Genomic DNA, 122,333 nt, shown 5'->3' with positions numbered 1-122,333 from the left:
TTCCACTCTGTACTATCAGAAAAAATTCTTGAACTATAGTCAGCTTGTAAATTTTCAATGCAGGCAAATGAAAAGCTGTTATAAAATATCCCTTTTTATGCACCATTCCCATATTTGAGTTGCCAGTATGTCTATATTTTCTGACTGCATACCACCCATATTATTTATGTATGAAATTGCTGTAGTATTATCGCTTTGAATAGCAACATGCACATCTCTATAATTACTAAGCCATGTCTTCAAGGCAAAGAAAATAGCCAAAAGTTCAAGGTGATTGATATGAAACAAAGATTCATTACTAGACCAACGGCCACCAGCAGACAGATTTTTATTTAAGAAAAAAGATCCATAGCCATGTCTCGACGCATCTGTCTGTATTGTTAAGGAATGCGATCTTCCCTTATTTTTCTTGCCATTTTTAACAATAATATTTTTCATTCCACCACATAAGTTGTTTCCGTGCATCATTATTAATCACCATAACTGAGTCAAAACTTTGATGATAAAGATTTCAAAGCTTGAACCTTACATCGTTCTAGTGTTCTATAGTGAAGAGGTCCTTCAAAAAATTGCAAAAAATGTGCTAATAAATAGACCAATAAAAGATGCTAATTCTCTTACTTTAATTTGTTTTTTAGATAAAAGTTGTTGAGCAAAAAATTTCACTTTATCTATTTTACTCTTGGGCAGAAAAACCTTGAAAAGCACAGAATCAATTATATATCCAAAATAAGTTATTCTTTGTGTTGGAATTTTAACTGACTTTTCTTCATTTATAAGAAAACCAAGACATTCTAACTTCTTATTCATTAACTTCATATTTTGTAAACAAGAATCTCTATTTTCATGCATGTTTATGTTATCATCAATATAAGAAGAGCATCTTATGCCCATCTTGCGAAAAAATGCATATACTGGTTTAAGAACTTTAGTGAAACAATAAGGTGCTGAGCTTAGTCCAAAACACAGACATACAAAAGCAAACAGTTGATCTCTCCACTCAAATTTGAGGTATTTATAATCACTTTCAGCAATAGGAATAGACCAATACGCTTTCTTTAAGTCAAGACTAGTGAAAAAGTCATTCGGTTGTACTAATTCTAAAACAAAGGGAAAAGTTTCTTGTTTAAATTTCTCATAATGTATAAATTCATTTAGTTTCCGTAAATTTATTATTGGTCTATAATCACCATTGGGTTTTGACACAAGAAAAATATTTGAAATGAATTCATTAGATTCGTGATTAGAAGTTATTATTACACCTTCTTTTAACATGTTTCTCACTTCTTTATCAATCAACAACTTTTCAGACTCTGAAAAACTTATTTTATTTGGAAATTTCTTTTGACAAGGAGATTCAACAAATTTAATTTTGTATCCCTGAACTGTTTCTAGCACCCATTTATCGGATGTTAATTTTGACCATTCATCATAACAAGACCGCAATCTTTCAGAATTACTTTGTCTTACCTTTGCCTTGAAGACATCACCGTGTCAGTTAGTAGTCTGATTTACTGTTGAACTTGTTGTGGGTACATTCTTCCTAGTTTTAGGTGGAAAATCATGCTTGTAACCAAACTGGTATGTTGACTGCTTGTTTGTACTGAAACCACGGCCATATGGTGTACCACGACCTCGCCATCTTCCACGTTTGCCCCTCATAGGACCCAGAGAAGTGGATTTTTGCGAGAATTTACCAACTCTGATGCTGGTTTCACATTTTTTCAACTCTTTACTGATATCATCACCAAAGAGATATGTTGTTACGGGCGTATTAATACTGTATTCCTAGAAATGTTCGCGGATACAATATTTCGCGTTTTTCACAACGTCGCCATTTCCGCGGAGACAAACTTTCGCGGATATGTAGTAACCGCGAATTCCGCGAATGTTAAGTCGCTAAGGCCTAAATAACAGTTTTTGGAGCTACGTTTTTTATGATTGACCTTTCCTGTTGGGTGCTTTTAATTATTTTATTTTTTTTGACAAGTCGCGGCTTAAGCGCAATGTTACTCGATACATTTTCATCTATTGACTATTCGAACAAGGACGGTTGTTCCGTGAACACATTCATATTTCCTTACCTTTTTCATTATGTTATTAAGTAAGATTTAGTCAGACCCGTTAGCTTTTATTGGCGTCCGCGCCGAAGCGCGGCGCTCTTATGGAATGAGATCAGATTTTGTGAAAGGGCGACAGCAACTTCTCGAGCCTTTTAGTCGGTCATAATAAAAGCCGAAAATTCCGATCGGTATGAGGGTGCTTGATTATTAAATAAGAATGAAATGTCGCGATATGTTACAATGAATTTTCGCAATGCAAACATTTACAAATGAAATAACCTTTTCCGTCAATAAATCGCGCTCTTCGGGGTTTTTTATTTATCATTTTGTAGTACACAGTCGGTTATCATGTCATGGTATGTTATTGTTGTACATGTATCTTAGAATGATCAGTTGATGACCTAAATATTCCAAAAACATATTTATAGATATATCTTTTATCACTCCTATCGGTAAATGCCGGTCTCTCCCGGTCTATTTTGACCAGGATTTACTAGTGACCGGCGAATAGTACCACACGTTTATTGTCCGGTCTCTCCCGATTTTGGAGAAGATGTTTGATATCGTTACAATTGGAAAAAAACAAAATAGCATGTTTCATTTTATCTATATGAGATAAAAACAATAAATATGTACACGGATTTATATGTAATATAAATCCGTGATATGTACAATAATTGAGAAAAGGTACATTTTTTATGGTATTAAAATGACATTATCAACTTTGAAACATTTTATTTAATTATTCAATTTGTTATCCGTGTTTAGTAAAGATGCCGAGGAATTATTCAAAGTTACAAATTAGATTTTATGAATTATTCAATTGATCGATAATTTAAAAAAATGATAAAGAAAAATACAATGTACATGTACATGGTTTAAGAATAAACAATATTATATATTGAAAGATAAACCATAATTTACTGACTTTTTCCAGTTAAGCTTTTACTTATAATCGTCGGTCAATATGACAATTGAATTCTTAAAATTTCTTTTACAATTTAATAAAAAAGAGTAGTAAAAACTCAGTATTAAAATAGCACATAAAACACAAAAAAGAATAAAAAAAACAATATTCATAAAATTTGTATTTTTTTTTAAATTAAAATTAATAGATATTACAATTATTGTATAATAAACAATTATGCTCAACATGATCAACATGGTTAATATAACCAGTGTCATATTTTTACTAACTTAAAGTGTGAACAGATACCTTAAGGGGTCTTCGCTAATAGCGATAACATGTACATAATAAGGGACAAAATGTGTGGTACGGGTTGATCATGCGTTACACATATGGATTATAAATGATTGCATACATGTATATCCGTTGCTATTAATAACCACGATCATAAAGAAATAACAAGTAATATTCTAATCTCTAGCATGCCAATCAAAGTTCATAATGAACAATGTCTTTCGTCCGCTCATTCATAAGTGGTATACATTTCTGGTAGTTTATAAGAATATCTTGTCATCATATGTGTACTAGTTCATCTTCACTTGCTGCATTTCTTGCTTGGACGCCCTTTGATGCTTTGCATCAATGCTTTTCTTGTTCTAATTTGAATCAAAACTGACTTGATCTTCAAAAATTTTTTCTTTTTCAGCGTGCAAACTAGTATCAATAACATACATAAATAATTCTTTACACATTTCTATAACACCTATTTTTATTATGTTGTTTTGTGTAAGTAGATTATAATAAATATTCTGCACTTTTTATGTTATATTTGGTTGAAGCTAGAAATGTTCGCGGATTTGTTATAAGTGACATATTCGCGGCTATAAAGATTCGCGGAATCATGCCTACCGCAAAAACCGCTAACTTAATATGCGCGAAATCTTTTCTAGGAATACAGTATTACAAATACCCGAATACTTTTGTTTAATAAAAGGTCTTAATAAGTATCTTCTGCGGACACTCATATTAAACTGGACCTGACCCAACATGGTCAATGAGTCAGCAATCAAAGTTTTGATTTCAGGAATTTTACCTATATGAGGTTTCAGTAATTTTGCCATTGACAAAATGGGGATCATACCTGCCGTTACCAGATTTTGAGTGTCCCTTAACAACTTGTCTGTAGTTTGAACCCTTCGGTTAGTTGCTAATTCACCCCAAATTTCTTTGTTCACTTTTGGGGGAGTCATGAAAGTACAATTTGATGGTACTTTGTATTTTGATACCAAATCATTTATGGAACACATCTGAGTGCACGAGTCATTAATCAGTTTAGCCAGTGATTCTGAAATTGGATCACCTCTATCAGGGGCTTTAATCTTGGCCTGCGGCCAGATATCATCATCTAACTCGTTCTCAGTATTATCATCTTCAAACAGAGAATTTGCAAAATTATTGGATAAAGAATTTGCTTCGGAAGTAACTTCCCTAGCATTGCAAAAAGTAGATCTACTTTCAGTTTCATTATCGCAAAATTCATGATTTTGAATGGATTCAGATTCATAATTATCCGACCTACCTTCTGTATTAGAAGTTTTCAGCCCTAAAACAGATCTCAACTGATTAACGTTTTCGGCACTTAAGTTATTTAAGTCAATAACATTTACCTGCCGGTTATTACCGCTTGACTCAGAAGGCTGCAAAATGACAACATCGTCGCCATTGTTATTTTTCTCCGGGACTGTCAACACGTGGTTGATCATGTGACTTATCATAACGCTTCGATCTACTCGGGACTTTACCGTCTTTTGCTACTTTTGTCACAATAGACCTAACTCTATTTGATTTTGGAGAATTGTTAGGGGAAAAACCCGAAAAACTCTCTTCGGAGGAAGAACTTCCAAAAAGTGACAAGACATCGTCTTGCCTACCACTTCTCTTGCGCGTTGACATCGTCAAACGCTAAGTCAAAAAATAAGTGGGCGTGGAAAAGAAAGCTCGAGACAAACAACTCGTAGCTAAAACAAAAAACAAATAGTGTAAAAAACACAAAACAAGAACAAATCAAAATTCAAACATTCCAGCCCGAATAAACGAAACAAAAAAGCCTTCACAAGGCCACGTGGTCACTTACCCAAAAACTTCTCTAAACACTCACGCGACAGGGTCGCTAAAATGACTATGAATTGCACGTGGAATTGTCCGAATTTATATACTATGTGGTCACGTGATATCAGGTCATTTTTGTTGACCTGTAAAAAGCGATGGTTCTCTATGGGTCACTTAAGTGATATGCTTGTATATGAGAGCTGAAGGCCATTGAAAATAATGTGTTTTTCGGCTTTTCTAAGTTTTTGATGCTAGGTTAGTAACATAGCCGAAAAACACTTTCATACAATGTTTATTAAAAAAATATTACTGATGTATTACATTGCTAACAAATATAATGTTATATTTATTACATGCTTTTCGGTGGTTTATAGAAATATATCAGTGAAATAAAAACTGATAATTCACTGTTTTAAACAGTGAAATTATCAATTTGATAATTTCACTGTTTTGAATATTTGAGCCCGGTACGTTGTTTCAGTGAAATACAAGCGTTCACAATCATGGAAACCAACTTAATGACGTGACGTGGAAAATGACGTCACGTTGTATTATTATTTGGCGCCCTTTTCATTTAGTAAGTATGCTTAAATGTCTTTTTAAACGTTTCTTTGCATATAATAAAAAGAAAATTTGTTTAGTTTAGTGTAAGATCAAAATATATTTCACCTCGTGAACACCAAAAGTTCATATATCTTTTGGTGCTCACTCGGTGAAATATATTTCGATCTTACACTGAACTAAACAAATATCCTCTATTTATTCATTTAGACGGTTGAAAAAATTTATTTAATAGCTCTTATTTTAAATATGTCTATTTCATCACCCATTAAATGTGTTTTTTGGCTTTTCCCATTGTTTTTGACGCTAGACCGTAATGTAGCCGAAAAACACTTTCATACTATATTTATAAAAATAATATCACTGACATTTTCCATTGGTAACAAAAAAAATGTAATAGTTATTCATTTAAAAGGTTGAAAAAATATTTAATAGCGGCTCTTGTTTTCACTACGACTATTTTATCGCCCGTAAAAATGTGTTTTTAGTCTTTTCCTTGTTTTTGACGCTAGACTGTTACGTTGCCGAAAAACACTTTCATATCGCATTAAATACAGAATAGAATCATTCTCTAATTTACACTGGTTGCAAAAAGAAAGTAAATTTATATCATTTAAAGGATAGAAAAAAGTAGATAAAACTAATTTTGTTCGAATTATACGAATTGTATAGCCCATAAAAAGTGTTTTTCGACTTTTCCATGTTATTTTTAGCTTACCTTTTGAGTTTCCAAAAACATTTTTATAGTGCGTTCTTTTCGATTGATAAGTTAATTGATCGGAAGTGTGAAAAACAATTACTCTAGTGACTAAAATGGGAATGAACATTTTGTATTGCTTGTGGCATGTGTTTTTCGACTTTTCTATGTGTGACGCAGACTTAGTGAACACTTTCATCAGCGTATTGTATGATATATTATCGATTTAAAACTGATATTTTTGAACCCATTTCATCAAATAACCAAAAATTGTTTATATTGCTGAATTAAATCACTTTGTATTTTAAGTGTTTTTCGGTATTTTGGTGTTTTTCGGTGTTTTTTAGCAATTCCAAGCACCGGCATTACAATAATTCCTATTTTCTGAACATAAATTTAATGTATTTATTTCTTAAAACTTACACTGATTTACAGTTAGTTTCAAATGATTATTTATTATCGTCGCCTCTGGCCACAGATGCCTATATTTAGCTCCATGCTCTGGCTTAATCGTCAACATTCCAAATTGTTATGGGTTGAATGGTCGAGTGGCTGAATCTTTATTTTTACCCGTACTGAATACAAACGCTGAATTTCGAAACATATTTCTTTTCAAAAATCTAAGGCATATAAAAGTGAAAGGAAAATCATGTGTAAAAAAGGCATTCAAAAGAATAGCTTACAAAATTTCTATTTTTCGAAGCCACGATTATTGCCAGGTTAACTAGAAATGTGTCATCATGCCACGGATGCCCCCGCATGCAGCCAAAATTTCAGATGTTATAATATTTAGTTCCAAATTTGTTTGCACAAAAATATTGTTTTCATTTTAAGTTCAAAGCCCTTTAAACTTTTCAGTGTTAACACAAACCATTTTCATACAATATTCAAGGCACTGAAATTATTCAGTCTTAACCTTTTGAAAATAGCATATTTCATATTTGTAGCCAAAATAATGGCTATACATACATTTCCACAAAAGTATGAGTGCTGAAACAAAAAGTTCAAAAAATTTCCAATATTCAAGAAAGATAAGGTTGTCCAAAATCATTAAACCATGACCAAATTCAAACTTAAACTGCTTATTCCTAAGACGTATCTATATTATTTTCAAAGTGAAAGGGACATAACTCTGCCAAAAAATCATCGAACCATGACCAAATTCCAACTTGACCTGCCCATTCCTTTGACATATCCATATGTCAAATTTGAGTTGAATATGTAACACTGTTGGGTAGATAATAAACAGAAACTGTAAATTTCATATTATTTTCAAAGTGAAAGGGGCATTACTCTGCCAAAAATCATTGAACCATGACCAAATTCAAAATTGGCCTGGGCATTCCAGAAACATATCCATATGTCAAATTTGAGTTGAATGTGTTGTACTGTTGGGGAGATAATGAACGGAAACTGAAAATTTCATATTATTTACAAAGAAAAGGGGGCATAACTCTGCCAAAAATCATCGAACCATGACCAAATTCGAACTTTACCTGTATTTTCTCATGACATATCCATATGTCAAATTTGAGTTGAATGTGTTGTACCGTTTGGGAGATAATGAACGTAAACTGAAAATTTCACATTATTTTCAAAGTAAAAGGGGCATAACTCTGCCAAAAATCATCGAACCATGACCAAATTCGAACTTGACCTGTATTTTCTCATGACATATCCATATGTCAAATTTGAGTTGAATGTGTTGTACCGTTGGGGAGATAATGACAGAAACTGAAAATTTCATATTATTTTCAAAGTAAAAGGGGCATAACTCTGCCAAAAATCATCGAACCATGACCAAATTCGAACTTGACCTGTATTTTCTCATGACATATCCATATGTCAAATTTGAGTTGAATGTGTTGTACCGTTTGGGAGATAATGAACGGAAACTGAAAATTTCATATTATTTTCAAAGTAAAAGGGGCATAACTCTGCCAAAAATCATCGAACCATGACCAAATTCGAACTTGACCTGTATTTTCTCATGACATATCCATATGTCAAATTTGAGTTGAATGTGTTGTACCGTTGGGGAGATAATGAACGGAAACTGAAAATTTCATATTATTTTCAAAGTAAAAGGGGCATAACTCTGCCAAAAATCATCGAACCATGACCAAATTCGAACTTGACCTGTATTTTCTCATGACATATCCATATGTCAAATTTAAGTCGAATGTGTTGTACCGTTGGGGAGATAATGAACGGAAACTGATGATGACGGAATGACGGAAGGACGGAAGGACGTAACAGGGTAACACTATATGCCCCGGCCATTACATGGCGGGGGCATAAAAAAACATTTTCTGGTATATGCAGGTAAATTTTGTTATGGAGCTCAATACTCATTTTGTAAAACATTTAAGAACAATTTTATTGCATAAATGTAAATCAGGAATTTTATTTGATTAAATATCTATCTTAGATGTTTCGTCCCATTTATATAATTCTGACGACTTTACTATATTTACGATGTATTTATTCATGCTAGCAAGTTTATGCGTTTATGCTAAGTTTAATGCGTAGGTATATACTACAATTTTATCAATGAACTGTTATTTTTCCTTTCTTTTAATCTATTATTTCATGAAAATGAACGATTTGAAATTTTCAAAGCATTAAAACATTTTTGCAAGCAATATTTTAATGATGTGTAGTCGGATGTAACAATAGCACAGAATGAAGAACTAGTCTCTATAGTGGATATTATCCGGAAGTGAATGTTGTTCGGTAAAGGCTTAACTCCTGCGGAGATATAGCTTATAACTCTGTATACATTGCAAGCAATGTATACTAAAATGCAATCAACACACATGGATTAGTATTAAATATTAATAACATTCATATATAAACATGTCATCAAGATATTTATACTTTTGTCAGATATTCCCCTCCATAAAACCATGCATTATAATGCAAGAAAAATTACTATCTGTGTCTATTCTAACATGCTCATAAAAAAGGGATTGATAGAAATATGTCAAACTACATTGAGCGTAGAAGTAATTTTCCTAAAATCAATTGGTTTAATGATGTCATATCTGAAAATATGTGGAGAATAGTGTGAAGTGACTGTTATAATGTTTAATTAAATTGTTTTATTTTCCTGCTCTTGTAGGAATAGAAAGATCACAAACACCGGAAAGTTTCAAGACAACCCTTAAATGGTAATTAATTTGAATAATTGTTCACTGGCATAAATCGGTTTCCATATTGTCTGTTCAAAATATCAGATGGAAGTTTTTATTAAATTTAAAAATGGATGAAAAACTTTCATAAAGTGCTGCAAGTACATACAGTAACATTATAAAGCTCTAATGATTAGATTAAATATTTTGTGTAGCTGAGAAAATGTTTAAAAAAACAAACAGGTTATTTGATATTTTATAGGAATTTGATGTTGCAGTTTTGACTAAATTACATTAATATTATTGTCTAGATTCTGTATGTAAAGCTCAAAGTTCAAATCAAAATGTCAATTGGAATTGATGTCTGAAAAACTACTGTTTCAAAAGCTACAGATTTCTTCTCACTTTCTTCATTAATTTTGAAATCTGATACCATTCTGCTTTAATGAAGGATGGAGGAAAGAAACAAGAACTTTTACAAAGCCTGGCAATCTGATCAGAAAACATGGTGTAGAAAGGTGGTTAGAGAACTCTCTGATGTTATAAGATGCACAAGGTATATGGCAGTATCACTGATACTACAGTAGATCTTCAGTAAGCTAAAGGTGTAGGGATTTGTGTAAAAACATATTAAGATCCATTTCAATTTAATGACAACATTTTGAGCCATCGCTGTTTACTAGTGAGTTACAAAAAGCATAATAAAACGAAAGGGTGATAACTAAACTAGCTTATAGTGACTTATCACACAACACCAGGTCTCAGAAAGTCTCACACAAAGCTTATTTGTACTGTTTATTTTTTAACTCGACATTTTTATGAAAAAAACAACAACAACAAAACAGGTATTGTTATTGTCATGTTGGCATTCCAATTGCCGTTGCTGCCTGAAAACTTTAACCTTGATATCATAACTTTTTAAGTTCTTGGCGTATTGTTTTCATACTTGACCAGGTTATAAACCTTCAAGTAGATAACCTTGACCTTCATTCATAAATGACCTTGACCTTCAAGGTCACATGTCTAAATATTGCTTGGTTTTTATTATGCCCCCGGGCATATAGTGATTGAACCGTCCATCCGTCTGACCGTACGAGATTAACCTAGAACGGCAAATTGGATATTTCTTAAGTTCTACCTGTACCAATGGCTTCTAAGTTTACACACTTACTAATCAATACAAAGTACAGGATCTGGGCAAGTTACATAACTCTGGCTTTCATATTTACCAAGTTATTGCCCTTTTCAGCACTTAGAAAATGAATAATGGTTAACCTAAAACGGCAAGTTGGAAATATCTTAAGTTCTATCTATACTAATGGCTTTATAATTTCCACACTTACTTATCAATACAAAGTACATGATATTGCCAAGTTATATAACTGTGTCATCCATATTTCCCAGTTATTTCCCTTTTTTCACAAAATAGGGCCTTGTCTGGTTAACCTATTTCGGCAAGTTGGATTTATCTTAAATTTCTCCTAATTGCTTAATTTCTTTAATGATATCTTTCATATTTAGTAGGTGGATATCTTTGATGGTCCTCTAATTTTTTGTGGAGTAAGCCGTCTCTAGGGTCAAGGTCAAGGTCACTGGTTTAAAAAATAAATATAAACATTTTTGCTCATACAACCTTTATATTTTAGTTGATGTTTTAGTTTAATACAAACATACCAAGGGAGGTCCTCCTTCTTTGGGTGTAGTAAGGGGTCATTTGGGTCAAGGTCAATGTTACCAATGTCAAGGTCACCAATGTTAAAAATAGATTTTTACATTTTTACAGGTGTATTGACCTTATTCTATAGACAGATGTTATTTATAATTGATAGAAACATAAACTTTGATGGAGTTAGTGGTCAGTTGGGTCAAGGTCACCAGTGCTAAAAATAGATTTTTACACATTTGCTCATACAGCCTTTATTAAGTGACAGATATATTTTATATTTGGTAGGAAGATAACTTGCATGGTCATCATTTTGATTGGGGTAGGGATCAGTGGGTCAAGGTCACTTGTGCTAAAAATAGATTTTTACACTTTTGCCCATACAGCTTTTATTTATTGACAGATGTATTTCATATTTGGTAGGAAGATAACTTGCATGGTATTCTTCCTTTGGATGGAGTAAGGGGTCAGTTGGGTCAAGGTCACCAGTGCTAAAAATAGATTTTTACACTTTTGCCCATACAGCCTTTATTTATTGACAGATGTATTTCATATTTGGTAGGAAGATAACTTGCATGGTATTCTTCTTTTGGATAGAGTTATGGGTCAGTTTCGTTAAGGTCACCAGTGCTAAAAATAGATTTTTACACTTTTGCCCATACAGCCTTTATTTATTGACAGATGTATTTCATATTTGGTAGGAAGATAACTTGCATGAAGTTGAATTTTTTTCATCTTCACAAGTCAGAGCAATGACTTGGCAACTTATATTTTTCACAATAACAAAATGCTATGACTTTGTCAAGCTATATGACTTGTGTTTACAATTTTTTGGCAATTTTTCTGACCATAACTGAGTGAATGGGTAAACATTTTTTGAAAAATTGCTACTGACAAGAATCTGAGCCGGGGGCATTTGTGTTTAACAAACACGTTCTTGTTTTAGCTGATTTTGCTGTTAGTGACTCTAACTTTGTTATTTTTGAATGCGTTGTCTTCAAACTTGAACATTATAATCTTTTAAGATAGACCTTTAAGTTAATCAGACAGACCTTGACCCTCAGTCATAAATGACTTGACCTTGAATCTCAAATACAGAAATTTTCATGTTTGTTTGTGTAACTGGCTATAACTTTGTTATTAATGAATGGATTGTCTTCATATTATAACATAACATTTTTTTAGGATAAGACCGTCCTGCATTTTAAACTCAAATTGACCTTGGCTCATTTATGACCTAAATTGTTGAATTTTCACTGATCTTTGCTATAATTGACTGTAACTTGGTAATTAAATCAAAGGGCTGCAAGCTCTGTGGTATTTTCTGATCTTTGCAATCTAAATCGTACTGTATATCTGTATGTGTTTTCCTGTATAAGTTTATTTTTGGCATCCGCGCCGAAGCGCGGCGCCTCTTATGGAATGAAATCAGATTTTGTGAAAGGGCGACAGCAACTTCTCGAGCCTTTTAGTCGGACATAATAAAAGCCGATCATTCCGATCAGTATGAGGGTGCTTGATTGTTAATTAAAAATTAAATGTCGCGATATATACATGTACAATGAATAGCGAACTGGAGAATTTCGCAATGCAAACATTTTCAAATGAAACGACCTTTTCCGTCAATAAATCGCTCTCTTCGGGGTATTTTTATTTATCATTTTGTAGTACACAGTAGGTTATTATGGTACATGTATCCGAAAGCTGAATAGAATGATGAGTTGATGACCTAAATATTCTGAAAATCTATTTAAAGAGGGATGTACTCCTATCGGTAATTCCCGGTCTCTCCTGGTCTATTTTGACCGGAATTTACTAGTGACCACACGTTTATTGTCCGGTTTCTCCCGGTTTTGGAGTAGATGTTTGATATCGTTACAGAACAGAACAAATATTTTACAGTTATATAGGTTTTTTTCAAAATGAATGTTTGTCACTTAGTTTGGTTACAATAATTAATAAACACATATCAACTCTCAAATTTATTGATTATTACTATACATAAACATACAATTCGAAAAAAACAAAACAACAACAACAATAGCATGTTTTATTTTATCTATATGAGATAAAAACAATAAATATGTACAATAATTGAGAAAAAAGGTACATTTTTTATGGTATTAATATGACACTATCAACTTTGAAACATTTCATATTATTTGTTATTCGTGTTTAGTAAAGATGCCGAGGAATTATTCAAAGTTACAAATTAGATTTTATGAATTATTCAATTGATTGATAATTTAAAAAATGATAAAGAAAAATACAAATGTACATGTATATGGTTTAAGAATAAACAATATTATATATTGAAAGATTAACCAGAATTTACTGACTTTTTCCAGTTAAGTTTTTACTTATAATCGTCGGTCAATATGACAATTGAATTCTTAAAACAGTAGTAAACGTAAAAACTCAGTATTAAAATAGCACATAAAACACAAAAAAGAAAAGAAAACAATATTCATAAAATCTGTTTTTTTAGCTCACCTGAGCACGAAGTGCTCAAGGGTGAGCTTTTGTCATCACTCTGCGTCCGTTGTGCGTCCTTCAAAAAATGGCGTCAAACTTTTCAAACAACATCTCCTCCTAAACCACATGGCCAATTGCAACCAAACTTTACAGAAATGATCCTTAGGTGGACCCCTTTCAAAGTTGTTCAAAAATTTAAATTCCATTAAAAAAATTTGGTTGCCATGGCAACCAATAAGAAAAACTTAAAAAAATCTTCTTCTAAAAAACCCTAAGAGCTAGAGCTTAGATATTTGGCATGAAACATCTTCTAATGAGTGCCTACCAAGTTTGTTCAAATCAAAGCCCTGGGGTCAAAATTGGCCCCGCCCCAGGGGGTCATTGATTTTCCCTATATGCATATGATATAGTAAAAACTTAAAAAATCTTCTTTTAAAGAACTCAAAGAGCTAGAGCTAAGATATTTAGCATGAAACATGTTCTAATGGGTGTCTACAAAGTTTGTTCAAATAAAAGCCCTGGGGTCAAAATTGGCCCCGCCCCAGGGGTCATTGATTTTCCTTATATGTGTATAGCAAAAACTTAAAAAATCTTCTTTGAAAAAACCCAAATAGCTGGAGTTTAGATATTAAGCATGAAACATCTTCTAGTGAGTGTCTACAAAGTTTGTTCAAATAAAAGCCCTGGGGTCAAAATTGGCCCCGCCCCGGGGGTCATTGATTTTCCTTATATGTGTATAGCAAAAACTTAAAAATCTTCTTTGAAAAAACCCAAATAGCTAGAGTTTAGATATTAAGCATGAAACATCTTCTAGTGAGTGTCTACCAAGTTTGTTCAAATAAAAGACCTGGGGTCAAAATTGGCCCCGCCCCAAGGGGGTCTTTGATTTTCCCTATATGCATACAGTAAAAACTTAAAAATCTTCTTTTTAAGAACCCAAAGAGCTAGAGCTAAGATATTTAGCATGAAACATCTTCTAATGAGTGTCTACCAAGTTTGTTCAAATAAAAACCCTAGGGTCAAAATTGGCCCCGCCCCAGGGGGTCATTGATTTTCCCTATATGCATATAGTAAAAACTTAAAAAATCTTCTTTTAAATAACCCAATGAGCTAGAGCTTAGATGTTTAGCATGAAACATCTTCTTATTGGTGTCTACCAAGTTTGTTCAAATAAAAGCCCCTGGATTAAAATTGGCCCTGACGGGGGGGGGGGAGAGTAGATCATTGTTTTTCATTATATGTGTGTAGTAAAAACTTAACATTGTGAAACATCTTCTAATGGGTGTCTTCCAAGTTTGTTCAAATAAAAGCCCTGGGGTTTAAACTGGCCCAGCTCCGGGTGCCTTTATACAGGTGAGCGACCTCAGGGCCATCATGGCCCTCTTGTTTTTATTAAAATAGATATTACAATTATTGTATAAGAAACAATTATGATCAACATGGTAATGTAACCAGTGTCATATTGTTAGTAAGTGTGAACAGATACCTTCAGAGGGGGTCTTCGCTAATAGCGATAACATAATAAGGGACAATTACACAAGTGTGGTGTTGATCATGCATTACACATATGGATTATAAATGATTGTATACATGTATATCCGTTGCTATTAATAACCACAATCATAAAGAAATAACAAGTAATATTCTAATCTCTAGCATGCCAATCAAAGTTAATAATGAACAATGTCTTTCGTCCGTTCATTCATAAGTGATATACAATTCTGGTAAAAACCAATTAACCATTGAAAAGTTTATAATCATATATCTACTAGTTCATTTTCACCTGCTGCATTTCTTGCTTGGACGCCCTTTGATGCTTTGCATCAATGCTTTTCTTGTTATGTACTATAATTCATCTTGCAGGGCACCAGAGTTCGATACTTACGGAATTTTGCATAACTACATTTGCATCAAAAATCATTTATGTTCAATTTTTATGATAGCCACACTTTATCCTTGCATATCGTGGCTATTTCCTTAACAAAGACACTAAAAAAAGAATTAAAAAAATGTTGACTCAACTGGGATTTGAACTCCAGACCTCTCACACACTAAACGAGCGTTACCCCTGCACCGCGGAGAAGTTATAAAAACAGAGGCTGAATAAAATCAAGTAATTCTAAATTTAGAATTTCCATTGCATTTCGGGTATTTAAAGCAGCACAGGCTGAATAAAATCAAGTCATTCTAAATTTAGAATTTCCATTGCATTTCGGGTTAGGGTAATTTCGAGGTATTTTGTTCAGGGTAAACCTGTTGTTTAAAATTGAAGTAAATAATTTAGCAAAAATGTACTCGCCAAAACAGTCTAACATGTAGAAACTATATATTTAACTACTCGGCAGTCAGATTTATTTGTGTAGTATTCGGTAATCGACATCGCTAAAAATAGCATTTTCATTGATTAAAATCATATTCATCCGCGTAATTTGTGAGTGTGCATTTATTGACAATTCTATAAGCCAACACTACTTTTAAAGTTTGAATGTGTAGTAATTTGTTGGACACTTGTAACAAAAATTGTTCTTTCTTTTAAATTGCTGGTTTTTAAGCAGTTTTGAGTGAGAACTACTTTGCGTTGTTAGGTCTGTTAGGAAATTTTGTGTTAGACCGTGGATGTTAGCTATGTATTTACTGATCTGCGATCAGAAAATACAAAAATGAATTATCCTCATACTTTGACAAAACATCATTTTGAACAAGACTGTCTAGAAGGTTGAACTGACCTTAACCTTTAAATGACCTTGACCGTCAAGGCCAAATTATTGAATATTGGTTAAATTGACATAATTTTGTTATTTAAGTATGGATTTTATTTATACTTGGACAAAACAAGAGTTGCTAGCAAACAAACATAGTGAATTATCGAGATGTGACATTAACCTTAAATTGACCATGACTGTCAAGGTCAAATTAATGAAATTCTCATGTTTTTTCTGTAACTGGCCCTAAATTAGTTATAATTTATAAATGGATAAACTTCATATTATGACACAACATCTTTTAGGTTAGGACCTTCATGTATGGTATATCAAACTCAAATTTTTGATACGACTTTACCACCACTGACTTGTGTTCAGGTGCGTTGTCATGCAGGAGTTTGATTCCGCGTACGCAGGTACAGGGACAGGCTGTAGTATAGTGACTAACAACAGCAGAAAGAACTGAATCTCGATAAAGGATTCCAGTAACACTCCTGCCTTCTGGTATAGGAATTCGAGCCACCATTCCCTGGCAATCAAAAAATAATGCATACATAATGCATTTTGAGGTGCGAGCTCTACGGGCAATTTGGGGCCGTCATTTTCACCGACCCACACCTTATTTTTTTCTTTACCATCAGGCTCATAAAAATAGACCCATGTTTCATCACCAGTCACAATTTCATTCATACGGTTTTGGTCAGCAATTTTGTACCTATCGAGCAGCTGTGACGCAATTCACACGTGCTCCTGTTTTTGGTCCTCAATAAGACAGTGGGGTATCCACCGGGCGCAAACCTTGGTTAACTTTATCACGCGAGTCAATATTTGAAAAACCCATGACGAATTAATGCCACATAAATCACCTATCTCCTCCACTGTCTTTAACAACATTTTTAACAGCAGCAATATTTTCGTCAGTCATTGTTGTGACTGGACGACCAGGACGGGCCGCATCTTTTGTAGTCTCTCTACCGGAGGTAAAAAGTCAAACCCATCTTCTAACTGTGGAATACGATAGGGCACTATTCCCCTAAACCTTGTCAAAGTCTGATTTAATATCAGGTACAGCAACACCAAGCAATGCGCGAATTTTACAATACACTCTTTGCTTGTCTTGAAAATTGTTCTCTTTTTCTGCCATTTTCAACTGCAGTGTACCTGACCATAGTCGATTCAACTGAACATTTCGCTCACTGCGTAGGTATTTCACGGTTTCCTCATGCATATAATTGTAGAGGACAGTCTTACCTTTCCATACATGTATAATATGTACCAATTACACTCAAATTAACGTTAAAAATTCACACTGATTAATACTTTATAAATGCCCCTCGTATATATAAAAAAAAATTTTATATTTTTTCCTCTTCCATTATATAATATGCATATGTTTATAAAAATTAAAAAAAAGTAAACTTAACTTTTAATCTTTACGATTTGTTTTAATCCTTTATCTGTTTGCTTTTAGAAAAAGTAAATAAAGTCGAGCATTGCCCCAGCCCGGCAGGGGCTCTTGTTTGCCGAGTTATGGCTATTTTTAGCCAACACATGTCATCATTGATGGCCCTTATGTTTCTCCATAAGTTGCCTTGCATATGCAAATGTCGTATCAACACACTCATTTAACAAATAGCCAACCACCTGTGAACAATTGAACAATTTACCGTAAGGTTCAGGTTGTTCTAACTTTTTTAGATTATCATCTTGTTAATTACCTTTGGGAAAGAAAAAAATGGGTTATGACTGTAACGTTCTGAATTGACTGTTGTTTAGTAATCAATAGAAGGATATCACTCATATAGGTTTTGTCTATAACTTTCAGAGAGATGTTGCTAAAAGATCAAATCAACTTTAATTTATTAAAGGACAAGTTGCAACACAGCTGCAATACTGTTGTACAACTGTTTGTGGTAGCATGTTCACTATACTGCACAGCTGATCAATACAGTAAGTTATCATTTCTTAAGCTATTCTCATACATGTGAACTTTTTTATATGATCAAGTGGGAGATTTTTCTTCAAAAAGAGGGAGATTTTAGAATTTGCAATAAACAAAGAAAGAGAAGTTCTGACATCAAAAATAGGGAGATTTCATTAATTTGTGAAAATACCCCTTATTTTAAGAAAAAATATTTGAAAATATGCCTGCAGAAAGTAGGAGTCTTCCCACTTACTTCAGTAAGAACACACTTTTAAATAACTGTTACTTTCCTTATGGGTTAAATACAGTTGAAATGTATGGTATGGTGTCCTGTTTGGGCCAGTTAAAGGACTCTTCTTGGTATGTTATATTTCTTGCCTATAGTCTTGCCCCACCTTTCTGTACTTTTATAGATAAAGTAGCAAGATTTTACATTCTCGCAAGAAACTTTTCGCGCCATTCAACATTGAATTTGTCTCATGCTTATACTTTCTCATACTTTAATCCTCGTGCCAATCAAAATGTAAAAATCTTGGCGATGATTAACCTTAATTTTTGCATGTTTTTTGCCTGAACTATAACCTATTTACAGTACCAGTGTCTATAGTGAGAGTTCTTCGAAAGAGAATGTTAAATTTTGGGGAAAACCCAATTCAAATAAAAAGGGGGCCGTTCCCTTTTTCCCCCAAAATTTTGTTTTTTCCAAGTGACTTTGGTTTAGTTAAAAACCCAAAGAGATTGAAAAATTTTTTGAATAAAATTTAAAAAGGGGGCCCTTGTTCCCTTGTAAAGGAAATCTTAAATTTTTTCCCCAAAGTCTTCTAATTTCTTAAAAGGCACGTAAAAAAGAATTTTCCCCCCCTTTTCTTTAAATCGTTAACAAGGGGGTTTTAAAAATTTGCCCCCAAAAAGGCCCCCCAAGTTTTTTTTTGGATGGGGGTTTAGAAATGAATAAATCCCAATTTGGGTTTTTGACCACCAAAAGGAAAAAAGGGGTTTCGGTTTTTTAGGGGGGGGCCCAAAATTTAAAAAACTTTTTGAAAAATTGATTTTAAATTTTCTTTTTAAATTTTTTGGGTAATTATATTTTTCGGTCCCCAATTTAAAAAAACAAAACTTTTTTTAAAAATTTTGTCCCCCAAAACTTTAAAAAAAAATTCCCTTTACCCACCCTTTTTCATATTTTGGCTAATTTGAAAATTTTAAGGAAACCCTTTTTTTTTGGGGCCCAAACCGGAAAAATAAATTTCTTTGGGAATTTTGCCCAAAAAAACCCCCCATTTTAAAAGAACAGTTTTCAATTTTGGAGGGAATTTTTCAATCCCTTCCCCCCTTTTGAAAGGAAAGGGCAAAGGGCCAATTTTTTAAAATTAAAAAAAAAAGTTTTTTTCCCCAAATTGAAAAATTTTGCCGAAAATTTTTTGCCTTTTTAAAATTTTTAACCCTTAAAACCTTTCACGGGCCCTAAGTTTAAAGCCTTTGGCCAAATTTTTTTTCTAAGGGTTTTTATTTTCCAATGGGGCATTCTTTATTTAAAAGTTAAATTTATTTAAAATTTAAAATTTGTTTTTTTAAATTTTATTGTTCTTTTCCCTTTTAAAAACGTGGGTATAAATTTCCGGATAAGTTACTCGAAATTTTTTTTTGAAAGTGTCTTCTAAAACCCGTAAAAAGACAGTTTGCTGGGAAACAAAACAATTTATCCTTTTGCCTAAAGACAATTTGTTTTTTATCCTAGCAAACTGTTTCTTATGTCTGAAAAGACATTTTTGGAAAAAAAAAACTCGTTTTTTTGTTCCAAAATTTTAAAAATTTTTGCCCAAAAAAACTTTAGGGGAGGCATTTAGTTTTCCCTTTTTTGCCCGGTTTTTTTTTTTCCGTTTTCCGCCTTCCGTCCGTAAAAATTTCCAATTTTCAACTTTGTGTCGCACGTACTCAAAAAGTATTTTGACCTAGACTCATGAAACTTTACAGGAATGTTGATCAGCATGTGTAGTTGTGGCACCTGGGGTATTTTTCGGGTCTGGATATTTTTTTAGTAAATTTTTCAAGAGTTATAGCCCTTGACTTAGTAAAATTTTTGCAATTTTCAACTTGTGTCGCATGTAACTCAAAAAGTATTTGACCTAGAGTCATGAAACTTTACAGGGAGATGTTGATCAGCATGTGGTAGTTGTGAGCACTGGGTATTTTCGTCTGGATATTTATAGTATTTTCAAGAGTTATTGGCCCTTGACTTAGTAAAATTTTGCAATTTTCAACTTGTGTCGCATTGTAAACTCAAAAAGTATTTGACCTAGAGTCATGAAACTTCACAGGAATGTTGATCAGGCATGTGAAGTTTGTGCACCTGGGGATTTTTCATCTGGATTTATTTAGTATTTTTAGAGTTATTGCCCTTGACTTAGTAAATTTTGCATTTTCATTGGTGTTGGCATGTAACTCAAAAAAAGTATATTTGAACAGAGTCATAAAACTTTACAGGAATATTGATCCGCAGCATGTGAAGTTGTGACCGGGTGTATTTTTTTCGCGTTGCTGAATTTATTTTAGTATTTTTAGAGTTATTGCCCTTGAACTTATAAAATTTTTTGCAACAATTTTCAACTTGTGTCGCATGTTATTTCAAAAGGATTTGACCTAGAGTCATTAAACCTTACAGGAAGGTCGTCGCATCAGCATATTTAGTTTTTCACCTGGGGTTTCGCTTGTGGATTTATCCAGTATTTTGTAGAGCTATTTCCCTTGACCTAGTAAAAACCGTTTCATTATGTTGTTATTTGTTCCTGAGTGCTTGAGTCAGAATCAACGAACTTTACAAGAATAATGATCAACATCACTTAGGTACAGGAATAATGATTCACATCACTGTGGAGCTATGCACCTGGGACTTTGCATGTGGATTTTTTTCAGTTTTGTTAAGAGTTATTGCCCTTGACTTACAGAAGTATAATTTTGCAATTTTCAACTTGTTCATGCATAGCTCAAAAAGTATTTCACTCGTAGGCTTGAAAGTTTACAAGAATGTTGGTCAGCATGTGTACTTATGCACCTTGTGGATTTATTCAATATTTGTAACGTTCTTGCCCAATACTTAGTAAAAGATTTTTAGTTTTCAAAAAATATTTGACCTAGAGTCATAAGATTGACAGAACAGTGGCGCGGTGGGGGTACCCGTGTCCTATAGACACATTTCTAGTTATTAGTATTAAAACATGATTATCTCTATTGATGTCTTAAACATTATAGAAAGAAAAGTTATAATAGAGGCTAACAAGAGCTGTCACAGGCGACAGCCAAGCTCGACTAATAAAATACTGGACGCAGTAAGGAGGACAAAACTATGAAAGAAAAATCAATTATGTATAATTATGTACAGTGAAAGTTGAGAAAACCGGACGGCTTTCGGACTTAGGGTTTTGTCCGGTTTTCTCAGCGGTTCGGTTTTCTCAAGGGTTCCCCTTTCCCAGCTGTTCGGGGATTTTATATTAAAACCCGGGAAAAAATGATTTTAAAAAGGAAAGCTGTATTTTTTGAAATTTTCCCAAGATTATTTTTAGGTATTTTTGGTTTAAAAATTAAGAAATGATAAAAAAAACAAGAAAAATTTTTTTTTAATTGTTTTTTGTCCCATTATTGCAATAAAAAAAAAATAAAAGAAATGGATTTAAAATAAACAGCATTTTCCCATAAATAAAATCAAGTCCGGGGTAAATCCGAAATATGTTTATTTTTTGGGTAATAGAAAATGTTTTAAAACCAACATATTTTAAATTTGTTTGTTTAAAAATAATAACATTTTTGATCAGTTTTTTTATGAAAGGTCTAGGCAAAGTTTCAATGTTTTTAATTAATTTTAACTTTGTCACTTGTAGACAGCTCTCGTCGAATTCTTTTCAGCCATGGAATAGAACTTAGCGCCGATAAATGTCGTTTCCGTTGCGTTGTCATTTTAGGAAATGAATATACAAAAAGCAAACACAGTAGAAAAATACTCTATTTTTATTCATTCTGATTTTAACTGATCAATTCCTTGTGCATTTTGGCATTTATATAAAACGATAACATCTATACATTTCAATAAATTAACCTTTGAAAAGAGACATTATAAATATCAGACAATCATTGTTCCGTCGTATTAGACACAACCAATTGATAAGTACACAAGGTTATTCACACATTCGGCGTCCGTATTGTCAGGGTAATTGTCTATATAATTAACTTTGTAGTTTCCCAATCAACCGTCCGATATTCGGTTTTTACAGATTCCGGTATTGCCAATGTTTAATACAATAGTTTGAAAAAGGGAAAATTTGGGACTGAATTATTCGTCCGGTATTTAGAGAGTTCCGATTTTCTCAGCGTCCGGTTTTCTCAAATTTCACTGTATTAAGTTATAGTAAAAAAATAACATTTGTTAACATAAATTCCAAGATCAAGGGAAATAATTCTAGAAATAGTCACGATAGAGTTATGAACCTTGTCACACAACATGTGTGTAATGATAAGAAATATATATTTGAAGTTTGAAGTCGATACCTTAAAAAGTAAAGAAGTTATATATTTCTTAAAGAAAATCCTAAGTTCAAAGAGAGATAAATCTGTAAAAATTGCTTCAAGAGTTATGAACATTGTCACATAAAATGTAATTGATGATAAGGAAAAAGTATTTGAAGTTTGAGGTAGATACCTTTAAAACTAAAAGTTATAGTAAAAAATAACATTTTTCTAGTAAAAAAATCTAAGTTTTATGGGAGATAATTTCTTGCAATATTGGTGCTAGAGTTATGAACCTTATCACATAAGATGTGGATGTTGATAAGGTACATATATTTGAAGTATGAAGTTGATCCTTTAGAAATAAATAAGTTACAGTAAAAAATAATATTTTTTAAGGAAAATTCTAAGTTCAAGGGGAGATAAATCTGAAAATATTGGTGCTAAAGTTATGAGCCTTGTCACATAAGATGGGGTTGATGATAAGGTACATATATTTGAAGTATGAGGTTGATCCCTTAAGAAATAAAGAAAGAACAGTAAAAAAATAGTATTTTTTAAGGAAAATTCTAAGTTCAAGGGGAGATAAATCTGAAAATATTGGTGCTAGAGTTATGAACCTTGTCACATAAGATGCGGATGATTATAAGGTATATATATTTGAAGTATGAGGTTGATTCCTTAAGAAATAAAGAAGTAACAGTAAAAAATAGTATTTTTTAAGGAAAATTCTAAGTTCAAGGGGAGATAAATCTGAAAATATTGGTGCTAGAGTTATGAACCTTATCACATAAGATGTGGTTGATGATAAGGAACATATATTTGAAGTTTGAAGTTGATACCTTAAGAAATGACAAAGTTATAGTGAAAAATATTTTACTGCACCAAAACTTTAATCTGAAATCTGGACGCCGACGCCGGGGCGAGTAGGATAGCTCTCCATATACTTCGTATAGTCGAGCTAAAAATCAAAGATTTGTTCAAGCATAACATCTAAAAAAACTTTTGACAAAAGTATTTTTAAGATGAAAATGCACAACAGAAAGGATCTTCACTTCTAACATTTTTAGAGTCAGGGACAAGGAATAGCATTGAAGGAGCTGAAAATTTTTGAAAAATGTCAAATGTGTACATTATGGATCAAAACTGTTTTGTCAATAAATATCAGGCAGTCCTTTTTTAGTCCCCTACCGGTTTAACCAGAGGGGACTTTAAGTTTACACACCATCCATCCCTCTTTCTGGCTGTCTGTCCGTACGAACCCAGAGGTACTTGTGTGACTTGGAGAACAATGGGTAACAGTAAATTCTCTTTGATCCTATTCAGTGTGTCTTTTTTTAAGCCTTGTGTGACAAAAAATGGCCAAAAAGATCAAAGGAAAAGTCACATAAGTACCATTTTGTGAGTACGTCCGTCTGTCAGTCCGTCCACAAAATTGGATCCCGCGATAACGCAAAAATTACTGAAAATATTTATATGAAACTTGAAATATGGGTAGATGGCAGTCTGGAGATTATGCACATCTTTTTCTTTTCTTCCTTTATTGAAACATTTGGTTGTTATGGTAACAAATAGGCTTTAAATATGGCAAATATAACTAGAACTATCGCTGAATGCGATTCATACCCCCACAAATGTCCTTGACAGAAGACCACTTGGAAAGGTGGTTAAGGGAATAACTTATGTGGCACAAATACATAAAAAGAAATTATCTCTGGTGAAAAAAAGACTAATAGTACAGGTAATAGTATAAATTTATTATCAAATTATGTTCGAAACAGTTACAAAAAACCTTTCATTTTCCCTATGTACTAAACATTTTATTTTCAAGTCAATTTTGACCTTCAAGTGTGGTCTTGACCTTAATCTGGCACAAGGGTAAGATGGGTTTTGCACATCACCCAGTTTGGTTGAACATTTGAGTAAAGTTTGAAGAAAATCCTTCCAATAGTATAGAATTTATAGAGTAGACACAATATATTGTCTAGTATTGGTTGTATGTAAATTTGAAGACTTAAAAAGGGGCATAACTTTGTCAAAATGCAATACAGAGTTATGAAACTTGAACGAACAGCATATCAGAATTGTGACCCTTCAAAAAAATATTTTAAGTTTCAAGCAAATACCTTTTCTAGATTTAGAAATATTCAAATAAACGTAAAATTTAAGAATATTTTGTAAGTCAATTTTTGACCTTAAAGTGTGACCTTGACCTTAAGCAAGCAAAAGAGTGACATAAGTTCTGCACATCCCCTGGTTGAGATGAACATTTGAGCCAAGATTGAAGAAAATCTTTCAATTAGTGTAGGACTTACAGAGCGGACATGACATACTGTGTAATATTAGATTGTTTGATATTTGACCTTCAATTGTGACCTTTACTTTGAGCTGACACATGGGCAACATGGATTCTGCACATCCCCTTGTTGAGGTGAATATTTGAGCCAAATTTGAAGAAAATCTTTCAATTAGTGTAGGACTTACAGAGCACAACATACTGTATAATATTTGATTGTTTGATATTTGACCTTCAATTGTGACCTTGACCTTGAGCTGGCACATGGGCAACATGGGTTATGCACATCCTCTTGTTAAGGTGAACATTTGAGCCAAGTTTGAAGTAAATCTTTCAAGTAGTGTAGGACTTACAGAGCGGACATGACATACTGTGTAAAATTTAATTGTTTGATATTTGACCTTCAATTGTGACCTTGACCTTGAGCTGACACATGGGCGACATGGGTTCTGCACATCCCCTGGTTGAGGTGAACATTTGAGCCAAGTTTGAAGAAAATCTTTCAAGTAGTGTAGGACTTACAGAGCGGACATGACATACTGTGTAATATTAGATTGTTTGATATTTGACCTTCAATTGTGACCATGACCTTGAACTGACACATGGGCAACATGGATTCTGCACATCCCCTTGTTGAAGTGAACATTTGAGCCAAATTTGAAGAAAATCTTTCAATCAGTGTAGGACTTACAGAGCGGACACAACATACTGTGTAATATTTGATTGTTTGATATTTGACCTTCAATTGTGACCTTGACCTTGAGCTGGCACATGGGCCACATGGGTTCTGCACATCCTCTTGTTGAGGTGAACATTTGAGCCAAGTTTGAAGAAAATCTTTCAAGTAGTGTAGGACTTACAGAGCGGACACGACATACTGTGTAATATTTGATTGTTTGATATTTGACCTTCAATTGTGACCTTGACCTTGAGCTGACACATGGGCGACATGGGTTCTGCACATCCCCTGGTTGAGGTGAACAGTTGAGCCAAGTTTGAAGAAAATCTTTCAACTAGTGTAAGACTTACAGAGCGGACACGACATACTGTGTAATATTTGATAGTGTTTTGATATTTGACCTTCAATTGTGACCTTGACCTTGAACTGACACATGGGCAATATGGGTTCTGCACATCCCCTTGTTGAGATGAACATTTGAGCCAAGTTTGAAGAAAATCCTTCAATTGGTATAGGAGTTATAGAGCGGACACGAAAATGGAGACGGACCGACCGACGGACGGACCGACCGACCGACGCGACAAAGCGAATCCATTAAAGCCCCCCCCTACATTTTGTGGTGGGGGTATAACAATATTTGTCAGAAAACATTTTCATGAAACTTAAAGGGAAAGACAAGGTTAGAATAGAAACTTGATTTCAGAAAAAGAATACTATAAATAATAAATCTGCAAATTTTCTGCCGCCAAATAATAATATTAAACGAATGATATCAAAATTTAAATCGCTTAATCACCGATTTCTACAAATCAGTAAGCGCGGCCATGTTTGTGTATTGGCCGTATAAAAACAGGTGCGCGTGATGTCATTTCCCCACATCTTTAGATTCATGATAAATCTAGTTGAATCGTAGGGAAATATTAATATAATAAAGTATTGACCAGACAATTTAATTTTCACAGGAGGTATAGAGGAGATTTTTTTATGGTTCAAAATACGCAACAATATCAAAAACAAAAAAAATAAAGAAAGTAACATACGGCTAGCCAAAAGTTCTAGCCGTACGTGAGTCACGAACGACTAGCCAGGACGCACTGTATTGTCTAGCCCATCTAGTCTAGCCGTACGGCACTTTTCAAAATTATATGGAAGTCGAACGTTATAAAATTCTTGATTTTTATACTTATCATTTGTTGTTTTATTTGTATGAATTATTTAATCATTTTTGTTAATTTCAAGCACATGGATCGAATAAGAAATGATCGGAGTGGAATAAATAAATAAAAAGAACATTGAATGAAAAAAAAAAATGAAAAAAACGGGCCCGTACGCTAGCCAAATCCATTATAAACCCTACTAAAACGTGTTCTTAATAGTACATATAATTAAATTTTTGCAGTTTGATTCTGGCTTTCAAATTTAAAGGTATGAACATATGTTATAATTGATGTACGCATTTCAAAAATATAAGCAACTCTTTAGAAAAGTAAATTGTTAACATGTCTGTCAACGTATGATGCTGGGCTTCGTTATCGTAGCCTAATATTAACTGCATGCAAATCATTTTTATTGGCTGCTCAAAAATCTAATTTGCATAATTTATTCACACAATTGCTGGTTCTTACTACTTATGTCTAATACTGCGCATTGTCCATTTTAATTGTTCCTAATTTGCACCAAATATTCCTGTCACACTGTGTACTGACGATTTTTATTGCTTCTTTGTATGCCTCTGTGCCGACAGACCTTTTGATCATGCACAATGTTGCCCTGATTGGTTAATCACCCTTGTCATTATATTCTAATGAACGAAATAGACATCTATTTTTTTACGCTTCATCAGTGAACTGAATGACCTTAGGGGGAATTAGGTTCCACACCTGTCAGTAAATTACAGCACGTCATAGCAACACATTTTTTTTCAGTTACCGATAATCATTTTAAATATTAAGTAAATTTATGTTTTTGTTTTATTGGATTAAATTTACGGTAGTAGAAATGCGTATCTGTCGGGGAAAGGAATTTGGTAAGTAGATAACGTGGAAAAAAGCTTTAGGGAACTGGATAAACCCGAAAATATGCGTAATTATAGGGGAATGGGCAACCTGTTGCTGTTGGTACCAGTTTTGACTGGGTGCCTAAATAACCGAACGGACAGTTTTGTTTTCATACGATATTAGTCTGGCTGCCGCTTTTCCTGCGCCATTCTCTTTTTTAGCGTCAATGGCGGAAAATAGCGTCCTCAGCATATTGGATTTAATGAGTTGATATTTGACCTGAAAAAAAGATACATGACCGGCGATGTACCCTATTTGGACAGCTTGTCTAGCGAAAATTAAGTACAAAATAAAAGGATATATCGTCAATTTGAAGAAGTTTTTCATAGTACCCAAATTAAATTTATTGTATATCTTTGAAAATTAAGCAGTCATTGCTTAAATCATGTGGTGGGATCATCAGCAAGCTTGAATATCGGACAAATGATAATTAATGTCGCGGCGTCTTCAATTAATTAATTAAAGCAATTCAGTTCCATATGATGTTTTCATAAATGATATATAATGTACGCAATAAATTTAATAAGTTCTTCATCAAGATATATTTCAGTTGTACCAGCGTGTACACCTATACCGGAAGTGGGTATAACACGTCACAATCTCGGTCTCGTCTGTCTCGCGAGAATGACAGAACACCAAAATGGCGACGCCCATGAACTTATTTCTCAAGTTAAAAATAGTGTCTTAAAACACGAATTTCTCTCTTATAGGGTTGATGTCAATAGGAAAACTGTCATGGTTCCTCTTTTTAAATGATGAATATTTATATTAGACAGACATCAATCCATCCATTCCTATTCCTTTAAAATATATGTTTCTGATCATCAACCTCATCATATGTGACAAGGTTTACAACTCTAGCACAAAAAGGCTAGGTTCAGCAGGAGTGAAAAATTGCCCTGTGTCAGAAATTCATTAAAAATTTCAATAAAAGTTCATATTTTTGTGCTTTATCAGAAACAAGAACACATTTGGTGATTATTTTATTTATTTGGTTACCATAGCAACCAAGCTAAATTCAGCATTTATTGCCGTTTTGAACATGTTTCGCTCTCATAATACTGTTTTTCTTATTCTAAAATACGCCAACTTATTTTCCTTCCAGCTTCTGTAAGGTTGGTGTTGATATTTAAACACTAAATGAATTCATAAACAAAAAATTCCATGGTAATATAAACAATTTTTGGCCGGGTTGCACTGGTGCAAATCCGGGTTATAGTATGGTGAATTGGGGCGGCGGGTGGGCAGGCGGGCGGGCGGGAAAAATATTTTCGTAACAGTTTTCTCAGCAACTACTTATCACAGCCTCTTGATATTTGGCATACAGCATTGACACATGGTCCCATACCGTGGGGATTCGATTTCAGGTCTGTCGCTCATCCACTTCCTGTTTATCCACTTAGTTACATTAGTTAGATTTTTTTGACATTAATGGTCAATGGTAGGAAATTTTCGTAACAGTTTTTCTCAGCAACTACTTATCACAGCCTCTTGATATTTGGCATACAGCATTGACACATGGTCCCATACTGTGGGATTTGATTTTAAGGTCTGTCGCTCATCCACTTCCTGTTTATCCACTTATTTAAATTAGTTAGATTTTTCGACATTAATGGTCAATGGTAGGAAATTTTCGTAAAAGTTTTCTCAGCAACTACTTATCACAGCCTCTTGATATTTGGCATACAGCATTGACACATTGTCCCATACTGTGGAATTCGATTTCTAGTCTGCAGCTCATCCACTTCCTGTTCACATTAATGGTCAATGGTAGGAAATTTTCGTAACATTTTTCTCAGAAACTACTAATCACAGCCTCTTGATATTTGGCATACAGCATTGACACATGGTCCCATACTGTGGGATTCGATTTTAGGTGTGTAGCTAATCCACTTCCTGTTTACCTACTGAATTAAATTTTCGACATTAATGGGTCAATGGAAATTTTTTTTCGTAACATCACAGCCTCATGATATTTGGTGTACAAATGCAACCCGGCCTTTTCTGTCTTTGACCCATTTTCATATCTTTTGACACTGCAAAATAGCGAGATTTACCGAATTGCTTACATTATTGCAATCTGGACTATTGTTAATTTTATCAAATGAATTAACTGTAAGCTCTTAGTACAATGGTAGATTTTACATATTTTTTTGCACAAAAAGGAATGTGAATGTTTTGGTGGTCACAATGTTGCTATGAAAACATGAACCAGTTTTATAAGCTTGACATATTTTCGAAGAAAAATAGAGGTTCATGTATTATAACAGTCATGGCAGCATTTAACCTTGATCATAACTTTTTAAAATTTCAGTTTATTGTCTTTATACTTAGCGACAACAATCTTTGAGACAATACCTTTTAGAAGACTAGACTTAACTTGACCTTCAGTTATAAATGATCTTGACCTTCAAGGTCAAATGTCTAAATTTTGCTTACTTTTTGCTGATTTTTGCTATAAGTGGCTATTCCTTTGTTAATTTTGAATGAATTGTCTTCTAGCTTGAACAAAACAGTCTTTTGAGGATAGAATTGCAATCTAACTTTACAAGACAAGACCTTGACCTTCAATCATAAATAACCTTGATCTTGAAGGTCAAATCATTTAAAATTTCTTTTTTTTCTGTATCTGGCTATAACTTTGTTATTTATAAATGCATTAACTTCATATTTAGACATAACATATTTTGGTCAGGACCTTAATTCATGGATATCAAACTAAAATTGACCTTGACTTATTTATGACCTTGACCCTGAAGGTCAAATTATAGAATTTTCACTACTTAAATATATATTGTTATAATTGCCTATGACTTGGTTATTAATCAAAATAGATTATCTTCATACTTGGACAAGTTCTTCTCAATGGCTGAACTGCCTTGACCTTGAGTTTTCAATGACCTTGACCGTGAAGGTCATACAATTGAACTTGGTTAAGTTGTCATAATTTTGTTATTTATCTACGGATTTGTAACATAAGTGGACTAGACAACCCTTGTGACCAAACGGACATGTTGAATAAATCATATATGACCGTCACCGTCATATGATTGAATTTTTCTTATATTTTCTTAACTTTATCATTTTATTTATGGAAATCATTCATACTTGAACAAAACAACAAGTATTACTAGACAGATCTATCAAACTTTGAAAAAAAGAAACAACATTTTTTTTAAAGATTTGTTTAACCCATTTGTTTGTCTGCTTTTAGAAAAAGTATAGAAGTCAAGCGTTGTTCCCGCTAGCTCTTGTTTCATAGAATACAAGTTTAATGTAAGTACTTAATAATTCACATGGTCACCATGTTTAATGTATTGAACCTTTACATGAATTTGATTCTCAGAAGCTTTCCCTCTTGGTTAAGTACACATAAATTCAGTTCTATAATTTGAGAAAAAGTGACAAAAACATGTTGGAAAAAGTCAAAAGAAAGAAGTAACACAATTTTTGAGAGTAGACAATTAAAGTATCCCAGATACTATGTTAACAAGAAACAGAATATTCCATTAAATATAAGATACATGTAGATAAATAAACAATTTTTATGTCAACTCCAACAAGAATATCGAACAACACATATACCCCCCTTTTTAGCCCTTGACTTACATAATTGGTAATTTTGTTACAGAAACTTGTCAAAAATGGGTACATGGAAGTGTTTAATTATGGAAAAAAGAAAAATAATGAAGACTTTGTGATGAATAGTTTTCAAGATAATGAGGTATTTAAGGCCCCTGTGACCTGGAACTTTGAACTAGTGACCCAAAATCAATAGGGGTCATCTAATAGGTATTACTAATCAATACTACAAATATGAAGACTTTGTGATAAATAGTTTTCAAGATAACAAGAGCCATGTCAACATTGCCATCCCCCGCTGAATGTGTTTGCTCATTGGAAGAATGTATATGTAGTAGAGCAGAATAATTCCATTTTAAGAGGTCTTTTGGTAATGAAAACTGATGGCTATAGTGATTACAGATTTGAAACCTATGTGAATACTGATGGCTGAAAATAACAAAGGGCAATAACTGAAAAATAATGCAGGGTAGGTTATCATTCTTGTGTGCTCGACCCTCCTCAGTAAAATCTATCCACCTATGAAGTTTCAAGTTGATACCTCAAATACTTTTTGAGAAAAAAATTGAATTGAAAAATTAAGTATGAAAAATAACAAAGGGCAATAACTAAAAAATTATAAAAGGTAGAGTTATCATTCTTGTGCACTGCACACCTCCTGAGTGAGATCTATGCACCTATGAAGTTTCATAATGATATCTCAAAGGCCTTTTGAGTTATGCTCTGGACAAAATTAATTTTGAAAAATAAAAAAAGGGCAATAACTAAACAATTATGCAGGGTAGAGTTATCGTTCTTGTGCACTGCACTCTTCCTCAATGAGATTCATCCACCTATGAAGTTTCAAGTTGATACCTCAAATACTTTTTGAGATATGCTCCGGACAAAATAGTATGAAAAAGAACAAAGGGCAATAACTCAAAAATTGTACAGGGAAGAGTTATCATTCTTAAGCACAGCATTCCTCCTCAATAAAATCTATCCACCTATGACATTTCATGTTGACATCTCAAACACTTTTGAGTTATGTTCCACTCGGGTGAAAAATTAGGTATGAAAAAAAACAAAGGGCAATAACTCAAAAATTATGAAAGGTAGAGTTATCATTCTTGTGCACTGCACACCTCCTGAGTGAGATCTATGCACCTATGAAGTTTCATTTTGATATCTCAAAGGCTTTTTGAGTTATGCTCTGGACAAAAATTAATTTTGAAAAATAACAAAGGGCAATAACTCAAAAATAATGCAGGGTAGAGTTATCATTCTTGTGGAATGCACTCCTCCTCAATGAGATCCATCCACCTATGAAGTTTCAAGTTGATACCTCAAATACTTTTTGAGATAAGCTCTGGACAAAATAGCATGAAAAAGAACAAAGGGCAATAACTCAAAAATTGTATAGGGAAGAGTTATCATTCTTGCGCACAACATTCCTCCTCAATAAGATCTATCCAACTATGACATTTCATGTTGATATCTCAAAAACTTTTTGAGTTTTTCTCCACTCAGGTGAAAAATTAAGTATGAAAAATAACAAAGGGCAATAACTCAAAAATTATGAAAGGTAGAGTTATCATTCTTGTGCACTGCACACCTCTTGAGTGAGATATATGCACCTATGAAGTTTCATGTTGATATCTCATAGGCTTTTGGAGTTATGCTCTGGACAAAAATCAATTTTGAAAAATAACAAAGGGCAATAACTCAAAAATTATGCAGGGTAGAGTTATCATTCTTGTGCACTGCACTCCTCCTCAATGAGGTCTATCCACCTATGAAGTTTCAAGTTGATAACTCAAATACTTTTAGAGATATGCTCCGGACAAAGATGTCGGACGGAAGGTCGGACGGACGGACGGAGACTATTTCTATATCCCCCGGCGGGGGATAATAAGCCGAAACCAAACTGACATTCAAGAACCCTGTGAACTTTACCTTTGACTTACTCAACCCAAAATCAATAGGTTCACTTACTTGTGATAACAAATCTTCAAGATAATATGCGGAAACCATTCTGACACTTAAGGCCCCTGTGACCTTGACCTTTGATCTAGTGACCCCAAAAGCAATACGGATCATCTGTTGGTTATGACCAATCACTTTGTGAAATATGAAGACTTTGTGATTATTATCAAGATAATGAGCTGAAACCATTTTACCATTCAAAGACCCTGTGACCTTGACCAATCACTATGTGAAATATGAATACTTTGTAATGAATACTTTTCAAGATAATCAGCAGAAACCATTTTCACATTTAAGGCCCCTGTGACCTTGACCTTTGACCTATTGACCCCAAAATCAAACTGGGTTACCTACTAGTTATGACCAATCAATATGTGAAATATGACTTCTTTGTGATAAATACTTTTCAAGATAATCAGCAGAAACCATTTTGACATTTAAAGCCCCTGTGACCTTGACCTTTGACCTAGTGACCCCAAAGTCAATAGGGGTCATCTATTAGTTATGACCAACCACTAGGTGAAATATGAAGACTTTGTGATGAATATTTTTCAAGATAATCAGCGGAAACCATTTTGACATTTAAGGCCCCTGTGACCTTGACCTTTGACTTAGTGACCAAAAAATCAATAGGGATCATCTACTAGTTATGACCAATCACTATGTGAAATATGAAGACTTTGTGATGAAAACTTTTCAAGATAATCAGCGGAAACCATTTTGACATTTAAGGCCCCTGTGACCTTGACCTTTGACCTAGTGACCCCAAAATCAATAGGGGTCATCTACTAGTTATGACCAATCACTATGTGAAATATGAAGACTTTGTGATAAATTCTTTCACGATAATCAGCGGAAACCATTTTGACATTTAAGGCCCATGTGACTTTGACCTTATGACCCCTAAATCAATAGGGGTCATCTACTAGTTATGACCAATCACTATGTGAAATATGAAGACGTTGTGATAAATACTTTTCAAGATAATCAGCGGAAACCATGTGGTCTACCGACGGACAGACCGACAGACAGACAGACCGACATTAGCAAAACAATATACCCCCTCTTCTTCGAAGGGGGGCATAATAAATTATCCAGTAAAATGATATTCATAATACTGCACTTTTTTACGGTTTTACAATATAAAATAAATATCATCAGAACAATATATAACATAATTATGAATGTATATCAAACCTCATAATTAGAAGTTTTCATACATGTTTTAGTTCTGAAAGACAAACAATTTTATATCACTGTTTAGTCTTAAATCTCCCACTTTCTTCGTATGAGGAGGCCTTTATATAAAAATTTCTGACAGTCTATATATTAGACATGACTAGTTTGTCTGCACTGTAAATCTGTCTGAAATAGCACGATACCCTATATAATTTATTCACAAATCTTCTGACTGACTCGTAACAAGGCTATATATAAATGTAAACAATAAATTACATTTGTTATAATACCCGTTACCAAATATACTAGTTCCCTATAAGTTAAGATTACTACATGGTTAAAAATTATGACAGAAAGTCAAAAGAAATAACTCTTCTCGCAAGATGCTATGTCCTTGTTCATGTTAGAAACATTGGATTAAGCATACAGTCATGGTCCCGAGCAGCTAGCTTTAAGCACTTTGTAATGTTAATTAATCTGTATCACTGCGCATGACCATTGTAGGTGCTGACACACTGGTGAAACATGGTGGCACAATAGTACAGTTGCCATGGTATGATCATGTTATCGTTTTTTCATCATCGTAATATGGCATTTTCACCTGCGTGTTATCGTACCATCTCATTTTGAAAGTCGTAGCCTCTGTATTGCAAGTTAAGATAAAGTAAAAAAAGTCATGATTTTCCAAACAGAACAAGTACAGGACTAGTAATAAATAGCAGTTATTTTAAACCATCTAAACACTGGGTGAGTAGGGTCTACGAACGACTAGGTTGGTTAGACAGTAATAAGAATAAGTATTATTTTAAATAGCTACTATTGGTCACACTACTTTTTTCAAATTTACATTTAAAATTCTTATTTGCCCTTTATAGCATTTACTTTTTCCTATTAGTCTATAGCTATAACAAAAATAATTACCCTTTACTATTAAGTATTAGAATAAATTAACTTACATATCAAATAGAAATAAAGAAAACAACATACATTTAAAGCCGCTTTATTAGCTTTTTGATAGACTTAAAATTGCTTGCGTAAAATATTGTCAGTTAACAAATCATAATTTGAAGCACAGCTTAAATTGAAACTAAAGCCCTGATCATGCCTATTAATTAACTGTACAATAACTTAGCTTTCTACAGAATTCTTTTTAACAGATAAAGGTATGTTCCTGACTTATAAGTAGTGAGTTTTTCCTTGAACAAGTGGTAATGTTCTTGTTTACTGATCTTCCCTTTGTTGGTGCAGTTAAAAGTTTTTTTTTCCCCGCAAAATTTGAAAGCACACATCTTTCCATGAAATGTGATGTTATATCAAGCAGTTATTGTAGCTTAAAATTCACTGTACACAGACACAGTATATCTACATTTCTTTTTGTTGAATACATCCAAATTAAAAATATGTTGATCTAAACATTTTATTTTTTTCAGTTTGTTTTGGTTTTGATATTTATTACTAGTACATTATGTATGATAACTAAAGAAAGAAAAAAAATAATAACTGTCACCCGCTGGTTTTGTACTCTGATTTCTTGGGTGACAGTCATCAACAACATCCACTAGGCCAGAGGGTGTATTACTACATGAGCTTTAAAAATAAATTCTAATTCCGTTAAAACTACTATCTGCCGTTATTCCCTCATTCTGAATAAAAAATTTCCAACTTCCTTTGTCTAAAACTAAAGATATTATAATATACAAAAGATATAGAATACAAACATTTTTCTATTTTCACACATCATTTGTGAAAAGGACTAAGTGTCGCATGTGGCTCTTCATATCTTATTTTAAGCAGGTGCAGCAGCAAAAATGACCGATAATTTGCTATTTTGGCAAATATGCATTGTAAATGACATGTACTTTTTAGATATGAAAAATACCTTTTACTGTAATATTTTGCCATGTTTTAGATAGATAATAAGTCCATTTTTTGAGAAACTTGTATAATTTTATTTTTTTTTATTGGTTTTTGAATTCATAAATTACAGGGCTAAAATGCTCCGTTAGTGAACCTTGTCCTTTTCAGATGATTTTTTTTTATAACTTCTTTATTTCATAATGTATCTACTATAAACTTCATTGATACATGTGTCTTATTATTACTCAAGTCACTATTTAGATTATCAAAGTGTTATAATTATAAAACATTTATATTAAAATTAACTGAAGTTGAAAAAATTACCCGGCACAAAAGAAAGATATCACTTGACTTTTCTCATCCTTTGTCTTATGCAACCATATTTTGAGTTTCCCTTGCCGCAGTTGCTTAATACACGTTTGACTGTACACATACATGTGACAAATGAAATGGGGCCAAATCTGAAATTTTACAGCTGGACTTTGAGGCTCAAAAAAACTGGATTATTGTGTCCCCACTATAGGGAGGGGGGGGCATTTAGATTTACCCTTGTCCGTGTGTCCTTCAGTCCGTCCATTCTTTTTGTGTTCGCACGTGGCTCAAAAAGTAATTGACCTAGAGTCATTGAAACATTACAGGAATGTTGATCAGCATGTATTAGTTGTTGCAGCTGGGTATTTTCGTGTGGTGGAGATATATTTAGTATTTTTAGAGTTATTGCCCTTTGAATTTAGTAAAAATTTCCAATTTTCAAACTTGTGTCGGCCACGTAACTAAAAAAAGTATTTGACCTAGAGTCATGAAACATTTACAGGAAATGTTGATCAGCATGTGTAGTTGTGCACCATGGTATTTTCGTTGTGGAGATATATTTAGTTATTTTTAGACTTATTGCCCTTGAATTAGTTTAAAAATTTCCAATTTTCAACTTGTGTCGCATGTAACTAAAAAAGGATTTGACCTAGAGTTTTGAAATCTTATAGGAATGTTGCTCAGCATGTAAAGTTGTGCACCTGGGTATTTTTTTGTGTGGATTATTTAGTATTTTTAGAGTTATTGCCCTTGACTTAGTTAAAACTGTTTTCATTATCTTTGAGTGCTTGAGTAAAAATCAACCAACTTTACAGCGAAAAATGATCAAACATCACTGTGAAGCTATGCCCACCTGGGATTTTTGCATGTGCATTTTTTTTCAGTTTTGTTAGAGTTATTGCTCTTGAATATGCAATTTTCAACTTGTTCATGCATAGCTCAAAAAGTATTTGACCTGTGGGCCTGAAATTTTCAAGAATGTTGGTCAGGCATGTGAATACTATGCACCTTGGGGTTGCTTGAGGATTTATTCAGTATTTGCAAAGTTTTCTTGCCCTTTACTAGTATAAAAGATTATAAACTTGTGTATATGTAAACCCAAAAAATATTTGACCTGGAGTTCATTAAGAATGACCAAAAACAGTGGAGTGGTGGGGGCAACCCGTGTCCTATTGGGACAACATTTCTAATTCTATTTTAAGTGCCCCAGTGATCTATGATTTTTTAAAGTTTTATGTTTTTAGGCTTTAGAACCTTCTGGATTAAACTTCTCTTAAGAAATGAAAGTTTGATTCTTTGTTTAATTGATCGCCTCCCCGCCGCTAATCGGCCTTATGCCTGTATGTTGAATCCTAATCCAATATCAGTGAAGAGATTTGAAATAAATTCTTCTGAATCTTTCCAGAGCAACTGAACACACCAGAGATGGTAACATTGTCATGGCATATGGCTGTGGAAGTACTGGTATATGTATTGCAGGAGTTTTACAAAGTTGTTGTTAAAAGAGAGACAATTGCTGTGCTAGCTGATCTAGTTTCTACAGTCTCACTGTTTAATGAAGGTCATAAAACTTTGCCAGTAATCCAATTATCTACATTTGGTGAAGTATGGAGCAGATACAGCCTACCTGATGAGGTAAACACTGGCCTGAAGTAGTGCCATTTCAGGTTGTATTAAATGTTTCACAGATAACAAATCCACTGTAGGAAATTGTATCTACATTGTTAATTTGTATTAATTTAAATATTGGCATATTATTGCATGTTATGACAAAGAATGCATATGAGAGCCAGAGTCAAAATGTATTTGCAGTATAATGTTTATTTTCTAATTTAGGTAATTGTGTTTGTGTAAGCTATGCTTCAAAGCATCTGCTTTCAAATGATACCAAAATCAATTAAAAATTTTATTCATGTTTAAAAAATATCTTACATGAGTAACTTTTGTTTAATATGGCTGCTCGAACAAAATACAGATACCCCATTTGCTAACGTTCTGACCAGAAGAAGGAGCTATTTAAGTATGTGTGCTTAAAAAGTAATGAAAATGTTTCCTAAATATGACAGTCAATGTATTTCTTATATTGTGATTGGAAATGAAAAAATTGGTTTCACTATTTAACCCCAGTTGGCAAGTGTGACAATAATATTTGGCCATTAAAAAATATGCCCCCATCCAAGCCCTTTGGTGATGGAGGGGGGCTATTATTGGAGTAAAAGCCGGCAGGCCAAGCATGAATACGTTTCATTGATGAATGCTATCTTTTGCAAGTCGCATTTTTAAAGAAAAACTAAAGTTAAAGTACAATTGGAAAGTACCTGTCATGTTACCAATACCCATAACTGGAAACTGGTGAACCAATAAACATCATATTTTAAAGATAACTTGTTGACAAAAAATTCATAACAAGGGCTAAGTGCTGTAAAAAACCCAGAATCCAAAGAGAGGGTGTATACATGCTCCGCCTCTGGCTTTTACTCCAATAATGGCCCCCATCCATCACCAGGCCCTGTGTTCACAAAGATTTAAGGATCAGGATCAAGATCAGGATCAAATTTAAAAACTAGAATATTCTCCATTATTTATTCTCTTAGATTGAATTTTCAGTATTAACTTGATAAAACTGGACTTGAAATAGCACGTTTATGAAATTTTAGAATTAATTTATTGTTATTTTTACAAGAAATAGGTATTTTACAGTTGATCCAAATTTTGATCTTGATCCTTAAATTGATCCTCATTTTGATCCGTTTATTTTTGCATTTGTTCTCTTATTTGTTGATTTTATCCCATAATTGGATGGTTTCTTTTCAAATAAGCAATTATATATATTTTGAATATGTTCCATTTTGATTCTAGCATAATACGGTCAGTTTTAGTTTTTAAACAATGAAAATAAAATCGGGATCAACTGATCCTGATCCTGATATTTTTTTTTGTGAACACGGGGCCAACTTCCTTGTTACGTTAACATAATATAGTAAAGTATGAAAAACCCAAAAGTGGTTCCTCCTCAAAATGTTCCCAATTTTACACAAAAAGAATTAGATCTACTAGTTTTTTTAATAATCTCTGAAAAATAAAATGTCACATGATCAATAGCACAGTTCATGAAATCCAAGTTCATAGAGACTAAAGTTCTAAGCCCTAGGAGCACAACTGAGGGCTTATCAAAGCCACTAATTTTAATGTTAACATCTTTAAGGATAATGCGCTCTTAAAGGATATAATGTTCTGAGAAATTTAAGCACTACAGTCACATCCCAGGAAAAAATTCATAACGCAACTTAGAGGGATTTGAATGAAAAATCCTTTCATAAATTTAGGAATAAGCACAGTATTACCACACTAAACATTTCCAAAAAAATATGTTTGCCATCACATAGCTTTATTGGTATTCAATAATGAATAAGACTTTTTCTGCAAATGTAAATGATACAGAAAATTGACCACTATCTCTTCAGTGGTACAAAAGGGATCTTTCACAAGATCAAATATACCTGTTTTTTTACCATGCCAAATTGTATTGTTTGTGTGTTCCTGGTCTCCAGGCTGAGGTAATGTTATTAGCAGCTCCTGATGAAATGCCTTTATAATTGAGTGCCTTCCTGATAACACTACAGCAATTAGGTTCAAAGATTTGCTGAGCGGATGTACTCTTCCATTGTATGGGAGAACCAACAGGTCTTTCTCTCGGCAGCATGACGGGGAGAAAAATATGGTAACATTAATGGAAACCAAGGTTGTGATTTCCAATATGGTAAAACTACCAGAGCTCTCTCTACTTTATCTCCAAAAAATTTATTTACCATCTTACTTATTAAAGCAAAAGGTGAAAAAAAAAATATGGTTTGTAAGAATGCCAAGAGACAGAAAAAACATCACTAAAAATAGCTCCTGGTTCAGGGTACCAAGAAACAAAACAATCTTACTGTTTATTTATCCTGGATGCAAATAATCTATATCTGGTACAATTAAAGAAATGTCTACATAATCTTTTGAAAATCCATTCAGTGGAGTCTGAAAACTGTCTAGGATAAAAATCAGCAATAGTATTATCTATCCCTGCAACATGTCCTGCTGAAATGAAAATGTTCTTCGACAAACACCAGTGCCAACTATCTGATGCCAATGTATCTAAGTCCAAAGAGGCCATCCCTCCCATGTCTAGAATATATGTTACAGCAGTAACAGAATCACCCTGAAATTGTATATGTATGTTTGTGCACTTTGAATACAAAGTTTGTAGAGAAAAGAAAATTGTTAGTTATTCTAAATAATTAATATGATATTGCAATTCTAATGATGACCATCTACCCTGAGTAACCTTTCCAGACATTAAGAGGTCAACACAGCCAAAACCTGTAAGCAAAGTATCTGTCCTAAAATAAAAACCAACCTTATTCAGTCTTATTTGCTTACCATTTTTAGCTTTTAAATTGTTCAACCACCAGTTTAAGTCATCTTTACTTTTTTCAGACAATTTAATCTAAACTTTGATCTAAACCTATAATTTTATCCCTTTTATAAGTTACGATTCTAAAACGGCATAAAAAGCATTAATTATGGATTCAATAAAAGTTACGAGATCTTTTATCACTACATATATATGATTGTTGTAATAAAGCTCTGGCTTTTGACAAAATTTTCTCAATTTTTTCTTCAGTTAATAAAACCATAAATAAGACTGAATCAACAATGAATCTAAAAAAGACAATTCTTTTACATGGAATGCATACATACTTTTCTTATTAACTGAAAAACCAACTGATTCTAAAGTATTTCAAATTAATTGTGTATTCTGTGCGCAAACATCTTTTACCTGATTCATGATTAAAGAATCATCTATATAATATGCGTAGCGTACTCCATGGAATCTAAGCCATGCATAAATAGGCTTTAGAATTTTTGTGAAAACTCTTGGAGCTGAACTTAAACCAAATGGTAACACCTGATATTGCCAAAGTGTATTATTCCATATAAACTTTAAATATTTTTGATAATCAGAATGAATTGGAACTGAAAAAAAATATGCATCAGATAATCAACCGAATTAAAATCATCTCTGAATAAGGTCCAAAACTATCTTTAGATGTTCTTGCTTGAAATGTTCATACAATACAAAGACATTTAATTAATTTCCTTAGATTAATTATTGGTCTTAACTTTCCATAAGCTTTGGAACTATAAAAATATTCTAAATAAATTCACCTTTTTATACACCTGAAAAAATTTCAGCGTATATTGTTATGCACCCGATTGTCGGAAGGATGAGCATAATTACTCGCCGCTTTGTCCGTACACCCAGTTGTCGGTAAGGGCAATTTAAGAGAAGTAGGGGGCCATGTAACTGTAAACAGAACAAAAGAGAAAAATAAAGTTCATTCCATAACAATAGAATAAGGGGCCATGGCCCTCTATTAAACAAAAGAAAATAAAGAAATGGCCCCTTAGTCAATTTAAATGCCCTGTCCGTCCTCTTTTCTTGTCCGGGACATAACAAGAGGTATCAACATGAAACTTTGTAGGTAAATAGATCTCATTGGGTAGATGTGCAGTGCATAAGAACCATAACTCTGCCTTGCCTTATTTTAGAGTTATTGCCCTTTGTTCATTTTTGTGTCGCCTCTACCTCAGTTTCCGTTCATTATTTTAGTAACGGTTACACACATTTAACTCAAATTTGACATATGGATATATCATGAGAAAATACCGGTCAAGTTTAAATTTTGTCATGGTCCAATGATTTTTGACAGAGTTATGCCCCTTGATTCAATTTTCAGTTTCCTTCATTATCTCCCCCCAAATGGTATTACACATTCAAGTCAAATTTGACATATGAATACGTCAAAGAAATGCGCAGGTCAGAATTGAATTTGGTCGTGGTTCGATTATTTTTGGCAGAGCTATGTCCCTTTCACTTTGAAAATAATATCAAATTTTCAGTTTCTGTTCATTATTTCCCCAACTGTATTACACATTCAACTCAAATTTGACATGGAAATGGGAAAGGAATGTGCAGGTCAAGTTCGCATTTGGTTATGGTTTGATGATTTTTGGCAGGGTTATGCCCCTTTCACTTTGAAAATAATATTAAATTTTCAGTTTCCGTTCATTATCTCCCCAACGGTATTTTACACATTCAACTCAAATTTGACCTTAAGATACATCTTAGGAATAAGCACTTCAAGTTTGGATATGGTCATGGTTTGATGATTTTTTGGCAGAGTTATAACTTTAACTTTGAAAAAAAAATGGAAATTTTCAGTTTCCGTTCATTATCTCCGCAACAGTTGTACATATTCAACTCAAATTTAACATGTTTATATGTCATAAAAAACAAAGCTGGTCAAGTTCGAATTTGGTCATGATTTGATGATAGCTGACAGAGTTATCTCTCTTAAACTTTGAAAAAAAAAACAGAAATTTTTAGTTTCCATTCATTTATGATCTCCCCAATGGTTGTACACTATCAACTCAAATTTGACATAGATACATCTTCAGAATAAGCAGTTCAAGTTTGAATTTGGTCATGGTTCAATGATTTTGGACAAAGTTATCTCTCTTGAATGTTGGAAAACTTTTGAATTTTCACTTTCAGCACTCATACTTTTGTGGAAATGTATGTAGTCATTATTTTGGCTACAAATATGCACTATGCATTATTTACAAAAGGTTAACACTGAATATTTTCAGTGCCTTGAACTTTGTATAAAAATGGTTTGTGTTTACATTGAATAGTTTTAAGGGCTTTGAACTTAAAATGAAAAAAATAGTTTGTGCAAAAAATTTGGAACTAAATATTATAACATCTGAAATTTTGGCTGCATGTAGGGGCGATCGTGGCGTGACGACACATTTCTAGTTTCTTCCTATGTTTAAAAATTTGGTTGCTATGGCAACAAATAGTTTTTAAATATGTCAAATATAACAATATTTGTGATCCTCAAAAAGAAGTGAAAACATTTTCATGAACCTTAAAATATGGATAGATTGCAGTATGGAGATTAATTTATAGACATCATTTTAATCTTTACCATAGGGAGTATATTGAGAGATATCCTACTCTCCAAGTGTCGACAACCTCGTCAAGATTTCTGATTCAAGTTTTTACGCTTTTTCACTATAAGTTATTTATTTTGCCCCCCTTCGAAGAAGACGGGGTATATTGTTTTGCTTATGTCGATCTGTCTGTCCGTCTGTAGACCGTATGGTTTCTGCTGATTATCTTGAAAACTATATATCACAGTCTTCAAATTTAATATATACTGAATTGTAATAACAAGTAAATGACCCCTATTTATTTTTAGGTCAAAGGTCAAGGTCACAGCAGCCTTAACTGTCAGAATGGTTTCTGAAGCTATTTATCACAATGTCTGTGTATATTTCACATACTGATTGGTCATAACTAGTAGATGACCCCTAGTGTTTTTGGGGTCACAATGTCAAAGGTCAAGGTCAAAGTGCCTTAAATGCAAGAAAGGTTTCTGCATATTATCTTGAAAACTTATCATCTAAAATAGTAGATGACCCCTATAGATTTTGGGGTCACTAGGTCAAAGGTCAAGGTCACAGTGCCTTAAATGCAAGAATAGTTTCTGCATATTATCTTGAAAACTTATCATCACAAATAGTAGATGACCCCTATTGATTTTCAGGTCACTAGGTCAAAGGTCAAGTCACAGGCACCTTAAATGTCAGAATGGTTCTGCTGATTATCTTGAATACTATTTATTTTGAAGTCTTCATATTTTACATATTGGTTTGTCATAACTGGCAGATGACCCCTCTTGATTTTTGGGTCACTAGGTTAAGGGTCAAAGTCACAGGGGCCTTAAATGTCAGAATGGTTTCTGCTGATCATCTTGAAAACAATTCATCACAAAGTCTTCATATTTCACATACTTATTGGTCATAACTAGTAGATGACCCTTATTGATTTTGGGGTCACTAGGTCAAAGGTTAAAGGTGCAACATTCGCGGCCTTGAGTATTTGTGGGTGTGACTAATCAGTGATGTAAAACTGCCTGTTATAAACCCTGAGCTAAAAATAGCATGCAGTGTTAACCTGCAGAGAGAATGTAAACAAAAACAGCTGATTTTACACGGCTCACAGATTAATTAAAGACATTATGTTCTTGACAGGAATTTAAAATATTTTTAAACTGTTAATGTATAAAACTTTTTATACATATGCAACATTTAGTTCAATGATTAACATTTTTGAAATGTAATTTTTGCCTACAACAAAATATAGTACCTGGAAGTTACTTTTACTGTTTTCATGAAGTTTAAACCATTCAAATACAAGTTAAATCAGTACTTTAAAATTTAAAATAAACCTCATAGATTAATGGATTATTGTAAATTTGTTGGATATAAAAACTTTTTGATAAAGTAAGGTCAGTAAAAGTTATTGTTTTTTTCTTATCATGTATTCAGCAATTCAATGTGTCGTCTGCTGAAAATCTCCCTCCCTGAAATATATATGGTCTGCTGAAAATCTCCCTCCCTGATATATACATGGTCTGCTACAAATCTCTCTCCCTGAAATAAACACTGCCACGTGCTTCTGTTTACTACTGAAGGTTCATGACCTGTAATGATCACATGGCTCCTCCCAGGGAATTTCAAATTTGACAGCCAGTATTTTTTTCCAGAAATACACTTAACAAAGTTATATTTTGAAAAATTTTGGTCAATCTTTATCAAAAATATCTATGCCTACATACATGCCAAGTGTTGTTTTAATGCATTTGGTAATTAATCTTAAATCTTTGAAAAAGGGTCCCTTAAGTGAAGCATGCATAAAATTAATAAGAACCTGCCCTAGCGCCATCTGCTGGCTTTTATAGTCCAGTTGGGCCTTTAAGTTCATAGTTGCCTTGAATATCAGAATGGTTTCTGCTGGTTATCTTGAAAACTATTTATCACAAAGTCTTCTTATTTCACATACTATTTGGTCATAAGTAGTAGATCACCCCCTGTTGTTTTTAGGGTCACTACGTCAAAGGTCAAGGTCACAGGGGTCTTAGGGTAAATCCGGGTAAATACGGGACAGATTTTGAATGACATTCTGTAGAAGCTTTCTGATAGGCAATTTAGTTACGTTATCTGTTATTCGTTGATGTTACTATTTGTAAAAACATATTCCTTGGACCAAAACGTTGTGGTACTACTATTTCTTATGCTCCATGTAGAAACTGGAAAATACGGACAAAGTACTGAAAATGCGGATAAGTGGTACGTAAAATACGGACATTATTACTTAGCGGTAGGGAAAATACTGACACATTGGTAGTTTAAAAAAAAAAAGTAAAACAGAAAAAAAGATCACATATGCATATATTCAAAATACAATAGTTTGGTTTTACAATAATATTATAACCTTTTGGAAGTTTATTTCTTTAGATTTATCCGTTCATAATTCAATCAGAATTAATCTGTATGCAAAAGTCAGTTAATTTTCAGTTTTTATATTTCTTTCAGAGCACCGCCCCTTATTTTTTTTGCCTTTTTTTTAATTTTTTTTGACATTTCTCTTACAATGCCCGTTTTGTTCCGACATCCTGGATTCAACAGCTCTAACGGCGTTTTCTAGTGACGTTTGATCATATCTTATAGTTTTATCTTTATAAGTATACTTTTTAGGCATCCTGAAAAGGAAGGAATGATTTGGATAATGAAATAATATGATAATTGTCAAAGAGGGAAGAGGAAAGGGAAATTATTATGTACTTTTGACAGACTCAGATATAAGAGGTTTGATAAAGATATGTTTGAATAATAGGTTAATTACACATTAAAAAGAAACAGATTAAAATGGTATACATTTAACATGATGAAGTGGCCTTGTAATTATGGCCCATATTTAGGATCAGGTTTGAAATTCAGCGCTTGTGCAATGATTTTAAAATAGATTACACTTATTTTTAAAGAGTAGTTGTTTATTGTTATTAAACATTGTCAGTTTTGTGCATTAGAATAATGAATCTGGAGAAAATGTCTTTATTTTTTTTAATTGAATCTCGTAATTGCTCTTTGTTCAGGTTGTCCATATATTCAGTACTGAGGAAAAAGTCATAAGAAAAATACAGACGATTTATTTTTTGCAAATATTTATTTAGTTAATCTTAAAATGTCTTGTGCAAGTTCATTTTTCAAAAAATAAATGTAATTTAAGAAAAATCTATTAAATTTAAAGGGAAGGCTATACAATAAATTAAAAACTAATACCTCAAAACCAAGGAGACTGGAATACCTTTGATAAAAATGTTGAAAAAAATAGCCTGGAAGCAAGGATGATTGGTTTAAAGAAAGGATATGACGTCATACATACCTTATGACATTATCACTGTTAGATATATTCGAACACGAATATTAAAAGAAGCGATATAGGCATCAATAGACAAGACAGTTTGTCAAGCGCTGATGCAATCTCCTATGCAGTGATCTACCCTTACAGGATTAGATCTCTGCCATCACAGCATTTTCGTCAAGATTTTTGATGATATGAATTTTTTCAATTTTTATATTTATCTTAAAAAGTAAACACGGTTTTGCTAATGTTTCAAGACCGTTAGGTGTTAGATGTGAAAAATAAAAAATAATTTTGGAAAAATTAAATTTTATGAAAATAATTTTTAAAAATTTTAATACCGCACCGTTTATTTCCAAAACAATGGCCGCTCTCGAAAGAGAAATCATTCAAGTAATTATTAAATTCGACTTTAAGCTTGACAAAAATGATTTTTTTTTCAATCATATCGACATATTTGAGACCAGAGTTCAAGTTTTAATGTCGCTGTTTATTACAGATAAAACATTTTTTCAACGATTGCATTTACTTTAGGCCATTTTTACACGATCATGTGATAAGACTATCATCACGTGATTTGTGTGAAGGCAGTGGTTACTGGCCGTAGCATAACAGGTGCGCGGAGTTTGGCGCTGATGATGATGATATGTATGTTACTTGCGTCCGTATTGTCCGTATTTACCAGGATTTACCCTAAATGTCAGAATGGTTACATTTATATGATAATCCCCCAAATAAACTAGACTTACCTTGAGTCGACGTTTGGTTGGGATTCTATGTAGTCATACAGCAACTGGAGGGATCAAATGAGGTGTGCGCATACCGTGACCGAGAACATTCAGTATTTAAAGCATTAAGCAAAATAATTTTTGCTTCAATAAAATAAAATAGTAAATGCAAAATGCATTAAAGAATGTGTCACACACATTCAGGGAGGGATGGGCGGGCATTTTATCCCTCCAGTTGCTGTATGACTACATAGAATCCCAACCAAACGTCGACTCAAGGTAAGTCTAGTTTATTTGGGGGATTCTATTACGTCATACCAACTGTCCGTCTCAAATGAGACTTTAAAGCAAATGGCAAAAAAATTTTGCACAATGAACAAAAAAAAATAAACATTCACATACCAACACGATTCATTCCGTCAGTCCTGTGAACACTGCAGTTTCGTAATGACTATCTTTAATAGGTTTATCGTAGTATTTTGCAAAAGTTGCTTCATTTGACCTACCTGCTACTTTCATGATTTCTTTAATTGGAATTCCAAAACATTTAGCTCTTGATACAGATGCTCCTCTTATACTATGAGATTGAAATCTTTTAATGTCAATGCCTGATAAAAACATAACTGATTTTAGCCATCTACTTATAGTGGTAGAAGTAACAGCTTTATGTGGTTTCATATAACTAACAAAAAGACTGTTTTAATAACCCGCAATATTGTACAGTAGTTGAATCCTGATCTTGCCTTAAACCATCAATTGTTATTAAACTTAATGAATGAGACCGACTTGCTTGAGTCAGAGCTATTAACATAGCTAACTTCCAAGTTAGCTGTTTCAAAGACAACCTATCTACTGGTGACAATGTCTTTAAATAACACAGTACCTTTGAAACATCCCAAGTTTCATTATATTTACTTTTTGGTGGACATAAATTAAACACACCCATCATAAATTTCACCACTAAAGGATGAGCACCTGCTGTAAAACCATCTTCAGTAATACATAATGAAGATAATGCACTTCTACCTGTATTTAGACTATCATACTTGTAACCCGAATGGAATAAATCTGTCAAAAAACTTATAATATTGTCTACAGTAACTTGAAATTTATCAATTTTCCTTTAACTACAGAATTCCACCCATTTGTGAATATACGATGAATATTGTTTTTTGGTGGAATGTCTCCACGATGCCATGCTGATGTCGGTAGACTCTGATGAAATCTGTCTACTTTGGAACAATTCCCTGACAAACGACATACCATTAAGTGTAGATGACCTACTAGTGGATGAACTTTCTTTGTATTTGGCAGAATAAGTGTGTCTGTAGTTACTTTCAAAACATAAGGCACTTCTATTAACAACTGCATTACTGCTGGATACCAATACTGTGTTATCCAAAGAGGTGCCACCAGTATCATTTCCCCTTTGTCTTCTCTCAGTTTCTGTACTGTTCGACCAACTAAACTGAAAGGAGGAAATGCATAAATTAATACATCTGACCAACACAAAGAAAAAGCATTAATTGCCTCCGCTTCTGGATCAGGTTTCCAGGAAACAAACCGATCAACTTGTTTATTCAATCTAGAGGCAAACATATCAATTATTGGCACTTCAAATAATTTTACAATTTGTTTAAAAATATTTCTGTTAAGTTGCCATACAACATTTTCATTGAAATTTCTACTTTGAAAATCTGCCTCATTGCTAATACCTGGAATGTGTGTAGCAGAAAGCCATATGTTTTTCTTTAAACACCAAAGCCATATTTCTTTGGCATATTTATTACAAAGTTCAGATTTTATACCACCTTTATTCATGATATAAGAAACAACATAAGTATTATCTGTATAAATTTTTACATGAATGTCTTTTTTGTGCAAGCAAAAAGATTTGACAGCATGGCAAACTGCTAACAATTCGAGAACATAAATATGAAAAACAGATTCTAGAGAGGTCCATCTACCTCCTATTGTTGTTATCCCCCGCCGAAAGGCGTCCATCCGTCCGTCCGACATTTTTGTCTGGAGCATATCTCAAAAAGTATTTGAGGTATCAACTTGAAACTTCATAGGTGGATAGACCTCATTGAGGAGGAGTGCAGTGCACAAGAATGATAACTCTACCCTGCATAATTTTTGAGTTATTGCCCTTTGTTATTTTTCAAAATTAATTTTTGTCCAGAGCATTACTCAAAAAGCCTTTGAGATATCAACATGAAACTTCATAGGTGCATAGATCTCACTCAGGAGGTGTGCAGTGCACAAAAATGATAACTCTACCTTTCATAATTTTTGAGTTATTGCCGTTTGTTATTTTTCATACTTAATTTTTGTGTCGCCTTGCCTTCAAAAGGTGACATATAGGAAATACTTTTGTCGTCGGCGGCGTTGTCGGCGTCGGCGTCCCCTAAAGCTTGTCCAGAGCATAACTCAGACACTTTAAGTTGGATTGACTTCAAACTTGGTATGCATGCTTCTTTCAATAACACGAAGTGCAGTGCACAAGGACCGGTACTCTGCACTTTTTAATTTTTGAGTTATTGCCCTTTGTAAATTTTTCATACTTTAATTTTGTCCGGACCATTTCTCTTCAACTATAAAAGCTATGGACATGAAACTTCATATGATGATAGATCTCATTAAGAAGAAGTGCAGTGCACAAGGACCGGTACTCTGCATTTCCTAATTTTTGAGTCATTTCCCTTTGTTAGTTTTCTTATTTCATTTTTGTCCTGGCCATTTCTCCTAAACTATATTGTTCACAAGGTGACACATCCGACTCGCGGAGTTCTAGTTCACCTGAGTGGAGGATAACTCAAAAAGTGTTTGAGATGTCAACATGAAATGTCATTAGGTGGATAGATCTTATTGAGGAGGAATGCTGTGTGCAAGAATGGTAACTCTTCGCTATATAATTTTTGAGTTATTTCCCTTTGTTCTTTTTCATATTATTTTGTCCGGAGCTTATCTCAAAAAGTATTTGAGGTATCATCTTGAAACTTCATAGGTGGATGGATCTCATTGACGAGGAGTGCAGTGCATAAGAATAATAACTCAACCCTGCATAATTTTTGAGTTATTGCCCTTTGTTATTTTTCAAAATTAATTTTTGTCCAGAGCATAACTCAAAAAGCCTTTGAGATATTAACATGAAATTTCATAGGTGCATAGATCTCACTCAGGAGATGTGCAGTGCACAAGAATGATAACTCTACCTTTCATAATTTTTGAGTTATTGCCCTTTGTTATTTTTCATACTTAATTTTTCACCTAAGTGGAGGATAACTCAAAAAGTGTTTGAGATGTCAACATGAAATGTCATAGGTGGATAGATCTTATTTAGGACGAATGCTGTGCACAAGAATGATAACTCTTCCCTATAAAATATTTGAGTAATTGCCCTTTGTTCTTTTTCATACTATATTGTCCAGAGCTTATCTCAAAAAGTATTTGAGGTATCAACTTGAAACTTCATAGGTGGATAGATTTTACTAAGGAGGGATGCAGCACACAAGAATGATAACCTACCCTGCATTATTTTTTCAGTTATTGCCCATTATTATTTTCAGCCATCAGTATTCATATAGGTCTCAAATCTGTAATCATTTCAGCCATCAGTTTTCATTACCAAAAGACCTCTTAAAATTGAATTATCTGCTCAACTACATATACATTCTTCCAATGAGCAAACACATTTGGCGGGGGATGGCCATGTTGACATGGCTCTTGTTCCATTACAAATACTTGCCCAGCCAACTTAACTTGCATCCGTTGTAATAGTCAAATCTGGATTGCCGTGACTAATATGTCTTTTTTTGGTGGCTAGATTGTCAATCCACCACTTAAGTTCTCCCTTCATTTCATCTGATATAATCATATATGCATTGTAATTCCCTCTATTTTGCTTTAAATTATTATTATTATTAATAAAACTAATGCCAAAATTTTTTCATTCTCAATTTGTCTATAAAACAAAGGACCATTTTCTACAGCTGAAAAGGTAGAAATCATAAGGCCTATAACCCTCGCAACTTGCTGAATTTTTTCCTTTTTCTGTCTATACAACATTTTGCATTCTTGGACAACTGTTTGAACTTTATCTAACGGTAAAGTAACAATCATATTGATGGAATCAATATCATTTCCCAAAAATGTAATTTTATTAGTTGGGATAAGAATAGATTTCTGGGGATGAACAATAAATCCTAATTTCCCCATCAAATTAACTGTATCTGTAATATTCAGATGACATTCATCGTATGTATCTCCAAGAAGCAGAGAATCATCAATAAACCCTGAATTAACATGTCCCAGCATGCCAAGTGATGCATAAACTGGCTTCATCAACTTTGTAAAAATTCTTGGGGCACAAGAAATACCATTAGGCAGGCATACATATTGAAAAAATTTCCCATCTTTTTGAAATCTTAACTTAACTTGTTGTTCCGTAGCTATGGGAACTGAATTATATGCATGTCTTAAGTCTACACTTGCAAAGAAACAATTAGGTTTTACTAGTTTAAGGGCAGACTCAAATGTCTCCATTTTAAAATGTCATGATAAACAATACTCTCATTTAATAATTTAAGATTTAATATCATTCTAAACTCGTCATTCTTCTTTTTGACTAAGAAAATTGGAGAAATAAATTCATTTTCATGATGATCAACTTCAATCAAAACTTTCATATCAATCATTTTATTTATTTCTTGATCAATAATTTTACTTTCATTTTCACTGAAATTATTCCTTGTACATACATAATTGACAGGATCATGCCCTTCTAAAAATTCAATATAACAATGCTTAACTATGTCTAATATATTTTCATCACTTGTCAATTTTCTCCAATTTTCTTCAAATAATTTCAATCTACCTGCCTGAAAAATATTACTAACCTGATTTACTTGTTCATGTACCCCACACGGGAGTTTTTTGGTGGTGAAACGACTGAAGAACCATGACCTGGCCTAAAATAACCTCTGCCAGTACCACGAGAAAACATGCCCGGCCGACCACTACGTCTTCTACCAAACGGCCTAAATGAAGGATTTCTTCCAACATCTCTACCAATTTTACTAATGTCCTGGATATCCTTCACACTTTTGTTAATATCATCACCAAACAGGTTTTCTGTAAACGGTAGACTTGCAGAAGTCAAAGGGTAATATCGTGGATCTAAATCCGAACGATGGCATTCCTTTCTGTTGTTGTTAATGAGTTTGTTTGACTGCCCCAACAAAGCAAGGGCATTTGTGCCCCATTCAATTGACTGGGTATCTAATTTTTCCCCTTCTTTATCCAACAATTTGGAAATGTTTATAGCAGCTTTCACTACAACATTTTTTATGGCTTGAAATTTCACATCGTCAGACTGTGATTGGGGTTTCAACAAACGCCATATGCAACCATTCACCTTAGTTTTCACCAATGACTGTGAATTTCTTTTACAATGTTGGACAAAGAATCCTCAGCAATGCCATTGCGGAAGGAATTGTTTACAAAAGTAGCAAGATCATCATTAATTTCAGTGTCACATTTTTCCACACTCTGTAATTTGTCATACAAATTCCTAAATATGTCACTCTCATTACATGCCCTCTTCCGTGGTGGCTGGGAATCTTCACAAGACTCGCTGACATTGGACAAAACGCTGTGACTGTCAGAAAACCCATCATTACAACTGTCGTCAGGATAACAATATTCATCATATACAACATATAAATTGTCTACCCTTTTTGATAAATTTTCAAGTTTAGAACCTTGTTTTGTTACGTTAGTGTTTAGTTCTTGCAAAATTTTAATGACTTCGTCATTTATTTTCTCAGGTGTTTGACTTTTCTTAGTGGACACTTTACCACGAGACTCATTTTTACGACCCTCGGACGCAACAGATTTACTAGACGACAACAATTTTTCAGTTTGTTTATCGACATCTTTTCTTTAGTCATGTTAGAACCAGATGTTCCTTGACTGATTACTTTCCTTCCCGATGTAGAGGCATCCGCCATCTGGAAAAGCACATGGAATGAAAATCTCAAAGCCGAAAGAAAAAAATGAAGTTTATGCGTCGCATAAACAAAATATATCAAGAAAAGAAATTAAATTGATACTGTAAAAATACAATATCTAATTTATCAAAAAATATGAAATAAAATAGATTAACCGCGTTAATCTAGGAATAGAGATTATAACTCTCGGTCTAATAAACGAACCACGTCCGTTCTGTACGGTATCAAAATGCGTACTGAATGTTCTCGGTCACGGTATGCGCACATCTCATTTGAGACGGACAGTTGGTATGACGTAATAGAATATGTATTTTATTCCAGCTACCCTCCAACTTGTATAACTTATCAATGATAGCTTTCATTTAGTTTCAGGTCATATATTTAAAATGTTTAAAATGTTTCTGTTATCATATTCTAACAACATGCCAAGTTTAAAGAAATTCTATTGAACAGTTTTAATTTTGCCTATATGTCTATATGAAAACTCCCGAAAATGTCCTTAACCCTTTCCCCCATGAGCATATTGTGAAAAATGGCCATTTTCACTGAAAAGCCTCCTCTTACAAGTTCAAACTGCTATGAAACTATGAAAAATGCTTCAATACTAATCAAACTTGGCACAAATTTTGACTGGACCATCGCCTTTGTAACGACATGCTCAGTCTTAAATTTCCTGTTACCATGGCAACGAGGGGACATTTCAAAATTGCCAAAAATCACTATTTTGCCTCGATTTTTTCCATCAAAATTTATTTCAAAGTGCTGCAACTTCTCAAGGGATTGAGATAGAGTCAAAGGCTTTTCAGCGTTGGTTACACGTTACCTTATCATAGATCTGGGGTCATTTTAAGCCTCTCACAAGTCCAAAATTTTCTTGGCTATGAGGGGGGGACTCCGCCCCCCTTCAAACCCCCCAAACAGAAGGGGGCACATCCCCCTTCTGGATGTGCCCCCTGATGTATCTTTTGGATGGGGGGCGGCGCCGAAAAAGTGCTCACTTTTTTTAGCAACATTTCTAAAACGAAAACATGTGTTTGGGGCCCAAATAGGACATTTTTTCACTATTTCAGGCCTAAAAAGGGGGGGGTCAAAAGTGCGTTTTTTCGCGTATATATGAGGTAAAGGGTTAATTGAAAAACAATAACTGTAACTGACATATTTCAAAGTTTAATAAAGCTATGAAAGACAGTAAATACCTAAATTTTCATCAAGTACAAATACTTTTATTATGAATAAATTAATAAACTATGGCCTTTGTATCAGAACATTTAACACATCTGCACCTTGTCTTTCATTTGACAGGCTGAAATATGACCTTGACCACCAAATTCATTAGACTCTAACTTCATTATGGCAAAGTTCATTTGTATAGAAAAAAAAATCTTCTTTGCCTACACTACTTTTTAGTGTTGTATTTAACAGAGGCGTAGCATTTTTCACAAAAATTAATGCAATCATAGTTAGATACATTTATATTTTTCACAACTGAAATCCTGTTTAGATACATATATGGTACAATTTGTGTCCAGTTTCACATGCTGAAATATTGAGTTTTATTTGACATTGATCATTTCAGAGGTCTAAATAGCTTATGTTCACCATAAAATGCACATAGAAAATATTAAAACCACATCAGTTTCAGAATTACTATAACTATTTCATTCAAGAAACAATGATTATAAAGTCACCTACGATTTAATAGATGTTGTATTTTTTCAGTTATATTCCCATAGACAGAGACCTGGATTGTATGATTGTAGAACTTCTGAAATGTTGCTTTCAACTTGTTGTCAAATACAATCGTGTTTTATGGCAGAAACTGCAGGTAAACATTTTTGTAACTTGTATAGTAATGTATGAAAATGTCCCCTCATCCAAGCTTTAGTGATTTATGAGCGTCATTATTGAAGTAAGGCCAAAGGCCTAAACATGTATACATCAGCATGCCAATTGAGGTTTCGCAAGTTTAAAGCCAAAAAACAATAATAAACTACCCCTATTACATCATCCATGCCATGATCACCGAAGCGCTACAATCTCATAATTTAAAGCAGTTTTGTTTCTGCATAAAACTCATGACATTAAACTCAAGTGGTGGGACAAAAGAAGACAGTGAGGCGGGTTACAAATGCATACATGTTTAGGCCTATGGTCATACTTGAATAATGACCCTCATCCATCACTTAAGCTTGGATGAGGGGACATTTTCATACAGCCTTGCAAAAGTATACAATCAGCATCTTTAAAGGCGTGAAACAAAACAAAACACACTGCAAGAAACAATCTGATATCTAATTCACCCAAATATCACATGTAAAACAGATATCAAACAAACCTTAATTCAAAATTAATTAAAAATCAATACTTACTTAGCATAGCTTTAGAAAAACCTACATTAACATTACTAGTAATGTTAATGTAATGCAGTAGGAAAACTCTGTCCATTTTAAGTTGTAATGCGGAAGGAAAGCTGGCCGTTTGTTGTTGTATTGCGGCCGAGAAAGCTCTGTGGCCTTCTGGTTTTATATTATCTGGACAAGGAGGAATCGCATGAGTGAGCTTGAGTCAGTAGTTTTGCTGTAAATAGCTGGTTTTATTTCTGGAATTATCCAATAAACACTATTTTACAGTTTGAACATAAGTTTATTGAAATTAGAAGTCATCTGAACCTAAAAAGTGTGTCCTTGGCTCTTATTAGCCACAGACTTCTAAGGTGACAGATTTCATTTAAAAAGAGAACCTACTCTAGGAAATTACTTAATCATTTTTCTGTATGGACCTTTGAAAAATTAATTGAAAAAATTTGTTTAACCCAACAGCTAAGATGGTTTTAGTAACAGCTGATTAGTAAACAATGAAAAATAGTGTTCCAGGATATGTAGGTGTAAGTAAGTAGGTTTTGACATCTAGAGTATTTTGAAGCTTTATTTCAATGGCAATCTGTTATAACACCAATATTTTAATCCCAAGTATGTGTTTCTAAAATGAAAAGTTTGGAAGAAAAAAAAGAAATTATGTAAAAATATAATACTTTAAAAGAATATTTCTAATGGGTTATTTGTAAATACAAATACTTGAAAATTCCCTGAAAAGAATTTGCATACAAATATGGGACATAACAACTTCCCCTGCTTTGATTACTTTGGTCCCCAAAGTTTGGAAGAAAACAAAATACACATAAATGATTTGACATACATGTATATATAGGGTATGAACAAACAAAGCTGTCAAATGAACATTTAACAAATTCATTTGTAGTGAAAGGGTGTCATACATTGGATAGAAGTGCAGTGCAAAAGAACCATAACTCTATTAAGCCCTATTTTTGAATTATCTACCCTTTTAGAGAAATCTTGTCTGGGACATAACTATAAAACTATAAGAGATATCACAGGTAGATAGATCTTAATGGGTAGATGTGCAATGCACAAGAAACATAACTCTGCCTTGGCTTATTTTGGAGTTATTGCCCTTTGTTCATTTTTTACAATTTAAACTTTGTCCTGGACATAACTCGGAAACGAGAAGAGGTATCAACAAGAATCTTTTTAGGTAAATAGATCTTATTTATTAGAAGACCAGTGCAAAGAACTGTAACTTTGCCTTGCCTAATTCTGGAACTTTCACACTTTGAACTTTGTCTAGGGACATAACTCTGAAACTACAAGAGGTGTACTTTCCTTTGTCAACAACCTTTTTGGGGAGCATCGCTCAGTGCAAACCGGGCTCTTTTTCACCCCCACCCCCCCCTATTTGTTGTCTATATATAGTAAAAACTAAAAAAAAATCTTTGTTCAAATAAAAGCCCTAGGGTCAAAATTGACCCTGCCCTAGGGATCATTGATTTTACTTAAATATACATGTATATAGTAAAAACTTTAAAAATCTTCTTGTGAAAATCCTAAAGACCTAAAGCTTAGATATTTGGCATGAAACATCTTCTAGTGTATGTCTACCATGTTTGTTGAAATAAAACCCAAAGTGTCAAAATTGGCACCGCCCCAGGGGATCGAAGTAGACAGTTCAATCCCCATCAAGGTCAAATGTTTGTTTTCCCTCTCTTTTTCTATCATCTTTTTATAAGCTCACCTCTCACTTAGTGACAGGCTAAAATGTTTAATGAAATGGCTGCCAGAGTTAAGATTAGAAACAACAACATCTAAACAAGATCTTAACCACTGGTTCAGTTTTGAAATAATTTTACACAAATTTTTTTCAGATTTAGCTGTCCCTTGTTTTCAAATTGTGCTTCTGGGGTGAAAAGGGGCTAAACTTTGACCTTTTTCTCATGTGAGCGATCCCCTCTTGTTTACCAATAATTTAGACATAGGAGATTGAATGTTCGTTCCACCTGAACTAGCCATTTCAACCTTGTGAATATTACAGAGGACCTTCTTATCATTTAATACTTTAGAGAAAAATTCCACACTTTTAACTTTTGCCCTGTCTTATTAAATATGATAGTTTTAATGTAAAGTCATCATGTTCATAAGTAACACATTTATAAGGATGTCTCCTTTTGTATCGGTATAGCTAAAACCCGATAACCTTACCGTATTGAAAAACGGAAAATAGATAAAAACCAATTTACCGGTATATTGATCCAGTCCTAATTATTTCAATAATTCAACATATAGGTTTTGCTTAAGTTGTGATAACTTTTTTTGATTTGATTGAATTTTGGACAAAACAAGGCTTATTGACCAACCTATATCTTAAAACATTTAAATTTTACCAACCTTAAAGTGACCTTGCTTGTCATAACCATTGAATTTTGCTCAAAAGTTTGTTATTAATGGTCAACACTAATGACAACATCAATATGTTGAATAATTCATTTATGACCTGGATCTGTAATAGCCTTAAAGCTGCATGCTTCCAGATGAACCAAAACATTTAAATAAATTAAAACTTGAGAAAAATGTACTAAAATTTTAACCCATTACCTGATATACACGCCTTTTAACGCCTTTTTCACCCACCCCCCCCCCCCCCCCCCTATTTGTTGTCCCAAATGGTGAAAAAATGCCTTATTTAGGCCCCAACACTTGTTTTTGTTTGAGAAATGTTGCTTGAAAAAGTGACCACTTTTTCAGCGCCGCTGAAAAGCCTTTGACGCTATCTCAATCGATTGAGAAGTTGCAGCACTTTGAAATCAATTTTGATGGAAAAAATCAACTCAAAATAGTGATTTTTAGCAATTTTGAGATGTCCCCTCGTTGCCATGGTAACAGGAAATTTAAGACTGAGCATGTTGTTACAAAGGCAATGGCCCAGTTACTGTCAACATTTGTGCCAAGTTTGATTAGTATTGAAGCATTTTTGATAGTTTTATAGCAATTTGAACTTGTAACCGGAGACTTTTCAATGAAAACAGCCATTTTTCACAAAATGCTCATGAAGTAATTGGTTAAGAAAAGTAAAAAGATTCAAGATTCAGGTAATAATTTACATGTTATGTGCAATTATGACTGATTTTACAGAATTTATCACCATATTTCTACTGCTTGACTAACACTGTGAAGGCTTTTTTTACAAAATTTGACTCCTGTTTGGTAATTATGCCCCCATTTCGAAGAAAAGGGGGTATATTGCTTTGCACTTGTCGGTCCGTCGGTCCGTAGACCAAATGGTTTCCGAGTGATAACTAAAGAACCCTTAGGCCTAGGAACTTCAAACTTGGTATGGTGATTGGTCATGACCAGTAGATGACCCCTATTGATTTTGGGGTCAAGGGGACAAAGGTCAAGGTCACATTGACCTTGAAAGCAAAAACGGTTTCCGATCAATAACTAAAGAACCTTAAGGCCTAGGAACTTCAAACTTGGTATGGTGATTGGTCATGATCAGTAGATGACCCCTATTGATTTTGGGGTCAAGGGGTCAAAGGTCAAGGTCACATTGACCTTGTAAGCAAAAACGGTTTCCGATCAATAACTAAAGAACCTTAAGGCCTAGGAACTTCAAACTTGGTATGGTGATTGGTCATGATCAGTAGATGACCCTATTGATTTTGGGGTCAAGGGGTCAAAGGTCAAGGTCACATTGACCTTGAAAGCAAAAACGGTTTCCGATCAATAACTGAAGAACATTAAGGCCTAGGAACTTCAAACTTGGTATGGTGATTGGTCATGATCAGTAGATGACCCCTATTGATTTTGGGGTCAAGGGGTCAAAGGTCAAGGTCACATTGACCTTGTAGGTAAAAACGGTTTCCAATCAATAACTAAAGAACCTTAAGGCCTAGGAACTTCAAACTTGGTATGGTGATTGGTTATGACCAATCAGATGACCCCTATTGATTTTGGGGTTAAGGGGTCAAAGGTCAAGGTCACATTGACCTTGTAGGTAAAAACGGTTTCCGATCAATAATGAAAGAACCCTTAGGCCTAGGGACTTCAAACTTGAGATGGTGATTGGTCATGATCAGTAGATGACCCCTATTGATTTTGGGGTCAAGGGGTCAAAGGTCAAGGTCACATTGACCTCTTAGGTAAAAACGGTTTCCGATCAATAACTAAAGAACCCTTAGGCCTAGGAACTTCAAACTTGGTATGGTGATTGGTCATGACCAGCAGATGACCCCTATTGATTTTGGGGTTAAGGGGTTAAAGGGCAAGGTCACATTGACCTTGTAGGTAAAAATGCTTTCCGATCAATAACTTAAGAACCCTTATGCCTAGGAACTTCAAACTTGGTATGGTGATTGGTCATGACCAGCAGATGACCTATTGATTTTGGGGTCAAGGGGTCAAAGGTCAAGGTCACATTGACCTTGTAGGTAAAAACGGTTTCCGATCAATTAACTAAAAACGCTTAGGCCTAGGAACTTCAACCTTTGTGTGATGATTGGTCATGACCAGCAGATGACCCCTATTGAGTTTTAGGTGAAGGGGTCAAAGGTCAAGGTCACATTGACCTTTTTAAGTAAAAACGGTTTCTGATCAATAACTCAAGAACACTTAGGCCTAGGAACTTCAAACTTGGTATGGTGATTTGTCATGACCAGCAGATGACCCCTATTGATTTTGGGGTCAAAGGTCAAGGTCACATTGACCTTGTATGTTAAAACGGTTTCCGATCAATAATAAGAGAACCCTTAGGCCTAGGAACTTCAACCTAGGCATGGTGATTGGTCATGACCAGCAGATGACCCCTATTGATTTTGGGTCAAGGGGTCAAAGGTCAAGGTCACATTGACCTTGTAGGTAAAAACGGTTTCTGATCAATTTACTAAAAAACGCCTAGGCCTAGGAACTTCAAACTTTGTATGATGATTGGTCGTGACCAGCAGATGACCCCTATTGAGTTTTGGGTCAAGAGGTCAAAGGTCAAGGTCATGACCAGTAGATACTTTATAACCCTTATTAATTGTTTGATCACTGGGTCAGAAGTCATGCATAATAACCTTATCACATGACTAATTGGCTGCTGATAGGGGGCATACATGTTTTACAAACATATCTTGTTTATGTGGATTCTTATGTAAGGGCCGGGCCTTCTGCAATGTCTAAATTACTTTCTTTGTTCACTTCACAATATTTTACTTTTAAATATATCTTTAAATCTTTTCATGAAAATTGGCATGAATCTTGAGGCATTTGCTTGTTATGTCAGGATAAAATATGAAATTTTAATTCATCTCTGTACACACACAAAAAAAAATAATTTTTTTTATCTTTGAATAGAAGAAAAAGTCAAGCATAGCTCCCACAGGATAGTGGCTACAAAATGTTTGTTTGAACCATCAACAAGGTGATGTCACCATTGGTAATGTGAAAAAAACCCTGATTTAAATGTGATTGAGCTTACACCTGACATTTTTCCAATTTTGAAAAACAAGCATTTTTTTAAATACAAACAAAGGAAGTGACAAGGGCTCTCATTTAAACAGATATCTAAAATGTGTAAGAGCCCTGTTTAGTATGGGTGATATAGGTACACGTATGATTTACCTATTTTGCCACGTTGGATATACATGTATATCTGTTTTATCTGTAATAATGTTTCAGAAAGAGACTGTCTAATTTCAGCTTGGCTTCCTGTGAAATACACAGGGATGAACTAAATAAAAGCTTGATTTTCATGTCATTTTTATCACAAGATAGCCAGTGTGCAATGGTTTTAGATACAGCTCATAAGTCACATGATCAAAAACTGACCAGAATGGGAAAAAATGCTTACAGTGTGTTGTAGGTAAAATATTCAAATGAACTATGAAGCAATTAAAGTAATCAGCCAGTAATTGTAGTTAATTATTTCCTCCCAAAAGCAATAGTCCATAGGTCATAGTTTAAAGATTATCTTTGTTAAAGTGGCTGAAGTCTTCAAAATGAAATTTGAAGGGGTTTTTTTTGGTGTGATTTGATTCACCACAAGTAATGATTGAATAAACGTTGAATTGAGTTCATTTGGCAGCATCATACTAAGAATCGCCCATCACCATGACATGTCAAAAATGATTTGCTGTAAGTTATTAATAGCAAATCTGCAGAACATAAATGATATCACTGAAAAGATGAAAAAGTAAATGATCACACAGCCAATATTTTTTATCAAAAAAAATAATAATGTATTGAAATTCAATTAAAATCCAAACAAACTTCTGGAATAGTGTGAGCAAATTTTTTATTTTATGTTTAGTAATTCCGGCTTAGAACTAATACAAAACTTACTAAAAATGGCGCAAAATATTAAAACTAGGTTAACCATGGCTTAGTATCTTGGTTATAAACATTTGGCTAAGGCGGGTGGTCGTCAAACAAGATGGTTTCCGATCAATAAGTTAAGTTCAGATTGACTTATTTTACTAAAACTTGAAGTATAGCAAGCTTATGTAAAAACCTCACATGGGCCCCATAGAGTCACGGTCAAGGTCACTGTTACTAAAATTAGTAAATTGGTTTCCAGTAAACAACTAGAGTTTGTATCATAGTTTGGGGACCTTCCTGTTGGAAATGTGTCAGAGTTCTATCGTATACATGTACTGTGAGTGAGTGCATTAACTGGAGTGCAGGTATTAGTAACCCGCACTCCAAAGCTTACCCAATGACTGGCTCATTTTTTCTGGAGTTTACTTATTGGGATGGCAGAGAAAGGGATAGTGATAGAAATATCATATTTAGATGCTTTTACATTGGTTACTTTTTCTGGGGTTTAATATTGTGACAACAAGGAAGGTGTTTTTGTTTTTGCCTATGATACAAAAGAGAAAGCACATCAAAACACTTTGCAATCTGATTTATGCTCTGGGGTTACGCTCCCTCGTACAAATCAGATAGCCTCGTGTTTCAATGCTCTTTCTATTACTTGGAGTTTGATATTTCAATGAAACTTGGTGTATAGCAAGCGTATATTATTAGATGAATTCTAGAGTCCAGGTCCACTGTTACTCAAAATAGAAAAAGAAGTTTCCAGTCAATATCTCAAGTTTGGAATGAGATATTTCATGAAACTTGGTATTAAGCAAGCTTACATGTAAATGAAGACCTCTCTTGTGATTGCTTTTGTGCCCTATAGGGTCAATGTCACTGTTACTAAATATAGAAAATTGGTTTACGGTCAGTAACTTGATTTAAGAATAAGATATTTCATTTTCAATGAAACTTGGTGTATAGCAAGCGTATTTGAAGATTGCTTTTGGGACCCTGGGGTTAAGGTCACTGTCCCTAAACTTAGAAAATCGGTTTCGGGCAATAAGTAGTTTTGAATGAGACATTTCAATGAAAGTTTGTTAATAGCAAGCTTATGTGAAGACCTCTCTTTGTATTGTTTTTGAACCCCCTACAGTCAAGGTCATTGTTACTAAAAATAGAAAATCAGTTTTGGATCAATAACAAGAGTTTGGAATAAGATATTTATGTGAAGATATCACTTTGGATTGCATTTAGGCCCTCCAGGGTCAAGGTCACTGTAACTAGAAATAGAACATTGGTTTCTGATCAGTAACTAGCTAGAGTTTGGAATGAGATATTTTAATGAAACTTGGTGTATAGCAAGCTTATGTCAAGACATCACTTTGGATTGCTTTTGAGCCCCATAGGATCAAGGTCAAGGTCATTGCTACTAAAACAGAAAGTTGGTCATGGTAAAAATTCAAGCTTATGTAAAGACCCTGCTTTGGCAAGATCTATATAATATTAATTTTTAATCTCATTTATTACAAAATGCTTGATTATTTGATTGTTACTTTATCAGTTACATTTTACTTATTTACATTGTTGCTTGTATTCCAACTACAACAATTTTCTTCCATGGTGCCAAAATGGTGCCAATTGCAAACATTGCCATGTTTCTTGTTTAATGATACTTGTTTTATACTGCACAGCTTACTGTCTATAAAATTTTATGGTGTTATCATTCCCAGCAGTGATGATAACATCCAAGATGGTTAATGAATGAAAACATTGCTATTCTATACATACTTCTTTCCTGTACTTAGAAGATACTTACATGCTGAAGACAAAATGGATTTTTTTTTCAATGAATCAATTTTTTTATACTTACACTACAGAGAAAACTAGTTGTGAATTTGACCAAAACAGCTCAATGAATTTCTAACAGAGAATCAGACCTTTCATGACCATTGTATGGAAACTAACTGTATCATCCTCTGGATATGGTGATATGATTTAGTTTACTCATTGATTATACAGGAGGTGATGAAAGGAAAATGTATAAATTTCTTTCACTTTTTAATATATGCATTCAAGTAATCATTGTTTAAGTATTGTAATGTGACAAGTTTAGTTGTCCTGAACAATGCTGGTAATATTACTTGCCAGAATGATGATCAGGCATTGTTATATGTGAACATAAACACTTCTTGAATGTTCACATTTTATAGCATATAACAGTATCTTATAGTTATGTATATACTTTAGTATTATGTAAAACTGTAGGACTTCCAATAATTTGCCAATTAATACAACTAAATTGTTTATTGACGGAAAACAGATGAAACAAGATTTATCCAAACTGTATCATCATCTGAACACAAATGTACATTGATCTGTATGATTTCTGTGATCTGTCTGTATCAGTTTTATGGATTTTGAATAAGTGATTTTTCAATATTTCTTATGTTGAATGTCATTTGACCTCCTGAAAAGACTTAACAAATTTCAATTTAAATGGAGATTTAAGGTAGCTCGCTCCTTTCTGACCGATTCAATTTGACAATATCTCAGATCTTAATGATTTTTGGTATGAAACATGTAGATATTTATGTAAGTTTTACTTCCGCAGCATTATTTTGTAAATATAGAGTGTTAATATGACACTGAAGCGCCAGATTTCATCTTTTTATACACCCGTTTGACAAACAGGTTTTATTATAGCTTCCCCGCTGGTGGGTGGGTGGGGAAGCGGGCGGCATCCAATTTTTGTCCAGAGCATAATTATCTCCTACATGCATTGAGGAATTTTAATGAAACTTCATAGAAATGTTCACCACTATGAGAAGTTGTGTCGTGCACATGAATCAGTCTTTAGGTCAAAGGTCCAGGTCACACTTAGAGGTCATTGGAAAACACTTGTCTGGAGCAAAACTTCTACATGCATAAAGGGATTTCAATATAACTTGGCTCAAATGTTGTGAGTGTAGCATGCATAATTAAGGTCCCTACGGCCAAGGTCAATGTCACACATAGGAGTCAAAGTTCAGATAAAAATATGAAAATGTGTATTTGGACCATTTAGTCATCATTTATTGTGGGACTGAAACACAAATGGTCATTATCATGACTATGGGTGTGAAACATGTAAGTATAGGATATCGACCGAGTACGAGGTCTTTCTGTTTAGGAAAGACCTGGTCACGAATTTCATGTGACACCGAGAGCGCGTAGCGCTCGAGGTGTTTCATGAAATTCGTGACCGGGTCTTTCCTAAACAGAAAGATCGATGTACGAGGCCGATATCCAACTTACACACCGTTAAACTATTGGTTTGAGCTGCATTTGATGTAATGCACAAAAATTACTTTTAACACAGCGCATATACAAGTAAGCTTTTATTAACGTTCTCATTAAATATATAATTTGCATTTAACTCTGCTTTTCCCTTTTAAATAATAATCAAAAAAGCTAAATGTGTAATTTGTCAATAATAAAATCAATGGGTTTTTAATGGAAAATATGTAAAAGAATGAATAATTATGTTGATAGTATTTCGTATCAGACATTGTAGTTTCTAGGACATTTGCTGCCGGACAGTTGCCCCCTCGGACGTTTGCCTCCCTTTTTTGCTGTGGCGACTTGTCATATGTCAGAGGGCATCTCTTGTATAAATTTTAAGTATGTAATTTAACAATGGAAACATTCTATTTCATTTATATATGGATGTTTTTTTTGAAGGGGCAAATGTCCACCACAGCTTCCGAGGGGCAAATGTCCACCACAGCTTCCAAAGGGGAAAATGTCCACCTCAGCAAACTTCCGAGGGGGCAAATGTCCGGATACCCAGATGACTACGAAAGACTTGCATATGAATATTGTTGACAAGTTTGAGATACATGATCCGATATTATATTATATATAGCAGATTATAAATTGTTATCGAATAAAACATGATCGTTCAGCATTGAATGTTTATACTAAATCGCCTATAACTTTATTAAAATTTCTTTTTCAAGATTTTTTTTTAATTATACATTTTTACCGTTTCTTTCAATTTTTGAAATTCTAATGGGAGATTTGCCCATTGTAGACCAATCCACTTTAAGTACTTGTATATGCATGTTACTATATAGCAAGTTTTGGAGTATATTTATTCAAAACTTCGCTATTAACAGTGGGTAGCTGCGGTTTCCAATGCAAAGCGTATTCAAATGGACGTTATTTTAATCACAAATGCGTTTGAAACGGACATATTCTTGTTATATTTTTTCGATATGAATTTTTGGTACAATTTTTATGTACTATGGATTTTCTAGAACGTTTAAGATGTTATGAATTAGATGATTTAAAACCGTAACAAATATGCTGTTTTCGTAGATTAAATGAACTTGAAGCGTCCATTTTTGATATTTTGTGAACTTAATGACAGAAGATCCGCTTACATTAATATTGCTTTGAAACATAAATGTTAAATATGTCCTAACTTTGAAATCCTATACATTATTTTTATTCAAATATTTAATATAGGGATGTTGGAATAATTGCTAAGTGCATTCATTAAACATTATATTAAGAAAATGTATCCAGATTTTGTGAGTCCTAGACAGGAATGTTACGACAATCATGTACATTTTATTATGTCTCCCCCACCTCGGGGGGAGACATATTGTTTTTGCCCTGTCCGTCCGTCAGTCCGTCCGTCCGTCAGTCAGTCCGTCCGTCCATTCTTCGTTTCCGGACGATAACTAGAGTTCCTTTTGACCTACAGCTCTCAAACTTCATAGGATGAATGGTCTTATTGAGCAGATGATCCCTATTGTTTTTGGGGTCAGTAGGTCAAAGGTCAAGGTCACACTGACCGTTGGTCAATTTCTCGTTTCCGGATGATAACTAGAGTTCCTTTAGACCTACAGACCTCAAACTTCATAGGATGATTGGTCTTATTGAGCAGATGATCCCTATTGTTTTTGGGGTCAGTAGGTCAAAGGTCAAGGTCACACTGACCGTTGGTCAATTTCTCGTTTCCAGATGATAACTAGAGTTCCTTAAGACCTACAGACCTCAAACTTCATAGGATGATTGGTCTTATTGAGCAGATGATCCCTATTGTTTTTGGGGTCAGTAGTTCAAAGGTCAAGGTCACAGTGACCGTTGGTCAATTTCTCGTTTCCGGATGATAACTAGAGTTCCTTTTGACCTACAGCCCTCAAACTTCATAGGATGATTGGTCTTATAGAGCAGATGATCCCTATTGTTTTTGGGGTCAGTAGGTCAAAGGTCAAGGTCACAGTGACCGTTGGTCAATTTCTCGTTTCCGGATGATAACTAGAGTTCCTTTTGACCTACAGCCCTCAAACTTCATAGGATGATTGGTCTTATAGAGCAGATGATCCCTATTGTTTTTGGGGTCAGTAGGTCAAAGGTCAAGGTCACAGTGACCGTTGGTCAATTTCTCCTTTCCGGATGATAACTAGAGTTCCTTTAGACCTACAGCCCTCAAACTTCATAGGATGATTGGTCTTATAGAGCAGATGATCCCTATTGTTTTTGGGGTCAGTAGGTCAAAGGTCAAGGTCACAGTGACCGTTGGTCAATTTCTCCTTTCCGGATGATAACTAGAGTTCCTTTAGACCTACAACCCTCAAACTTCATAGGATGATTGGTCTTATTGAGCAGATGATCCCTATTGTTTTTGGGGTCAGTAGGTCAAAGGTCAAGGTCACACTGACCGTTGGTCAATTTCTCGTTTCCGGATGATAACTAGAGTTCCTTTAGACCTACAGACCTCAAACTTCATAGGATGATTGGTCTTATTGAGCAGATGATCCCTATTGTTTTTGGGGTCAGTAGTTCAAAGGTCAAGGTCACAGTGACCGTTGGTCAATTTCTCGTTTCCGGATGATAACTAGAGTTCCTTTTGACCTACAGCCCTCAAACTTCATAGGATGATTGGTCTTATAGAGCAGATGATCCCTATTGTTTTTGGGGTCAAAGGTCAAGGTCACAGCGACCGTTGGTTAATTTCTCCTTTCCGGATGATAACTAGAGTTCCTTTAGACCTACAACCCTCAAACTTCATAGGATGATTGGTCTTATTGAGCAGATGATCCCTATTGTTTATGGGGTCAGTAGGTCAAAGGTTAAGGTCACAGTGACCATTGGTCATTTTCTCATTTCCGGATGATAACTAGAGTTCTTATCAGTGAGGACATTTAACTATTATTGATATATCAGTGATATATCAGTTGTCTGGTTTTATATACTCTGTTCTTTTTTGATCTTTCCACCCTTATGCGGTCATTTTCTTCCCAGCATTTATTCTCAGCAGTGGGGGAGACATGCGCTTTTTTACAAAAGCATCCTCTAGTTTCTATTGCATTTCATGTTGTCTTTGTCTGCGCATAGGCAGGTCTATTTTTCACGTGTTTTTCATGACCGGGTCTGTCTGACTAGAGCAGACCTGTGCACGTGCAAAAGATAGACCTCATAACGGACTTCCTTTTGTTTAACAGGTCTGTCCGAAAAATATAGACCTGTCACAAACAATAGAGGAGGTGTGTAATTTAGGTTACTATATACAAGATCAAGGTCACTAAATATGATAAAATATAAAGATTATGCTCAGAGCCTATCTCCTACACGCATGGAGAGATTCTAATGAAACTTCATAGAAATGTTCACAACTATGTGAAGCAGTTTTAATGCGCATGAACCAGGTCTCTAGATCAAAGGTCAAGGTAACACTCGGAGGTCATAAAAAAAACGCTTGTTCGAAGCAAAACTTCTACATGCATAGAGTAGAGCTTGCTTACATGTTTGCATAACAAAAATCATCAAGATCTGAGATATTGTCAGATTTCAGTGAAAAGTAGCGAGCTACCTTAAAGCATAGCATAGACACTGGTTGAGCTCGTAATAAATATAAACTTGATATACATAAGATACATTAATTATAATTTAATTATTATGTTATTAATGCAGCTTCATCCCTTTGTCAAATCTTTATGTTCTACATCATTGGGAGTACTTAAATTCTACTTTTGAAAGCATTTTCATAGAGACCCCTGACTTCCAAGTGTTAAGTCTCTCAGTTTGAACAGATACTTCATAAAAACATGATTTAGTGGTGTTTGACATATTGCAAGCATTACAGCACATGATTTTAAGAAGTTACATCATGCACAGAGAGTAATGTTAATGTATGCCCGACCAACTTAATGAATTGAACTTTTTGAAAAATATAACATTTTGGTTGAAAAAGTAATGTAAATTTAACTTGATTCATAAAACATGAAGTAACTGTCCAAAGTAAGGGATTTCAATAAATGATGTGATTATTTGCTGATTTTAGTTTATTTACAAAGAATCGCATTTCCGAAGTAGAAAAATTAAAATGCTATTGAGTTAATTTAGAAAGACAACTTTACCTTTCTGTGGATAAAGTCCAATAAACTACTGTAAACATCAATTATTATATCCTCCAACAATATTGTCCTGGCACTTCATTGATTTATTTGGAAACTTCACACGTCAGTGATGTGTGGTGTAATGGTATAGATGCTGGGCTAATGATCTGAAGGTCTCTGGCTTGATTCCTAACCAACCTAACTATTAATTTACTCTTTTTTTCTTAAGGTAGGGAATATTTTTTATTTCATTACAGTATTTTTAATTACATTATGCAATTGTATATGCTTACAAGCTATTTATGCAGTTAATAAAAAATATTTCACAGATAGTATACACACTAGTTTGCACTAGTTTTATGAGAATGGCAATTTTAAAATTAAAATAAAAAGAAATAAATGTGGCTGTACCAGGATTCGAACCTACGAGTTCACGTCTATATTCTTTAATAGAAAGGCCTTTACTGATTGCACTAAGAGGGATTCTTAATTTTGACCATTTAACAACTGATTACATCCATTCATATTGATTTACATGTAGATCATTACATCTACGTAATTTATGTCTACGTAATTTACCGACATAGGGTCAGATGCAAGAGTGCCAGGTCAACATTGTTTCACAATAAACACTATTACTTGTGCAGTATCAAGATAACAAAACCACATCATATCCTGAGGATGATACATTTAGTTTCCATACAGTTAGGGCAGTAAGCTTGTTTTACCTCCTATAATGGAGACCATTTTTGTATTTTCTGATCGCAAGATCAGTAAATACATAGCTAACATCCACGGTCTAACACAAAATTTCCTAACAGACCTAACAACGCAAAGTAGTTCTTACTCAAAACTGCTTAAAAACCAGCAATTTAAAAGACAGAATAATTTTTAATGTAGGCATTTAACGAATTACAGTGCATTGAAAGTTCAGATTAGTCAATAGAAATATGAGGTTACGATCACAAATTTCGCGGATGAATATCATTTTAATCAATGAAAATGCTATTTTTAGCTATGTCGATTACTGAATACTCCAGGGCGTAGTATACAAATAAATCTGACTGCGGAGTAGTGGAATATATACATGTCAGACTGTTTTGGCGAGAAGATTTTCGCTAAATTATTTTTATCAGTGTTAAACAGGTTTATCGTGAACAAAATACCTCGAAATTGATAAGGATTACAAACACGAAATGGAAATTCTCAATTTAGAATTACAATGTATTTGTTTTTATTCAGGCTACATATTACGTATTACTTCACCGTGGTGCAGGGGTATCGCGCTCGTATCGCGCTCGTTTAGGGCGTGAGAGACCTAAGGTTCAAATCCTAGTCGAGGCAACTTCTTTTTTGAAGTGTCTTTTTGTCTCGCCTCTACGGAGTAGTGGCGACATATAGGGATCACTTCTCCGTCGTCTGTCTGTCCGTCTGTCTGTCTGTCTGTCTGTCCGTGCGATATGCAAGGATAAAGTGTGGCTGTCATAAAAAATGATTTTTGATGCAACTCTAGTCATGCAAAATTCCATATGTATCAATCTCAAACTGTTATAGAAAAAAATCTTAACGCAGTCGCTGCGTAAGATGAATTATAGTCAGAGCTGCATCAAACACAGTGTCAAACAAATAATTGCAAATATTATTCAGCAAAGAAATATAATCATAATTTACTTTAAAGTTAACATAACATTTTTACAACTTTATAGTTTTAACATACTTTTTACCAACAATATTTACAACATATATTTATGTCATATCTTATTGTTTAGTAACCAGTCAACTGTAATACAATGCAATCATCTTTCATTTAAAACACAACAGTCTTTTGTTGCCTTTCACACCTTCACACCTCTGTTCAATTTATACAAAAGTAAATAACAACTTTTTATGGTGCTAACAATATCACTTGAAGTAGGATTATATAGAATAGAAGCAATTAATTAGTGATTATTTTGCTCTTTTACTAGTAAATACAAAGTAATAAAATATTTTAATAAGGATATTTTAGGGTAAAGAGTTATTAAGTCTGTTTATCTCAATCTAATTTTTACTTAAAAGTCTTTGGTGCTTTTTATGATGAATACAATGTTAACATTTGAAGGAATATTGCAGCAATTTATCTATAGATCTATAAGACTTTTTCACAAAAGTAAAATAATGTAATTTACAGCTTTATTTTATGAGAAAAATTGATGCTATTTTTATCAAAATCAAAAGTACTGCCTAGTAATGCAGTAGCAGTACCACTTTTTAAGACAGTAATGCAGTACCAGTACCAGTAGTAGCAAAATTTTGTAAGAGTAATTCAGTATCAGTACCAGTACTTGCAAAATCGCTGCAGTACGTACTGCAGTACCAGTACCAGTAATGCAGCTCTGATTATAGTATATAAAAATAAACCTATATAGGAAAATACATACAGATAGTCAGTATGATTTAGATTGCAAAGATCAGAAAATACCACAGAGCTTGCATCCCTTTGATTAAATAGTTTCAATATTATTTGTATCATATGAGGTGAAATCTTCACTTGCTTTGCTTTGCATTTGTTTGTCTGTCGGTCCGTAGACCAAATGGTTTCTGATCAATAACTGAGGAACTTAAAACTTGGTATGATGATTGTTCATGACAGGAAGATGACCCCTATTGATTTTGGGGTCAAGGGATCAAAGGTCAAGGTCAAATCAATCTTGTAGGTGATCAATAACTAAAGAACTCTTAGGCAAAGGAACTTCAAACTTGGTATGATTGTTCATGACCAGTAGATGACCCCTATTGATTTTGGGGTCAAGGGGTCAAAGGTCAAGGTCAAATTTACCTTGTAGGTGATCAATAACTAAAGAATGCTTAGGCCTAGGAACTTCAAACTTGGTATGATGATTGTTCATGACCAGCAGATGACCACTTTTGATTTTGGGGTCAAGGCCACATTGACATTGTAGATAAAAACAATTTCCAATCAATTATTTGACAACCCATGGGCAGTTGACCCTCAAACTTTGTAGGTGCATTGGACTTGGCCAGTAGATGATAACCTTGGTCAAGGTTCTATTGACCTTGTAGGTAAAAGGGCTTCTAATCAATAACTTGACAAGCTTTGGGCTGTTGGCCCTCAAACTTTGTAGGTGCGTTGGCCTTGACAAGTAGATGATCCCTATTGATTTTGGGGTCAAGTGGTCAAGGTCATATTGAACTTGTAGGTAAAAACGGTTTCCTATCAATAACTTGACAAGTCATGGGCATTTGGCCCTCAAATTCTGTATGTGCATTGGTCTTGGCAAGTAGATGACCCCTTTTGATTTTAGGGTCAAGGGATCAAAGGTCAAGGTTCAATCCCTGTATGTCAAAACGGTTTCCTATCAATAACTGGACAACCCATGACCTTTAAACTTCACAGTTCTTTTGATCAGAAGATGAACTCAATGGATTTTTTGGGTCAAGTAATCAGAGGTCAAGATCACATTGGCCTTTTAGGTAAAAGCGCTTTCTGATCAATATCTCAACAACTCATGGGCCTTTTACCTTCAAATTTCACAGGTGCATAGGTCTTGGCCAGTAGATAATCCCTATTGATTTAAGGGTCAATGGTCAAGGTCATATTGAACTTGTAGGTAAAAACTGTTTCCTATCAATAACTTGACAAGCCCTGGGCCTTTGGCCCTCAAATTTTTAAGGTGCACTGGTCTTGGCAAGTAAATGACCCTTTTGATTTTGGGGGTCAAAGGTCAAGGTCACAGTGACCCTGTATGTCAAAACGGTTTCCTATCAATAACTGGACAACCCATGAACCCTTGACATTCAAACTTCACAGTTCATTTGATCAGAAGATGACCTCAATGGATTTTTGGGGTCAGAGGTCAAAATCACATTGACCGTTCACCTCTAAATGACAATGACAGTCAAGGTCAAATTATTGAATTGCTTAAATTGTCATAACTTTGTTATTTATTGTTTTATTTTATTCATACTTGGACAAAAATAACACTTTTGGCCATACTGAATTACTCAAATACAACTTTTTTAAATGACCTTGACTGTCAAGGTCAAGTTATAGAAATATGTTTAGTTATGACAGTTTGGTTGTACATATTTGATACATACTTTAAAATAAAAAAAACACCACAAATCCATAAACGTATTACATTGATTTGTAAATGTCGAGGTCAAATATGAAATTTTATTAAATTGTTAAAACAGGGTTTTACATCTCTTTGATATTTTAGGGGTCCAGTGGATGCACAGCCTAGAAAAGTAGGGGTCCAGGCCTAAATTTTACGGGTCCAAAATTATGTTCACTGAAAAAGACTATGAAGGCTCAAAATCATTTTTTTATCCAGTAAGAAATATGCATGTACATTTATATTGTACTGTTTTTATAAGTAGTACATGATTTCAATATCTGTTATCACTTTAGTTTGGTTGTTATTATCACGGGGGAGGAAATGTTACACGAGGGATGGAGTTCTTGTGATAACTGTCACAAAGTTCGTCGAAAAACTATTGTATATTCTGCAAAAACACTCGTCAAAAATGGTAATTTCCATCTTTAAAAAGTGAGTTTTAGGTGCTAAATTACATAATTACCTAATTATACTGCAAAATTGCAAACATAAAGCCTCGGCTAACAAATTTATACCCGATTTTTCAAATGTTCCGGAGTTCAAAATATGTCCTCGAGTTCTTATGATAACTTTTGTTACTGTCAATGTGTTTCTTGCGCTAAATCACCGCACGTTTTAGCGTTTTTACACGTTTTTTCTGTGAAATAGTTGTAAAATCCGACTTCAAATAACGAAGTTATGGGCCGGACACGGTTTTGCTGCTGCAAGGTCATGCTGTGACTTTGACCTTCAAGGTAGCGACCCAAATGTTGCGTGCAACACATTGTCTCAATATGGTGATCATTTCTGTGAAATAGTTGTAAAATCCAACTTCAAATGAAGTTAAGGGCGGGACATGATATTGCTGCAAGGTCATGCTGTGACCTTGACCTTCAAGGTAACGACCCAAATGTTGCGCACAACACATCATCTTAATATGGTGATCATTTCTGTGAAATAGTTTTAAAATCAGACTTCAAATAACGAAGTTATGGGCCGAACACAATTTTGCTGCAAGGTAATGCTGTGACCTTGACCTTCAAGGTAGCGACCCAAATGTTGCGCGTGACACGTCTCAATATGGTGATCATTTCTATGAATCAGACTTCAAATAACGAAGTTGTGGGTAGGACACGATTTTGCTGCAAGGTCATGCTGTGACCTTGACCTTCAAGGTAGCAACCCAAATGTTGCGTGCGACACATTGTCTCAATATGGTTATCATTTCTGTGAAAAAGTTTTAAAATCCGACTTCAAATAACAAAGTTAATATTTGTGTGACTTCAGGTGAACAACGCATGTCTAAAATGTGAATTTCGGGACGTAAATACAGTTGCACAGAATAGTACTGGACGGACAGACAACCCAGCAACTATTTGCTCCCCTGAAATTTTTCGGGGAGCATTAAAATAGATTTTACAGTAAACGTCATCAGTTACTGTAGCTTGCATGGTAAACGTAATCAGGTTCTGCAGCTGGCACTTGCCAATAGCATGCGCAGTAGACTTCAATTATGTTACCTTCAGAAATGAACAAATGCGAGCATTTTCTGCTTGTTGTATTAGATTTTAACTGGAATTTTGCGAGCTTCAAGAAGATAGAGATAAAATCACATGGGGTCAGAAACAATAAAAAATATTGTCTAAGATTATTTTTGTGCGTACACTTGGACGCAAGTGGATAACTTATATGCGTACATGTCAAAATTTATGCGTAAAGGGGCGCATAATTCTGCGTCCCGTAAAACCCTGTAAAAAAGACATTAATTCTTTGAAATTCTCTTAAATAGGTATGTTCTTCCTCTAATGTGTTTGTCTTTGGGACTAAGAGAAGGATGAGTGTGACCCCTACTCAGCGATTGTTCTTCTTATTGCTTTGCAATAATTGAGATTATTAATTTGCTTTTTTTAGTTTTTAGTAGAAATGGAATTAAAGGACTGCCTAGATGAATCCTGCTACACCCATCTCAGTGATTTTGTTGATGGCAACATCCGTGATGTAACGACTGAAAACATTGTCTTGAAAAAGTGAGTTTTTCTATATCGTGGTTCAGCTTTATCCCTATTCTGTCACTATCATTCATTTACAGATTTAATGAATATGTGGACTCAATGAAATATCTTGACTGCGCTCAAGGTGTTTCATGAAATTCCTGGCCATGTCTTTTCTAAACAAAAAGACAGATTTACAAGTTGCAAGGCCTATATGAATCTTACACCGGCTGCCGGTACAGACCGGAATATCTAGCTCGAGGGTGACCGTTTACGGCGGTAATGAGGCTGCCGAGTTTCCGCTAAACAGTTACCTGAGAGCTAGATATTCCCGTCTGCACCGAAAGCCGGTGTTTGATTCTTTTTCTTGCATATTACATATCAATTATTTTCAGAACAGAAACTCGAAAACTGATATTCTCATTATGCACTTTTTAGCTCGACTATTCGATAAGAATAAGTAGAGCTATTGTAGTCACCCGAGCGTCGGCGTAACCACTTATGTTAAAGTTTTTGTAATAGTTCAAATATTTTCAAAGTCCATTGACATATGGCTTTGAAACTTTGCACACTTGTTCATTATCATGACCCCAACCTGTAGACAGGAGGAGGTAACTCTATCAAGCATTTTGACAGTATAATGCCCCTTTTTCAACTTAGAATTTACGTTAAAGTTTTTGTAATACCTCGAATATTTTCAAAGTCCATTGACATATGGCTTTGAAACTTTGCACACTTGTTCACCATCATGACCCCAACCTGTAGACAGGAGGAGGTAACTCTATCAAGCATTTTGACAATTATGCCCCTTTTTCGACTTAGAATTTACGTTAAAGTTTTTGTATCGACTATTCGATAAGAATAAGTAGAGCTATTGTAGTCACCCGAGCGTCGGCGTAACCACTTATGTTAAAGTTTTTGTAATAGTTCAAATATTTTCAAAGTCCATTGACATATGGCTTTGAAACTTTGCACACTTGTTCACCATCATGACCCCAACCTGTAGACAGGAGGAGGTAACTCTATCAAGCATTTTGACAAAATAATGCCCCTTTTTCAACTTAGAATTTACGTTAAAGTTTTTGTAATACCTCGAATATTTTCAAAGTCCATTGACATATGGCTTTGAAACTTTGCACACTTGTTCACCATCATGACCCCAACCTGTAGACAGGAGGAGGTAACTCTATCAAGCATTTTGACAATTATGCCCCTTTTTCGACTTAGAATTTACGTTAAAGTTTTTGTAATAGTTCAAATATTTTCAAAGTCCATTGACATATGGCTTTGAAACTTTGCACACTTATTCACCATCATGACCCCAACCTGTAGACAGGAGGAGGTAACTCTATCAAGCATTTTGACAGAATTATGCCCCTTTTTCGACTTAGAATTTACGTTAAAGTTTTTGTAATAGTTCAAATATTTTCAAAGTCCATTGACATATGGCTTTGAAACTTTGCACACTTGTTCACCATCATGACCCCAACCTGTAAACAGGAGGAGGTAACTGTATCAAGCATTTTTTTTTACTATCAAGCACTAAGAATAGTCGAGCGTTGCTGTCCTACCGACAGCTCTTGTTTCTTATAGTAGCGTATGAACTTACAACTTCATTCATAACGGTTACGTGTAAGTGACGTCATCCTAAGAACGCAATTCATTCATAAAATGCGCGCGGCAATGACATCATTAAAGCGCCCGACTTGTCTTACATGGGGTGTGTAAGACAGGGATTTCTTAGCACCGGTGTAAACGGTAGATAATCCTGTCTGATATGCAAGAATAAATCCAACTTACACACCCTTACTATTTGCTGACAATTATAACTCACAATTTAATCAAACAAAGATATTTTTAACATAGAGCATATACAGGTATATGCTTTTATCAATGTTCTGCTTTAAAATATGTCTTTCTGGTTGTAATAACGTCTGTCCTACTTTAAACATAGCAACTACCTAGAGTTTATAGTGAAGACATCCTAATATCCCTGGTAAAATTCACTCTAGTGCGATTAATCAGATGATTAAATCCCAATCCAAACTAATCTGTCTTTGTGTTGTGCTTTTAGCAATATCATAATTACTCAATTGGGGAAATGTCAAAATATAGCTGATTATTCTCTACAAACAATGAAAAAATTCATTTTACGTTGGTAATCCAAAGCTTGCATATAGTGACAGTTTATATCAAGTTTGCATTTAACATTTTTTATTAACTTGAGTTCATTTAGCAATTTTAATTATTACTAATAAAGGGATACTTAAATCAGAGCTCAAAGCAAAAAAATTGTTTTAATACTGCAAATATTCTAGAGTGTTTAACATGTTATGAATTACATAATTTAATATGCCAAACAACTTTTAAAATTTCATGTTACACTTCAAGTATCCTCTTATCATATTTTAAACATATTCTAATGTAAAAATAATTGAAAAAAAAACCCTGCTTAGGTTATTAAACCCACCGACAAACGAAGTCTAAGGGGTATTCTGGAGTCAGCTGGTGGTCGGTCTGTCCGTCGGATGCAAATTTCTGGTCCGGGACATAACTCTGAAACTACAAGAGATATCAACTTCAAATTTTGTAAGTAGAAGTGCAGTGCAAAAGAATCGTAACCTTGCCTTGCCTTATTTTGGATTTATTGCCCTTTGTTTAATTTTACGCTTTGAACTTTGTCCAGGACATAACTCTTAAACGACAAGGGGTATTAATTAATGAACAAGAAACTTTGTAGGTAGATAGATCTCATTGAGTAGAAGTGCAGTGCTAGAACTGTAACTCTGCCTTGCCTAATTTTGGAGTTATTGCCCTTTGTATATTTTACACTTTGAAATTGTGCAGGACATAACTCTAAAACCACAAGGGGTATTAACAAGAAACTTTGTAGTTAGATAGATCTCAATGAGTAGAAGTGCAGTGCAAAAGAATCATAACTCTGCCTTCCCTAATTTTGGAGTTATTTCCTTTTGTTTGTGTTTTTACACTTTAAACTTTGTCCAGGACTATAAAAGGTATCAACTTAAAACTTTATAGGTATATAATGAGTAGAGGTGCAGTTAATAAGACCCTTAACCCTCTCATCCCAAATTTAGGAGTTTTTGTCCTGTGTTCATTTTTAGTCTTTGAATTTTGTCCTGGACATAACTTGAGAACTATAAAAGGTATCAACTTGAAACTTTGTAGATAGATAGATCTCACTGAGTAGAAGTGCAGTGCGGAAGCACCCCTTATTTGGAGTTATTGCCCTTTGTTCATTGTTACACTTTGAACTTTGTCCAGGACACAACTTGAAAACTAGGAAAAGTATCAACATGAAACTATGCAGGTAGATAGATCCCACTGAGTATAAGTGCAGAAATCTCAGGGATAAAGAACGAATTGCCCTTCAAAGAAGTCATGTAAACTTCAAATCCAAACTTGATTTATCTTATTGATGTAGGACAAATAAATCCAAAACATTTGAAAAAAAAAATGTATAAACTACTGCATTCTCCCAATGTGCAAAATCATTAACTAAAAAGCATGTTTTCTGACAAACACATGTCTGGTGTATTCTGACAATTTCTAGTTCATTATATTTTATCGTTTCCGCACTACTTTTCTGCAACTACTGGCTGGATATCAATTTGCTTTGTTCAAGTCAGACATTTTTACTCAGAGTTATTGCCCTTGCTTAGTTATGCAGTATGTGTCATAGGGTTAATGTATAACTATGTTATAACATGTATGTTTTTGTATACTTTAATGTTTATTGTGTTTCAAATACATAAAAAAAAAATACAACTAGTCATAATAACATAATATTGCAATCAAATAGTACATATAGAACAATAATTGTTTCCGCGCTACTTCTCTGCAACTGCTGGCTGGAATTCAACGAAACATTTTGGGAACCTTCAATATCAACAGGATATGTGCATATTGTCGCCTTGTTCCGGTCAGATACTTTAACTTAAGAGTTATGACCCTTGATTAATTATGCAGTATGCATATAGAGCAATTATTGTTTCCGCGCTACTTCTCTGCAACTACTGGCTAGAATTCAAAAAAACTTTAGGGAACCTTTAATATCAAGAGGAGATGCGCATATTGTCGGCTTGTTCTAGTCAGACCCTTTATCTCAGAGTTATGGCCCTTGATTAGTTATGCAGAATGCATATAGAGCAATGATCGTTTTCGCCCTTCTTCTCTGCAACTACTGGCTGGAATTCAACAAAACTTTATGGGAACCTTCAATACCAAGTGGAGATGCGCATATCGTTGCCTTTTTCCGGTCAGACACTTTAACTTGATTAGCTATGCAGTATGCATATAGAGCAATAATTGTTTCCATTAACTACTTGCTGGAATTCAACAAAACTTAATGGGAATCATTAATACCAAGAGGAGATATGCATAATTTGTTGCATTGTTCAGACCAGACCTATCATTACAGAGTTATGGCCCTTGATAAGTTATGTAGTATCTATTTAAAGCAATATTGCTATTTCTTTGCAACTGCTGTATTGATTTCAACAAAACTTTATGGGAACCATCAATACAAAAAGGCAATTTACATCTCATTGGCATGTCCAGATGTTACTATTTAACACGGTGTTATGGCTCTGTTATTGCCCTGAATATTTGTCCTGTACAAAGAATATTATTGTTTACGCCATGATAAGTTTATATAAATAAAGCCTTATGTTTTCAATTGTTGTGTTAGTAATAACCAGTACTGGGCAGGGGATATAAATTCATCGAATTTGATTGTTTTTCCATTTATAACTGAACACTTCCATGTACCCATTTATAGCATGTTTCTGTAACAAAATTACCAATAGGATGAGTCAAGGGCTAGAAAGGGGGAGCATATGTGTCGTTCGACATTTCTTGTTTTTGCTTTTTGATCCCCTTGGGAGTAGGTCACTTAAAATAGAAAAATAGTTTTTTCAGAATTATAACTACAGTTAGGCATGAGATATTGTAATTAAATTTGGTATTTAGCAAGCTTATACGAAGACCCCCGGCTCGGTTTGCTTTTGTACCCCCTGGGATTAAGGGTCATTGTTACTAAAAATAATAATTAATTAGAAATTAGTTAAGAATTATTTTACATATTTGATACTTAAGAATTATAGGCTGAGTTAAAATTTTGCTTTAGACAACTTAAATTTCCGAAAAGTCAAGGCTGGAGGGGGTATTAATCACTTTCAGTCATAGCTCTAGTTACAACAAGTAGGGAGTCCTTACACTGTGGTATGCATGACCCCTTTGTTTTTAGGGTTTAGGCCCCAGGGAGAGGATATGTTGCACAATATAATATAATATATATAATATTATACATAATATTATTTAAAGACAGTGCATTGAAATTTAAATATTTATTGATGTTTGATGGTTTTAATCAATGTATTAAAGTTATTTACGCAAAAAAGACACTATATACCTGTATTCTGCTGTAGAATACTCGGGTGACCGTTAAGACCCATGGGCCTCTTGTTTATTTGAAACAAACAACCTTTGTCTAATTGTAACGATTAATTTAATTAACGGCTAATGAAGTTTAAGGTCAATTCAATGCAGTCTACATATCAACAGAGAAGTGTATACACCATCACAATAGAGGCACAGTTTGGTTTGTTCTATTGATTTTATTGGATAATACGTATGATGCGGCATCATAAGCATACTTAAGCCAAAAAATGGTTAAGGAAATAAAGGTTTTCACACATTTGTGACATCATGAGGCAGCGTTCTACAAAAACGCAAACACTTGACAGGTTAAAGTGGTCACTTGATAAAAAGATTGATCTCAATTATTTACATAATTAGCGGTGGCGTTGAGCAAAAGTTGCTTAACACAGTAAAGATATAGAGAGAAAATGATCGAGGGAAATTACAGTGGTCTGTTTTGCTTTAACTCTCAATGAAGTATTTCACTTATATATTTCTGTAGTTCTATGAAAGCATTAGATGAAACTTGTAAAATAAAACATTTGAAATGGCTTTTCAAATTTGCAAAAACTTTTGATCATTGGTTGTAAGTAAGAATTCTAGTACAAAATGTTAACAATATAAAGACAATTTACTTTTAATACACAGGACATATTTGAATAATAAACAATTGTTATTCTAGATTGTGTAATTTTGTTGAGGAAAGCTCCAAACAAGAGGCATGGGATGAAATACATGAAGAAAAGACATTTTTTACATCTATCTTAGTAAAAGTACAACTGCTGAAGACACTGAAGAGTAAAATTACAAAAATAAGCAAAATCAAATACACATTTGATGAAACACATGATCTTCTGCCAAAGGAACCAAAATCGAGGCTACAGTTATTGTTAGAAAGGAGAAGAAAACCAGCAGATGTTAGAATTAAACATGTGAAATGGAGTAAATTAAAACAAGATAGTTATGACACAGTAAAGAGTAAAGAATGCCTTGAAAAACATTCAAAAGAGCTTGGTCAGTTTGAAGAGAATCTGACATGTGTATATAAGAAATTAAAGAGATTGATGGAAAGGCAGGGAGTGTCTCAGGCAATAAAAGCATCAGAGATTTTGGCTCAAGCAGTTTTGCACCCACATGTAATTGTCTTGCCTGGTAAAGTTAATGAGCCTGGAATGTACACATTTGACAATTATCTTAACCTAAAGGTTTGTTTATGTTTGAAATTCAGTTCTAAATCCATTACTTATTTTAAATACTGGTAAAGACATACAAACTCTATTAAGACCCCACTTAAAAAGTGGGAACATACTGAAATACACACCTAGGTCACCACTTTCTTGTCTGATCAGTAATTTAAAGAGGAATTAGTGCTTATTTCTGTTACTTGGTAGGGACATTATCCAAAGCCAGTTGATGACCCCTATTGATTTTTAGGTCAAAGTCCCAGTAACCTTGACCAATAAAAGCTTGTCAGACCAATAACTAGCAATAACTTTACTTTTTTCCTAAGATTTGGTGTGGAGGTTGGTTATAACTAGTGAATGACCCCTATTGATTTTAAGGTCAATCGGTTAAAGGTCAAGGTTATGATGGCCTTGACCCCTGTAAGCTTGTCTGGCCAATTACTAGAGAACAATTTGGCCAACAGTCTTGAGATTTGGTTTGATAGTTTATCATTGCTTTTGAGGTAAAAGTCTATAGCTTTGACCACAAAAAGCTTGTCTAACCAATAACTAAACTGGCCAGACATTTTATTTGCTTTTCATTCATTGCTAACAATATTAATTAAGAGCTTTAAGAATCACATGAGCGATATAAGGGCCATCATGGCCCTGTTGTTTTACTTAGCAAGTATACTGTAAACAAAGACTTTAATATCAGATTATGTAGGAGATAAATTGGGGCATAGTGGAAATGTTCCATATTTTTGAGTTAAGCAAGTTAATTGTGCGTTCTACTGTATTCATCATTCTTTTCTTAATACTAATTTTTTGTTGATAACTGTGTTGTTAAACAGTTTCATTGCATTCATGCTGAGCTTTTTTATATTTATATACATGTTGTTGTTAATTATATATGCATGTACATTTCTTTATTTAGAGAACAGAGGTGATACTGGCCCAGTTTTATGAGGCAGTAGGGAAAGATCTGATGTCTTTTCTGCTGACTACTTGTATAAAAGACCATAAGTTAAATAGTGAAAAGCTTAAGCATCCTGATACAGTTCTCAATGACATCATTATAAAGGTATAAGCTCTAGAATATTCCTTACTTTTGAGTCAAGATTTGAACCAGCAAAACAAAAGATCATTGTTTTCTTTATTGAACACTTTAAGTTCTAATCTGTTTTGTTGTAACTTTTTAAGCTTTTTCTTAACTCATTTGTTTTATATAAAGTAAACAATGTAAATTAGTTATAATGAGGTGATATTTCAGTAAATATTTATTTTAGGCAGATACAATGGCACAGCTACTATATCATGACATTGAGAGTGTGATGCATGACTGTGTTAAGATGGAACAATATCTGATTGGTCGCTCACAATTAAGGGCAGCTGCTAATTCAGCTGTCAACCGTTTATTACAGACATCAGTTCTACAGAAGTGGAGTGATCTTGATGTTACAGTATGTAGAACTTCCATGACATTGACGCTTTTTTTGCCCCTGGGGATGTGACAAGTTAACAAACATTTGCATCCTTTTCCCCCAGTTATTTTCCATTTTTACAAAAAAAATCAAGCTTTATAATTGCAACAGTCATTGTTATCATTTGTATGGTAAGCACATAAGGGGAAAAATATAGGTTTCCATCTAAAAAAATCATAACCAAACACTTATGATACACATCTTTCCCCTTAGCCTCCACTTTGTTTGGTCATATTTGATAAATAAATAAAGAACTTAATGAGTTTTAATATTTGAATGGAGAGATTTATTTACTATTTCTTCTGGCTGTGTTACCAAATCATGACATCAAAGTCACTTGGTATTAAGGTAATAGCACACTGTATTACACTGGCCACCGACGGGATTACATAATATATAGGGTACTTATAATAGAATTTTTTGATGCCCATCTTGAAACAGACCATTAACTGGCAGGGTTATAATATATAAAAGTGACAGTCATAACAGTACTGTAATACTGAAAACAAGTGTTCACATGCACCAGGTCTCTAGGTAAAAGGTCAAGGTCATACTTAAACTTAAACATGAATTGATGGATTTTATTATTATTTGGCACAATTAAATGTTTACCATATTGATATGGAGTGTTATACAAAAAATTCACATACCTGTGGCTTAATGTCAAGGTTACATGCAGAGATTGAAAAAAAAATTGTGTGTATGGAATATTTTTGTCATCATGAATATAATGTGTCTAATGTAAATATTCACGACAGCATATTAAGACTGTTTGTGATGGATATGGTTCTCTTGTTGTTTCTGATAACAATACATTAAGTGTTGCCATTCCTTATTTATAATACATCATCCATTTGCATTTCACACTGGCAAAACTCTTAATTTGTAGTTTATATCTATATTTGCCTTTCATTTGACACTTTAGCTTCCAAAGTTTTTTTTTTCAAGTTTGTTTATTATATTGTATATTCTAGTAAGTATATATCCAAGGACCCCATTGGAAATAAGCCTTCGGGCTTTCATGGGAAATCCGAGGTTATTGCACACTACTATATACATGCTTCCACTTACGTCGTCACATTATATTTAATAACTGGTAAATTGATATCTTGTCATAGGAAAGAAAGATTTTTAGATTTTGTACTTTATTATTATATTTTATTATTTAATGAGCCTCCTGTGATATTTATGTTTGACAAACTTCCGAAATATTTAATTACAATTGTGTCATCAGTTTTATATAAAATGTATAAGTGTTTGTATTATTTATATGTGTGTTTTAACCTGAATAAATATCTATCTAGCACTGTATTTGATAATTTGCATAAGCACTGGGTCCTGACACAAGTAACGAAAATTGTTCCACAACGAAAGCATGTGAAGGTTGACCTTCGAAAGTTTGTTTACATATCTCCGGTAGATGTGCGTGTCCCGATTTCTTAGATCTGTTGCTTATGTATTCGAGGTTCATGGATTGTTCTTAGAGCAACTATTGTATTAAAAGTGATATAATGGTAAATATCTATTATTACTGTTTTGTTTGTCTTATTTATTAAACGTTAAACAGTCATATTATACAAAATAAACATGTCATGCTTTTTGATACTTTAATTTTAGTATAAGTAACATATTCCACGATGAAATTCATTGTTAATGTTTCTTGATGTTGGAAATATGGAAAAATACTAATAATATACAAGTTTTATTTAATTTCTTTGCTAGAAAAGCTAAGAAACGTTTTTTTTGCCTTGAGTAAGTTTATCACAGAGTATGTGTATGTTGCTCAACGAAAACAGTTTTCATGAGGACGTAAATTAACGAAAACATTTCATATTTCAGAGGCCTGGCCATGCTGCGAGTCTGCCCTCATTGCAGTCTCATTCAAAAGCCTGATTTTAAGCAATTTTACGTCACAGAGCTTATGAGCACCCCAAGGACTACCTTCACTACATGATTGAGTCAGAAGGGCTTATAAAGTGCCGTATTAGCAAAGAGTGTATGAAGATTTAAAATATTTACCCCAGATGTTGCTCCAAAGGCAGAGGAATTGACATTTGATAAAATAAGTGGTAAATCATTAAGTTCTATGTATCATACATTTGACATTCCTAAGTGATAAGGAAGCCAAAAAGAAAATAGGCCAACATACCAGTCTACAGAATGCCATCAGGAGGCAACCAGCCAGTAAGACAGCTCCACAAAACAGATTCTTCGGCCACATACAACATGGGCTTAATTATCACATCATACAGGTGTTAGAAAAACAATTTGTAAACATATAAATGATCCAAAGTTGTATAATAGTATTAGTTAAACAAATTGCTTATCTGATGTACAGGAGAATATAGAATGGATGAGAGTAATTAAGATAGGCCAAGGCACTAGTCAAATATTATATGTCAGTCAGGCTATGTTTTCCCGTTTAACCGTCAGCAGCTTGTATAAATGAGTTTTAATAAGACAATATTTTCTTTATTTTCTCAAGATAATAGAAGTCTATCAAGAGTATAATATAACGCACATATAAGCACAAAGGAAGCGGCTAATTTCTTACAGTGTTATTCGGTGTTCGTGAGAAATTCACTGCATGAATTTTGAAAACGAAATTTAAAATGGACATATTAATAAAGGCGTAGTATGTTTTTTCAAATGTTTTGTTTAAATTCAATGATAGCTACATATATTTATATAAATGTACATTTAAATTAAACAAAAACTTCTTAGTGCAAAGTGTTAACTCCCATTATGTACTCTTCAAATAGGATGTACGCGAAAATGGAAGTAGAAATAATTAATGCTTGATGGTGTTGGATTTCTCAATTTGTTCTGTACCGGTTATAACGAGACCCGCTTATAACTTGGAACTATGCAAAGTCCCGTCGATCTCGTTGTATGCGGAATGCACTGTAATAATCTTTTGCACTGTAAATTTTTATATAGTTTAAAGGCACATTATTCGTCAGAAATAAATACAGAATAGGGAAGTGGGGCCTGTTGACATATCGTAAATTAGGAAAGTAGCATTGATGACGTCAGATTGTCTGCGAGATCAAAGGTGTCAACTGCAAGCAGGATCTTTGGAAATTTTTGGGAGGTGTAGATCAAAGGTATCATGGGTTGACAGAATGATGATGTGTTAAAACAAGATTTGCTAGATTTTTTTACATCATTTGAAGAGAGAGAATTGTTTTTATTTGTTTTTATAATCTTTATTTTATCTTTATTAAACGCCCCCCTTTTGAAAAATGTTACGCCCCGAGGGCGTAAACGCGGGATTTTATGGTAATTACTTCTTTGCCATAGAAGCAAAAGGCGACTGCTATTTGGCTAATAAGCTCTATTTAGGAAACTAAAACAAAACATTAAGAGTGAAAGGCTTTTGAAAAATATGAATTTTAACACTTTTGGGGCTCAAGGGCCTTTAATGAATTAATGGTATTTGAATCGAGAAATACGCCTTAGGAAATAAAACACAATAGGATAATTGACATGCATGTTCACTAGTCTATGAAGCAAGGAAAGAAAAACATGTAATTTGTGTGACTTTCTTTTCCTCATGGTATATACAGCAGAATACAATTTGAGACATAGTTTATTACAAGGAGAATTTAAAGCTTCAACAATGTTCTAAGAAATGTAAGGCTTATAGTAGTGTATACTCTATAAATGTTGACATGATTTTCCTTAGTTAAGCTTAAGTTTTCAAAATTTTCAACACATTAACATGATTAAACATAGCCATGAAACATTAACTTGAAAACACTGTTAAAAGTGTCCAATCCTTTTTAGATATTTAAATTTAAGCCATCCTGAAATGTAAGGAAAATAGCTAAGCTGTTGTCTGTACTAAACATGCTCCCTCTCTGTGAGCAACACTCTCACAGATATCGTTTTCGTTTAGTCAATGCGTTACTTTATTTTAAAAAAAAATGCTTATCTATAAAACATAAACTATACAGGTATGGTTTTCTAGAATAAATACTTCAAGCAATAATGCATATGTTATTTAATTAATCAAAAAATTGCTTTCAACACAGTTCTCATACACTCATTCAAAATTGTCTTTTGCAAATATCTAAACAGCAAAATCTCTTTCAGTTATTTTAAACAATAAAAATTACAGCCTTGATTGCACTAAAAGTGTGTATTTAACTGGATTTCTGATTAGATAATGTGTATCTCTGAATGCTCAAGGTTGTGAAATGAAAATATTATATGTATTTGGATTTTTATTTTTAGAGAAACATTCTTGCACTTTCGTTTAAAAATTGTCGTTACTTGCGTCAGGACCCAGTGATAAGTATAATTTAGTTTATGTATGAAATGTTAATGCGTTTTTTAATGTAGAGCTGTACACCATCTAAAGTGTTGAAGTCAAATAAAATGCAAGATACAGCTATAAGAAACCAGGAAATACCTAATCGTTGTAAGAACAGAACCTATCTGGATCACAATAACAGCAGTCCTGATGTAATAAACTTAGAGGTTGATGCTAGAAAAATCACCCTGACAGATATCATGGAAGGTAATGTTTGATTTCCTCTATCACGGTGCTTAATCGTTCCGGGCTGATTTGGAATATTTATTTTCCGTTCCTGAAATGATTTGCATTTATTGGCACCGGTTGATTCAGATAAAATGAAAATTTTCATAAGTTTTATTGTAGAAACTTAGAATCTGGTATTTCTTATAATGATGCTGTTTTTGGAACATAGAATATTTTTTGGGGTATTAAACTTGGAAAATATTTGTTTTTTGTTGCCTTTAAAGATGCTATTTTGTACATGTGAAGCCGAAGGCTTGATGAAAAATAATGGACCCCCATCCAAGCTTTAGTGCAGGATGGAGGGCATTATTTGAATAAAGCCGGAGGCTGAGCATGTACAAAATAGCATTTCATTTTGAATTTATGGTTTAAGTCGCGTATTCAAAGGTTTAAATTTCCCGCTATATCACGGACATGCGCGTGACTACCGGAAGTAATAACCGGAAGCATGAAACACATGTTTTCACTCATTTAAAGAGTGTTTTTTGTTGCAATAAAGCAACTAAGGGAGGGTTAAAACCTCTCTATATTATATAATAAGACATTAATCACATACTATGATACTATACACAAGGGAGGGTTTGTACATGCTCAGCCTCCGGCTTTATTCAAATAATGCCCTCCATCCTGCACTAAAGCTTGGATGGGGGTCCATTATTTTTCATCAAGCCTTCGGCTTCACATGTACAAAATAGCATCTTTAAAGGCAACAAAAAACAAATATTTTCCAAGTTTAATACCCCAAAAAATATTCTATGTTCCAAAAACAGCATCATTATAAGAAATACCAGATTCTAAGTTTCTACAATAAAACTTATGAAAATTTTTAGATGATTTCCAATCAGCAGTTTTTAAAATCTCCCTTATTGAACATCCTTTATTTAGGCAGCCGAAGCTGATGCTCCTCTATAAGAATGTGCCTTATATTTAGTTATATCAATCCCTGCTAAACTTAACACATTTTTTAACCATCTTGCCAAAGTGCTCGAAGAAACAGCATTAAAGGTAACATATGAAACAAACACCTTTTTACTTTTTCTAATATCAGCAGTCTTTTTAACATAATAAAGTAGAGTATGCATTGGACATATATTTTCTTCCAGATAATGCTCTATCCTTATAGAGTAATATTGACCTGTCTTGGATGTCTTCAAAATATCCGTGAATGTGAAAACAACTGCCTGTTGTTGAATAAAACATATTGTCTAAAGTTAAAGAACACAAAGTCTGAGCTCTTGGTGCAGTTGCAAGAGCAAACAAGGCTAAGGTTTTAAAAGTTAATAATTTCAAAGATAACCTAGATAATGGCATTAACTTTTGTAAATAACACAAAACAACAGAAACATCCCAAATCATTATATAACGCGGTTTAGCCGGTTTATGTAAAAATACACTTCTCATGAATCTTACAACCATTTTGTTGTCACTGCACCATGTATTTCCCAATAAGGACAATGTTTGCATTAACATCGCTTTATGAAGATTTATAACGGAATAAGACATACCAGATTGAAATAAAAATACAGGTAACTCACGACTACACCTTCAGACGAACAAATTGGACTGGAACATCTAATAGAATTCCACATATACCATCTTTTCCAGGCACTGCTATACTGTTTTCTTGTGCCCTGTGACCAAGATTCTGCGATGAAATCTGCAACAATTGATGAAATTCCCTTACTCTGCAGGCTTTCCCTGATAACACCACTCCAATCATTTTTTAATTTTCTTCCTAATGGGTGTAATGTTCCATTGTGCGGCAACACTAGAAGATCTCTGTGTCTGGGTAACCTGATAGGAAAATCACAAAGGTTTTCAAGTAGAATAGGGAACCAAGGTTGTGTGAACCAAAAAGGAACAATCATTAGAGCTCTATCAACCTCATCAATAACAATTTTATTTAGTACTTTCCCAATTAAATTAAATGGAGGAAAAATGTATGGTATCATATCCTTCCATGATAATGAAAAAGCATTAACTGCGTAAGCCCCTGGTTCGGGAAACCATGAAACAAATTTAGGTAAGTGATTATTAAGTCTAGAAGCAAAAAAGGTCTATGTTAGGCATAAATGTGTGTCTACATAATCTTTCAAAAATATCTTTTTTCAATGTCCATTCAGTGGAATCTGAAAAATTTCTAGAATAATAATCAGCACTTTTATTTAATTTACCAGGGACATGTACAGCAGAAATATATATATTTCTACTTAAACACCATTCCCATAAACATTTTGAAAGGTCATCTAATTCCAAAGAATTCATACCACCAAAATTATTTATGTAAGTTACCACTGAAACAGAATCTGAATGAATCTCAATATGAATATCACAAAATTCATTGTAAAATGCTTGCATGCAGTAAAAAACTGCAAGGAGTTCCAAATAATTAATATGATGACCACATTCCTGATTTTTCCATCTGCCTTGTGTGTGCAAACCAGAAATCAGGTCTATTCCACCATAACCTTCCATCGAGGCATCTGTAAAACACCTTCTGGATACAGAAATAGGCCTGATTCTTTTACCATTTTTATTCTTCACGTTTTTTAACCACCATTGAATTTCATGGATACTTTTCGTAGATAAACTAACTTTATTATCAAAATTCATATTTTGACCTAAACCTATCAACTTTTCTCTTTCAAGGGCTCTATAATGTAGTGGCCCTTCTAAAATTGCATAAAAAGAACTAACTATCACACCTATAAAAGATGCCAACTGTCTGACCAAAACAACCTCATGTTGCAATAAATAGGATGCTTTCGACATAATTTTCTGCACTTTTTCATCAGTCAAAAATACCTTGAACTGAACTGTATCAATAATATGACCAAAGAAAATAATTCTCTGACAAGGGATTAGTACAGACTTTTTCTCATTTATAGTAAATCCTAAACTCTGTAATGTCTTTGTAATAGTAACCGTATTATTCAAACACACATGTGACAACTCATTGAAATTAATAGAATCATCAATATAATAAGAACAGCGTATATCTTGCTGTCTAAACCAAGCAAAAATGGGACGTAATACTTTAGTAAACAAATATGGGGCTATTTTCAAACCAAATGGTAAACATACAAATGAGTATAAAATAGAATTGAATGAAAACTTCAAATATTTCCAGTGTGAAGGATGTATAGGAATAGAGAAATATGCATCAGATAAATCAACTTTTGTCATAAAGTCATTTTGTTTAATCAAATCCAAAACAATAGAAAATGTTTCCTGTTTAAAATGACTATATTGTAAGAACTCATTTAAAAATCTCAAGTTTATAACTGGTCGAAATTTATTATTAGGTTTAGGAACAATAAATATTGTTGAAATAAATTGATCAATCTCTGATTCTGATTTAATAATTGCTCCTTTTTTCAACAAATCTTGAACTTCATTATGAACAATTGCTTTTTGATCTGAACAAAAAGGAATTTTCATGAGGAATGCTTCTTTGAAAAGGATTTTCATTAAAATCTATCTTATACCCCGAAACTGCATTCAAGATCCAAGGATCTGAAGTAAATTTTTTCCATACACTTAAAAAATACTGTGTACGTCCAACTTGACTTACCCTTTCATTTATTCCTGATCGTTTGGGGCACTGGCTGTAGCAGAAGCCAAGGCACCTCTTCTCATACCTCTTCCTCGTCCGCCTAGACCAATCTTGAAAGATTGTCCACGTAACGGATACGGTCTAGTCCTAAAACCAGAACGCTGATTGTATGTAGATGACTGGTAGCCGTAATTACTAAAATTTGAGTTAACAAATCCTCGACCAGAGCGTCTACGCTGGACACCTCTATAATTGCTGTAAGTATAATCCTTACCAATGTACGATAAAGCATCACAACTTTTGACTTCTTTTGAAACATCATCACCAAAAAGTTTGGTTGTTATAGGCATCGAAATACTACACAATGAAGAATACTTCTTCTTCAAATACGGTCTTATAAGATATCTCCTCCTCAAACTGAGGTTGTATTGCACCTGACCCAGAACAGTAAACAGGTCAGAGAAGATACATTTTGCCTCATTTTTCATAAGATTGTTCTTTTTCACAAACTCAAGCAACTTAACAACTGGACCTAGGCCCGAAACCACAAGATTTTGTATGTCCACCATAAACTTATCTTGAAAATGGGCTCTTTTGTCTAATGTTTTCCATATTTCCTGGTTAACAATGGGCGGAATGGCCCTGTCACAATTCTTAGGTACTTGGTACTTATTCAAAATAGAGTCTAAGTCACACTGGGCAGTAAATGCCGTGTTATTATACCCCCAAAAACGAAGTTTGGGGGGGTATATAGGAGTCACCCGGTGGTCGGTCGGTCGGTCGGTTGGTCGGTCGGTCGGTCGGTCGGTCGGTCCAGACGTCCGTTGCATTTTCCTTGTCCGGAGCATAACTTGAAGACTAATGGTTGGAATTCAATATAACTACATACAATGGTCAAGCACATTGAGAGGAAGTGCAGTGCGAAAGAAACATAACTCTATCTTGACTAATTACAGAGTTATTGCCCTTTGTTACTTTTCCTTGTCCGTGGCATAACTTGAAAACTATTGGTTGGAATTCAAAACAACTTCATACAATTGTCAAACACAATAAGGGGAAGTGCAGTGCACAAGAACCATAACTCTATCTAAAGTAATTACAGAGTTATTGCCCTTTGTTGCTTTTCCATTGCCTTCTTTTTTTTTGTCCGGACCATAACTTGAAGACTAATGGTTGGAATTCAATATAACTACATACAATGGTCAAGCACATTGAGAGGAAGTGCAGTGCATAAGAACCATAACTCTATCTAAAGTAATTACAGAGTTATTGCCCTTTATTACTTTTCCATTGCTTTCTTTTGTCTGGACCATAACTTGAAGACTAATTGTTGGAATTCATTATAACTTCATACAATGGTCCAGCACATTGAGAGGAAGTGCAGTGCACAAGAACCATAACTCCATTTTGACTAATTACAGAGTTACTGCCCTTTGTTTCTTTTCCTTGTCCAGAGCATGACTTTAAAACTACTGGTTCGAATTCAAAACAACTTCATACAATGGTCAAGCACAATAAGGGGAAGTGCAGTGCACAAGAACCATAACTCCATCTTGACTAATTACAGAGTTATTGCCCTTTGTTACTTTTCCATTGCTTTCTTTTGTCCGGACCATAACTGGAAAACTTATTGTTGGAATTCATTATAACTTCATACAATGGTCAAGCACATTGAGAGGAAGTGCAGTGCATAAGAACCATAACTCCATCTTGACTAATTACAGAGTTACTGCCCTTTGTTACTTTTCCTTGTCCAGAGCATGACTTGAAAACTACAGTTTGGAATTCAAAACAAACTTCATTCAATGGTCAAGCACAATAAGGGGAAGTGCAGTGCACAAGAACCATAACTTCATCTTGACTAATTACAGAGTTATTGCCCTTTGTTACTTTTCCTTGTCCAGAGCATAACTTGAAAACTACTGTTTGGAATTCAGTACAACTTCATACAGTTGTCAAGGACATTAAAAGGAAGTGCAGTGCACAAGAGCCATAACTCCATTTTGACAAAATACAGAGTTACTGCCCTTTGATACTTTTCCTTGTCCGGAGCATAACTTAAAACGTACTGGTTGGAATCCAAAACAACTTCATACAATGGTCAAGCACAATAAGAGGAAGTGCAGTGCACAAGAACTATAACTCTATCTTCAGTATTTATAGAGTTATTGCCCTTTGTTCTTTTTCTTTGTCTTTCTGGACTTATTACAGAGTAATTCAATTAAACTTCACCAATGGCCAACCACATTGAAAGGAAATGCAACATACATGAACCACAATTATCTTTAATTGCCCACAACCATAACTCTATGTTTCAATTCTTTTACAAGGTATTCTGTTACTAGTAACATCCTCATTTCCGAAGCAGACTTGTGGGGGTATTAATCACATTTAGTGATAGTTCTAGATTAAATTGGCCAAGGACTCATTCACTGGCTCACCTTTCTCTGGTATCTTTAATTTGGGAAGATCCCATGTATCACTATCCGACTCAAGTCTATTATCAGTACAACCATCGTCAAAAGCCGAAGAAAAATCTTTTGACAGATTACGAATCCCTGTATCTTCAATATCAACATCTTGGGCAGCAACCTCCACCCTAAGGTTAGGTTTTAATGCTGCAGGAACAGCAGAATAGTTATCATTCACAGATTCATCATCCATATAATCATAATTATCCTCATTATAGTCATAGTTATCACAATCAGGGAGAAACTGAGGATTCTGTTGAACAACAGGCTGTATACCAAGAAGAGTCCTAAGACCTTCAATATCCTTATTAGATAAGTTTTTCAAATCAAATTTATCCGAGGATAAATTTCTGTCCGATATTTCCGAAGAATTAGTATTCAAAGTTTTACCTGACTTTTTTTTGCCTTTACCACGAGGGGGTTTATTTTCTTTCTTCACCACGACGGATTTTAACCGTTTTTTGTCCGAAGACTTTTTCTCTTTCTTACCGGTAATTTCTTGGTCCGAAAACCCAGAAAAATCTCCCTCCTCACCCGAAGCATGAAGGTCTATCCTATCGAGAAGAGCCTCTTGGGCCATAATAATGCGGTTAAACGCAAAATAACTTTTAAAATAACTAAAACTTTCAAAAACACGCGACAACCACAACGCCAAAACAAAAAGTGAAAACATGTGTTTCATGCTTCCGGTTATTACTTCCGGTAGTCACGCGCATGTCCATGATATAGCGGGAAATTTAAACCTTTGAATACGCGACTTAAACCATAAATTCAAAATGAAATGCTATTTTGTACATGTGAAGCCGAAGGCTTGATGAAAAATAATGGATTTTTAGCTTGACAAGGTAAGAAAATATATAAAATAAACACATTTACATCTTTTAGTCTTTAAATATTCTACTTGCACGGATATACAACTTTTTAAGGTTTGTTAACAGTCTTTTATGAGTTTGAATCGAAAAACAAATTTCACATGTCAGTGACGTAGTAGCAAACAGCCCGAAACTATTACGCACCGTGTCTTTGACTTTTGTCTCTCTAACTTACTTTCTAACATAATACTTAAGTGTTGAAAAGAACTCATCTTGCACTTGCCTTTGCAATTGTTATGCATATAATATACTGAAAGTTTTCTTGTATCAATCTCAATGTCCAAAAGATTAACTTCCTTAAAAGATTAGATTTGATGTAGTTCTTACATTCATGCATTTTTACTGCCAAGAGTCATTTTTAGCTCACATGGACAATATTGAAGTGCCGGAACAAGAAGAATTATACTAAAAAATAACTATTAATTTTAAATAGAAAAACACTGTAAACATCTCCTACTGAACTGATACATGGACTACCACCAACGTTTGTAGCTTTCTTAGATGTTTCTTTGTTGTTGTTTTTTTCAAGTTTGCTCAAATGTGATGGGTTCCCATTTTTGCTTTTTGAGTTGTTTAATGGCCAAACTGTTATCCTGATTAAAAATTGATTAAACGAGAAAAAGAATTAAAATGGCTCCAGTATGTAAAGCAAATCAGAAAGCGTGAGTTGGCATGCTTTACTTGCCAGATGTACAGTAACAATAAACTTTGGTCATTTGTGAAAGATTCCATTTTTTTATTATAAGAAAAAACAGTGTGGGGAAACTATATAATTAGAGGGGCAAGTAAAAGTTGAGCTGGATTTGCTTGTCAGTTGTTTCTGTTCCAGTGACAAAGGTCAAGGTCACATTTAGGGATCAAAGGTATAAAAACAACAAAATAAAACATTCATTTATATACAGGGATTCATTATGTCTCCCAAAATATTTGGCTTTGCCCTTGCTGTCTGTCTGTCCGTTGGCTCTCACGGGACAGTAATAAATAAATAATGTAACAATAGAGGGACAATAGGTAACTGTTCTAAACTGTAGCCACATTATTACTGTCCCGTAAGAATGTCCCTCCAGTTGTCTGTCCGGGCTATTTAAGAGAAGTAGGGGGCCATCTAACTGTAAACAGAACAAAAGAGAACAATACAGTTCATTCCGTAACAATAGCAGTCTATGCAAAAGTCAATTTTTTTTTCAGGCCACAAGGACCGAGACCCTTAGGTTTATTTCTGGCCCAGATGATATTTTTCCGGCCCAGACATTTCAAGCATTATTTTATAATAACTCAGTTGAATGTAAAAATGATCGTCTTTCTTTAAATTAGTGTGACCATCATATAGAAACACAAGAAGATGCTGACCAATTGAAATAACTTAAGCAGGGTTCTCACTAGAATTTTCAAAGTAGGAGTCCTGAGACTCCCAAGCACAAAAATGTAGGAGTTCCAGATCACTTTGAATATGTTAAACCATCTGTCCTGCACTTATGCAGTTGACGATTATGATGTATATGAGCAGAGTAAGGGGTTGGGGTGTTGGAGTTTGAACAGAGAAAAAGCTTAGTCAGGAAAATGGTAATATGTCCAAACACTGTACCATAAAAGTGATTGAAAAGATTTGAAATATAATTTCAAAAACCCTACATCATCAGACCATTATGCTCTTTTCTTCCAGATTCACTCCACCCTCCCCCCCCCCCCCTCCCATATGGAAATATTTATTATAATTATGTGACAAACACATACTGGTAAATACCTCCATCTCAACTAAAGTAAACAATATCTTTAGTAATTTTAATTCCTAAACTACATTTTAAGTGTTATGACACACATTTTAACAAAACATATCTTCCTTTTGGTTACGATTTTTGTGCCCCCACTTTAGTGGCGGGCATTTAGATTTACCCTTGTCCGTCCGTTCTCTTTTGTGTCGCACGTAACACAAAAAGTATTTGACCTAGAGTCATGAAACTTAACAGGATTGTTGATCAGCATGTGCAGTTGTGCACCTGGGTATTTTCGTGTGGATTTATTCGGTATTTTAGAGTCATTGCCCTTGACTAAGTAAAAATTTGCAATTTTCAACTTGTGTCGCATGTAACTCAAAAAGTATTTGACCTAGAGGCATGAAACTTTACAGGAATGTTGATCAGCATGTGTAGTTGTGCACCTGGGTATTTTCGTGTGTATTTATTTAGTATTTTAAGAGTTATTGCACTTGACTTAGTAAAAATTTGCAATTTTCAACTTGTGTCGCATGTAACTAAAAAAGTATTTGACCGGAATGTTGATTAGCATGTGTAGTTGTGCACCTGGGTATTTTCATGTGGATTTATTTAGTATATATAGAGTTATTGCCCTTGACTAAGTAAAATTTTGCAATTTTCAACTTGTGTTGCATGTAACTCAAAAAGGATTTGACCTAGAGTCATGAAACTTAAGAGGAATGTTGATCAGCATGTGTAGTTGTGCACCTGGGTATTTTCGTGTGGATTTATTTAGTATTTTAAGAGTTATTGCCCTTGACTTATTATTTTGCAATTTTCAACTTGTGTCAAATGTAACTCAAAAAGGATTTGACCTAGAGTCATGAAACTTTTCAGGAATGTTGATCAGCATGTGTAGTTGTGCACCTGGGTATTTTCGTGTGAATTTATCCAGTATTTGAAGAGTTATTTCCCTTGACTTAGTAAAAACCTTTTCATTATGTTGTTATTTGTTCCTTGAGTGCTTGAGTTAGAATCAACCAACTTTACAGGAATAATGATCACAACACTAAATTACAGGAATAATGATTCACATCACTGTGAAGCTATGCCCTTGGGACTTTGCATGTGGATTTTTTTGAGTTTTGTTAGAGTTATTCCCCTTGGCTTACAGTAGTATAAATTTGCAATTTTCAACTTGTTCATGCATAGCTCAAAAAGTATTTCACTTGTAGGCTTGAACGTTTACAAGAATGTTAGTCAGCATGTGTACTTATGCACCTTGGGGTTTGCTTGTGGATTTATTCAGTATTTGTAAAGTTCTTGCCCTTTACTTAGTAAAAGATTTTTAGTTTTCAAAAAATATTTGACCTAGAGTCATAAGATTGACAGAACAGTGGCGCCTTGGGGGCACCCGTGTCCTATGGACACATTTCTAGTTTTAATTATAAAAAGTGGCATTGCGAAAATATGTGACAATTGGATATTTGTCTGTTTCCTGCAGAAACATACACAAATCTACTTGTTGTTGATTTTGATTATATTAGATTAAATATCGAGGGGTGAAAGCGAAAAGGTTCTAACTCACTTTTTTTACAAAATTCACTTTTTTACATATTTGTAACATAAACACTCATATACATCTTATGTCAAAATATATAAGATTTAGTTTACTTATAAAAGGTGAAATGAAAAATTGTCCAAAGGTTCTAAGTGAAATTAACCTTTTTTGTGAAAAGCGAAAAGGTTCTAACTGCAAATGGCAGTTAGAACCTTTTCGCTTTCATTGAGTATAAAATGTACAAGATTAAATAAAAACAACTTAAACTGCATTAAAATAAGAGCAATCAAAGCAATTTTGAAAGCTAAACCTTTTATTGTACATAATTAAATAATATCACATAAGAAATTCTTTAGTTTCAGAGTAGATGTCTTGATTTTGGAAGAAAACTTAAGTACTTAGAACTGTTTCGCAGTTAACTCCACTCATGAAATAATCAATTTTTTAAAAGGGAAACAGTTCTAAGTGTACATGAAAAGTAATGATCATGCACTATCTTAAAGGGTTTTGTGTGATGATATTTAAGGTAGGGCTATAGATGATGGTAAGAAATCTGATAATGTTACAGAAAGTGATGCTTTAGCTGGTTGTACTTAATCCAGGGACATAATTGAAGAAAATTTTAGCTTTAAGCTGTGGTCTCACACCCTGGCAGAGCCCTGGTAGACGTCTGGGGATGATCAAGGAACAAGCGCGATACATTCATAACTCTGCCTGCAACCTCCGGGATGATCCGGAACCTTCGGCATTCGACCCTAGATGGGATAAATTATTTAATATCACCGGGGTGATCCGGGAAGGTATAGCTTTACCAGCTTCATCCTTAGCCCTGCCGGGAATGACAGAATGACCGGGTTACGCCAGGGAAGCACTGTAGCTCTGCTGACACAATCTAGGGATGAGTCGGGGTATGATATAGCCGGTAGAGCTACAGTAGAGCCCCGGTGAATGCCAGCAGAGCCCCGGTGAATGCGGCAGAGCCCCTGTGAAAGCCGGCAGAGCCCCAGAGGATGACAATGGAGCTACTGTTGATTCCTGTAGAGCCCCGGCAAAGCCCAGTTCATTTAAAAAAAATTAAGGCAATTTGCAATGATTGCACTTGTTTGTAATAAAACCCTTTCCCCAATTCCCTTCTGTCCAGTCTTGCATAAGGATTATTCTGAAAATCATCATGAATTACTTATTGGATAGGAGAAAATATTATTTAGAATTATACTAATGAAAATGATGTATCAACTTCATCATTTTTGCACGTTTTCAATCCACTGGGGTGCTACCGGGGCTCTGCCAAAATCGTCCTGGGTTCTGCCAGGAACGACTGGGGATCTGCTCTGGTCAACTGGGGCTCTGCCCGCGTCATCCAGGAATGACCAGGTAAGCACCGGCATGAACCAGAGCTTCACCTGGGCTCTGCCTGGATGGTCCGGGGGCATCCTGTGTGTTAGTTGGGAATTACAGTAGTGCTGCCGGGGTAAGTGTGACCGCAACAAAAATTTCAACCCGGATCAAGTAACTTACCTGGGTGGTCCTGGGCTCTGCCAGGAGTAGATGAGACCACAACTTTAGATGACAATAAGATATCAGGTGATGTTCTTGAAAGTGAGACTACAGGTGATAGTGAGATATTTAGAATGGTTAAAAGCGATTTTTTGATGATAATCAGAAATCTGGTTATGATAAGGTAGGAAAGGTTATAGACAAAATTACAAGATATTGTGACTTTGATATATTGGGCATTGCAAATGAACTTGGAGCTATGTGTGAGTCCAAGAAACTGAGTTGTGTAAATATAGCAGGTGCTTTGTGTGACACTGAAATATTAAGTAACGTGAATGAAAGTGGAGCTATGTATGCCTCTGAGATATTGAAAAATTTTAATGTAGGTGGAGCTATGGGTGACTTTGATGTATATAAAGGATCTTAAATAAAGTATAGTTATGGGTCACACTTATGCTAATGAAGGTGGCCTTTGGGACTTGGCCTTGAGACATATCATCTCTTCTATGCATTGTTGCTACATGGGGGTGTCTCAAGTGTGCACAATTTGTAAAATATATTTTCAGTTCAAATATATTCTGGGACTTTTTGTGAAACTGTTTATTGCAAAGATATTCTTGCACTTTGAATGAAGTTTCAGACAAGTCCAAAAAGTTTTTCAGAGAATATTGTTCACTATTATTATGATTTCAAAATAGCTGTAATCTCATTGGTTCAAACAGTGGTAATCAGAACAAATTATAAAATCATATTTACTGGCTGAATCGGATTTTCCCCGATCTGAATCAGAATCAGACTCATATACTATGGTGATGCCAGATAAGTTGCGTCATTTAAGCGTATTTTATTTATGAACAGCATAAAAAAAAAGTGTCATTTTGGCGCATTTTAGAATGGACCTATGGGCTAAGGATGACCGCATTAAGCCGCTTATAATCATATTGTTTAAAAATAAATACATAAACTATTGTTAGAAAATAGTTGTGGGTGAAATGACATTAATTTCCATGATCTTATTGAAGGTAACCATTTTAAATATGATTATGAAAGAATATGAATATAACTGTTTTATTTTGAATATTAAAGAATATCACAGGAAATGCAAGAAAACAAGAGCTGTCACAGGAGACACTGAGACAGCGGAGCTTGACTCTTCAAATACTGGATGCAGTAAGGAAGATGAAACTATGAAAGAAAAATCAATTATGATATAAATATAGTTTTGTATCAGTATCAAGAAAGCATTCAAATGTTCTATATTTTGCACAACATAATGATCTTGTCAATAACATTAATGTTACTTTAATGGAAAGACTGAAGTCAATCCCTTCAAAACAAAAATGATAAAAGCAAAAAGAATTTAAAGTAAGTTATAAGTTCAAATTGGAAACAACTCTTGAAAAAAGAAGCTAAAGTTATGAACCTTGTCATGCATGATGTGACTAATGACAAAGAACCATCATTTATCTTAAGTCTAGAGCAGATACCATTTATAACAATAAAGATAATACTTAAAAATCAATTTACAAATGAATTTCAAAAATTAAATGGGGATAATTAATTAATTCTGGGAATACAGGAGCTTGCATTTTATAACTCTTATCCATACGACAAGAAGTTGTAGTAAAAAAATAATATTTGTTAACATAAATTCAAATTTAACGGGGGAATAATTCTGGAGGTAGTAACGCTAGAGTTATGTACCATGTCATACAACACGTAATTATCAAGAAATCGATCTTACCGGTGTTTATTGGCTATTTAACACCGGTTTGGAGTTTTGATGCATAGGAATTGACCACCAAGGCCAATGACATATAACTGAAGTTTGAAGCTGATACCTTAAGTATTTTACTGCACCAAAACTTTAATCTGAAATCTGGACGCGGACACCATGGCAAGGAGGACAGCTCTCCATGTACTTAGTATAGTTCAGCTAAAAATGATTATCAAATTAATTGGCATTTGTTTTTTGTTTTTCAGGTGTACACATGTAATTAATGTCCATCATGTTCTTTAAAAGTTTTGTACACTATCAATTATGACCTTTATTTATGTTTCTAATTTAAACACAGTCAAACTTAAAATTTCATGAACTTGAAAGTTGTCCAGTAAGCGAATGTCTCACACCTAAAATATGAAATCAAAATAAAAAGTAAGTGCGAAACAGTCCTATCTGGCAATTTATACTCGATCTCTTACTAAAAAATTAGAAATGCCAAAATGTTGCTCTATCTTTCATTAAATAAGAAAGAAAACATGCTTTTGTTCTATCAAAATGTCACTTGGAACCTTTTCGCTTTGAACATAAAAATCAAAATATGAGAAATTTTAAGTGTGAAACAGTTCTAAGTTACATTTGATTAAATATCTTGTTTGCCAAGTCTTTCCTAGAATTTTTATTATCATTGACAGGTTTCTTTAACTTTATTATGTGTAAAATCAAAGTGTTGTGGAATTTTGCTATTTTACAAACATTTGAGACAGTTTTTTGCTTCTCCTGTAAAATTTTGGAAAATGCACTTAGAACCTTTTCGCTTTCACCCCTCGATATTTTTTTATTATTTTAAGATTGTTACTCATCGGCTATTTCAACAGACATCGTAAAACAAAATTTTCAAATTTGTAATTTATGGCAAAATTTACTGTTGTTGAAGACAGAGTTGACTGGTATTTATTTGACATGTACAAAATAGAGTTAAGGTTGGTCAATATCTTCTTTAATAAATTCTTTGCATCAAGGGGAACTTGTTATCAATCAGGTCATTGATATTTTTAACTTTTTGAAATTTTATTCGGACATGAGGACTGACGGAAAGGAAATTTATCTCGAACTGCATGATTTTTATTCAGCCAGGACTGAGGACCGACGGACTTTCGCACAGACTGCAATAGAATAAGGGGCTATGGCCCTCTATTAAACAAAAGAAAATAACAAAAGAAATGGCCCTTTAGTCCATTTAAGTGGCCTATCTGTCCGCGTTAAGCTTGTCTACCCTTCACAGGTCAAACTACTGATTGGATATCAACCAAACTTTACAGGAGTGATCAGTACCATCCCTAGTTTTGCACATCACCGGCACGTTCCGCTTCGCTGCAAAAAATTGCCACCAGAGCTAAAAATAGAAAATTCTTGTATGGCATTCACAGGTCAAACTACTGGTGGGATTTCAACCAAACTTTACAGGGGTGATCAGTAACATCCCTAGTTGTGCACATCATGGGCACGTTCCGCTTGAGTAATTACAGAGTTATTGCCCTTTGTTACTTTTCCTTGTCCTGAGTATAACTTGAAAAGTACTGGTTGGAAAATTAAAACAACTTAATACAATGCAAGCACAATTAGAGGAAGTGCAGTGCACAAGAACCATAACTCTATCTAAAGTAATTACAGAGTTATTGCCCTTTGTTACTTTTTCATTTGCTTTTTATTGTCCTGAGCATAACTTGAAGACTAATTGTTGGAATTCAATACAACTTCATACAATGATCAAGCAAATTGACAGGAAGTGCAGTGCTTAAGAACCATAACTCCATCTTTTCTAATTACAGAGTTATTGCCCTTTAATATTTTTTCATGTCCGGAGCATTACTTGAAAACTACTTGTTTGAATTCAATACAACTTCATACAAGCATCAAGCACATTAAGAGGAAGTGCAGTGCACAAGAACCATAACTCCATCTTCACTAATTACAGACTTATTGCCCTTTGTTAATTTTCCTTGTCCAGAGCATTACTTGAAAACTACTAGTTGGAATTCAATATAACTTCATACAATATGGTCAAGCGCAATGAGAGGAAGTGCAGTGCTCAAGAAGCGTAACTCTTTCTGGACTTACTACAGAGTAATTCAATAAAACTTCATCAATGGTCAATTTTATTGGAAGGGAATGCAACATACAACAAGAACCACAACTAGCTTTAATTGCCCACAACCATAACTCTATTTCAATCCTTTTGCAAGGTATTCTGTTACTAGTAACTTCTTCATTTCCGAAGCAGTCTTGCGGGGGTATTAATCACATTTGAGCCGCATCACGACAAAACCAAAATAATGGGTTTGCGACCAGTATGGATCCAGACCAGCCTGCGCATCCGCGCAGTCTGATCAGGATCCATGCTGTTCGCTATCAGTTTCTCTACTTGTAATAGGGTTGGTAAGCGAACAGCATGGATCCTGATCAGACTGTGTCGATGCGCAGGCTGGTCTGGATCCATGCTGGTCGCAAACCCATTATGTTGGTTTTGTCGTGACGTGGCTCATTTAGTGATAGTTCTAGATTTGCTTTAATATCAAAATTTTTTGTCCACTCTGTATTTTTTGAACAGATCAAAGGAAATTAAAACTTTTTGGCAGAAATATTACGTATGTTGAGACTGTGGTGCAGACAAGAAGTTTAGACTTTCTACAATTAAAATTGGCCCTACCGCGGGGATTTATTGATTTATATAGACTTATAGAGGAGTTTTTGTGTTTGGTCTGTATCGTTTGAACTCAGGTAGAAGGAAATTCAAACTACTTTAGAAATGTACACCATAATGAGACAATGAGCAGAGCATAGGTTTGACCATTCTCAGGTCAAGGTCACACTTAGCTAGGGGCTCATGCACCCTAGCACACCAACCTGACATATCACCTCTGCTTACTTTGAATGGCCCTACATGCATTATACAGTGATTTTTCACCTTATATAATAGAGGCCTATAAAAGGTCTCTTCCCAATTGTAATTTTCCTTTAATCAAGCAAATTTCCCAAAAATCTTACACCTGCTTTTTTATTTCCTAAATTAGCAATCTTCGCGATATTTTTTCCCAATATCAAAAGGCTAAGTAACTTAAAAAAAAAAAAACACTGGCATATAATTTTGAGATTTACAAGTGCCTTAGGCCAGTTCAAATTACAAAAATGTACTTTATTTGTTAACTTGACAACAGTTTTAGAATTTTTTTAACACTTTCCTAATTTTTATAAAAATTAGCAGGCACTTTGATGTATGAAATGCTTTAATTTAGCTGTGTTATGTTTCAGTTGATATCTTTTTATTTATTTTTTTATTCTAGATCTGAAACCATTGAAAGGATATTTGGAGTATATAAAACATGGAGAGGTTTTGAGAAAGATGGTGACACAGATGGGTTATATTGACAGAGCGAAGAGCAAGCGGGACTATCTACATTCTGTGCAGATTAACAATATCATAGATTCTTACTTTATGACAGATGAGGGGGATGATAGTGAAACATTAACTAAGTCTGGACTATATCAGCTTGAATATGACTGTACTGGTGAAAACAGGAAACCACTTGGATCATGGGTGAAAGTGATCACTGTCAGTTTGATGATGTTGTTGCAGATATTCATTGTTGTGTACATAACTATTGTAGGAGGACAGTTTACTACAACAGAGTTACAGGAGTGGATGTGCTATTTCCTGCTGGCAGTCGGAGTATTTGGTCTAGTTTTTGAACCAGTTAAAGCATATATTGTGGGATTATATGTAAGGAAGTTGAATGAAAAATTGTGGGCAGGTGCAAACATTTGATAAAATGTTTGAAGGTTATGTACAGTTTTTGTGTTTGTGCATTGGAATGAGAAATCATAATCTCTGTTTAATATACTTCATGATAATTTTGCTTGATAAAAGAAAATTTGGTGGACCTTATACCATTGACTTTAATTTTTCGACTAGTGTTATTAAGTCCTTCTAAAGTTGTTACAATACACCCTGTTAAAGCTGCTGTCGAATAATTTAACGGAAGAGTTTCAGCAGTAGGGTATGCAACAAAATCTAAATACTTTGACAACTTTGATTGTTTAGATTTGATTACCATCTTTTTAGCTCACCAGAACCGAAGGTTCAGGCAAAGCTGTTAGTATCAAAGGGGGATGCTCTGGCGTCCGTCATCATGCGTCAACAATCGTCTTCTTCTCTAAAACTGCTGGGCAGATTAAATTCAAATTTGGTCTGTAGCATCCTTGTGACAGTCAAACTTGAATTTGCTCATGTCATTTCAATTTACCCCTTTTAGAAGTCAACAGAGCTAAAAATAGAAAAACCTTTAAACATCTTCTACTACAGAACTAATTGATGGATGATCACCAAACTTTGTCTGTATTTTTCTTTGGTAGTCTTTAATCAAGTTTGCTCATATTAAAGTGATTGGCCCCTTTTAGGGGTCTCTAGGGCTAAAAATAGAAAAACCTTTAAACATCTTCTTCTACAGAACTAATTGATGGATGATCACCAAACTTTGTCTGTAGCATTCTTGTGTAGTCTTTTATCAAGTTTGCTCATATTAATTTGATTGGCCTCTTTTAGGGGCCGCTAAAGCTAAAAATAGTAATACCTTAAAACGTCTATTTCTACAGAACTAATGGATGGATGATCACCAAACTTTGTCTGTAGCATTTTTGGGTAGTCTTCTATCAAGTTTGCTCATATTAATTTGATTGGCGCCTTTTAGGGGCTGCTTAAGCTTAAAATAGAAATACCTTTAAACGTCTATTTCTATAGAACTAATTGATGGATGATCACCAAACTTTGTAGCATTCTTAGGTAGTCTTTTATCAAGTTTGCTCATATTAATTTGATTGGCTCCGTTTAAGCTAAAGCTTAAATGCCACAGGCCATGGCATTTCTTCAAATTATTGTTTAAACATATTCTATGCTTAAATTTAATATTAGAAAATATTGACAATGGATAATTTCCAACACTGAAAAGCAATTGTTTCTGGTGAGCGTCTCAGGGCCATTATGGCCATCTTGTTATTTCTTCTGTTAGATGACAAAAGAATTTAAATCTATATCCATTTCATGATATCAAATTCCTATATAAATGTTTGAAAGGCTATGATTTTGTTCTAGTATCTCGTGAGAGTAACCATTTAAGTATACATTGTCATATACTGTATGTAATGAAATAGTTTAACCACTATGATTAAAGGCATTATAAAATACAGCCTGGAGTTTATATCAGCTTCAAATGAAATATAAGATAAGATTTAAGTAGGAGCAATTATATTTATTATGCAAAGTAGGCATTTACAGTACTACATATTAACATTATTTTTTGTCTGAATAGAAAGGTAATTGTTACATGAAATTTGTTGTCACACTTTGTTTTATACTGGATTAAAAAAAAATGTTGTTAATCTGGAGTTTGGTATTAGATATGGATAGAGATCTGAAAAATCACTGTCCTGTTTTCATAATGGAATGCTTCTTTTTTTAGACATCCAACACATAATAAATCAGTCTGTTAGAACATATCTACAACATTTAACTTTAATAACCAGCATCAAAATATATCCATTACGAATTATATACCGTTTCAAAGTCCCAAAGATAGTATATGTCAACACTTATTGAAAGAAAATTGTTTAAAAAAATATGAACAATACAATGTGATAATGATGTATTTATAGTAAATGAAGAATAAATACAATGAAACAAAATAAAGTAACAATAACAACAAGCTGAAGATATTCTGAATACACAAATGTAATATATGATGAAGCATAATTATGTTGTATGTCACATTGTTTCCCTCTGCTTGACCTGTAAATAAACAAATGTATTTGAATCTCAAATGTAATTGGCAAAAGAAGTGTATGAGAAATTCTGAGTAACCAAGTCTAATAAGAAACTAGAGGGCCAAGATGGCCCTAGATTGCTCACCTGACCAATCGAACTCGTCAGAGCAATTACTTCGGCAAGCATCCTGACAAAATTTGATGATGATTGAGGCAAAAATGTGACCACTAGAGTGTTAACAAGCTTTTTTTCATATTTGGGCAGTGTGACCTAATTTTTTACCCAACGTGACCCATATTTCAACTTTATCTAGAAATCATCAAAACAAACTGTCAGACCAATTTCCAGGATATTTGGATCAAAACAGTAGCCACTTAAGTGTTAACAAGATTTTTCTATTTTTAGCTCTTGTGACCTAGTTTTTTATGCTCCCCAAAAAATTTCGGGGGAGCATATAGTCACCGCCTTGTCCGTCCATCTGTCCGCACTCACAGGACAGTAATTATGTGGCTAGAGGGACAATAGGTTACTGTTCTTTCTCTTTGATGTCATTCATTCCGTAATGCTTTTATGTGACTATTTTGTTTTGTGTGGCTAAAAAGAACAATAGAGTAGCCACATAATTACTGCCGGCCGTCCGTCCGTCCACTTTTCTTGTCCGGGACATAACTTTGAAACAACAAGAGGTATCAACATGAAACTTTGTAGGTAGATAGATCTCATTGAGAAGGTGTGCAGTGCACAAGAGCTGTAACTCTGCCTTGCCTTATTTTTGAATTATTGCCCTTTGTTTATTTTTACACTTTGAACTTTGTCCGGAACATAACTCTAAAACTATAAGAGGTATCAACATGAAACTTTGTAGAAAGATAGATCTCATTGAGTAGGTTTGCAGTGCACAAGAACCGTAACTCTGCCTTGCCTAATTTTTTAATTATTCTCCTTTGTTTATTTTTACACTTTGAACTTTGTCCGGGACATATCTCTAAATCTATAAAAGGTATCAACATGAAACTTTGTAGGTAGAAAGATCTCATTGAGAAGTTGTGCAGTGCACAAGAACCATAACTCTGCCTTGCCTAATTTTTCAATTATTCCCCTTTGTTTATTTTTACACTTTGAACTTTGTCCGAACATAACTCTAAAACTATAAGAGGTATCAACATGAAACTTTGTAGGTAGATAGATATCATTGACTAAGTGTGCAGTGCACAAAATCTGTAACTCTGCCTTGCCTAATACTTGAATGATTGCCCTTTGTTTATTTGTACACTTTGAACTTTGTCTGGGACATAACTCTAAAACTATAAGAGTTATCAACATGAAACTTTGCAGATAGATAGATCTCATTGAGTAGGTTTGCAGTGCACAAGAACCGTAACTCTGTCTTGCCTTATTTTGAAGTTATTGCACTTTGTTTATTTTTACTATTTTACTTTTGTCCGGGACATAACTCTAAAACTATTAAAGATATCAACATGAAACTTTGTAGGTAGATAGATATCATTGGATAGAACTGCAATGCTTAAAGAACCTAAACAAAGCCTTGTCTAATTTTGAAGTTATTGCCCTTTGTTCATTTTTACACTTTGAATTTTACCCGGGACATAACTCTGAAACTATAAGAGATATCATCAGGAAACTTTATAGATAGGAATTCTCATTGAATACTGGAGTGTTAACAAACAAATGTCGACAGACGGACATTCAACGATCCTAAAAGCTCACCCTGAGCAAGCTCCAGTGAGCTAAATATTACAATTGCTGGTTGAAGAACTATAATATTTAAATCTTGAATTAAGCTTAAAGGAACTCCATTGAGATTTTTTGACATGACGGGACTGGAAATATTTTTCCATGATTTGTGTACTATTTGATGATAGTCTGGACAAATAACTTGTGATCATTCCCTCATCCAGGTTTTCCAGAATAGTCATTTTTATTGTGCAAAATGGCTCCAAAATAAAAAGCCTTGTAACAATATTTCCTCAAATCAGGCTTAAACTTGATTTTCAATTACATTTTTAGTACATTTCTTTTAAAAATATCATTCATAGATTTTTCATTTGATCTTTGTAAAAAAATTCCAATTATGTCCTTCGGCTTTATAACCATAATGGAGATCCTATAAGGTACTATTTTAAATTTATTTTACAAACAAGGAAATTACTTTTGTACTAGTATGGAAATAGAACTGATACAATTCAGATAACTGTGCTGTAACAATATATGTAAGCATTTACCTTTGTCTGCATTTTATTGGCGGCTTAGACGAATAGCCATAAGGCAGGCGACCACCAATGGTATAAAGATGGCTTTCATACACCCAGTGCTATACATCTATAGAGATAAATATAACATTCAGAAATACTTTTTTTTGTTAAACCCTTACATATTAATTTGAAAGGACATCCAAATTTTAAGATTTGTGCACTAAAGCTACTTTTTTTAGCAAATCTGGCTAAAAAGTTTCATCATGTAAACAGCAGTTTTATGTATTAAAGAAAAGGCATTGTCATGTAAATTAAATGTTTTCATAATTTCAAAACAGCTTTATCCATGGATTAAAAACATTATATATTTCAGGATTGCAAATATGAATGTTGTCTGTTTAAGTTGATGGCATTATATCTGCCAATAATATTAATTCAGAGCCTCAATAATCAGATGAGCGATATAAGGGCCATCATGGCCCTCTTGTCCTATTATGTATATAGTAAAAACTTTTAAAAAATTCTTTGAATTGGCAAAGGCTAGAGGGTTCAATATTTGTCTTCTTGTCTAAAGAAAATAACAACAACAATTAAATACTGCGTTTTTGTTATGAGTAAGCCCAAAGCAAAGTGAAATTAATGAGGCAGGCACTCTCGTTTTCTATTTTTTCCCAACTTTTTTATGAGAGCACACCTTGCAGCATAACAGTACGCATTAGAATTACTTTAAAATAGTAAAAAGTATTTAAAGTTGCAATGTCTGGGATCTAACATACAGTCTTTGGTGTCACATGCCTGTTCAATTAATATGATTTGGTACCATAATGAAATAATATGAAATGGGTAAAGTGCTTTATTGCAGTCTTTAAGGAAATAAAGGAAACATGTCTTAAAATTTTCTTCTAAACTACATTTCCCACAGCATATGTTTCAAATAAGTTATATGAATAAATCTCTTCCTTGGTCAAAGTTAATTTTGGTCTCTTTGGGCTAAACTGTTCTATCCTTCCACCCTTACTGAGCTCTTGTTTTGATAGTTGACAGAAATTGCATATTTTCTACTTAACTAATTTATCAGTGTCAAAATATCAAAACAGTTCCCTCTGTATATCGGCAATGTTAAGATTGTTGCCCGTTACATCAGTCATTTTCATTATCATGGAGCTTTTAATAAGTGTTTACAAAAAAAACAAAAAACAACAGAAATAAGATTGCTCAGTATGTTAACTACCCTCTGTGTATATTTGGAATTTCATTTTATTATTAAACTGTGAATTTTGAAAACGACTGATATTACTTTAAATTGTAGTCGCATGTACATCTTTTGTCATTTAATAACTGTCCTGTCTGAACTAATGCTTGGACTGAAAATTCATCAATATTTCACCAATTGATATAAACTACAATTAATGATTTGCTGCATTTAGAATGGATTTAAGGAAAATAATTTTACCTACCGAATCGTAGTAAGTGTTGCCAGGTTCAGCCATCGCGTTCTTCGATGTAGTACTGTCCCAATAGTCTGCACTGACTCTTTCTTTAAGATAAAACAAGATCCGTATGTATATATGTAATAATTATATATATAAATATGCATTGAATCGTATTAATTTCGAAATCTGTCATCAATATATCAATCTTACAAACCAGCAACACCAATAAATCACGTAGGCTTACATTTATAAGATCTATTTGCACTGTATAATCAATTTGCGCTGTTTTGAAAATGGGTACATAATAAAATTATATAATACATTTAGAGTACTCTTTACATTGTCAAAGTCATGGGGGGAAACTAGCATCGTCTTTCAGGAATACATATGCACAAGCCGCCATCCTCGGGCTTTTCAGATGATTATATCATATCACAATTGTCGGAAAATAATGGTACTTTTTGAAGTAGATTTGATATCTAAAAGAATCTTTCGGACGATAGGAATAAATAAATTCTTTTGATTGTTGAATGATCATTGTTTTTTTATATATATAAATGGATTCAAATCTGCATTTCCATTTACTAAAGATGATAATAATAGGCCGATATATACATGTATTAGCGGAAAAGAGAAACTATACTAAATATAAATTTACCTGACTGTACTTAACATCAAATAAAGTAGCTTCTCAAAATAAGGCTAGTTTTATGACTTACAAGTATGAGCCTAACGTGTTTGCGACCGACTGCTGAGCAGACAAAAAAATTGTCCGTGCAAAGTGTAGCATGATTGAGAGGTATACATAACTTGCAGGTTAAGCGATATATGAACATTATGCACATGCACAGTTTCTTCTTCTGGTATATAAAATTATAACATTTTGACTTCTTATTAAACATTTTTATTTCAAACAATAAGAAATACATGTACTCTTACCTAAAACCAGGGCAACAGCGCTCAAAAGTAGGTAGAAATTCGACATGTTTCTAGAAAGTAAACAAGAAAAATATATAAACTGTTTAATTATTGTTCAATTTCTAAAAGGGTGTAAAATAAGTCCTTGTCCTACTTTTATGTCATGTGAGGAGGCCTGAATTTAAAAAATCTTGACTATTTTTATTTTGTGTAAACTGTTTTGTCTGTCTGGAAAACAACAACAACAGGTAATTGTTTAATAAAGCGGACTGGTAGTGACGTAATAAAGCCAAATTAAGTTTGACACTAAATAATTATGTTAGGTATTCATCCGTAGCTGTTCTGCAGATATTAGAAGCAGTCTTCGGCCGCTATCGTTCCCGTCGAAGTTTCTAATTTCTGTAGAACACAGCACTATATATACACAGCAATCGCTTTTCGGGCCTTTCCGTCAGTCTTCGAATAATTAAGGACTTCGAACACAATAGTAAGAATACAAATAACGGATACGGTATTTCGGTAGAAAATTTACAAATATAGGTGTGTAAAAAAGAGAAATAAAATATGTTTAAATCAAGAAAAATACAAATTAAGATTGTATGTATACTCTCAAAATCCTCATTTTTTGTGTATCATACGACGAAACTGTTATATCGAACTCGACTGTTATGTGGAAATATCATGGTCTTAGGCTGTCTCTCAGGTGTTTTTTTTTCTACAGAAAATGGCCTCGGCCTTACGACCTCGATCATTTTCTGTAGAGAACATCAATGTCAACCCAGGCTATGTTTTCTTTGACATCCATTCCCACATACCAGTTTCGTCGCTATAACGTGAAGCTTTTAATTTGGTTCTTTGTATATATCAAGCGAGTTCGAATAGTCAAGTAAAATTGATATTTAACACAAACATTTAAAAGAATAGTTTCTTTTGACAGTTGAATGGTCATATCGATCCCTAAAATAGTTTTGAGTTATATCATTCTTTACGTTTTAAATAATTTGGTTACTTACGCCTTTAAAATCCGAGAAAAATTTTCAAAACGGTAGTCACCTGCGCACAGAATGACTGATGTCACGTATATTAGAAATTTATATCCGTGCGTTCACACTTGGTACATCACGCCAGTATCATTAAATTTTGCGACAGTCGCACATTTATATCTTCAGTGCGGGAAGAAATTGTTGGTTTTAAATTTAAAACAACTCGTATAGTAATGTAGACCACAGTTAAAACAAGCCAATTTTCACAACTTTGCAAAGGACATGACAAGCCTGTGATTTAGGTCACACAACAGGATGTCAGTTACAATGAAGTTGTAGATTGTGCACAACAACTTCACCACATTGCAAACAATTACTTTGTAAGTAAGTGTACTTTTAATACAATATATTGGTCTGAAAATTCCCTGAGCAATAACAGCATTATCTGAATGCTTTTCTTTTTTATTTGTTGTGTAGTGGACCTATACCATGATTGTTCCAATTTTATCCCTGGGGTCAAAATTGACCTGGCCCCAGGGGTCATTGATTTTCATTATGTACATATAGTAAAAACTTAAATGAAGGTACAAACAATGCTTGGAGCTTTGATATTTGGTATATAATATCACATATAGGTCCTCTACCAAAAAATGTGCTTATGTTGCCTCTAGTGTCAAAAATGGCGCCACCCTGGGTGTCATAGGTTTTTGGCTCGCCATGCACATAGTGCAGGTGAGCTATTAGGATGGGGGATCGTGTCCGTTGTCCTTTAACATTTTATACAAACGACTTCTTTGGCCAAATTTAATGAAATTTCCCTGTGATGTTCTCTAGATACTGAAATTTTTCAAATAGTTCTGGTCAACTGAACAGCTGGGTCAGAAGGACAAAAAATAGATTTTAAAAATGAAATCTTTAAAAAAAATCTCTCAAAGTTCAGCCTAGAGTTAAAATATTTTGTAGTATCATCAAATGATAAAATTATTCAAATTATAGGCCTTGGGTCAAAACTGGCCCCGCCCCAGGCAGTCATTGATTTTCCTTCTAAACTTAAAAAAACATATTCTGTTTATACTTAAAAAACATATTCTGTTTCAGTAAAAAAAATACTGGAAATTGGTTAGAAAGGTTGTTTTGGTGATTTCTAGGGCAGTTTGAATATGGGTCATCTGGGGTCGAAAACTTGGTCACTCAGCCCAAATATGAAAAAAACAACCTCTCTACTGTTTTGGTCCAAGTATCCTGGAAATTGGCTAGAAAGGTTAAGATAATTTCTAGCTCAAGTTTTAATATTAGTTCATCTGTGGTCAAAAACTAGGTTACACAGCCCAAATATGGAAGAACCTTACTAACAGAGCGTACTGTTAGGTCCAAATATCCTGGAAATTGGTAAGAAAGGTTATTAAGTTGAATTCTAGCTCATGTTTGAATATGGGTCATCTTGGGTAAAAAAAGTTAGGTCACACAACCCAAATTTCAGAAAAATATTGTTTACATTCTAGAGATAATATTTTCATCCCAGATATCCTGAAAATTTGTCAGAAAGTTTGTTTTGTCATCCATGGTCAAAATCTAGTTCACACAGACCAAAAATGGAAAAAACTTTGTTGTCACTCTAGAGGCTTTATTTTAGCCCAAATATCCTGGACATTTGTCAGAAAATTTGTTTGAATGATTCCCAGTTCAGGTTTGAATAAGGGTCATCAAAGTCAAAGCACAAAAAGGCATATATGAAAAAACATATTAGTGGATACAATATGAATTTCACCACAACCTATTTTTTAACAAAAGAGCACATGTGAATGTTTGTGGTTAAATGTATTGTTATTCAAACAAAAGGTCAGAATAGGGATCTATCAATTGACAAACTGTGCATGATTTCAAATTATATTACCGTTAAATTTATATCCTATCTGAAAATGAAAAAAAATCGTACCGGGGTATTCCTTCTTTACAGTAAATACATACATGTATGTATACATTTAGTTAATGTGAAACTTTTCTTTTTATGCTCTCCGAAGGGTGGGCATAAAGTTGCCGCTTTGTCCGTCCGTCTGTCCGTTCGCTCTCACGGGACAGTAATAATGTGGCTAGAGAGTCGTTCATTCCGTAATGCTTTTATGTGACTATTTTCTTTTGTGTGGCTAAAAAGAACAATAGAGGGAACAACAGAATAGCCACATTATTACTGTCCCGTTAGAACATCCGCCCGTCTGTCCGTCCGTCTGCTATTCTTGTCCGGATCATAACTCTGAAACAACAAGAGATATCAATACGAAACTTTATAGGTAGATACATCTCATTATGTAGATGTGTAGTGCACAAGAACCATAACTCTGTCTTGCCCAATTTTGGAGTTATTGCCCTTTGTTCATTTTTTATACTTTGTCCAGGACATAACTCTAAAACTACAAGTACAAATATTGCTGCAATGCAGCAATTGAGAAGCTCCGCGCAAAAAAATGCGCTCATTACAGATACCTTACCAAAATCATTACTACACACAGGTCATTTTCTATTTAGATTAAGTACTACTTATTGTACATTTTTCCGGATGTTTTGTAAATCAGTTAATTTGTATAATTTTGGAAAATACTTAAGAAAAATAAAGAAAAAGTAGAATAGTGACAATATAAACATATCAGAATTTTCTAATCATTTTTTTAAGAATTTAAGTTCAAATTTTGTAATGCTTCCAGAAGGGTGAGCATATAGTCGCCGCTTTGTCCGTCCGTCCGTCCGCTTTTCTTGTCCGGGACATAACTTTGAAACAACAAAAGGTATCAACATGAAACTTTGTAGGTAGATAGATCTCATTGATTAGGTATGCAGTGCACAAGACCGTAACTCTGCCTTGCCTAATATTTGAATGATTGCCCTTTGTTTATTTTTACGATTGGAACATTGTCCGGGATATAACTCTAAAAGTATAAGAGATATCAACATGAAACTTTGTAGGTAGATAGATCTCATTGGATAGAACTGCAATGCTAAAGAACCTAAACGCAGCCTTGTTTAATTTTGGAGTTATTGCCCTTTGTTCATTTTTTACACTTTGAATTTTACCCGGGACATAACTCTGAAACTATTAGAGATATCATCACGAAACTTTATAGATAGAGAGATCTCGTTGAATAGAAGTGCACTGCAAAAAAAAAAATAACTCTGCCTTGCCTTATTTTGGAGTTTTTGCCCTTTGTTCATTATTTTATACTTTCCTGTGTCCAAAACCTTCTCGGGGAGCATCATCCGGTTCAACCGGTTCTTGTTTTTGAAGAAGATGATGAATGTGTGGTTTTTTTGAATGATTTCGATAATAACATGTTCTCTGAATCATACTAGAACGTACGTTTCAGGAACTCGTTTCAGGAACTCGATGCACGTTTCTCTATAGAAGAAATTAGAAAAGCAATAAAATTATTGGGTACAAAGCATGTTCACTAGATAGTATTATATATGAATACTTTAAAAGAGGGTATAGACATACTCGATAAACCGTTAAATATTCTAATCCTAGGTAATGGACAAAGGGTGTAATAATGATACAAATAATTACAGAGGTATTACTTTAATAAGCTGTTTTGCTAAGTTGTTTACCATGAAAGATTGAAAAGCTGGGCAAAACAAAATGATGTTATATCTGATGCTCAATTTGTGTTTAAACAAAATTATAGTACAGTTGATGCTTTACAATACAATACAAATCACTTTATTTTCATTTGTCACAGATTACATAATACATGTATACATTTAACATGTATCAAGCAATAACATGTGAACGAAGAGTAGCATAAATAATTAGTATGGGTAACAACATGATCAAAAATATTCTAACTAATTATGTTTTGGGTTTTAGTGTTTCTGTATTCGATGGAGAAAGCGGACAATATTTGAAGTATTTATTTAAAAGCGGTAAAAAAACAGAGTTTTGACTTCTTAAGAAGCTAACAACAATAAAAAAAAAGTCAGTAAACATACAATAGTCAAACATTTATGAATAAGGTAACCAAAAACTTTAATTTATGATCATTTGGAACATTAGTTGTGGAAGGTCGACTGGTGAAACCTGTTGGAAACGTGAAATTTTTGGAGTTAAGAAATATCTTTGAAAATTTCTCGGCAACTGTATTGATGTTATATGTTTATTGTTTTGATCAGAATGTTTGTTATCTAACATAAATATTAACAGCTTGTTAATCAATATTTTCCAAGTATTCTCATCCCATTTTGGCTATTTATTTTGTGATTTCCTAATACTGGGTTCATTGGGTAAAACATGGGGTAATTCTGGCATGGGAATAAGATTATTCATTGAAAGGAGACAATGTCCGTCTGAGAACAGGGAATCAAACTCGACTACTAGTAAATGAATCCAAAGTAGCATCATCAAAATTAAGATAGGATGATAAAAAACATCAAATTCTAGATAATCTGGTAATGTAGAAGTATGTCCATTTGAATCTCTAGTTATCAATACAATTTCGTATTTACTGCATTTAACAGAAATATCATTTTGATCATTAAAGAAGCGTGATTGTTTTGGTGATTTTGATAATATGTGTTAACTTTTAACCATTAAATGTACTAATTTTTAGAGTCTAAAATCTCTATATACAGTTGACTCTCAATAAGTCAAAATCGCTTTACTCGAAATTCCGCGTTAGTCGAAGAATTTCTAAAGTCCCATCCAATTCCTTCTTTATCTTTGTATTTTAACTTCGCTTAGGTCGAATTTCGACTTACCGAGACTCCTGTTTAGTCGAAAAGAAAATTTGGTCCCGTCAATTAAAGTCCAACATATTTTCATCTCAATTAGTCGAAGTGTAAAAACAGCCGACTGATTTAACATAAGAATCATGTACGAAAAAAACCGATTGTGCCAGATTTTCGTTTGCAGATTTTTAGCTCGACTTTTCTATGAAAAGGGGAGCTATCCTACTCGCCCCGGCGTCGGCGTCGGCGTCGGCGTCGGCGTTGGCGTCACACCTTGGTTAAGTTTTTCGTACCACCCCACTTTATTTCAGAAGTATTACAAGTATGGCTTTGAAACTTACCATACTTGTTCACCATCATAACCTCCATCTACAGACAAGAGTACATAACTCTGTCAAGGTTTTTGACAGAATTATGGCCCTTTTTTGACTTAGAAAGTGTATTGAGCTTGGTTAAGTTTTTTGTACCACCTCACTTTATTTCAAAACCATTGGAGGTATTGCTTTGAAACTGACCATACTTGTTTACCATCACGACCTTCATCAACAGACAAGAGGACATAACTCTGTCAAGGTTTTTGACCGAATTATGCCCCTTTTTGACTTAGAAAATACATTGAATATGGGTAAAATCCACTTATTGCCTTAACCCTTTGAGATATTGCTTTGAAACTTTTAATGCTATTTCACATCATTACCCCCATCTGTACGCAAGAGAAGGTAACTCTGTCAAGGATTTGTTTTAAAAATTAAGGCCTTTTATCAACCTTAGAATCTTGGTTAAGTTTTTAGTACCAGTCCACTTTTTGACTGAACTGTTTGAGATATTAATTTGAAAGTTGGAATACTTGTTTACAATCATGATTCCCAAACATGTCCAGGAGAAGGTAATTCTGTCAAAGATTTTATTTGAATTATGGCCCTTAACTGTCAATGTTTTGTATTATAGGCAAGCACTAAAAAACTTAAAAAATCTAAAAAAATTCATTCCTATCCACTGAACCTGCAGTGTTCAAGGGTATCACACAATTCAGTAAAATTATTCTTCACTAAATATCTTAATGCTCATGGCCATTGTTCACTTTAAAAATACAGAGATTCTTGTATTGCCTTTTACTGCAAAAACTTTTTTTATTGGCAAGCAATAAAAAAGTCGAGCGCGCTGTCTTACGGACAGCTCTTGTTCAGTCCTAGGTTTGGATTTGGTACAAATATAATGTCATTTTTATCAATTTTAGTCTCAGTTACACACAAAATTGAATAATGTTCTATAATGTTTATGAATTCAAGATACTTTAGCCTAGTTTTTAAGCCGCACACATTAAGCGATCAAATTTTCAAGTTTCCATGAAATGCACTTGGGATTTGATTTAAAACTTTCCCTTTTTTGGGGTTCATTTAAAATTTTTATGCCCTTTTTTTGGGATTTTAGTTTGACTTGTGTTTTTAAAAGGGGAAGATCACTTTCTAAGATTTTCAAAATCCCCAATGTTTTAGGGGAGCAGGGAAATATCTTTCCCATGTTTCACAAAAACTGCCCCCGGGTAATACTAGTCTGTAAAACTGTCCTTACGATTGCCAGGAGAAGGTGCCGATTCAAGTCTAGAACCTTGAAGTGGGACATGGACTTCTAGCAAATAACCTTTGGATGTGTGTTGTACCTATCGGAATTCATATTGAATGCTTTGATTGAAAAACAGATTAAGCAATAAAAATCTATTTTGCTGTTTCATAGATCTTATAAAATGTTTTGATACTATTTATAGAAATGGGCTTCGGGCAAAACTTATAGAGTGGTGGAAATGGAAAACTATTTAAGATTATTCGTTCATTATACGAAGATATCAAATTGTGTGTTAAATATATGAATAATCTATCAGATTTTTTTCAACTGTGATATTGGAATATTACAAGGGGAAATAACTTCTGCTTTTTTCTTTATTTATGATGTACTTACAGCAAGATCAACAGCATGTATTACTTTAGATCAAATTTCCATATATTGGTTATTATTTGCAGATGATGTTGTTATATTTTCTGAAACAGCAAGAAGATTTACAACAATCATTAGACAATTTTGAAAAAGTATTGTACAAAAAAGTAGAGGTATTGATATAGTCCTGGCGGCGTTGCCGCTGCCGTTGCCGTCCGCAAACTTGTACCTGTATCATAAGTTTTTTAGTTCTTGGTGTATTGTCTTCATACTTGGCAACAGCAACCCTTGGGACAAAACCTTTCAGTTGACCACACTAACCTTGACCTTCATCCATAAATGACCGTGACCTTCAAGGTCAAAAGTCCCTTTAAATTAACCAGACAGACCTTGACCTCCACTCATAAATGACCTTGACCTTGAAGGTCAAATTATTGAAATTTTCATTTTCTTTGGCTATTATTGGCTGTAACTTTGTTATTTTTAAATGGATTGTCTTCAGACCGATTAAATTTATAGAAAGGAAACGTTAAGATTTGTTCAAACATTTCTTTGTTTGCCTTTAGAAAAAGTCGAGCGTTGCCCCCACCCGGCGGTGGCCCTTGTTAAAAAGGGCGGTAGAAAAATTCTACATACGGTGGTTAGAATGTAGCAATTGTAAATAGTTACTATTTTGGAATTGTTTCATCAAGTGGCGGTTCATACATGAATGCAACAAAAACGTTGGCCGGAAAAGGTCTCAGGGCAACGAGCTCATTATTATCCATGACAAAGCAATTAAAAGTACCTGTTAGACTTATGCTTGCACTATTTAATTCATTTGTTGCCTCTATACTTAACTATTCATGTGCAGTTTGGGGATTACTTAAAGCTGAAAATCTTGAAAGGGTTCATAAAAAATTTCTAAAATGGATTTTAATCGTAAAAATGTCAACATGTACCTAAAGAAACAAGCAATTATCATAGTATTGCAAGCAATCCATAAGTCCCCTACCGGTTAGAACCCCATCAACATTCTGAAGGGCCATTTGCCAGTCACTAAGGTTTCAATTTTTCTCTATTTTAAGTAAATTTGTTGGAAAAGTTCTTTAAAAGTGATCACAGGAAACAGTTTTTATGAACAGACAGACAGACGGACTGAAGGACACTCTAAAGTTAATATTTGAAACATCCCTGTTACCAAAATATAATTTTTTTAAAAGCAAAATTCTTAAAGAGGAAATAACTCTTGAATTAAAGATGCAAGTTCATAAAAAAAATTCAGCTCTTTTTGACTAATCACAAATATTGTTATATTTGCCATGTTTTAAGCCTATTTGTTGCCAAGGCAACCAATATTTTTTCAAAATAGGAAGAAAAGATAAGACATGCATAATATCCAGACTGCCATCTACCCATATGTCAAGTTTCATAAAAATATTTCCAGTACTGTTTGAGTTATCACTGGATTCAGTTTATGGGTAAAATTTGCCATATTTTCAGTCTATGTGTTGCCATAGCAACCGGAATTTTCAATATAGGAAGAAAAGAAAAAGACCTGCATAATCTCCAGACTGCCATCTACCCATATTACAAGTTTCATAAAAATATTTCTATTACTTTTTGCGTTAACACTGGATCCAGTTTATGTGTAAAATTTGCCATATTTTCAGTCTATTTGTTGCCATAGCAACCAGAATTTTCAACATAGGAAGAAAAGAAAAAGACGTTCATAATCTCCAGACTGCCATCTACCCATATTACAAGTTTCATAAAAATGTTTTCAGTACTTTTTGCGTAAACACTGGATCCAGTTTATGTGTAAAATTTGCCATATTTTCACTCTATTTGTTGCCATAGGAACCAGAATTTTTAACATAGGAAGAAAAGAAAAAGACGTGCATAATCTCCATACTGCCATCTACCCATATATCAAGTTTCATAAAAATATTTTCAGTACTTTTCAAGTTATCGCGGGATCCAGTTTTGTGGACGGACTGACAGACAAACAGACGGACGGAGGGTAAACCTAAAGTCCCCTCCGGTAAACCGGTAGGGGACTAATAATGGTGTTAAAATTGGGCATCGAATGTTTGTTCTGTACTTCAAAGTGCTGGTTTTAATGATGTCTGGTTTAATATTCCCATAATCGGTTGATATTAAAGTTTTTATTCCAATTTTAAGATGACGGCTTTTAGACATATTTGCAGAGGCTTTCCATCACAGTCAGTTTGGAAAATGCTGGGAGCAGTGGGCATTAAAGGAGGAGCCCGGAATACCGCAGCACATGCTCTTGGCAAAGCTGCAGAGAGAGCGTCCAGTTGGCTCTGGCTAAGACGCAATGAACCAACCTGGCAGCCATCGTAGACGAGGTAGTACCTGATCAACACTACCTGCCCCACCATCTTGAGAATGTTCCGAGATAAGGGGCGAAACATCCAGTGACAGATGGGTACTCGGCTGATGACGTCTACGTTAAGCAGTATATCTGTATTTTCACATCA

General features: G+C 34.0%; 3 protein-coding genes across 3 annotated transcripts; 2 read left to right on the top strand and 1 right to left on the bottom strand.

The window, feature by feature from the left end:
• Positions 1–9,461: 9,461 nt before the first annotated feature.
• Positions 9,462–38,193, top strand: LOC132745156 (uncharacterized; the record flags this gene model as incomplete). The annotated part of the gene is given in 5 exon segments (XM_060733978.1): positions 9,462–9,510; positions 9,923–10,027; positions 18,137–18,261; positions 38,065–38,150; positions 38,185–38,193. Coding segments are annotated over 5 exon segments (374 nt in total), but the record flags the coding sequence as incomplete, so codon positions are not given.
• A 51-nt stretch (positions 38,194–38,244) lies between these two features.
• LOC132745166 (uncharacterized) lies at positions 38,245–107,276 on the top strand. Its single transcript, XM_060733992.1, has 8 exons — positions 38,245–38,294; positions 55,439–55,544; positions 75,755–75,870; positions 81,959–82,481; positions 83,377–83,523; positions 83,729–83,902; positions 88,271–88,448; positions 105,185–107,276. The coding sequence occupies exons 1-8, from the start codon at positions 38,290–38,292 to the stop codon at positions 105,664–105,666; spliced, it is 1,731 nt and encodes a 576-aa protein (XP_060589975.1). The 5' UTR covers positions 38,245–38,289; the 3' UTR covers positions 105,667–107,276.
• Positions 90,192–92,875, bottom strand: LOC132745165 (uncharacterized). Its single transcript, XM_060733990.1, has 2 exons — positions 92,044–92,875; positions 90,192–90,263 (listed from the first exon to the last, which is right to left on the bottom strand). Exon 1 carries the CDS (start codon positions 92,871–92,873, stop codon positions 92,052–92,054), a length of 822 nt encoding a protein of 273 aa, XP_060589973.1. The 5' UTR covers positions 92,874–92,875; the 3' UTR covers positions 90,192–90,263; positions 92,044–92,051.
• Positions 107,277–122,333: the final 15,057 nt, after the last annotated feature.

Source organism: Ruditapes philippinarum, unplaced genomic scaffold (genome assembly GCF_026571515.1).
Source record: "Ruditapes philippinarum isolate M1 unplaced genomic scaffold, ASM2657151v2 ctg323_1_1_1_1, whole genome shotgun sequence".
NCBI classification, from domain to species: domain Eukaryota; kingdom Metazoa; phylum Mollusca; class Bivalvia; order Venerida; family Veneridae; genus Ruditapes; species Ruditapes philippinarum.
Note: the sequence above shows the minus strand (reverse complement) of the source record. Positions and strands in the feature narration are given on the sequence as shown.

Coding starts and splice junctions, on each gene's coding strand:
- LOC132745166 (XM_060733992.1), top strand. Junction 55,545..75,754: donor TTTTATGGCAGAAACTGCAG/GTAAACATTTTT, acceptor TGCTTTTTTTAG/TTTTTAGTAGAAATGGAATT. Junction 83,524..83,728: donor TCAATGACATCATTATAAAG/GTATAAGCTCTA, acceptor TATTTATTTTAG/GCAGATACAATGGCACAGCT.
- LOC132745165 (XM_060733990.1), bottom strand. CDS start 92,873: ATGCTCCGGACAAGGAAAATGCAACGGACGTCTGGACCGACCGACCGA.